Below are 129,041 nucleotides of genomic sequence, written 5' to 3'. Positions count from 1 at the left end.
CCACCTCCCTCCTCCTTCCCCCTACCAGAGAACGATCTGACCCGCCTCCCTCCCCCCCCACCAGAGATCCATCTGACCCGCCTCCCTCCCCCCCCACCAGAGATCCATCTGACCCACCTCCCTCCCCCCCTGCCAGAGATCCATCTGACCCACCTCCCTCCCCCCCACCACCAGAGAATGATCTGTCCTGCCTCCCTCCCCACCCCACAACTGATCTGAGTTCGAGAGCCACTGGAAGCTCTGAACTTACCTCTTCAGAAGCTGGAGCGCCTGAAACAGACCTTTGCCGAGCGGGCCTGTTTCATGCTGAATCTGGACAGGCGAATGTAGTGGTAAAGGGGGAAATGCCGGTAAGTGTGCAGCCCATTAAGTCAATTTAAATGCATGCAAATGCATTTAAATTGATGTCACGCCTGTTTTGGACGCGATGCCGATTGTGGCCATTTTGGGCGCTTGGTAGAGGGGGAACGGGCGCAGATCACGCTACTCGCCTCACGCCCGACTTTACCAAGTTTTCGTGCCCAAAAACGGGTTCAACTTGTTGGTAAAATCGGGCCCTATGTGTCTCACTGCCTCTTTTAACTATTCGAGAGACAGAACTTTTAACTCCTCAGAAGTAACACTCTTTGGTTCTCCTAGTAAAGGGCTGGGATCAAACGTGGAGATTTAAAAAAAAGATTTCACAGTACAGGCTCAAGGGCCTTTTTGCAGTTACCTCAAATCCATTTGAAGCGACAATTCACTTTCCCCACTCGTTTCACCTCTGTGAACAAATTCTGGACAACAGGACCTCACTTTGTTAACCCTCTGTGGGAACAATATTCACACGATGGGCCCGATTTTACCATTTGGAGTCTAAGGGCTGGATCTGGGCGTAATGCAGATCCGAGCCCGGAATCCTCTTTGCAGCGCGCCCATACGCTTTTTGCTGGTTCCAGTCCGATCCGCGCAGTGGGCGGGGCTTAGCGCTGCCGGAACGATCGGAGCTCTGAAGCAGCGTGCCCGGGCGCGAAAGAAAAAAACAGCAGAGAGAGCGGTGGTGGGGGGGTGGGGGTGGGGGGGGGGGTGCGGGAGGATGGACTTGGGAGAATCTTGCAAACTGAACATAATGTAGCATCTTCTTTGTGCTGCCTAATTATCTATGGGGAAGGTAATTAAACTACAGTGTCCTAGTGAGCAATTAGTGACCTGTATGATACATTTGTGATCTGTAACTGGATTGTTGATGTCCCTGTAGCCGTGAGCCAGGTGCTCAAATGTTCAGAGTCCTGTGGTGAACTTGGGAGAATTGTCCCCGTGGTGGAACTTGGTTGGAAATAAGATTCAAGGAGATTACTAAATCTGGGAAACCAACCATAGTGAAAAGAAGTTTGTTTTGGCAACTCTTCTCTCACATTCCATGGCAGATGTGCCCCTACTTATGAATGTGATTTGCATGGGCAACATTGGGTGCAGCTACTCTGCCTCTGGAGCAGCCTTGCATCCTTTCTTTCATCTTGTTTTCATCTGAACATTGCACAGAATTAGAGGAATCCCCTTTGGAAGATAATGTCAAAATTATAATCGCAGGAGCTAAAAACCTGACAGTCAAAAATCTGGGAAAATATTTCAAAATATGCATGGGGGGATATGTATTTTGAAATATTTTCCCAAATTTTTGACTGTCAGGTTTTTAGTTGCTGCGATTGTAATTTTGACATTATCTTCCAAAGGGAATTTCTCACCAATCTCACCAACTTCCTAGACATGCTTCCCAATTTGTTACAGCCAGACCCAGGTGGGGTTTCCAAAAAGTTATTGAGCCGAATTGTCACTGTCTGGCGAGGATACCCTCAAATCATCACAAGCTGCCTGACAGCGCCAGGGACTCGGGTTCAATCCCAGCTTAGGGTGACTGCGGAGTCTGCAGGTCCTCTGCGTGGGTTTCCTCCCACAATCCAAAGATGCGCAGATTAGGTGGATGATAAATTGTCCTTTGGTGACCCAAGATGTTTAGGTTAGATGGATTAGCCATGGGAAATGTGTTGGGTTGCAGGGATAAGGTTGGGAAAGGACCTGAGTAAGATACTGTGTCAAAAAGGTGGGTGCAGACTCGATGGGCCAAACGGCCTCATTCTGCACTGTAGGGGTCCTATGGTTCACTTGCCATAAAATGGATAAACTAAAGATTTCAATTTCGAGGATTTCACTGCTGTGTAGATAGGATAAATGTGTGAAATAGGATTTCTGCTACAGATGAGACAGTTCATCTGTATTAATGTCTGTGACCACCCTGTCCACTGCTGTTAGATACAAACAGCATTTACAGTGCACACAATGAGGAATAGTTAAGTTTGAAGCAAATAGTAACTTTTTCTGCAGCTTGTTTACAATTGTGTGGAGGAAACTGTGAAACAAAGTACAAACAATGAGTTGGAAGCGATTGGCTACACACCCTTCAACTTCTTTTCCTCTGACGCTGCCCTTCCCTGCGGCCTCCACTCAGCCTAAGATCACGACCACAAAGCCATGAATGCAAGCATACACCTTCCCATTCCCCAAGGTGCTGCGTATTGTTGTCACGACTACATGACACAGCTGGAGCAGGGTGGATACGTGGCTACTATGAGAGTCAAGGTCCCTCCTTGGTCCGAGTTCCACGAGCTGCAAGTGTTCAGAGTGTAGATAGAGAGAAACCATTTCCTCCGGGTGGCAAGTCTAAAACAAGAATCTGTAACTTTAAAATTAGAACTGGGCTTCCAGGGAGATTGATATGTTTTTGCTATATTTTTCCTTTATTCTTTCATGGGATGTTAGCGTCACTGGCAAGGCCAGTATTTGTTGCCTATCCTTAATTGCCCTTGAACTGAGCATTTCGGAGGGCAGTTAAGAGTCATATGGGTCTGGAGTCACATGTAGGCCAGACCGGGTAAGGACGGCAGATTTAACATTAGTGAACCCCAGACGGATTCTTAGCAAAAATTGAAGATTATCATCATTACTGAGACTAGCTTTCGATTCCAGATTTATTAACTGAATCCAAATTCCACCAGCTGCTATGGTGAAATTTGAAGCCATGTTTCCAGAATGTCAGGCTGAGCCTCTGGCCTAGTAACATTAGCACTAGATTACCGTCTCCCCTAAAGAGTTAGGAAAGATTATAAAGGGATAGGGAAACAAGATGGGCAAATGCAGTTAAGATACAGCTTCAATGGGCTCAACAGTTTATTACTGTCCCTGTCCTTATGTTTCTAGGACGAATAATCATAGAATTCTACAGTGTAGAAGGAGGCCATTCAGCCCATCGGGCCTGCACCGACCACAATCCCACCCAGGCCTTATCCCCATAACCCCATGCATTCACCCTAGCTAGTCCCCCTGACACAAAAGGGCAATTTAGCATGACCAATCCATCTACCCCACACATCTTTGGACTGTGGGAGGAAACCGGAGCACCCGGAGGAAACCCACGCAGACACAGGGAGAATGTGCAAATTCCACACAGACAGTGACCCAAACCAGGAATTGAACCCGGGTCCCTGGCGCTGTGAGGCAGCAGTGCTAACCACTGTGCTACCGTGCCACCCCTTTATGGAGCTTTTCCCCATAGAGTCTGTTAATTAGCTGGCAGTGATTGACTAGAAGAGTGATATTTTAACTTTCACTGGAATGGTTAACATTATGCCACAGAAAGCTGTGGGTACAAGTTGTACTTCAGAGATTTAAGCACAACATCTAGGTTGATACGCCAGTGCGGTTCAGAGGTAGTCCTGCACTGTCGAAGGTGCTATTTCTCAGGTAAAATGTTAAGATAAGCCACTGCTGGATTCTCAGTTAGACATAGAAGATCCCATAGCCGTCTGAAGAAGAGCAGGGAGTTCTCCCCAGTGTCCCTCAGCCGACGTCACTACAATGGGGTAGATTGTTACAATCACATTGTTGTGTGTAGAAGCTTACTGTGTGCCAACTGGCTCCCATATTCCCAGGTTACAACACTGGGAATAACAACACATCAAAAGTAGTTCATGGATGTTGTGAGATGTCCTGAGTTTGTGGAAAGTGTGATATAAATGCATTCAAGAATGTGAAGAATGCAAGAACTACATTTTTAATTGAAATCAAAGCTCATATATTAATGCCAACAGGTAATTTAATGGAGAATCAGTTTACAATCTTCCACATGACAGTTTAGAGGGCATCCATTAACGCCCTGACCAAGTTGACATCTTTGCTGAACCATGGTTAACTGACCCCATCTTTGCCCCCTCGGAGGTTCTTTAGTGCTTAAATTGTCCAGGGAAATTTGATCTCTATGTGGTTTAGTTTTAAGACTCTGTTTATGTGTTATAGAAATATTGGAGATGGGAAAGAAAAACTGACCATCAAAAATTGAGGATTAAAGAGCTTTCGCTTTCTAATTGGCTGTGGAAGGCCATGCCCTGTGATGACAGAGATGGTAGACCACCAATGGGGAGATTGCATGGGTGGGGGTGGTGGGAAGGGGTTGGCTGTTGACGGCAGAAGGTCATGTGATGAAACCTCCAGGAATATATCTGACCAGAGTTGGCAGCAAATATTCCTGATGGGATGAGTGCCGGCCATTCATTAGCTAGTCACAAGTGAGTTGGATGATATTTTGGGGAAATAAACAGTTGCATGACAATCCATAATGCTACTTACGTTGCCAAATGAAGAAGCAGAACTCTCATTTTGATCTTTAGATTTACTTTGGAACTGTTGTTCACTGCAGAAGACGAATAAAACGAGGAGGCAGAAAGACTCCTTCCTACAAAGCTACAACTGTTGGAGATGGGTTCAGTATTTTATTTACTGGTAAACAGGTAAAAAAAATGCAGTAAAAATACTGAACATTTTTTTACATAACGTAAAGTTAAAAGTGTTAACAATTACAGATTAGCCATGATAGTGTTGATAAAGCACCGGCCTCATGGGTCACAAATCAGATGCAAACAGGAAGTACACTCTGCGTGACTTTGCATGTGGTTACAGCAGAGGAAGGGCCTGAGCAAATAAGCTATAGCACCTAGCCCACATGGTTGAATGGGAGCAGCTTTTACACTTGTCTTAATATTATTGATGCAACCCAAAGTTCCAAAGAAGAGTCATACGGATTTGAAATGTTAACTCTGTTTCTCTCTCCACAGACACTGGCAGACCGACTGAGTTTTCTTTTCAGATCTCCAGCATCTGCAGTATACAGGGCAGCACGGTGGCACAGTGGTTAGCACTGCTGCCTCACAGCGCCAGGGACCCAAGTCCAATCCCTGACTTGTGTCACTGTCTGTGTGGGGTTTGCACGTCCTCTCCGTGTCTGAGTGGGTTTCCTCCGGGTGCTCCGGTTTCCTCCCACAATCCGAAAGACGTTCTGGTTAGGTGCATTGCCCGTGCTAAATTCTCCCTCGGTGTACCCGAACAGGCGCCAGAGTGTGGCGACTAGGGGAATTTCACAGTACCTTCATTGCCGTGTTAATGTTAGCCTACTTGTGACACTAATAAATAAACTTAAACTTAAAAACTTTAACTTCTGTTGCTTTTATTCTGTACACTGCGAGGCAGTTTCCCGGGCTGGAGGACCTCAAACCAGGGGTCATGGTTTCAGGAGAAGGCTGTCAGCTATTTAGGACTGAGATGAGGTTTCTTCACTCAGGGCTGGGGATCATTTGAATTCCAGAGAAGTGTAGATGCTCAGTCAACGAGAAAATTCAAGACGTTCGTTGCAGACTAAGGAAATTACAGAATAACAGAACAGAGCAGGAATGAAGAGTTGAGGTGAAAAGTCAGCTACGATCTTTTTGAATGAGAGGGCAGGCTGGAGAGGTGGTATGGACAACTACAGGCGGCATGGTGGTTAGCACTGCTGCCTCACAGCGCCAAGGACCCGGGTTCAATTCCGACCTTGGGTCACTGTCTGTGTGGAGTTTGCATATTCTCCCCATGTCTGCTTGGGCTTCCTCCGGGTGCTCCAGTTTCCTCCCACAGTCCAAAGATGTGCGGGTTAGGTGGATTGGCCATGCTAAATTGCCTCTATGTGTCAGGGGATTAGCAGGGTAAATATGTGGGATTATGGGAACAGGGCTTGGATGGGATTGCTGTTGGTGTAGGCGCAATGGGCCGAATGGCATCTTTCTGCACTGTCGGGATTCTATGCTCCTTTCTCTTAGTTTCTTAAGTTTTATTTTTATTAGAAGCCTGTTGAAGGAGATTATTTTAAAATGATGATTGCTGCACTTTTGCAATGCATGGTACAAGCTCTTGAGCTCAATTGCATTAGGAAATTGTGATTCTGGACATTGAATACACAGTGGAGGAAATGAAGCCTTTGAGCTCAGTGCGACCTGCCACCATCTTCCTTATCGTGGCAGTGCTGGGTTCCAGTGACTGGTGACCAAGGACTTATAACAACAATAGTTTGTTCACTACTCTGAGCAGTTCTCCCATGCTTCAACTCTGCTCGCGCTCCAGGGAGAATTGCCACGCTTCCTTCACGTGACACTTTAGTTAGCCGCATGTCATCAATTGACCACTCGGTCCAGACTTATTGACTGACCTGTCACTATCCCCCTTATTACAAGACGCCCGACGGTAAAGTTTACATTCCCATGAAATCTCGCAAAGGGAAAAATCGCGATTGACAAACGCAACTACAGGAGGCACGGTGGTTAGCACTGCTGCCTCACAGCGCCAGGGACCCAGGTTCAATTCCGGCCTCGGGTCACATGTCATTCGTGGGACATGGGCGTTACTGGCTGGCCAGCATTTATTGCCCATCCCTAGTTGCCCTTGGAGGGTGGTTGAAAGTCAACCACATTGCTGTGGCTCTGGAGTCACATGTAGGCCAGACCGGGTCAGGACAGCAAATTTCCTTCCCTAAAGGACATTAGTGACCCAGATGGGTTTTTCCGATAATCAACAATGGTTTCATGGTCATCAGTAGATTCTTAATTCCAGATATTTTTTATTGAATTCAAATTCCACCAGCTGCCGTGGTGGGATTCGAACCTGGATCTCCAGAAGAGATGCTGAATTTCTGGATTAATAGTCCAGTGATATTTACCACTAGGCCATCGCCTCCCCTCAATTAGATAGGTTCCAGCAAGTCAAGACACCACTAGATTGCCTGTAAAAACAAGTTCCTGTACAATAAATTATGCTAGGAGAACCTTTGAGCTCAATGTTGTAACAAGATAATCCAACTACCAACTCATATAGCATTGAAAATTATTTAAAGAGACAATCCTCATTTAAGAAAAACATGCATCGCCTCACAACTGGCCGGCAAGTTTCTGATATAAAGAGACATTTGCTGTTTGTAATATATATAAATGATTTGGAGGAAAATGTAACTGGATTGATTAGTAAGTTTGTGGACGACACAAAGGTTGGTGGATTTGCGGATAGCGTTGAGGACCATCAGAGGATACAGCAGGATGTAGATCGGTTGGAGACTTGGGCGGAGAGATGGCAGATGGAGTTTAATCCAGACAAATGTGAGGTAATGCATTTTGGAAGGTCTAATACAGATAGGAAATATACAGTAAATGGCAGAACCCTTAGGAGTATTGATAGGCAAAGGGATCTGGGTGTACAGGTACACAGGTCACTGAAAGTGGCAATGCAGGTGGAGAAGGTAGTCAAGAAGGCATACGGCATGCTTGCCTTCATCAGCCGGGGTATTGAGTTTAAAAATTGGCAAGTCATGTTGACGCTTTATAGAACATTAGTGAGGCCGCACTTGGAATATAGTGTTCAATTCTGGTCGCCACACTACCAGAAGGATGTAAAGGCTTTGGAGAGGGTACAGAAAAGATTTACCAGGATGTTGCCTGGTATGGAGGGCATTAGCTATAAGGAGAGGTTGGAGAAACTTGGTTTGTTCTCACTGGAGCGACGGAGGTTGAGGGGAGACCTCTTAGAAGTCTACAAGATTATGAGGGGCATAGATAGAGTGGATAGTCTGAAGCTTTTTCCCAGGATGGAAGAGTTAATTACTAGGGGGCATAGGTTTAAGGTGCGAGGGGCAACTTTTAAAAGAGATGTACGAGGCAGAGTTTTTACACAGAGAGTGATGGGTGCCTGGAACTCGTTGCCGGGGGAGGTAGTGGAAGCAGGTACGGTAGTGACTTTTAAGGGGCGTCTTGACAAGTACATGAATGAGATGGGAATAGAGGGATATGGTCCCCGGAAGTGTAGGGGGTTTTAGTTAAGTCGTGCAGCATGGTCGGTGCAGGCTTGGAGGGCCGAAGGGCCTGTTCCTGTGCTGTAATTTTCTTTGTTCTTTGTAAATCTGTGTATATTTCTGGATTGAACAGAGCCCTGTATTGCAGCTCTAGACCGAGAGATTTGGGACATTCCCAGGTTAATCTCTCTGGGCTGCTACCATTCCAGGCCCCGCTTTAAACCCCTGTCAGAAAGGGACTGGAGAAAGAGAATTAAAATGGAAAGAAGCTGCTTCCAGACTTTGACATCATCTTTCCTTTAAAACATATCACAGTCTCTGCCCGTCTAATGGAATACATTTCATTTCGAATCATAGAATCCCTGCTGTGCAGAAGGAGACCATTCGGCCCATCGAGTCTGCACCAACTCTCTAATAGAGTAATCCAGCCAGGCCTGATCCCTGTGTATTTATCCCGCGAATCCCTCTAATTTTGGGACACTAAGAGGCAATTTAACATGGCCAATCCACATAACCTGCACATTTTTGGATTGTGGAAGGAAACCAGAGCACTCAGAGGAAACCCACGCAGACACGGGGAGAATCTGCAAACTCCACACAGACAGTGACCCAAGCCGGGAATTGAACCCAGATCCCTGGCGCTATGAGACAGCAGTGCTAACCACTGTGCTACCGTGCCACCCTAGAGAATAAAATGTCTTTAATGAGAGAGAGGAAAGAAAACGGGACCAATTGCTCAGTTGCAAAAGGCAGGTCTTTACAGTAGCACTAAATTATACACAATACACTGGTCATAGAGTCAAATTAAAATAAATGGCAGCTCGGAGCTGATAACGTTCAGGATTCAGTTACAGAATAGAGAACTACTCTGGTTCCTGGCACTAGTGTGTTTCTGATTACATCATCTTTCCCACATTTGATGAGTCAGTCTCGGACGGTTTTTCTAATTTGAACACATCGCATTCTCCTTGCTGCACAGTGAATACATTGTTCTGAGCCCAGAGGCCGGAGTCTCCATGGAGAAGGTACTCAATGGGTAGCAGAGGGAAACCATCCCTGTGCTTGAGTGGAAAGGGCTGCATAACGTATTAGCAATGAGGTTCTGAGTGGATACTGAATGACTGTCTTGGATTGATGTCATTTATCTGTGAGCTGAAAGGCTGTGGATTCAAGTTCCTCTCAGGGCTATAGTCTACACTCAAGTGCGGTGCTGAGGGGAGAGGGGTGATGGTAGGGTTCTTTGGCTGTCCGAGTTGTTAAAGTGAGGTGCTGTTCTCTGAACAGTACCTCGGGATTGAGAATGCTTTGCTCCCACTCTGGTTCGATGGGTTCCTGAAGGCTGATAGGTCCAATGCACGATCTATACACGCTACCACATGCAGGACAGGTGGTGCTTGAAGGGCTGGGTAGATGAGGTGTTGAGGTTTCTGCACTCCCTCCCTCTGCACATTCCATAAGAGTAGGAGCAAAAGCAGGCCATCAAGTCTTTCCTGCTTTTCAATGAGATCATGACTGCTGTGAGATGATAATCAACTCCACTTTCTCGCCTTATCTCTATAATCCTTAATTCCCTTAATGATTAAAAATCTGTCTCTCTCAGTCTTGAACATACTTAACCCAGTCTCTACAGCCCTCTGTGGTAAAGAATTCCACAGATTCACTCCCCTCTGAGAGAAAAAATCCCTCCTTATCCTGTTCTTAAGTGGGCTATCTCTTACTTTGAGATTATATCCTCTGGTCCTAGACTCTCCCACAAGGGGAAACAACCTCTCAACATCTACCTTGTCAAGCCCCCTGACAACCCTATGGGCGAGATTTTCCAGCCTTACTCGCCCCAAAACTGGAAAATCCCGCTAAGATCAACGGACCGTTGCCTGGTCCGCCTCCTGCCCGCTATGATTCCTGTGGCGGGCGGGACGGGAAAACTCCCCCCTATATGTCTCAATAAAGTCACCTCTTACTGTTCTAAATTTCAATGAGTACAGTCCCAACCTACTCAAGCTCTCCTCATAAAAAAGCCCCTTCACATCGGGATCAACTTAAAGAAACATCTGTAGACTGCCTCCAATACCAATACATCTTTCCCTCGATAAGGAGCCCAAAGCTGTTCATAGTATTCTGGACTCTAACTAGTTCCTTGTATCGTTTTTGCGAAACTTCCCTATTTTTATGCTTCATTCCCTTTGAAATAAAGGCCAACTTTCCATTTGCCTTCCCTAGTTCCTATATTCGGTGTGGCACGGTGGCACAGTGGTTAGCACTGCTGCCTTACAGCACCAGAGACCCAGGTTCGATTTCCGGCTTGGGTCACTGTCTGTGCGGAGTCTGCACATTGTCCGTGTGGGTTTCCTCCGGGTGCTCCGGTTTTCGTCCACAGTCTAAAGACATGCTGGTTAGGTGGTTTGACCATGCTAAATTCTCCCTCAGTGTACCCCGAACAGGCGCTGGAGTGCGACAACTAGGGGATTTTCACAGTAACTTCATTGCAGTGTTAATGTAAGCTACTAGTGACTAATAAATAAACTTTAACTTTACTTTACCTGATGAACATGCATGTTAGCTTTTTGTGATTTAAGCTCAAGGTTCCCGAAATCCCTCTGTGCTGCAGCTTTCTGCAGTCTTTCTCCATTTAAATAATATTCAGCATCCTTTATTGTTTATGACAATTCAACTGTGACTACTGTTATAATGATGGCGGACAAACCCATGGAATTATATGGAGAAATATTGGACATTTAGAAAAAAACCCTGAAGTTTTATATTTTATAATGGACACAAACCCCGAAGATAGCTGAGAATGTCCAATTAGCCACTAACAGGAATGTTACTCCAAGGGGAAATGGAACCCCTCCCTGTATTTACAGACAAGTACAGTAAGAAGTCTCACAACACCAGGTTAAAGTCCAACAGGTTTATTTGGCAGCACAAGCTTTCAGAGTCTCAGGCTCCTTCATCAGGTGAGTGAGGGGTTGTGTTCACAAATAGGACATATACAGACACAAACTCAATTTACAAGATAATGGTTGGAATGCGAGTCTTTACAGGTAATCAAGTCTTAAAGGTACAGATAAAAGCTTCCACAGATTGTTTAACATCTTCAGTAAAGACAAAGGAACATAATGGCGATCTCTTCATAGAACCTAGGTGTGATTGCCATCTGAGACTGACTAGAGGATTCTGAGTTGGAATACCAGAGATGAGGGGTGTTGATTATGAGGAGAGACTGAGCAGATTGGGTTTGTATTCGTTGGAATTTAGAAGGCTGAGGGGGGATCTTATAGAGACCTATAAGATAATGAAGTGGCTGGATAGGGTAGAGATGGAGAGATTCTTTCCACTTAGAAAGGAAACTAGAACTAGAGGGCACAGCCTCCAAATAAAGGGGGGTCGGTTTAGGACAGAGTTGAGGAGGAACTTCTTCTCTCAGAGGGTGGTGAATCTCTGGAATTCTCTGCCCACTGAAGTGGTGGAGGCTACCTCGTTGAATATGTTTAAATCACGGATAGATGGATTCCTGATCGGTAATGGAATTAGGGGTTATAGGGATCAGGCGGGTAAGTGGAACTGATCCACTTCAGATCAGCCATGATCTTATTGAATGGCGGGGCAGGCTCGAGGGGCTAGATGGCCTACTCCTGCTCCTATTTCTTATGTTCTTATGTTCTTATAATACACAAAGAAGGAGGTTAAAAGCTGGCTGCTTGCCTACCTGTGTCTGTCTGTCATCTGTATGTGTGTGTATGTGTGTGTGTGTATGTGTGTATACTGCAGGGAAAAACAGCTGGAAGGTTTTCACACTGAAGGTGTGTGATACAAAGCTGGACCCCTGCAAAAATAAGCCACCTTTTGCAGGAATATCTAAAACTCTCTCTCTGACTGTGGAAATCAACCAGCCAGCAAATAAACATTGGAACTGAAAAAAAAGTGAAATATCTCTACCAAACCACAGAGCACCTGACCCAAAGAATCAACTATTCACCAGCAGACATCAACTATATTGGAATCAATCTGTAGCGACCGAACACATATCATCATCATCTACTCCTCACAATGCAAGGACAGCTCCGTATAATGTTTTATTGATACTTACTTACCATTGGACTCAATTCTTATTTCTAATCTGCATGAATATGGATGCACGGATTTTACCATTCCTTCTTACCTTTTTAGTAGTTAATAAATTTATGCTACCCTAAATCAAAAAAGCCTGGTTAAATTGGCTTCTCTTTGGGAGGTTTCCAGGGTGGTGACAAATCAAGGGATCAACAATTTTAGGGGAACCTCACTTGGGGCTGGTCATAGCACTACATTAAAAAAAACACTTAATTGGCTGCAAAAGGTCTTTGCGACATCCTAAAGTTTTGAAAGTCCTTTCTCCCTGAATATATAAATCATTCATTACATGCAAAATGCTTTGAACTGCTGAGGTGTGCTGTGATATTATGCTGTCTAAATTAAGATCTTGTTAATCCCAGTTGTCGGACTCCTGATATTCCTTTGGTTTGAATTCAAACAGATCCACCTTCATCTTCACTGGGAATTGTGGACTAAAAGATCAACTTGTCCCAGGATGTGATAGCACTAGAGGGGGTACAGAGGAGGTTCACCAGGATGTTGCCTGGGATGGAGCATTTGAGCTATAAGGAGAGACTGGATAAGCGTGGATTGTTTCTTTAGAGCAAAGAAGGCTGAGGGGGGATAAGTTTGAGGTGTATAAGATTATGGGGGATATGGACGGGGTGAATAGGAAACAGCTGTTCCCCTTGGTCAAAGGGTCAATCACGAGGGGGCATGGTTTTAGGGTAAGGGGCAGGAGATTCAGAAGGGATTTGAAGGAAAGAAAATTCACTCAAGAGGGCGGTGGGAATCTGGAATGCAGTGCCTGGGAAGGTGGTGGAGGCCAGAAACTTTACAAGCTTTAAAAAATATTTGGATGAGCACTTAAAAAATCAGAAAATTCAAGAACAAGTGCAGGAAAATGGGATCAGTGCGCCTTTATTGGCAGTTGTTGTCGGAGCAGACCAAAGGGCCTTTTCTGTGCTGTATGACTCTATGACATGATGAAATGGAGCCTTTAGTTTTAGTGCTATCCACTTCAATAGACTCCTCACTGAAAGGATAAATGTGGCTTTACACCTAGCAGGCTGAAAGAGAAACCGAATGTAGAAAAAGACAGACATGGTTATCAGAGACCAGTCATCTTCACTGTCAGTGTCCTCAGCCCAACTATCTTCAACATCAAAGGTACTTTCCCCCACCTTGGCTGACCTGGTAAGGTCATTAAATGTTTCTCTCTACCAATTCCAGATGTGCACTGTGGTCAAACTGACATTTGCATTGGTGCCCAACTCTTCCCATCGCTGCTCAGCTGAAGCAGCATTTGCAGTCAAAGAGGTCTTCTTCCGCACCCGCCCATCCCACCCCCCCATCCACCCCCCACCCCCCCATCCACCCATAATGCTTTATTTTCCTCGCAAGTATAAACCAAGGATAGGAGTCGGTTGATGCATGGATAATTATTGGGAAGGAGCAAAACATAGGAACAGGAGGAGGCCGTTGAGCCCCTTAACTCTGTTCTGTTATTTGGTGAGACCATGGCTGATCCTTGACCCTTCTCTATATACCCATCTTTGTCCCATATCCCGTAATACTTTTGGATAGCAAAAGCCGATCAACCTCAGATCTAAAATTAACAATCGATTTAGCACCAATTGCCATTTGAAGAAGAGAGTTTCAGACTTCCGCCATCCTGTGAGTGTGGATGTGTTTCCTAGCTTCACTCCTGGAAGGTCTGACCCTAATTCTCAGCAGAATATCTCAATTATCTCAAAAGAATAAATCCCACAATTAAAACTACTCTTGCAACTCAAAGTCTTACTTTGGACTCACATCACACAATAAGTGTACATACGTACACTGTGGGCAGCACGGTGGTTAGCACTGCTGTCTCACAGCGCCAGGGACCCAGGTTCAATTCCGGCCCCAGGTGAGTGTCTGTGTGGAGTTTGCACATTCTCCTCGTGTCTGCGTGGGTTCCCTCTGGGTGCTCCGGTTTTATTCCACCGTCCAAAGATGTGCGGGTTAGGCTAATTGGCTATGCTAAATTGACCCATAATGTCAGGGGGAATAGCAGGGTAAATACGTGGGGTTAAGGCCTGGGTGGGATTGTGGTTGGTGCAGACTTGATGGGCCGAATGGCCTCCTTCTGCACTGTAGGGATTCTATGATTCTATATCATGGGCACATGTTAGTAGGACACAGAGGTCATTGTAATTACAGAGGTTGCATACATGGCGTAAACTACAAACCTAAAATGCCATCTAGTCTGTTTGGTGATGTCTGTGAGCGAAATGAAACAGTATAATGATGGTCAAAGCCATTCAAACACGACAAAAGTTACAATCCAAGTTGTCAGAGTCAAAATGGGACAGACTTGATTTATTTTACTAAGTGAACAAAGCATATTCTCCTGAATTTCTGGGGTCTTGTGTCAGATCTTGTTGACTTCAACCTTTCGCTCCTCCTCTTCCCTGGAAATAGTCTTAAAAATTAAGTTTCTTGCGTCCTTCCTGTTCCATCTAAATATTTTCCTGGCTCTCAAAAACTGTGGAGTACTTTACCTCCCCAGGGGTTTATTCTTCTTGCCCTTATATCCATCCATAAACTTAGGTTGGCATTGTAATGACTTTAACAAGGCCCATGAAGTGGACCTCTTAGAATTCGAGCTCCCAGATTAAGGTTGTCCAATCATAGCACCCTGCCTGTGTACATACCGTGGAGTGTCAGGGGCTACTGGCGCTCAGGTTTATACTCTGTACAAGGAAGTACCTGTCTGAGTGTTGAGTTCTATGTAAATAGCTTGATCTTGGTTTCAGATTAAAGCTCGGCACAACATCGTGGGCTGAAGGGCCTGTTCTGTGCTGTACTGTTCTATGTTCTAAATCTAAATTTGGTGAAGGGACACTAGACTTGGAGGAGTCATTTCAGGCATCTCCTGCACAATAATAATTTATTCACATCATTTTCTTTTTCAACCTCAGTCCTTTTTTTGACAGTTTATTCCAATATTATTTCTTGTGTAAATAGTTTGTCAACTCTTCCTGTTGCCTCCTATGAACTAAAATCTGTAGTCTTTATTGTCCAGTATATTTGGATTTGTGTAGCCCAGTTCAAGGTTAAGTATGATCCATACACCAGAAACAATGGACGCTGTCACACCGTTAACTCATTTTCTACAGGCTAAATTACAGCATTGGATTTATTTATAAACAAAATAATACACAGATCCCATGGACAAAATGTTAAACATCAGAGTACTTACATGGAAGCTAGAATCAATGCTCAGAGGTAATATACTTTTGTTTAAGGAAGTTTCTTTTTTACAGTTTTTAAGAATGGTTGTTAGTATATCAGCTGAGCCTTCACACTTAATCATTGGCACCCAGTCCATCATCTCATAAGTTCATGAGAAGAGGTTAAAAGTGAAATAGAAGAACTTCCAATATCCACTAAATCTGATGCTCGCTCACCAATAAGAATTTTATTCCTTAATTTTCCACGATACACTTTAATTCTAATGCTTGGGTGAATGCAGCGATTGTTTTCCCAGATGTGTACATCTGTTAGTAATCAATATTGTTCATTCTTCCTAGAAACCAGGGCTAGGGATATTTATTCAGTTAAACATCTTTGATATAAAGCCATTGTAATTCCTTCAGTATGTTTACACACATGATCATAATTATCTTTGAGCGAAAACAATAGGAATCATTAATATTGTTAAAGTCCTGGACCAGAACCCAAGTTACCTTCGGAGGCCAGACTCGACCCCAACAATTTTTTTATTTTGGCATAAATGTGAAGATAGGATGCTTCGTTCCAGGAGTAATTCCCATTACGAATTATGGATCTTTTATAGTAAAACAAACTTTACTTAATAACACAGTTTAAATATAACTCTAACAAATCAAGCAGCTTAATTATTAACAGTTGAACAATATTAAAAATGAAAGGAATCAATGTTAATTGCTAACTTATCACTGTTTCAGATCCAAATAATCAACATTCCTCTTACATACTCAAAGGCCACTTTAAATACAGTTAGCAACCATAAATATACTTGCTATATATGTGTAGACTGTCTTGAAGCTTTCAGAGAGAGAGAATGGGTTTCAGCAGCTTGTAGAAAGCCTCGGTCTTCAAGCAATACCCAGCCAGAACTGAAAAACTGTTTCTCCGCTACAGACCTAGCTCCTCCCATTAATTACACCATCACATGACCTGCCTACCTAAACCCACCTTCCGTTCATTTAATTAAAACCCCAGGGGAAATCTCCATCTATAAACTAAAATCCATTAGCTCTATCCTAAGTAAACACTAAGATGAGCAATTATCCTGTTCTCCCAGTATTTGGGTTAAATGTTTGCCAGACACACTGACTGCCTGCAGAATAGAGTTGAATCTGTTATCAGTCCCCTTAAACATAAAAGAACACTATATATATACATATATATCTATAGCAATAGAACACGATCATCACGATATTTAAACATACTTCCTGACATCAAAGGGAGTTTTCTTTATTAGTTAATTAGGAATATCTGCCTGATTCACACAGAGATCTGATCCACTGTCTGTTTAAAACAAAAGCCTCCATTTTGACCCTGGCTCTGTTTCTCAAACTTATCGTATAAATGAAAATGTTCTTTTCAGTGAATGTTTCGTCTGTCACACCAGAAAAGAAATAAGGACAATCATTTAATTGTGGTGATGCTAACTTGGCACCAGAAACTTGCAAGTGTTTTCCGACCTGCAGAATTTTTCACCAGTTAAACTCAGATTGACCTGAAGCTCTGTTTACTTAACAACATTTTGGGAGATTGTCTTAAAGTTTCACTTTAGCAACAGATTATTAAATAATTAATTGGAGAATGTAACAGAACCTGGGTCCCTGGCGCTGTGAGGTAGCAGTGCTTACCACTGTGCCGCCCAGGTTATCAAATAGAATTTGACATAAAGAGATGATAAGACAGGCGACCAAAGATTTTCTCAAGAGGTAGGTTTTGAGGAGCATCTGTAAATGAAGAAAGTGCAGTAGAGAAGCCAGTGGAAAGGTTGAGGGAGTTTCAGAGGTTAGCACCTTGGCTGTCTTAAGGTGAAGCGATGAAAATCAGGGATCTGCACAAGGCCAGAATTGGAGAAACGCAGAGATCTCTGAGGGTGTAGGATTGGAGGAGGTGACAGATTGGGACGGGAGAGACCACGGAGTGACTGGAGGTAAGGACGAGAATTTTAACACCGAGGTGTTGCTGTACAATAAATTAGTCCGTGAATAAGTCTGTTTTGTAGTTTAGAACATCACAAAATTACCTGGTACAACTTATTAATGATTTGTGAAATAGTGGGGGGGGGCCTGCTGTGAAAATCTCCAAAATAATGAATGGATTTATTGTTTGTCCGGAACAGAAGGTACCTTCCCAGGATATTTTGGGCACCAGGTATTGATGGAAGGTGCAGGCTTGCTGTTGGAGAAAGGTGTGGAGAAGCCTGTTTGGTTTCAACATTCCTAGTTGTAAAGCGGTAAATCATCTCCTTAAGCAATGCCACAGTAGCTTGGCCAACAGTAGGAAACCAAAGGCTCTCTGTGCATTAGGGTGTAAAACTGGATGTCACAAACGTTTTGGAATGGATGCAACTGATCTTAGAAAGATGGTGTATACCTTCCCAGAAATAACTGTTCCTCCTGGACAGTTTAGACCTTTCTCTAAAGTTGATTGTTTATAAGCTGTGGTACAATTAAATCATTCTCACTAAACCAATTAAAACTGTGGTATGTTAAGATGCTGGAAATATGCAGAAGTTGGGCAGCATCTGTGGAGAGAGGAAAAGTTAATGTTTCAGGTCACTAAAGCTTTATTAGGATTCAACTGTTGATTCGCAGTTCAATTTGATTTATAACCAAGTTGCTCTCCAATTTTATGTAATACAAATATAGGACTTAATGATGATGGGTTATATTATATTTTCGGTATTCAGTACTCTGTGTGTGGTATTAGTTTTAAAATGTTGAGCAATAATTTTCCAATTTATTTAATATCAATTTAGAAAATGAAGCTGACTAGTCCTGGAATTTGAAATAAACTGATCAAAGATAGACGGCATTGTTAGAAATACACAGGAAACTACTTGATGGCTCGTTGGTTAAATAGATAAGTTGGTGTTCTATTAACCCTCGCAATACAACAGCAAATTGAATTAATATTGTGACTTTAACGTAGAGAATTTTAAGACACTTTACAGAAGCATTATCTGACAAAAATTTGAACGACACAAGAAGACATTGCTGTCCAAAAATTTGGTCAAAGGGGTAGATTTTAACATGGTTGTAGATCACAAAACTTTGTTCTGATTTCACAGGGTGGTGTGTTGGCACAGTGGCTAGCGTTGCTGCCTCACAGCACCAGGGACCCAGGTTCAATTCTGGCCTCAGTCACTGTGTGGAGTTTGCACATTCTCCCCGTCTGCATGGGTTTTCTCCAGGTGCTCTGGTTCCCTCCCATAGTCCAAAGATGTGTGGATTGGCCATGCTGAATTGCCCCTAGTGTCAGGAGATTAGCAGGGTTAATGTCTATTTTATTTATTTGTCACAAGTAGGCTTACATGAACACTGCAATGAAGTTACTGTAAAAATCCCCTAGTCGCCACAGTCCAGCACCTGTTCGAGTACACTGAGGGAGAATTTAGCATAGTCAATTCACCTAACCTGCACATCTCAGCCTCCACAAACTCCACGCAGATAGTGACACAAGCTGGGAATCGAACCCCGGTCCCTGACGCTGTGAGGCAGCAGTGCTAGCCACTGTGCCACCATGCCGCCCCATGTGTGTGTGCTTATGGGAATAGGGCCTGGGTGGGATTGTTGTTGGTATAGACTCGATGGGCTGAATGGCCTCTTTCTGTACTGTAGGGATTCTATGATTCTATCTCAGTCCTGACAATAGCTGGTTATGGAGCTGAAGTTATTAAGGGTTTTCCCTCCTGATCACAATCCAGTGACCATTCACTGAAAATTGTGGATGTTCGGTAAGATCAGAATTGGGTTTGAATGTGATAGCCCACCACACCCAGAGCTGAATTTCCTGACGCAATGGCTGATGAGGGAGGTACGTCCAACCACTGGGCCGAAAGAGAACTGGCCCCTCTAGAACTTTCTTCAGGCCCGCCTCTTTTTCATAAGTGAAGTGCACTGCTAACATTGATGCTGTTCCAGGATTTAATACCCCAGTGTGGAGCTACAATTTAAATTTGTAAAAACATTGTTGCAGCTAGTTTCTCAGACTAAATCTTTCACAACACCAAAGAACAGGGTTAGGTTTAGCAGACAATGTATGTGGAAAAATGGGGGACTGAGGGAGGTAGTGAAATGATGAGAGGCCAAACTAAGTGCAACAATAAGCCAGAGTGATTGTTGATCAAGTTGACCTTTCTACTTCCTACCATGTCCTGTTTTCAGCATACACAGTTTATAAATGATTGAACTTCAAATGGGAAGTGAAGTTCAGACCAGGGTTGAGTTGGAACTGAGTCATTTAGTCTGGTCTTGTAAGGCTGGCCAGCTGAATGGAGATAGTAATGAATAATAAACGAGTAACAAGCGGAAAGCAAGAAAAACAAGAGTTAAAAATTCAGATGGCTTCTGGGCATTACTTAGACTGCTGAAAATCATGTGATATATTTTAACTAAATCACTCTTTTCCTAGAGCATTTATTAAAAGTTTCCCATGCAACTAAATTCCAGATAAATTCCAGGGGCGGCACGGTAGCACAGTGGTTAGCACTGCTGCTTCACAGCTCCAGGGTCCTGTGGTTCGATTCCTGGCTCGGGTCACTGTCTGTGTGGAGTTTGCACATTCTCCTCGTGTCTGCGTGGGTTTCCTCCGGGTGCTCCGGTTTCCTCCCACAGTCCAAAGATGTGCGGGTTAGGTTGATTGGCCAGGTTAAAAATTGCCCCTTAGAGTCCTGAGATGCGTAGGTTAGCGGGATTAGCGGGTAAATATGTGGGGGTAGGGCCTGGGTGGGATTGTGGTCGGTGCAGACTCGATGGGCCGAATGGCCTCCTTCTGCACTGTAGGGTTTCTATGATTCTATGATAAATGCTTCAAGCAGTGATGCCAGCAATGCTGTTTCAAAATCTAGAACAGTATTGCTGGCATCACTGATTGAAGCATTTATCTGGAATTTAGTTGCAGTGGCGTTGTGGTATTGTCATTAGACTAGTAATTCAGAGACCCAGGGTGATGCTCTGGGGACCAGGGTTCGAATCCCATCATGACAGATGTTGAAATTTGAATTCAATAAAAAATCTGGAATGAAAAAGTCTAATAACCCTGAAACCCTTGTTGATTGTTGTAAAAACTCATCAGGTTCACTAATGCCCTTTAGGGAAGGAAATCTGCTGTCCTTACCCAGTCTGGCCTACATGTGACTCCAGACCCACAGCAATGTAGTTGACTCTTGCTTCCCCCCCCCCCCCCCCACCCCCCGCCTGACCATCTTTTCCCTGCAGCCCTGCAATGTTTTCCTCTTCAGATAATGATCCAATTCTCTTTTGAAAGCCATGAGTGAATCTGCCTCAACCAGACTGTCAGGCAGTTCAACCCAGATCAGGCTACTCCGTGCGTAAAAGAGAAAGTAAGCAGAGTTCTAATGCCCTTTGGCATGTGTGCCAATGTTACATTGCTCGAGTGGGTATGGAGTTATTAGCATAGATGAATATGCATTTCACTCCCCATTCATCCCAACCTTGGTTAGATCAGGAGCACTAATCCCAGTTACTGCAAACAACGTCGGTGTGGTGGCATTGCTAGTTTTGACCATTTCTAATAAAGGAAAAGTGCTGAGCATCATTGTTGGATTCGAAACGTTAACTCTCCACAGATGCTGCCAGACCTGCTGAGTTTTTCTCACATTTTTTGCTTTTATTTCAGATTTCCAGCATCTGCAGTACTTGACTTTTATTTTAGTGGGTCATCCCTACATAGGTGACCCTGTCCAAGGCCAGAGTTCCTGCCCAAAGCTAGAGACCCTGGACAAAGCCAGAGACCCTGCCCAAAGCCAGACCCTGCCCAAAGCCAGACCCTGCCCAAAACCAGAGACTCTGCCCAAAGCCAGACCCTGCCCACAGCCAGACCCTGCTCAAAGCTAGATCCTGCCCAAAGCCAGACCCTGCCCAAAGCCAGATCCTGCCCAAAGCCAGAGACCCTGCCCAAAACCAGACCCTGCCCAAAGCCAGAGACCCTGCCCAAAGCCAGATCTTGCCCAAAGCCAGAGATCCTGCTCAATGCCAGAAACCCTGCCCAAAACCAGACCCTGCCCAAAGCCAGATCCTGCCCAAAGCCAGACCCTGCCCAAAGCCAGACCCTGCCCAAAACCAGAGATCCTGCTCAATGCCAGAAACCCTGCCCAAAGCCAGACCCTGCCCAAAGCCAGACCCTGCCCAAAACCAGACCCTGCCCAAAGCCAGATCCTGCCCAAAGCCAGACCCTGCCCAAAGCCAGACCCTGCCCAAAACTAGAGATCCTGCTCAATGCCAGAAACCCTGCCCAAAGCCAGATCCTGCCCAAAGCCAGAGATCCTGCCCAAAGCCAGGGACACTGTCCAAAGCCAGACACTGCCCAAAGACATAAACCATGCCCAAAGCCAGACCCTGCCCAAAGCCAGAGATACTGCCCAAAGGCAGAGACCCTGCCCAAAGCCAGAGACACTGTCCAAAGCCAGACCCTGCCCAAAGCCAGAGACACTGTCCAAAGCCAGACCCTGCCCAAAGCCAGATCCTGCCCAAAGCCAGACCCTGCCCAAAGCCAGAGACACTGCCCAAAGCCAGAGACCCTGCCCAAAGCCAGACCCTGCCCAAAGCCAGAGACACTGCCCAAAGCCAGAGACCCTGCCCAAAGCCTGACCTTGCCCAAAGCCAGAGACCCTGACCAAAACCAGGTCCTGTCCAGCCAGAGATCCTGACCAAAGCCAGAGACCCTGCCCAAAACCAGACCCTGCCCAAAGCCAGAGATCCTGCCTAAAGCAGACCCTGCCCAAAACCAGACCCTGCCCAAAGCCAGACCCTGCCCAAAGCCAGACCCTGCCCAAAGCCAGAAACTCTGCCCAAAACCAGACCCTGCCCAAAGCCAGAGATCCTGCCTAAAGCCAGACCCTGCCCAAAACCAGACCCTGCCCAAAGCCAGAGATCCTGCCCAAAGCCAGACCCTGCCCAAAGCCAGAGATCCTGGCCAAAGCCAGGGACCCTGCCCAAAGCCAAACCTTGTCCAAAGCCAGAGATCCTGCCCAAAGCCAGACCATGCCCAAAGCCAGAGATCCTGCCCAAAGCCAAACCTTGTCCAAAGCCAGAGATCCTGCCCAAAGCCAGATCCTGCCCAAAGCCAGACCCTGCCCAAAGCCAGAGACACTGCCCGAAGCCAGAGACCCTGCCCAAAGCCAGACCCTGCCCAAAACCAGATCCTGCCCAAAGCCAGACCTTGCCCAAAGCCCGAGACCCTGCCCAAAGCCAGAGACCCTGCCCAAAGCCAGAGACACTGCCCGAAGCCAGAGACCCTGCCCAAAGCCAGACCCTGCCCAAAACCAGATCCTGCCCAAAACCAGATCCTGCCCAAAGCCAGACCTTGCCCAAAGCCCGAGACCCTGCCCAAAGCCAGAGATCCTGCCCAAAGCCAGAGACCCTGCCCAAAGCCAGATCCTGCCCAAAGCCAGAGATGGTGTGGAGATGCTGGCGTTGGACTGGGGTAAACACAGTAAGAGGTCTTACCACACCAGGTTAAAGTTGGACAGGTTTATTTGGTAGCAAAAGCCACTAGCTTTTGGAGCACTCGCTGCTCCTTCGTCAGGTGAGTGGGATTTCTGTTCACAAACTGGGCATATAAAGACACAAACCCAATTTACAAAATAATGGTTGGAATGCAAGTCTTTACAGGTAATCAAGTCTCAAAGGTACAGACAATGTGAGTGGAGAGAGGGTTAAGCACAGGTTAAAGAGATGTGTATTGCCTCCAGACAGGACAGTTAGTGAGATTTTGCAAGCCCAGGCAAGTCATGGGGGTTACAGATAGTGTGACATGAACCCAAGATCCCGGTTTGAGGCCGTCCTCATGTGTGCGGAACTTGGCTATCAGTCTCTGCTCAGCGACTCTGCGTTGTCCTGTGTCGTGAAGGCCACCTTGGAGAACGCTTACCCGAAGATCAAAGGCTGAATGCCTGTGACCGCTGAAGTGTTCCCCAACAGGAAGAGAACGCTCTTGCCTGGTACCTGATACGCTGCAGGAAAGGATGTCCCGAGGCATGGTACATTGGGGAAACCATGCAGGCGCTACGACAACGGATGAATGAACACCCCTCGACAATCACCAGGCAAGAGTGTTCTCTTCCTGTTGGGGAACACTTCAGCGGTCACGGGCATTCGGCCTCTGATCTTTGGGTAAGCGTTCTCTAAGGCAGCCTTCACGACACACGACAGCGCAGAGTCGCTGAGCAGAGACTGATAGCCAAGTTCCGCACACATGAGGACGGCCTCAACCAGGATCTTGGGTTCATGTCACACTATCTGTAACCCCCACAACTTGCCTAGGCTTGCAAAATCTCACTTAGTGCCCCGTCTGGAGACAATACAAATCTCTTTAACCTGTGCTTAACACTCTCTCCACTCACATTGTCTGTACCTTTGAGACTTGATTACCTGTAAAGACTTGCGTTCCAACCATTATTTTGTAAATTGAGTTTGTGTCTTTATATGCCCTGTTTGTGAACAGAACTCCCACTCACCTGACGAAGGAGCAGCGCTCCGAAAGCTAGTGGCTTTTGCTACCAAATAAACCTGTTGGACTTTAACCTGGTGTTGAAAGCCAGAGACCCAGCCCAAAGCCAGACACCCTGCCCAAAGCTAGAGACAGTAAGAGTTTTAACAACAGCAGGTTAAAGTCCAACAGGTTTATTTGGTAGCAAATAGTATTTGCTACCAAATAAACCTGTTGGACTTTATATTTGCTACCAAATAAACCTGTTGGACTTTAACCTGGTGTTGTTAAAACTCTTACTGTGTTCACCCCAGTCCAACGCCGGCATCTCCACATCAAAGCCAGAGACCCAGCCCAAAGCCAGATCCTATCCAATACCAGACGCTGCAGTGCCGGGAGTGTCCACTTGGGGCCGCTCGGGGCTTCCCGGAAGTGACCTTGTTCCTCTCCCCCCGCCCTGTCAGAGTCGGGCGGAGCCGCTCAGTCGGTGATTCGAGAGAGAGACAGACAGAGGCAACGGTGAGAGCGGGAACCGGGTGAGAGCAGCGACCCGGGGGGGAGAGAGCGGGGACCCGGGGGGGAGAGAGCGGGGACCCGGGGGGGGGGAGAGGAGAGAGCCGCTGTGAGGGGGGAGCGCTCCCGGTTCGGCAGCAGCAGCAGCCGCTCGGTCTGAGCTCGATTCAAAAACTGGCAGCCTGTTCAAATTGGAACAAATATCCGGGGAGCGCTGCGGGTCTGGGGAAGGGGTTTGGGCTGCGGGTCTGGGGAAGGGGTTTGGGCTGCGGGTCTGGGGAAGGGGTTTGGGCTGCGGGTCTGGGGAAGGGGTTTGAACCCTGCACAGGGGGTTTGGGCTGCGGGTCTGGGGAAGGGGTTTGGGCTGCGGGTCTGGGGAAGGGGTTTGAACCCTGCACAGGGGGGTTTGGGCTGCGGGTCTGGAGAAGGGGTTTGAACCCTGTACAGGGGGGTTTGGGCTGCGGGTCTGGAGAAGGGGTTTGAACCCTGTACAGGGGGGTTTGGGCTGCGGGTCTGGGGAAGGGGCTTGAACCCTGTACAGGGGGGTTTGGGCTGCGGGTCTGGGGAAGGGGCTTGAACCCTGTTCAGGGGGGTTTGGGCTGCGGGTCTGGGGAAGGGGTTTGAACCCTGTACAGGGGGGTTTGGGCTGCGGGTCTGGGGAAGGGGTTTGAACCCTGTACAGGGGGGTTTGGGCTGCGGGTCTGGAGAAGGGGTTTGAACCCTGTACAGGGGGGTTTGGGCTGCGGGTCTGGAGAAGGGGCTTGAACCCTGTACAGGGAGGTTTGGGTTGGGGAGTGTTGGGTGTATTAGAGGTCTGAGCTTTGCAGGGGGTTGGAGTGTTGGGGATGGGCAGGGGATTTGGGAAGGGGTTTCTGGGGGGGGGGGGGTTGGGGATGGGCAGGGGGCTAGGGGAAGGAGTTGGGGAGTGTTATGGGTTTAGGTGAATCAAGGGTTTGAGCTGTACAGGGAGTTTGGGGATGGGCTGGGAATGTAGGAAGGGATTTCTGGGGGGTTGGGGGTCTGAGCTCTGCAGGGGTTTGGGGAAGGGGGCTGAGATGTGCAGGGGGTTTTGGGGGAGAGGGGCTGAGCTGTACTGGGGATTATGGGGAAGGGGCGTTTGAGATGTGCAGGGGTTTTGGGGAGGGGGGGTTTTGGGGAGGGGGGGTTGAGATGTGCAGGGGGTTTGGGGCGGGGGGTTTGAGATGTGCAGGGGGTTTGGGGAGGGGGGTTTGAGATGTGCAGGGGGTTTGGGGAGGGGGGGGATTTGAGATGTGCAGGGGTTTTGGGGAGGGGGGGGATTTGAGATGTGCAGGGGTTTTGGGGAGGGGGGGGTTTGAAATGTGCAGCGGGTTTTGGGGAGGGGGGGTTGAGATGTGCAGGGGGTTTTGGGGAGGGGGGGTTTTGGGGAGGGGGGGTTGAGATGTGCAGGGGGTTTGGGGAGGGGGGTTTGAGATGTGCAGGGGGGTTTGGGGAGGGGGGTTTGAGATGTGCAGGGGTTTTGGGGAGGGGGGGATTTGAGATGTGCAGGGGTTTTGGGGAGGGGGGGGGTTTGAAATGTGCAGCGGGTTTTGGGGAGGGGGGGTTGAGATGTGCAGGGGGTTTTGGGGAGGGGGGGATTTGAGATGTGCAGGGGGGTTTGGGGAGGGGGGTTTGAGATGTGCTGATTTCTGAAGCAGCAGAAACATGGCGGGCACTTCCTGGTTTGCAGTTTTTGAATAGAATGTGATGAATCTTGCTGCAGCTCAGTTAATAACCGGAATCTGCACCAATCCTCCGGGTGTTGCTGTTTGATTAAACACCAGACTCAATTTAGCAACCCTTTTCTCTTAAAAAATCTACCTGGCCTGAAGGCAGTGTAAATGAATTGCATTTTCTAAGAGGGAAACCTCGTGTGTTTCTGAGCCCATTTCCTGCCCCTTCTCTCACCCTTTCTTACGGTTCGGGCGGTGACTTGGCGCCTGGAAATGTGCTGAGATCCACTTCGACCACCGGCGATCTGTCCTTTCAGATTCTTTTTTTCCATAACCGGAGCTCCGATGTTACCATTACATAAACTTCAATAACTGACTGTCCAGACAAAACAAATACTGTCACTGCTGTACATCACAGGGAGCAGGAGGTTTGCAGCTTCTATCCTGCATGGGGGATTATATTGGCCACCAGGCTCTCCCCAGCCACAGGGAAGCAGGCTACAGCCTCCTCGGGTAGTCGGCCATATTGTTCATGCATATTCTTTTGCCATAATGATTTGCAAATAAGGTTATTATGCACTGGCAGGCAAGCTGGATCCTGAGATCAGCAAGAAAGCAGCGCAAATGTGCATTCTGATACCAAAGAATCCTTGGCTGCAGCACAAAGGAAGTGCAGTCAGTCTATTGCTCCTGTGCTGACTCTCTGCAAGAACAACCAGTCTAGGACCCGCTCCCCTGCCTTTTCCTGCTGCCCTGCAAATTCTTCTTTTTAGAGGTGTACTTGTTTGTATTTCCAGCAGATAAGTGGCACAAAGCTTTGCCAGCTAGATACCCTGATCACACTGAGGTGATTCCCTTTCAGATCATATTTCCATAATTCCAATTTTGGATCAAGATTCCCCCCTCTGTCCTATTTTTTTGGTGGCTTTCAAGGAGGCCCCAAGTTGACTGAATAAGAAAGAGGACATTCAGGCCATCTCAGCTTGTTCAGGTTCTCAGCTAACTTTGCCAAAAGCTGTATCAAATCAGTCCCTGCTGATTTGCATTTTCTCCTAAGGCCCTTCAAATATTTACCAATCTTTTCCCCTTCAAAGATGCTATGACCTCAGCATCAGCTTCTTCCTCTGGAGAAGCATGTTGCCCTCTGCCAATTCTAAAATTTGGCTTAATGTGTCTCCCCATATTTTTGAGGACAGTCTTATTGATCCCTTGTCAATGATCCCCTAGCCAGAAGCAAGAGTCTAATATGCTGGCAGACCTTGTGTGATGTTGAGTGTTGCCTTGCAGCAGTAGTGGTGTTAATAAAGTGAAGGGGAAAGTGAGAGACTGACATGAAGTATTGTGCTGTGTGTGAAAATGCTTAACTGAATGCAAGCCATGAACTTGCAATTTATGATATTAGTCTTGGGAAGCAGTGGGCTGCTCAAATATTAGTATACTTAGCTTCAAACATTGTGTATATTTTAATAAATTCAAATGACAAAATGTGAACTATTTCCTTTATGTCCCTAATTGTAAATATGATGGGTGTAGACAGGAAATGGCGGCAGCAACTTAACCTGGTGGTGTTAGAAATACTTGGGTCATTAAATCATTTGGTGCATTCAGCTTATCATTTAGGGAGCTCATGCTATGATTTTCAAACATATAACAAGCCAGGTCTAAATTAACAGCCATTTGAAGAACACCAGTATAAAATCTTAATAGTCTTTAAATTTGTCTTTCACCTGCTGTCTGGAAATGTGCAACTTTATTCTGCCGCACGTTTAATCAAAATAAGTCTTAAAGGACTTTAACCAAGAAATGGCCCCTACTCTGTCCTTTAAATAGTCATCCACCTTAAGTGTTGGCAGGAATGATGTGTCATAGTCTACTTTTTTGAAAACAAAAAGGAACATAGATTCTTATGAATAGATAGCTACCTGATTACATTTAGTGATTCAATTGCTTGCACTTCTGTTCAATTTATTCCTGTTGTACAATGCCACTGGCAGTTTCCGTTTTTCTAACTGGACAGGCAGATAGATGACTTGCTTCCAGCAGTTTCTGAACTGGCTGTTGAGAACTTTGTAAATGCTTTTTTTTTCCTGTAGTGAAGTGCTCAGAATCTGCTCCACTTCCTCCTCTCAAATTTGCATAGTTGAGATTGGAAATGTATTTGAATCATGGTAACCATCTGAGCTGTATTTTTGGAAACCAAGGTATGAATGCGGACTAACCGTAGGGTCTCATATTTGTCCCTCATATATGTATTTTCCATGTAAATATACAAGCCACATCTTACCCACGTACCAAAACCCAATCAAATACTTGGCTTAACCTTCGTTTGTATATATTAGCTAATATTGTAGCTAAATTGTATAACTTGGCTCATGTTCTGGGGACCCGGGTTCAAATCCCACCCCGGCAGATGGTGGAATTCAAATTCAATAAAATATATCTGGAATTAAGAATCTACCGATGACCATGAAGCCATTGTCGATTGTCGGAAAAACCAATCTGGTTCACCGATGTCCTTTAGGGAAGGAGATCTCCTGTCCTTACCTTGTCTGGCCTACATGTAATTAACTCTCAATTGCCCGCTGAAATGGCCAAGCAAGCTACTCAGTTCAGGGGCAACTAGGGATGGGCAATAAATGCTGGCCAGCCGGTGACGCCCATATCCCACAAATGAATAAAATAAAAATCCATACTTTCATCACTTTTTGCATGTCAATGTTAAATGCAAGTGCCAATGGAGATGGATAAAGACAATTACAAATGGCCTTTGATAGACTAATGGAACCTCCCAAATAATCTCTGCCTCTGTTGACCCCTTCAGAAGATGAAACTCTAATTAATTTTGTTTTACAGGTGAAACTATACAGCATTTCTCACTTTTAATATGACCTGAATTTTGAAGAATTATATAAGAAAGCGGAATAATTATTAAAGGTACACAGATTACAATCGAGCTGTTGTAATCTGTGTCTCGAGCATGGCAAGCTGTGAACCAAATTGAGCTTGTATAAGCTTCAAAAGCACAATGCAGGAAATGAAAGAATTTCAGGATGCCATATTGTGATATAGCAGCTCCAGGGCAGTTACTTTACATTCTATTTTTATTCAGTTAATGATTCATTAGCCTGCAATTCTGTTGTCAAAACCAGTGGATGAATACTTGGAGAAAATGGCGCGCAAAAAATATTATTTGAATGTAATAATTTGTTGCCGTCACTAGTAATTTCTGAGCTTGAAACAAAATAATGAACTGAAACAAAGGTATTAATTATTAATTTCCAATATTCCTTGATGGTTTTCTGTTTAGTGCTCGTATGATACAGTAAACATAATATCAGATGAAATAGTATGCATAATGTGTATTTCTCACAAGTCTGTTCCAGGATGATGTAAAAGGCCAAAATATAAAGTCAGATATCAATCTTTTCTGGTATCGCATTGTGATACTTGCATTGGATTAATCCCCTAGAAAATAAAATGATACAGATGTCCTGTACAATATACCCTCTGCTAAAATTGCCACAGTAACATTTGTTGATTGCTAACCTTTGTGCGGATCAGTAATTTTGCTTTGTTGCACCTTGTTGCAATACATTACAATGGGACAGTAACGTTACAGACATGCTTCAGAAACCCAGTGTCTTGGGACTGTAGGTATCAAGTAGAAACGTTCATGTTAATGTTTCAGCTGCTGCCTTTTGTTAGTATTTCCCAATGTTTAAATTGTGTGCAACTTTTTAGCTGATAGGTACAGAGTCAACATCATGGGGCGGCACGGTAGCACAGTGGTTAGCACTGCAGCTTCACAGCGGCAGGGACCTGGGTTCGATTCCCGGCTTGGGTCACTGTCTGTGTGGAGTTTGCTCCCGTGTCTGCGTGGGTTCTCTCCGGGTGCTCTGGTTTCCTCCCACATTCTGAAAGACATGTTGGTTAGATGCATTGACCCGAATAGGCGCCGGACTGTGGTGCCTAGGGGAATTTCACAGTAACTTTGTTGTAATGTAAACCGTACGTTAACTTGCGTTACTAATGAATAAATTTTAACTTTTCAAAGACTTTGTTGCAGCAGTTCTATCCTGAGACAACTACTGTGGGATACTAAAGTTGAGATGTTTTGAACATGCCTTTAGTGTCTTCAGTTGGCATTGTGATAGTGTCTGATGCACGAGTTGTAGGAATGTAACATGGCTGATTGTCCTGGTTTTGATGTTGAGGAAACAACTTGCCTGCATTTCATAAACTATTTTGATAGCCTGTTAACTATCTGCTGGATAAAAAGAATTTCCCTACTTTGTTTGCTTTCATCCATCTGTCACATTACACTTGCGTCAGCTTTTTAAAAACTCTTTGCTGTGATGTATCATTCTCTGATGTGATAATCTCACCATTCATGTTCATTTTATATTGGCAGTTGGGGACTACATCCTGCTGTCTGAACTGGAAAATGTTGCCAAAGAACAATAGTTGTAACCATATAAATAATCCACGGTCTTCCTTGGGCACAAAACTGCGATGAGGCTTTGAATCTGAGATTAAATTTGATAACACCAGGTTAAAGTCCAACTTTAAAGTCCAACGTTAGACTTTAACCTGGTGTTGTTAGAGTCCTTACTGTGTTTACCCCAGTCCAACACTGGCATCGCCACATCATTAAATCTGCTACCAGTTCCTATTATTTCATAACCATGTCACTTCTCAATGCAAGTTACAATAACACTAATGTATGTATGGTAGTGAATGAACTGAATACAGTGCTCAATCATTGGTTTTTAAACTGAACCCATATCCATTTAAGTCTACATTTAAGTGTTTTTCTCCCAAATATTTCAGATTTTTGCTGGATTATGTTAAATGTTAGAATCTAGACTTTTTTTATATACAGTATATAAATGAGGAAATGAATTGCGTACAGAAACATCTTGTTGGTTGTCTATGTCAAAGCCAACACATTTTATTTCTGTGATGGTGCAGGGGAGCACCAATAAGATCATCTTTACATTGGAATTTCCTGTCATAATTGTAATAATTCAAACAGCCAGTAATGAACAGAAGCAATATTCATATATTCCAGTTGGAACTCTTTGAACAGGGAGTCTCCAGTATTGCATCAGAATAACAGCCATTTGCTTAGCTTTCATTTTTAACTTCCTTTCAAACCCCCTTTTATTAGTTATGTGCTTTTGACTTTTATTCTTCAGAGATTTTCTCCTCTTTGCTGTCACTGTTTGTTTCATGTGAACTGTTTGTATTTTGTTATGCAAATTTTTGTTCACCCCTCTTATTTTGTGGTACTGGAGCCAACAGGGCAAGTTTCTAGGGAAAGTTTGAAAACTTGTGGGGAAACCGAGTTCCGTGTATAATTCAAGTGGCAGAAATTTACAGAATTTGGGACTTACTCTCCAATGTATATGTATAATATGGAGAAGCAAAAGCAATTTTTGGGCATTGATAGACGAGAAAGATGGGGGCGCAGCTTGAGCCTGGCAGGATTACAAAGTTACACCACATGAGGGTTTGCATGACAAATTGCTTTGGTTTCGCATGCGTACCTCCAGGGTTTTGTAGCTTTTCAGCAAATGCTTGGGAGCTCTATAGAAGGAGTATACAGTAAGACCCCATGGTAGCTATATCTGCGAATCTTTGTGATTAAATGAAGTATAATCGATTTGTTTCCTGAGAGCGTCTATAATGGGCGGCACAGTGGTTACCACTGCTGCTTCATAGCGCCAGGACCGGGGTTCGATTCCCGGCTTGGGTCACTGTCTGTGTGGAGTTTGCACATTCTCCTCGTGTCTGCGTGGGTTTCCTCCGGGTGCTCCGGTTTCCTCCCACAGTCCAAAAATGTGCGGGTTAGGTTGATTGGCCAGGCTAAAATTGCCCTTAGCGGCCTGAGATGCATAGGTTAGAGGGATTAGTGGGTAAATATATGGGGGTAGGGCCTGGGTGGGATTGTGGTCAGTGCAGACTCGATGGGCCGAATGGCCCCTTTCTGTGCTGTAGGGTTTCTATGATTCTACGACCTGGTTCAATTGCAGCCTTGGGTGATTCTGTGGAGTTTGCACGTTCCCTCTGTGTCTGTGTGGGTTTCCTCCGGGTGCTCCATTTTCCCTTCTCGGTCCAAAGATGTGTGGGTTAGATGGATTGGCCAGGCCTTAGTGTCAGCTGGACTAGTAAAGTAAATGCATGGGGTTATGAGGATAAGGCTTGGGTGGGATTGTTGATGGTGCAGGCTCGATGGGCCAAATGGCCTCCTGCACTGCAGGGATTCTATTCTATGATAATTAATGAAATTCTGTAATGTGTTTTATATTGTAACACTTCTGTTGACTGCTTTTTCTTTGCCCATCAGCAGGAACACTGGGATTTTAGGGACGGCAGTTCACTCATTCATTTTTTTTCCCCTCATCTCTTTATCTGCCGTCTCTCCCAGGCCAAAACGTTTTAAAACTCTCACCTCTCAATTGAAATTGGGTAGTTGTAATTATTTTCCTGCTAAATAGGAAAACAATTGTGTCAATCACCTCCTTGAAGTCTGATTCAGAAAGTTTTATATTTGCAGTTGTTAAAAGTTAAGTAGACCTGATTTTAGTCAAGAGTCTGAGCCCGTGGTAGTTGAGGTGAAGTATTAGAGAACTATTGTAGGGTTCTTTTACATCCTTTTTCTATAGTAATTGCTGTATTCCTGTTGCTTTGTAATGGATTCCACAACAGCCAATTGTTCTGAGGTGACCAAGTTTTGTTTTCGTATTATCTCAGAGGCAGTATTAGTAACTGCTGATATAATGTATTTCCCAGCCAGGAGCAGCACTGCACAGGGACAGACCTTTCCCATTGCCGTGACCAAGCAATGCCAAGCCACTGCATTTGGCACCTTTTGTAACAGTGAGAAAAGAGTTGGCAAAAGACTTTGGTTTGTGGTGAAATGAGTTGTGACGTCAAAGGCCTGAGGGAGGAGTAGAAAGTGTCGTTTTTCAAAAGTAGATTTCTGTAGTGACTATTTGCACTGTACACCAGAGACAATGGCACCACTTTTAAGTGGGCTCAGTCATCTTTTGATGTCAGAGTAAGAACTATTTTGATTCCCACTAGATTATTTTTAAAATGGTTTTTGAACATTTAGTAAGTTAACTAATGTGGCTCAAATAAAATTTAGTGCTTGGTTTTGGAGTTTCATACCACTTTGATTTGCATCTGCTTATGCTGAAATCTTTTGAGGTTAAAATATGATTTCTGCTAAAGGCAGACATTCTCATTTGGCTACATTGATTAACACTGATAAGTATACTTAAGCAGGAGATTATCTCTAATGGCGAGTGAATCTTAGAATTTCAGGAATGATATGTAATTGTTTAAAATTGAATTATTTCTTAATGTGTTCTAACCTAATAATTAATAAAGTACAACAAATTCCTGTATATTGCCTAATTTCCTTCCTAAGAAAATTCCTTGACTAGCTTGTGCTGCCATGGCAACTGGTTGATGTAATTGGGCATAGCTGGAAAGTCTACAACCCCTTGATCATGGAATATGCAAACAAGATGGCCTGGTTACTTTCTGACCTTATTTACTTGTCACTGTGAGGATTATTGGATACATTTATAAATGACATGTTATCTATTATGTTATTGACTGCTCTGGAGATGTTCATTTTGTAACACTTGCTGCCACTTCTATTTGGGAATCACAGAATAATTGTCCCTATTTGGTGCTGACTTTCAGTTTGGATTATCACCTTTCAGAGTTTTTTTTTATTGTGAGCTTCGGTTTCCTTTCTTTGATCAAAAACTGCCCTTATTATGCACCTCTGCTTCAACGTACTTGCCTTTCTGTGTAAAACAATAACTACTTTTCAAACTTTGCATCTGAATTCGACGTGATTCCATTCCTGTTACTGAACATTGAATGGTGGCATTTTTTTCCTGTTATGTAAACATGCTGGTTATTTGGCTTTGAAAGCTTAAATAATTTGGAAATAACTGCATGAATATTTGTGAATCTAAATTTCACCTGGTTAACTGAGTGAGGAAGTAAAGAGGTGTCTTGAGTTGGGGGGGGCATTCTCTAACACTTTGGGCTACCTTTTGTGGATAATTATAGTTGATAATGAATTATATGGATTCAACTTTGGATTGAGGTTCATTTGGCATCTCAGTTGAACTTAGTTGATTATGTCATGGCTATCACTTTCCTGCCCTTGATTATGGTATGAATTTATCACCTTTAGCTAAGTAAATGAGTTTTTTTTAAGTTAGTAGCTTTAATCTCCCTTGTCTTATCCTTGGAATGTTTACAGAAGCCATTTTTAATGAGTATAATCAGGAAATTACCTGTAACAAATGAATTATGGGTAAGGAGATGCCGCATTCAAAGGATAACCTAATGTGTCGACATAGCTGTTGCATTTATGAACCCATGGGTGCCACCCCTAGGGTGGCATAGTGGTTAGCACTGCTGCCTCCGTGGCAGGGACCTGGGTTCAATTCCGGCCTAGGGTCACTCTCTGTGTGGAGTTTGCACATCCTCCCCGTGTTCGCGTGGGTTTCCTCCGGGTGCTCCTGTTTCCTCCCACAGTCCAAAGATGTGGGGGTTAGGTTGATTGGCTATGCTAAATTAGCCCTAGCGTCAGGGGGATTAGCAGGGTAAATATGTGGGGTTGCGGCAATAGGGCCTGGGTGGGATTGTGGTCGGTGCAGACTCGATGGGCTCCTTCTGCACTGTAGGGATTCTTATTCTATTGATGCCCACTTGTTTTCACCTAAGTAAATTTGTTTCCCCTTTGTTACATTTAAGCTGGATAGTAGTGGTGTGATTCTCTTTCCTGATAGTTGGCACAGGATCAGTGGCCCGAATGGCTTCCATCTGTGCTGTATCGTTCTCGTGTGGGTGAATCTGCTTTGAAATGGATTGAATCGTGAATGCGGTCAATGGTGCCTCATTTATAAATGGGTGGCTGCTTAATGGGGAATACAAGTACGGCACGGTAGCACAGTGGTTAGCACTGCTGCTTCACAGCTCCGGGGTCCCGGGTTCGATTCCCGGCTCGGGTCACTGTCTGTGTGGAGTTTGCACTTTCTCCTCGTGTCTGCGTGGGTTTCCTCCGGGTGCTCCGGTTTCCTCCCACAGTCCAAAGATGTGCGGGTTAGGTTGATTGACCAGGTTAAAAATTGCCCCTTAGAGTCCTGGGATGTGTAGGTTAGAGGGATTAGTGGGTAAATATGTGGGGGTAGGGCCTGGGTGGGATTGTGGTCGGTGCAGACTCGATGGGCCGAATGGCCTCCTTCTGCACTGTAGGGTTTCTATGATTTCTATGATTTCTTGTAAGTTAATTTTGGCATTCTAGTCCAAGTTACCCTCCGAGCCAGAGGATAGGGTTGTGCACAGCTATACAATGTCTCCAGTGGTTTGGGATAGTGGGACCCTGGGAACGATGCATCAACAAGGAACCAATACCCGCAGGAGAATGGTTGCTGATAAGTGTTAGAACTCTAATGTGTTAGAACCAAAAATTACCTGCAACCCTCTAACATCCTAGATGTTTGGTAAGAAGTCTCAACACCAGGTTAAAATCCAACAAATTTATTTAGTATCACGAGCTTTTGGAGCACTGCTCCTTCACCTGATGAAGGAGCAGTGCTCTGAAAGCTCGTGATACCAAATAAATTTGTTGGATTTTAACCTGGTATTGAGACTTCTTACTGTGCCTACCCAGTCCAACGCTGGCATTTCCACATCCTTGGATGTATGATTAGTCTTCCGGTGCTTATTTTAATCAGTGCCATTAACAACCAAGTTGTTATGAGTGACCATTTTGAGATTTGTTTAATTTTCCTTGACTCCTGTCACTGAGCCAATTCCAACAAAATGTTGTTTCTGTAATGCACAATGTTGGTTTTCAGAAATAAATCTAATCTTTCCTCACATGCATTAAAACAGCCAGCCTCAGCTTCTAAATAAACCTGACTCCATAATTTATACTGTTTCTTTCAGAAAAGTCTTTTCTCTAGGATCTCAGATGAGTATATTTCTGGTGGGTTTTTTTGGGATGAAGATTCTAAGCTGTGCCTGTCTGTAATTGTCATTTTTCTGGAAGTTGTTGACGACTGTGTTTTGATTTAGAGGATGACGTCCACTCGGGTTTGAGTTTCTGCCACGGGCCTTCATGTGACTGAACAGGCCAGTTTGTGTCCAACAGATCCTGGGCAGACGGGGCTGGACTCCCCCAGAGGTAGCAGGATCCAGAGAGAAGGATTTGCTTGCTTTTCTTTCCTTCTGTGCCATCTCCTTGCTTCATTAACATGTTGTGACTCAAAGCATGATGCTGCTTGATGGACAAGCTGTTGCCATTTTGAATGATTGGTAGCAACCTCTTCCCTGTCATTAATAGCAATGCTGCTCCGCTACAACGAGAGCTTCGCAGTGTCTTTAAAACATGTTTGTCCTCCCCTGGAGCACAGGCCATTGTGGGGGATGGGGTGTTTTGATATTTTTCAGACATGTGGGTACAGTGTCCAGAGCATTGAGGTTAATTTTGCAGGAGTTTTTCCTGAATGCCTGGGGAATTGACTTCAAGAAGGACATCAACATTTGTTCAGTGGTCCTTCGATTGAGCCTGGAGGATGTCATGGAGGCATTGCTGGTGAAATTTCTCGACTGCTTTTGTGTTGCTGATTCACTGTCTAGGTTCCTGTGCAGTACAGGAGCTTGGTGACAACAGCTGCTCCATACACTAGGACTTTGTTGACCGGTGCGGGGAGGAGGGGGGGGCTTTGTTGTCAAACACTGGCTGCCATGGTTTGTAGAAGGCTGACCTAGCAAATTGATCTAGTGTTGGGTCTCCTTGCCACTGGTGGTCTTTTGAGAAAAGTGGCTGCCCAAATATTCCAGTCACTCCGTTAATATATACGGGAGATGGAATTTTTGGCTGTTCAGATGTGGGTTGATAACGAGTTTTGTTTTCATAACAACATTCAAGGGGAGGCTGAGTTTTTGTAAGCAAAATTGAAGTAGCTTGGAAATCTGGTACAGTGTGGGCAGTGACACTGCGATCATCCGCAAAAATACATGTCTATTGTTGTGAGTTTAGTTTTGCACCTGAGGTTAAGGAATTTTTTGCCTAGGTGGTATTTAATTCTGACACCGGAGGTGAATAGTCAGTCTCGGGTAGATTGTAAATAAGATGGGAGCGATCAAGCAGCTTTGACCCCAGTCCAAATTCAGTTGCATCATATCATCATAAAGCAATTGCAGGATTGTGAAAAGTTTTTTTTGACATCCAAATTTTTGTAACATGATCTACAGAGCGAGATTTACCAAGTCAAATGCTTTGGTCAGATTTAATGTGATGAAGAGTTTCTAGTGGTGATCTTGACACTTATTTGTCCAACAGGTATCAGCTCCTGGCGTAGAACAGTACGGACATCACTTCAATCTTTGACTCAAAGAATGTCATAATCCAGGAGGTGCCAGTGCTTTGATCTAGGTGCTTCCGTATGGTTTTGTATTTGTCTTGGTGGAAAAGTGCGTTTGTTATAATGAGGCCGCCTTGTCAGCTGGCGCACACCAATTGCACTGGCTCATCCCACGTAGATTTTATTAATGGTTCCATCCCAGTCATCAGAGTCACAGCCAACCCTGGTATTAAAGTCCACTGGAAGGATGATCCTTTCCTCTTTTTTTGGGTTAGCCGTGAGGACATCAAGATCAGAATAGAACATTTCCTGAACATGTTTATCAGAGTCAAAAGTTGGGGCCAAAGCGCTGAAGACAGTGACATATTGGTTATGTCTGAGCTGTAGGTGAAGTGTCATAACCGTCTTTATACAATTGTGGGGTTTTGGCAGTGCATCCAAAATCCTATACTGGAGATGGGGGTTGTTGTTGTTGCCCTTTCTAGTAGAAGGTGCATCCCCTTGCTTCCTGCAGCTGCCATCCCCAGAAGGTAGGTCAAAGGGACCTGATGACAACTTGGTGTCTTGATAACTCGTGTGGTACAATTGCAGGTTTTCTTTTTCCAGCTTGTTCTTGAGATTATCCGAGTGTTCTAACCATTCTGGACAGTGACTGTATGTAATCAGTGTGTTTTTGAAAAGGAAGGTGCGTGTCTTTCATAATGGGTGTGTGTGGAGAATTTGAATGATAAGCAGCAAGCATTTTGAGAGTTTAAAGAAGATTACTTATCCATAAGTTCACTCTTAAACTCTAATGCCCCACTCACCATTTTCAAACACGCTCACACTTGAAGAATACACTGTTAAAGAGAGTAGTGCACTTTTACAAATTATAAATAAGAGTAGTTTGACATTCCTGTAAATGCCCACCTTGAACAAAACACATTGTAGGCCAGGTAAAGAAGGTCTTTTCACTCCTGAGGTTTGCCTGGTGGATGCAATACCTGGTGTTGTGCATCGAACGTGTTTCAGGATTCCCTTGGAGATGGAAGACCATAACATTAGTTCTAATTTTGTTACTAGGAGGTTGGTTTTCTGTACTGGTGGACTTGAAAAGGAACAGGTTTGGAGACCTTGAGATACTGCCGTCCCCAGTTATTAAAGACATAGACATTGCTGCACTTTGCTGCTGCTGCTAACTCTGCAGTTGTTCTGAGTGCTGCAGATAGAAATTGAGGCTTTATTAAAAGGGTGACCAACATGGTTGCCTTTCCATGTGGTCCTTCACAGCTACCTTGAGCTTCGGTGAATTAACCGCAATCTGGGTCTTTGTGTGCTGGTATTCACCCTGCGTAGAATCACCGTCTTTCATTCCATTCAAGTTAAGCAATGTCTTCTGGATGGTCTCAGGATATGAGTATTGACACTTTGTAGCTTGGAATGTGTCCTTTTGCTGAGCTAATTCCAGGTCATGTTTCTAAGTCGAGCATTCCTCTAATTGGGCACGACAGACTTAAATTTTGCAACCTGGAATGTTTTCTTTCTCTAATCACAAAGATCATAGTCATGCAGGTGTGGTTTCCCAGCAAGGGGAATGTGTGACAGCCTGTTTAGGGTACCTTTTAAAACTATTCCACCTGTCCTTTTGCCGTTTGGGGTCTTCAAAAGATATCCTGGTGAGGACTGCTGAGTCACATGCTGATGTCCAAAGACCCCCCTGTCCCAAAACAGGTATACAGCAACTTTCTTTCATCTGTCACCTGTGTGCAGATTATTGACTTTGGGCTCCCAGGTTCACACTTATCCCCTCGTCAATTCTCCATCACTAAATGACTTGGCAAATGGACCCTGGTGGATGCTTGTGTGTGCCTTTGTTTAATGTGGGGACCTTGGGACGCTGTATTTGTCCACATGATCTTATTGGGTCGATGGTCAGATTTGATGACGTGTTAGACATTGCTGCAACCTTCATCCACCTTTGCAGTTGGTGAGATGCACAGTGCTCCTTCTACTGTTCTGCCACTGAGGACTCTTTGGACCACACTTTGTCTGGCACCTTCTCCAGACCTTGCTACCATGTGAGGCCCTACCAAACACCAGATGGCATTGCTTAAGGAATTGTCAGAGTGCACATGCTTCTCTACGTCAAGGATCTATGGAGGACTTATGGAAATATCGTGAATCCAAGGCACTATTTACTCCAGCCTGATAAAATAAATATTTACAGCTTTAGCTTGATTTACAGTTGTCTTTTCAAGAGCTTTGTAAGAATTGTTAACCCCTTTTTTGCAAACTCGGGCTGATTTGATATGATTTCTAATCCAATGGTTTGGCCAGTGAAGATGCTTTTTTTGTCATATCAAAATGTTTGCTAATTGAACCTTGCTGTTTCTACACCATGAAGTTCATAGGTTTACACACACAGGAACATGTCCGTATTCGTTTGCATACATAAAACCCAAGTAATAATGAAATGGTTAATCACAGAAGCATCAATGATAAGCAAATAAACACCAGCTAACTTTCCCATGACCCCCAGAATACCAAAGATTTGTGTTGTATGATTTAGATGCTTTGTCAGGTTTCAATTTTTAGACATTGGAAAAATTTTCTTGTTTCCTTTTATAAAAAAAAAAGGAAATGGCAAGGGGAAAAAACAATTTTAAGCAGTCACCATGTAGAGTGGATGCTGTGTTTACTAGCCTGAATGCAAAAAACTAGGCTGCATTCAGGCACTGACAAGTCTGTGGTTAGAAATAGACATGCCATTTTAATCAGGCACGTAGCCCGTGTGTAGGAAAACCAATCACAGAAAAGAATACGGGAGATTGGTGATAACATTTCCACATGTGCACAGGCACGAATTTGTAAACCTGATCGTCTTGATTCCATTGCTGGAATAGCTTGGAGCTGGTAAGGACATTTAGAACTGTTCACATTGAAGACAAGCACCCTGGCTAATGGTGGCATTTAGAACAAAGTGCAATGACGTTCTCAGCAATATACATTATTTTTTGTGATTTTCTTTTTAAAAGGTTTGCATTATTGGAGTTTGATTATTGACAAGACAACCGAATGTTGCAAATGGGCACAAATATCAGGGCGGTAAAACTGAATTGGTGTTTAACCAATCCTGAGCCTTGAGCTACTTTTGGTTGTTGAATATGAGCGTAATTGTATTAGTTATATAATTTGCTTACAGAAATTTATACTGTGGTCACCATATTGGGGTACATCACATCAATGTGCTGACTTAGTGATGAGCTTTAGCCATTTATCTGTGAATACAGTGCTATTCTACAGAGGGAGAGATTTGGAGGTCTACCCAATCCTCTCTTCCTGCCACTCCAGGAGTTCCAGGTTGTTATTTCTCCTGATGTTGTGGAATTTGACTTTGAAGAGAGAGCTGCTTGCTTAATCACCTCAACTCCTGCCTTAATCATCCTTCCAGCACTGATCTATTTTAATATCTGATTAGACATTCAGTTCTCTCAAAATCTACTCTAAAAGGGCTGGATGAGACTTCCATTTGTGCAATTCTTTTTTTCTAGTTAATGAGATGGAGCTGCTCCAGAGTTCTGATTTAATATATCATGCCTAATCATTAACTCATGAAAACATGCCAATTTCACCTTTACTGGCTGTGGATGACTAATATAAAGGGGAAAATCAGTGACTGATCATTTGAATCATGCTTTGGAAATCCTGGATTTTCCTCCCTCAGTCCAAAGATGTGCGGGTAAGGTTGATTGGCCATGGTAAAATTACTCCTTAGTGTCCTGAGATGCATAGGTTAGAGGGATTAGCGGGTAAATATGTAGAGATAAGGGGGTAGGGCCTGGGTGGGATTGTGGTCGGTGCAGACTCGATTGGCCAAATGGCGCCTTTCTGCACTATCGGGATTCTATGAAATCTAAGTCTCCAGCTGATCTATATCCTGCTGTATCCTCTGATGGTCCTCATCGCTATCCGCAAATCCACTAACCTTTGTGTCATCCGCAAACTTACTAATCAAACCAGTTACATTTTCCTCAAACAGCAAAGGTCCCAGCAATGATCCCTGAGGAACGCCACATGTTGTGGAGATGCCGGCGATGGACTGGGGTGAACACAGTAAGAAGTCTCACAACACCAGGTTAAAGTCCAACAGGTTTATTTGGTCGCAAATACCATAAGCTTTCGGAGCGCTGCTCCTTCATCAGATGGAATGGAAAGAGCACATTTCCACTCCATCTGACGAAGGAGCAGCGCTCCAAAAGCTTATGGTATTTTCTACCAAATAAACATGTTGGACTTTAACCTGGTGTTGTGAGACTTCTTACTGACGCCACATGTCACAGCCCTCCATTCAGAAACGCACCCTTCCACTGCTACCCTCTGTCTTCTGAGCCAGTTTTGTATCCCCCTTGCCAGCTCACCTCTGATCCCATGTGACTTCACCTTCTGCACCAGTCTGCCATGAGGGACCTTGTCAAAAGGCCTTACTGAAGTCCATGTAGACAACATCCACTGCCCTATCCTCATCAATCATCTTCGTCACTTCCTCGAAAAACTTGTTAGTGAGACACAACCTCCCCTTCACAAAACCATGTTGCCTCTCACTAATACGTCCACTTAATTTGAAGTGGGAATAAATCCAGTCTCAAAGAATCCTCTCCAATAATTTCCCTACCACTGATGTAAGGCTCGCCGGCCTGTAATTACCTGGATTGTTCTTGCTACCCTTCTTAAACAAAGGAACAACATTGGCTATTCTCCAATCCTCTGGGACCTCCCCTGTAGCCAGTGAGGATACAAAGATTTCTCTCAAGGCCCCAGCAATTTCTTCCCTTGTCCCTGTTAGTATTCTGGGGTATATCCCATCAGGCCCTGGGGACCTGTCTACCTTTTAGCCACATTTGGTCAAATGTTGCATCGATGTCAAAGCCAGTCACTCTGACCTTGCCCCTCTCATTTTATCCATATTTGGACCAGAGCTATAATGGGGTCTGGAGCTGAGTGCAATTGGTGGAACCTAAATGAGCATCAGTGAGCAGGTTATTGTTGAGTCAATGCTGCTTGCTACTGTCGATGACAGCTTCCATCACCATGCTGATGATTGAGTAGATCGATGGGGTGGTAATTGATTGGGTTGGATTTGTTGTGCTTTTTGTGGACATGACAAACCTGGGCAATTTTCCACATTGCCGGAAAGATGCTAGTGTAGCTGTACTGGAATGGTGGCGTGGCTCGTTCTGGAGCAGAAGTCTTCCATGCTATTGCCGGAATCTTATCAGGGCCTGTAGCCTTCGCTGAATCCAGTGTCTTCTGCTGATACTGTTATCAGAGTGACTTGAATTGGCTGAAGACTGACGTCTGCCATGCTGGGGACCTCAGGAGGTGGCCAAGATGGATCATGCACTTGCGGCTGAACATTGTTGCAAATGCTTCAGCCTTTTACACTGATCTGTCCTCCTATTGGGGATGGGATACTTGTGAAGCTTCCTCCTCCAGTTGTTTAATTGTCCACCACCATTTTGACTGGTTGTGGTATAAGGAATGCAATGCTTAGATTTAACCTGTTGGTTCTGGGATTGCTGAGTTCTGTCTGTTGCATGCTGCTTTTACTGTTTGACATTACCCCTCCCCCAGGATGTTCAGTTTTTGAGTAGCTGGGTCTTTTTGAAATACCATTTAGTACAGTGGTAGTGCCATAATGCAAAGGCAGGTCTTCATTTCCACATATACCAATTCTGTAATCAACGGATGCATCAGTGGCAGGTAGATGGTGAACACGAGGTCAAAGAAGTTTTTCTCTCTTTGTTCTCTCACCACCTGCTGCAGACCCACTCTAACAGCTGTGCCCTTTAGGACTCAGTCAATATTGGTGCTACTGAGCTGCATTGATGTGCTCCACCGAAAGTACATTCTTTGCCCTTGCCACCCTGCGTTCTTCGAAGTGGTACTCGATATAGAGGAGCACCTATTCATCAGCATGGGAGGTGGTAATCAGCAAGGGGTTTCCTCGTCCATGTTTGACTTAATGCCACAAGACTTCATGGGGTCCGGAGTCGATGTTGAGGAATCCCAGTGGATTTCCCTCGCAACTGTTGCCATCTCTGCTGAGCCTGTTCTGCTTGTGGTTCAAGATATACTGAGGGATGGTGATGGTGGCGTCTGGGACGTTGTAAGAAATTATTTGGTGAGTATGACTGTCAGACTGCTACTTGAATCGTCTGTAGGACAGCGGTCCCAATTTTGGCTCATGACCCCAAATTTTATTGAGGAGGACTTTGCAGGATCAATAGTTATTGACCTCAGCACCAGAAACAATGTAGTCCATCTAGTTTCAGTGGGTTTGGAGTCGCATGTAGGTCAGACCAGGTAAGGATGGCAGATTTCCTTCCCTAGAGGATTTGGGTGAACCATGGTTTTTTTTTACAACAGATGGCAATGGCTTCATGGTTAATTCCAGGTTGATTTATGTGATTTAAATTCCATGGTGGGTTGGATTTTAAGCCCTGTTTCCAGAGCTTCAGCTTGGCCCTCTGGATTGGTGGTCCAGTGACATTACCACTATGCCAGTGCCTTGTCTATATCTCCGTGTGTAGCCATGCTCATGTTTTAGTTTTGAACAATGTGGCTGATCTGTTCACCGGGACTATTACACAAGGACACACAATGGGATGTGAACTAGTGGTCAGTAGGGTGACAGGTTCCAGATGTTGTTGAGAGCTTGTTGTATGAGGATAAATTCAGGTGTGGATTCAAAGACTATGATGGAAATCTCCCATTCTATTGTAACAAGTTATGGCCTATGTGAGAATTTCTTCCTCAATTATCTTTTGAAGTAATTACCGCTTGTCAATTGTCAAAGGAATGATAGAATTGTTCACAAGCGCTTTCTTGACACAAATTGAATTGAAATGAATGAGATTGAATTGATGATTCCCCCAGTAGCAGGCTGGGATTTTTCAGTTCCTGCCCTGTCCCCAGCCCCTTAAAAAATTACCCAATTAGAACATATCAAATAATTCAAGTTAATTAAACCCAATAATGGAGGGATCCAGCTGCAATTTTTAATGGACCAAAACTGAACAAAAGATACAGTTTGGAGCAGAAAGCCAATATTAGTGAATGGCTCGAGTCCAAAGCAGTGAACATGCCTAGTTTTCGAAAATGTTTTCGTTACATTCATCCAATTTGGGGGGAAAAAGCTGTGCCTCTGTCTGATGATATGGTGAAATTGTTTTGTGGAGGGCAGATGAATTTCAGTGCTTCAAAGATTCTATATTTACAGTGCTAACAGAAGAATGGAGAGAAAGGGGTCTTTTCTCATTTGAACATTAATTTCATTGTCTGTGCTCAATCAACATTCAGCTGTATTGAGCCAGTGAAGTAGAATTATACCCTATAACAGGCAGCTTTAATAAATCAGGAATTTTGAAACCGATTGCCAAAGCATAACGTTTTGAGAAATAGTATATTTTGAACTATGTTTACCTCTATTTCCCTTGTGCATTCCAACTTGTGTGACATTATATGATGCTACCAGACTGAATTTGGACAAGGAACCTACTTCTAATTTATATGTTTATAATTGTGGTAGTAAAAAGATGGGTAATAAAGTGGCCCATCATGTGTAAAAAGCCTGTTAAAGTTAGTTCAGATTTTCCAAAACCTGTATGCTATACATGGTTTCCTAAGTAAGTTGTACTATTGTGGAGAATCTGAGAGCATGGAACACAATAGGATTTTTGTTTTTTTGCCGTATCGACCAGATGTATATTCTGGCTTTCTGAAGAGTGTCTGAGGATCTTCAGTCCAGAGGGTCAATACTACTTGCAGAGATAAAGGAGAATATTCCAACTTGAGCCAGCCAGGAATTTGTATATTTCAGTTTTCTATTTGTGCAGTAGGGAATCTCTCCAAACCCCCTCAAAGCACAATACGCGGCATGGTGGCACAATGGTTAGCACTGCTGCCTCACAGCGCCAGGGACCTGGGTTCAATTCTGGCCTTGGGTGACACTGGAGTTTGCACATTCTCCCCGTGTCTGCGTGGGTTTCCTCTCACAATCCAAAGATGTGCAGGTTAGGTGGTTTGGCCATGCCAAATTGCCCCTTAGTATCAGAGGGGTTAGCAGAGTAAATATGTGGGGTTACAGGGATAGACTTGAATGGGATTGTTGTCGGTATAGGCTTGATGGGCTGAATGGCCACCTGGAGGAATTCTATAATTCTGTAAGCTAGTGCTCAGCTGAATATGCTTCAGTAATTTAATATTGATTATTACTGAAGTGCATGTGAAAGTGGGTATGGTGTTTACAAAATTTCCTGAATTGTATTTGCAGTTCTCTCTGTTGATCCTGCGTCACTGGTTATCAGCGAACAAGCTGCTTTTCTGCCCATTCCACCAACTTCATTTGCTTAAGGGCATTTGAAAGTCAAATTTATTCAGCTTCACAATCTTTCTTTGTAGTGGACTGAAGTTAGATTTTGGAATTCCTTCTGATAAATGCAAATATCTAAACAGTTTATTTGTTTATATCGCCATGTCTGTCTGTCTTTGCGTTGCATATTCCCATAAAACGTTTTGCATTAGATAAAGCAAAAATACCAAAACTATACCACCATGACTTGTATTTGAAGTATCATGAGAAACATTATGGATTTGTTACATAGAATGCTGGTTTGCTCCTTTGCTTTAGTGACGGAATGTGAGAAACATTTTAATTTTTTATTATCTACTGGCTTTCACTTTTCACTCCTGTAAGTATTAGCTGCTTGTTGTAGAGTCCCATCAATGATACCTGCACATCTGGTTATTATGATGTGAGTGTTGAATGTTGGTTGCCTGTTCAGTTATTTCGTTGAATCATAAAGGACAGGACGGTCAGACATTCAGTTGGAGCTCCGGGAGGGTCCGACATGCGGTCGGTGCTCTGGGAGGGTCCGGCGCTCGGTCGGTACCCAGTCATGAATTAGATTTTTAGTAGGTTCAGGAGAAGAATAGGTTACAATTCTAACCAAATGGATGTTTTTTTAATGAAGATTATTTTCTTAGCGATGAAGGACCATTGATTTAGATTGAGTGGGGAACCCAGAGGTTCAGGGAAATTTTTTAAGTAGATGGTTGCTGGAACTGGGAATGTTTTGCAGCTTTTGAACAGAGAAAGATGCAATGCTATGGCAAGAGGTTAGCTCAGTGGGATTTGTGTTGGATTGTTCTGCCAAAATTGCTTGTGAAGAAACAGTGGCTACAGTGGCCTCTTTCTAAACTGTTGTTGGTTTTGTTGTGGAGATGCAGGCGTTGGACTGGGGTAAACACAGTGAACACAGTTGTTGTCATGGACTGTGACATGCTTGTTTTTAGTGCAAAATGATTTGGGGAGATTGATGATTATTTTTCCTGATTTGTCATTTTTGAGAGGCCAGTGTCTGAAATATCCTGCAACAGCAGTCACCCCGCTTATAATACCACGTGCTGGGGTTGGGCATGTGACACACTACTGCATTAGAATAGAATCCCTACAATACAGAAGGAGGCCATTTGGCCCATTGAGTCTGCACCGACCATTGTCCCTCCCAGGCCCAATCCCCTTAACCCCTACAATACAGAAGGAGGCCATTTGGCCCATCGAGTCTGCACCGACCATTGTCCCTCCCAGGCCCAATCCCCTTCACCCCATGTATTTACCCTGCTAATCCCCCTGACAGAGGGCAATTTGCCCTGATCAATCCACCTAACCTGCACATCTTTGGATTGTCAGAGAACCCGCAAACACAGGGAGAACGTGCAGACTCCACACAGGCAGAGACCCAAGCCGGGAATCGAACCTGGGTCCCTGGTGCTGTGAGACAGCGGCGCTAACCAGTGTGCTATTTTGCTAGCCCAACCTGCCCCTTCGGATTTAAAAAGAGAACTTGAGCCTGGTAGAATAGCTGCTTATAAGTTGGAGAGTGGAGTTTTTCCTTTTTGGAATGTGTTTTGATACTTTTTTAAACTTTGAAGCTGCAGTCTTCTCTGGGTGACTAGCCAAGTATAAACAAAGGTCTTTTTATCCCTCAACCAGGAAAGAGTGCTCTGCTGAAGTCTGTGTTTGGGTTGCAGTGTGACTGTGATTTTTCACAACACATTTACGTGAATGCCATGTTATTCTGGAATTATAAATTGAAAAAACATTCCTTTCCTCTTCACCCCCCCCCCCTCTTTTGCACAATTAGTTATTGACCCTATTCCTGCCGATTGATATCATGGACGTACTCGGGCAGGGCTGACTCAAATCAATTTTTCATCTGCACATGCTCAACCCTGACCTTTCAGTTTGCTGCTTTGCTTGAGATATATTTGCTGGTGTCTGTGTGGTGTGTTTACCATTTGATGAATTGTGGAGGACAAAACTCACAGCGCGATAAAGATGGGTGTTACAAAATGAAATAAACCTTTTCTGATTCACTGTTAAATTGATGATGATCACTCGATCAAGAAAAGCAGCGTATCTGGTTTTTATGAATTGTTTTTCTTTTAGCTATTGAAAGCTGTCGACAGGAGCTTTTTAGGCTAACGGTATGTAGCTCTGTCCATCAATGGTTGTCTTAAACTGTTGCGGTATTTGATAGCTGGAAATATCTCCCTCCATTCTTCTCCTTTCAGGTGTGTTGTAATATATCATGATAAAATTAACATTAACGGTTTTGTATATAGCATTTTGGCAGATCTGTTGGAAACATTTTAAATGCGTACTTGTGAAGTAAACCAGTACTGCCTGTCCATTTGCTCATGAGCTACACCGGTAGCTGTGATCAGAACAAGCAGTAGCTCATTTTCAATGCTGGCTGAGGAGGAATGGAATAGAAGCCCAACAGTGCTGAACAGGCCATTCGGCCCATCATGTCTGTGCTGATCATCTGATAGGGTAACTTACCTAGGCCCTCTTCCCCGTAACCCCAAAAATTTCCCATGGCAATCCAATTAACTTGCATATCTTTGGACACTAAGGGGCAATTTAGCACGGCCAGTCTACCTAGCCTGCACATTTTTGAAGTGTGGGAGGAAACCGGAGCACCCGGAGGAAACCCACGCAGACACAGAGAGAACGTGCAAACTCCACACAGTCACCCAAACTGGAATTGAACCTGGGTCCCTGTGAGACAGCAGTGCTAACCATTGTGCCACTGTGCCATGGAATTCTGATCAGGGGCCCAACAAAATGCCCTGTTTTTCAAGTACATCTTTACCACCATTCTCCTGAAATGAGAAATAGGGCTTTTATTTAATGTCTCATCTAAATGACGGTAGCTCATGAGAATGGTACATTACAGCACAGAAATATACTGTTGAGCTCATCAGATATGTATGGGGGTTTTCTCCCTGAATCCCCTCTTGTAACCTTGCTCCCCTGCTTGCTCCCATGCCCTCTAATCATCTTTTGAAAGCAGTTTCCAGGTTTCATTCTGGAAGGTTTATAGGGCTCAGTTTCAACATAGAATCTGGGCTTCTTTGCTGAAAACTACTGCTTTGTACTAAGATTGTGTTTTTTTTAAAACTCCCCCTTAATTGTTTTTAATGACGTCAGTTTGTGTCTTCTATAGCTATCTCACCTTGGATACAACCTCTGTTTTAACCTTGTCGTAGGTCTTCACAATTTTGAAACCAGTATCAGATAATGATGTAACCTTTGTGACTCTAGCTCGAACTGCTTAATTAATAATACAACACTACCTCAATGCTGCTCCGGAATGCCCGCCCGGATCATGCACATCCTTTGTTTTGATTAGTTTACCTTGATATAAAATACTTCAAGGTTGACAAGTAGAGGATTATTGGAGTACCTTTCTTTCCTTTGCTGTTATGCAGTAATCCATTGAAGGTAAACAGTTACTGTTGCGACAGGTGGTAACAGTTTCCCTGTTAACATGAACTGGAATATTCCTTATAATACTTAGTTGCAATGAGATTGGAAATTTAATATTGATGACTCTACAGTGCATTCACAAACTAAGAAAACTGTCATTGTGACTGATTTGGCTAATATTTTATGCGATTAATCTCTTAATTAGAAATGAAAGGGAGTGAGGAACTCTAATTTAGTTGACTTGAGTTTGAGCTTCCATGAAATGGAATTGGAAGTTGTACAGTATTTTATGCTTTCTTTGGAACCATTTTGTGCTTTAAATAAGTGATAGTATTGTGTTCAGCCTATTGCTGGCTTATGTCTTTATCTTTGCGGGCATAGTATAACCCAACTCTCTTGTTGCTGTGGTGATCTAGGTTGGTTAACAATCAGCAAGAACGTTAAAAGTAACTGGAATGATTTTGAAATGTATTTCTCGGGGGTTGGGTAGTTTAGTGTATTCTACATTATCTTTCCACTCTGGAAACTCGGTTTGGATGTAGGGTGGATTGGATGAAATGTTTTTCAGAATTTTGAAGGCCTTGCAATGAATCTAGACTTTGAAATTTGGTCAGTTGGTGGTGCCCTTGTTTCGGGGCTGAAAGTTGAGGGGCTCGAACCTCACTTCTGGACCTGAGCGGGTAATTTATGTGTCAACGCCAGGTTAAAGTCCAACAGGTTTATTTGGCAGCACAAGGTTTCGGAGCACTGCCCCTTCATTGGGTGAGTGGGAGTTGTGTTCACAAACAGGACATATATAGACCCAAACTCAGTTTACAAGATAATGGTTGGAATGCGAGTCTTTACAGGTAATCAAGTCTTAAAGGTACAGACAATGTGAGTGGAGAGAGGGTTAAGCACAGGTTAAAGAGATGTGTATTGTCTCCAGCCAAGACAGTTAGTGAGATTTTGCAAGCCCAGGCAAGTCTTGGGGGTTACAGATAGTGTGACATGAACCCAAGATCCCGGTTGAGGCCGTCCTCGTGTGTGGAACTTGGCTATCAGTCTCTGCTCAGTCCTGGCTGGAGACAATGCATACCTCTTTCAACTTGTGCTTGGCCCTCTCTCCACTTACATTGTCTGTACCTTTGAGACTTGATTACCTGTAAAGACTTGCATTCCAACAGTTATCTTGTAAATTGAGTTTGTGTCTATATATACCCTGTCTGTGAACCCAACTCCCATTTTCCTGATGAAGGGGCAGTTCTCCGAAACCTTGTGCTGCCAAATAAACCTGTTGGACGTTAACCTGGTGTCCCCCCGCCCCCCAAACAAAACCATACAAAAATAACATTTCACTCTGAAGTATGGAAAACTCTGCGCACACAAACCAAAGTAATTCATTGTTTCAGAGGTGCACTGAGGAGAAATGTTACTTTCGTCACTTTCCATGCCATTAAACGTCTCATTGCTGAAACTAGAACTGAATCAATCCGATGTGGCAATTGCTAGCTTGGAAGCAAAAGTCAAATTCACTCTTGTAATAGAAGGAGGTCTCTTCTGAACTTGGGTGGCACAGTGGTTAGCACTGCTGTCTCAGTGCCAGGGACCTGGATTCGATTCCTGGCACAGTCATCCAAGGCTGGATTGAACCCAGGTCCCTGGTGTTGTGCAGGATCTGCACGTTCTCCCCGTGTCTGTGTGGGTGTCCTCCGGGTGCTCCAATTACCTCCCACAGTTCGAAAGATGTGCTGGTTAGATGCATTGGCCATGCTAAGTTCTCCCTCAGCGTATGCAAACAGGTGCCGGAGTGTGGTGACGAGGGGATCTTCACAGTAACTTCATTGCAGTGTTAATGTAAGCCTACTTGTGACACTAATAAATGAACTTTAAACTTAAAGCACTGTGGAAAGTTCAGTTAACATAGGTGTAAGCTACGTGTCCACAGTGCTATATATGTTGGACTCATTCTCTTTAGAGTTGATCTCCAACATGGTCTGGGCACAACTTTTGTTTCTTTGCTGGTTTCTCCTCTTGTCACAGCTCAATTCTTTATGATGCTGTAAGGCTAACTTTTTTGTCATTTAATCTTCAGTCTTCCACCCAATCATGGACCAATCTTTTGACCTGGTCCCTCCCACCCCTTGCTCACAACCTAACTTCTCTGACTTCTGATGTGAAGTCCTTGACTTGGAATGTTAGCACTCACTTTCTCTCCACAGAAGTGCCTGATCTGAGTATTTCCGGTGTTTTCTGATTAATTTCAGATTTCCAGGAACTGCAGTATTCTGCTTTTTGATTAGTGCCATGATCTTAGTGTTTTGTCTTGGAGATTTATGTTCCTGTTTTTAAAATATAATTGACTGTATGACATTTATCAATTCTACCCCTGCTTTAGAAAGTTTGTAGGGAGGAATGGTGCCAAAATCATCTCGGATTTTCTTCAGTCTCATGTTGGCTCTGCTGGCATGTATGGGGAAGTGAGAGAGATGAGGTTTCCTGTAAGTGAGCTGATCCTGGTCTGCTGTATTTATAGATGCCCTCAGAATCCCTTTTAGATCACCTTTCCATCAAAACTCCTTGTACAATTCAAACCACATCCAAGTGTGCGTTAATTGCGAGGATGAGAGAGAGAAAAACGCAACTCCCTCCCCAGTGGCTCAAACATCTGAATTATACATAATTGACCTTAATTGAACACCCGTGCTTAATCACCCATACTCCCCTCTCTTGCTGTTATGTTTAATAATGCTTCGCAATTTGTTTAATGTTACCTTTTTTGGGGAAAAATCTGTAAACTTTAATTCATTTTTAAATAAATGATGCAGAGCATCATAGGGGCGGCACGGTAGCACAGTGGTTAGCACTGCTGCTTCACAGCTCCAGGGTCCCGGGTTCGATTCCCGGCTCGGGTCGCTGTCTGTGTGGAGTTTGCACATTCTCCCTGTGTCTGCGTGGGTTTCCTCCGGGTGCTCCGGTTTCCTCCCACAGTCCAAAGATGTGCGGGCTAGGTTGATTGGCCATTCTAAATTGCCCCTTAGTGTCCCGGGATGCATAGGTTAGAGGGGTTAGTGGGTAAATATGTAGGGACATGTGGATAGGACCTGGGTGGGATTGTGGTTGGTGCAGACTCGATGGGCCGAATGGCCTCTTTCTGCACTGTAGGATTCTATGATTTCTATGAGCAGTACCTATTTAAGAGGGAATTTTCAAACTTCTGTTTATAGAAAAAAATCAATGTTGGAGTATATTTTTGTGTTCATAATATTGAACACATTTGACTATACAGAAGACAGCCATTGATTTAGAATTAAAGGAGCTTTTCACAAAACATATGTCAAACTTGCTGTTTAGTGCTACAGTGTATTATCAGAAGCTATTTATCTAACGGTTTCTTGCACCTTCCAGGATATCAGGTGCATTATTATTATCTGTGCTGAACCTTAAAGTGTAGTGGTTTATTTGTTAGTAATCTTGTTCCATTGGAAATTCATTTATTTATTGTACTTTCTAGTTGTGAGAAAGTGGAAATGGCAGAACAGGAGCCGACCCCAGAACAGCTGGCTGCCATTGCGGCTGAGAATTTGGAAGATGAATCTTCAGTGAGCTACAAGGCGCCAGCACAGAAGACACTTCAGGAAATTGAGGAAATGGACAAAGATGACGAGAGCCTCAGGAAGTACAAAGAGCTGCTGCTGGGAAACCGCGCTAAAATTGTCGGTAGGTTGCAATTTTTGTATGAGCTGCTTTTGTACCGGCTGCTTTCAATCAAGACTTTTATTTATTTAAGGCACCCCCTACCTTGCTTTTAATCCATCATCAGATGCAACACACTCTCCTGAGTGTATGTAACTGTTCATGATGTGGAGATGCCGGCGTTGGACTGGGGTAAACACAGTAAGAAGTCTAAAAGTGGCTTTTGCTACCAAATAAACCTGTTGGACTTTAACCTGGTGTTGTTAGACTTCTTACTGTGCGTGCAACTGTTTCCAGGGAAGGGCAATAAATTTGGTCCAAAATATGTAAAACAAATGCAAGATGATACATTTCACAAATAATCCCTCCCGATAGCAAAGAAAACAAAGAACAAAGAAAATTACAGCACAGGAACAGGCCCTTCAGCCCTCCAAGCCTGCACCGACCATGCTGCATGACTTAACTAAAACCCCCTACCCTTCCGGGGACCATATCCCTCTTCCCATCCTATTCATGTACTTGTCAAGACGCCCCTTAAAAGCCACTACCGTATCCGCTTCCACTACCTCTCCCGGCAACGAGTTCCAGGCATCCACTCCTCTGTAAAAAATCTGCCTCGTACATCTCCTTTAAACATCCAAAGATGTGCAGGTTAGGTTGATTGGCCAGGTTAAAAATTGCCCCTTAGAATCCTGGGATGCGTAGATTAGTGGGTAAATATGTGGGGGTAGGGCCTTGGTGGGATTGTGGTCGGTGCAGACTCGATGGGCCGAATGGCCTCCTTCTGCACTGTAGAGTTTCTATGATTCTATGATTTCTATGAAACCTTGCCCCTCGCACCTTAAACCTGTGCCCCCTAGTAATTGACTCTTCCACCCTGGGAAAAAGCTTCTGACTATCCACTCTGTCCATGCCTCTCATAATCTTGTAGACTTCTATCAGGTCTCCCCTCAACCTCCGAGGCTCCAGTGAGAACAAACCAAGTCTCTCCAACCTCTCTTCATAGCTAATGCCCTCCATACCAGGCAACATCCTGGTAAATCTTTTCTGTACCCTCTCCAAAGCCTCCACATCCTTCTGGTAGTGTGGTGACCAGAATTGAACACCATATTCCAAGTGCGGCCGAACTGAGGTTCTATAAAGCTGCAACATGACTTGCCAATTTTTAAACTCAATACCCCGGCCGATGAAGGCAAGCATGCCATATGCCTTCTTGACTACCTTCTCCACCTGCATTGCCACTTTCAGTGACCAATGTACCTGTACACCCAGATTCCTCTGCCTATCAATACTCTTGAGGGTTCTGCCATTTACTGTATATTTCCTATCTGAATTAGACCTTCCAAAATGCATGACCCCTCATTTGTCTGTATTGAACTCCATCTGCCATCTCTCCGCCCAAGTCTCTAACTGATCTATATCCTGCTGTATCCTCTGATGGTCCTCATCGCTATCTGCAAATCCACCAACCTTTGTCGTCCGCAAACTTACTAATCAATCCAGTTACATTTCCCTTCGAATCATTTATTTATTTATATATATATATATATATATATATATATATATATATATATATAAATAAAAAAAACAGCAAAGATCCCAGCACTGATCCCTGAGGAATGCCACTTGTCACAGTCCTCCATTCAGAAACGCACCCTTCCACTGCTACCCTCTGTCTTCTTTGACCGAGTAAGAAGTCTCTCAACACCAGGTTAAAGTCCAACAGGTTTATTTGATAGCAAAATCCACTAGCTTTCGGAGCGCTTGCTACTCCTCAGCAAGTGCTCCGAAAGCTAGTGGATTTTGCTACCAAATAAACCTGTTGGACTTTAACCTGGTGTTGTGACACTTCTTACCGTGTTTACCCCAATCCAACGCCGGCATCTCCACATGACTTCTTTGACCGAGCCAGTTTTGTATCCACCTTGCCAGCTCACCTCTGATCCCATGCGACTTCACCTTCTGCACCAGTCTGTCATGAGGGACCTGGTCAAAGGCATTACTGAAGTCCATGTAGACAACATCCACTGCCCTACCCTCGTCAATCATCATCTTCACTTCCTCGAAAAACGCGATCAAGTTAGTGAGACATGACCTCCCCTTCACAAAACCATGTTGCCTCTCGCTAATACATCCACTTATTTCCAAGTGGAAATAAACCCTGTCTTGAAGAATCCTCTCCAATAATTTCCCTACCACTAATGTAAGGCTCACCGGCCTGTAATTACCTGGATTATTCTTGCTACCCTTCTTAAATAAAGGAACAACATTGGCTATTCTCCAATCCTCTGGGACCTCACCTGTAAGAGTTTTAACAACACCAGGTTAAAACTCTTACTGTGTTTACCCCAGTCCAACGCCGGCATCTCCACATCATGACCTCACCTGTAGCCAGTGAGGATACAAAGATTTCTCTCAAGGCCCCAGCAATTTCCTCCCTTGCCTCTCTGTATTCTGTGGTATACCCCATCAGGCCCTGGGGACTTGTCTACCTTAATGTTTCTCAAGAACCCCAATACCACCACCTTTTTGATCTCAACGTGACTCAAATTATCTGCATATCCTTTCACCGGCTCTTCATCCACCAAGTCCTTCTCTTTCGTGAATACTGACGCAAAGTACTCATTTAATACCTCGCCCATTTCCTCTGGCTCCACGCATAGATTCCCTCCCTTGTCCTTGAGTGGGCCAACCCTCTCCCTGGCTACCTTCTTGCTCTTTATATATGTATTAAAAGCCTTGGGATTTTCCTTAATCCTGCTGGCCAATGCTTTTTCATGACCCCTTTTAGTCCTTCTTGCTCCTTGCTTAAGTTTCTTTCTACTTCCCTTGTATTCCACACTTGCTTCGTGTGTTCCCAGCCTCCTAGCTTTGACAAATGCTTCTGTTTTCTCTTTGACAAGGCTTACAATATCTCTCGTTATCCAAGGTTCCCAAAACTTGTCATAGTGAATATAGCTTAGTGAATATATCCAGGAAGCAGCTGAATCTTGCAAGCAAGATCCTAAGTTTAATCTCAGATCTTTGTTAGCTGATCCTAGCTGGAAATTTGTGGCGACAGTAGAATTTGCCTCCGTGCTGCTTAGCTCGAGAAGGGAAAATTGATTAGTTCTCTTGAATGGGGATAGAAAGGCATCTGGTAATTGCATAATCGGGCTTGTTTGTGGCTGCCTCCTGTGGCGGCGCATCTTATAATTGACAGAGCAATCTTGGCCCTCCGTGAATGTAGCATTGAACATCTTTAGTCAAAATTCTTCTAAAATTAATTCTCCCATGCAGAGGAAGCAATAAAAAGCCTTCTAGAATTTGCATTCTTAGATTCTGCCAAGTTGCACATTAGTATGATAAGATTAATCATTCCATTAAGTACCTTGTTGCTTTTTTCCTGCATCAACTATCAAATTCATTTTCAATTTGCCACTCTTGATTTTCATTTCCTGACCAAGATAGCTACTTCACATTACAAGACCATAAGACATAGGAGTAGAATTAGGCCACTCGGCCCATCGAGTCTACTCTACCTTTCGATCATGGCTGATATGCTCCTCATCCCCATTCTCCTGCCTTTTTCCCAGAACCCCTGATCCTCTTATTAATCAAACACCTATCCTATGTAGGCAAAGTGTAATCTACATCTCTGACAGTATTACTGAAGAAATGATTAGACATACCATGTATTTGAGCTGGCTGCCTGATGTGCAAGTGGCATACAAGTCCTATTTCTCTAAGACCCTCCTTTAAACCCACTTCTTTGATGCAGCCTTGTGCCTTTTTTTATTATGCCTCTGAATTGCTTTGGGGCAATTTATTTTTTAACCTTTAACCTTAAAATGTACTTATTTGCTTCAGTAAATATAGGACAACTAATGGCAAATGATTTTGGAAGAGGTGAGAAATAACCAATGCGAATCAGCCATTCGTGTAAGATATAACCTTGCTATTGAGATGTTTCAGGGTGGTTTTCAAATCAATACAACATTTCTTTATGAGCAGAGAGCAGTTTGGATAATTACATAAAAGTAATGATATAAAATCCCCCTGGCAGGAATAACTGAAAGTTTGTATTGCCACCTTTCTATGTAACATCAGAAATTGGTATTGTTCCTAATTCAGAATCGCAATGGGGCATAAAATGGATTCCTTTTGCACTGTTGTAGTTTTTGACAGGCCAAAGAAACAGCTACTCTTTTTATTGGAACAATGGATATTGGGGGGAATTCTGATTGAGCTGTTCTGCGTTGAATAATGGGGAGGGTGGGATGGGAAGAAGATCTTTCTACTGATAAGTGAATTAGTAACTATAGCGTGCAATTTTATCTTCAAGGGGAGAAGACAGGCAATTTTTTCACACAGAGGGTGGTGAGTGTCTGGGGCAAGCTGCCAGAAGCAGAAGGAGAGGCGGATACAATTTTGTCTTTTTAAAAGCATTTAGACGGTTACATGGGTAAGATGGCTATCGAGGGATATGGGCCAAATGTGGGCAATTGGGACTAGCTTACTGATTTGATTTTTTTTAAAAAGGGTGGCATGGACAAGTTGGGCCAAAGGGCCTGCTTCCATGCTGTAAACTTCTGACTCGTTAAGAGTTTTTTAAAAAGTGGGTGGTTAAGGTATAATAGAATCAGAAATGATGGTGAAAGTGGAATCCAGGTGAGTTTTATAAAAAGAATTGAATAAATATTTGAAAATACATACTGTTAGGGGTGGGAGAAAGAGCTATCTCTCAGAGAGCTGCATAGGTGTGGCTTCATTCTGTGCGGTACAGTTCTGATTTTATATCTCCCCATTACTTGTCAATATGTTACCGTACAAAAATCTATAGCTTTCAGCCTTGAATATTGCAACTGAGGCAAAATCCACAGCCTTTCGGGGGAGTGTATGAGCTTTGTAGCACAAATATTTCCTGGTTCTAATTTTAAGATTATGCCATCTTGTTCTGGATTCCCTGACCAGTAGAGACAGGGTTTCAGGATGTACTTTGTAGGGTCCCTTATTTTTAAAATCAAAGTTAATACAAGCTACTTTCAAAGTCTTTAACCCTTGCTATCCGAATGCACCCCTTCTGCTGCCAATATATCTATCCTGGAGTTTGATGGCCAAAATTGAACACGTAGTTCATGTAGGAGTCCAAGTAAGGATGGGTACAACCGAAGCATCAATTCCTCAGCTTTGTGTTACAAAACCCTTGAACTTGTATATCTTAAAATGGAACTAGTCCAATGTTTGGGGGAAATCATAGAATCCCTACAGTGCAGAAGGAGGCCATTCAGCCCATCGAGTCTGCACCGACAACAATCCCACCCAGACACTATCCCTGTAACCCCACATACTTACCCCGCTAATTGCTCTAACCTACGCATCTCGGGATACCAAGGGGCAATTTAGCACCTAACAAAACAAAAGCCAGCATTCTGCTGTTTCAGGTCTGTATTTAAAGCTGATAAAACTGGCTGCACGAGTGAGACTCACATTGCCCTGCACCTTTTGGCTGTTTAAGGGTCATTATTTCAAAGGTACACTCTGGTTTCCCCACCCCCAAAAGATTACCAAACGCACTCAACCTGGTCTTCATATTTTTCACACTTGTGCAAAGCTAATCCTTTTAGAAATAAGAAAATTTAATATCGCAGCTGGAAATTCACATGACTGCCTTTCAGTGTAGCAATCCATTATCAGATAACCTACTGTTAAATATTTTAAAATTGGAGCATGAAAGAATATTCTAGAATTTTAGAATAAAAGAACAAAGGCCCTTTGGCATTATTTCATTTTTACCTGGTTTATGCACTCACTTCAATTTGTTACTTGATTGCTATATTGTGATCCAGCTCTGAATCGATTACAAAGCTGACTGAGAATTTAAATCAAATCCTCCTGCCATTGTTTCAGTTAAAGGAAGTTAAAACTTTGTCCTGAAGAGCACTCCGTTCATAGAATCATAGAAACCCTACAGTGCAGAAGGAGGCCATTCGGCCCATCGAGTCTGCACCGACCCCAATCCCACCCAGGCCCTACCCCCACACATTTACCCGCTAATCCCTCTAACCTACACATCTCAGGACTCTAAGGGGCAATTTTTAACCTGGCCAATCAACCTAACCCACACATCTTTGGACTGTGGGAGGAAACCGGAGCACCCGGAGGAAACCCACCCAGACACGAGGAGAATGTGCAAACTCCACACAGACAGTGACCCAAGCCGGGAATCGAACCCAGGTCCCTGGAGCTGTAAAGCAGCAGTGCTAACCACTGTGCTACCGTGCCGCCCCTTTCAGGCTTTTGAAGCAACACCTAACGCATCCCTACTGATGTATTGTTAAAACGGATTGTCGTGAAATATTCATTAACCTGGTGTATGATCATGGTTAGGGGAGTCCCTAGAATGTTGGCTTTTCTCAGGGAATCTGATCTGAATTCTTGTGACGTTGAGCTAGTTGATTAAAGTGTAAATATTTATATTTTCCTCCCCGATCTGTTGTTCACAGGGTAAATGGTCATCTTGAGGCATGTGCATTTTAGTTTATTTTGCCATTGGGGTGGCACAGTGGTTAGCACTGCTGCCTTACAGTGCCAGGGACCTGGGTTCAATACCAGCCTCGGGTCATTGCCTGTGTGGAGTTAGCACGTTCTCCCTGTGTCCGTGTGGGTTTCCTCCAGGTGCTCCAGTTTCCTCCCACAGTTCAGAGGTGTGTGGGTTAGGTGGACTGGCTGTGCTAAATTGACCCTAAATTGTCAGGGGGATTAGCAGTGTAAGTATGGGTTACGGGAATAGGGCCTGGTTGGGATTGTGGTCGGTGCAGACTCGATGGGCCGAATGGCTCCTTCTGCACTGCAGGGATTCTATGAATGTTAAGTCCTCACTGCTTATACAGTCAATGTAACCTGTACCTACATAGCTTCCCGGTGAGTGTGATGGAGGCTGGTGCGTGAGGCATTATGAGCTCACGTTGACATGGTTGCAAAGTATTTTCTGAAGTGACTGTGTCTTTCACATTTTCATCCTCAAATATAATTAACAGTGGTACATAATTTTAAAGCGCACTAATCGTTCATGTTTTCAGCTATTGTGTAAAATGTTAACTTGTTACATTTTCCAAAGAATTGAGATTTGTTGCAAGTAATTGTAAAATGACACTGGGGATAAGCTCCGTTTCTTGGAGGTGAGATTGGTAATTAGTATCTAGATCTGGTAGGTGGGCAAAATGTTTTGGATGTAGCCCTTAGCTGGTTCTGATGAAGTGCCACATAAAAGCTTAACATTTGTCCCCACAGTCCAGATGATGAATAATTGGGCATTTTTAATTTTATTGGTTTTGCAGGTTCTTTTTAAAGCTTTGAGTGTTTTTATTGAAGTGCAATTGATATTTGCCTGATGTGGACAAAAGTATCTCCTATATATTGAATCAGTGTGTAACAAGATGCCTTTAACCACAAATAAATGTGGCAGCCAGAATGTGTTGCCCATACAATAATTCTGAATTTTTTGGCAGTGGTTGCATTGTGACTCCAGCTGCAGTATTTTAGCCAAGATGTAATAATCCCTGTTCGCCAGTTAATGTTGACTTACAGGTAACTGCAGAGGCTGGCATGGCTGCCAGTCAGCTTCTGAGAAGGTTCTGGAACAGTAACCTGATCCCCCACCTTTCTCCCTGATTGGTCCCCCAAGTCATGTGATCCTTACTCTGAAGATGGATCCTTAAAGGGACAATCACCACATCCCTTCCCCTCTGAGCCCTTTTATACAAATGTCAATACTCAATTTACACAGTCCAAGATAATTAAACATTTAGTACTTGAATTTAGTCAATTATAAATCAAGTCTTCCAGGGATTTCTGAGTTCTTGTGGAGCGGTGTAACTCCTCTGTCTGGGGTGCTTCCACGGGACTGCAGTCAGCCGAAACCACACTGACAGGTACCGCTTCAGGCACAGGCAGTTCACTTCTGTCCATTTCTGTGGAAATTTTGGTTGTGCCTGCCACAGGACGATCAGGTACTTCAGTGCTTGGATGGTCAACAACATTCCCAGATACAATAAAGCTCCTGATGGCGGTACTGGCTGCTGGAGCAATGCTTGCTCTCTCGAATGGTCCGTGTTTCCGATCGATCCTTTCTTCTACCTTCTTGATGAGATGGGTCCAGCTTTGGATACAACCGACTCCAGGGACCCAACTTGATCCACTTCCAAAATTCCCCTATACGCAGTTTCACCCAGTGTAAATGACCGCGTTAACTTACATGAATCATAGTTTGTCTTCTGACTACTTTGGCTGGCCTTTACCCTTCCGGGCGAACTTGGAAACACGAGGCTCATTAATAACTCTGGTGGCAGGATCCCTGTTGTTGCATGTGGAGTGGTCCTATAGCCCAGAAGGAATCGTGAGATTCTGGTCTCCAGGGTCCCTCCTGACTACTACTTTGGGCCAGACTGTGTACCTAATATAGTTTCGGAATGTTAGTCTCACCCGAGAGCTGAATGTGAACAGCTACAAAGTAAAGGAAGGGTTTGGGGCCTTAAGCTTGGCTATTGTGTTCTAAAATTGTCAAAGCTTTGTACACTCAAAAAAACAAAGATCTGCATCACATGGTTTTAGCTTGACGCACCCATCCATCCCTTCAAACACTTGTTAATTTGAATGGCAATAGATCCTGTCAATACCAAGACATGCATTGAGAATAGTCTTCACTTGGAGGCTGTGTTTGTTTTGCCAGAAGACAGTAATTTGGAATGAGTCATTGTAAAGCAATGATTTGAGGTTCACGACTGCACCTTTTGGCCAGAATATCTTTTAAGTCATTTATATTCCTGGATATTTGCATCATCTTTCCGGAGGGCTGTGAAACTCCAATGATGATGTAAACATTGCTGTGGAAATGAACTGTCTGGTGAGTTTCTAGCCAGTAAATCTTTGTCACAGTAAAATCCCATTTTTTTTCCCAAATTGGCACTGTCTTTTAATGTAAAATAAGGAGTTTGCCTAGATAGATAACATGACATTTTCATTTATGGAAAGGAAACCGTGCTAACAATGGCTCTACAGGTGGGAGAAAGGATGGTTAGGTTTTTCCTTATTAGGTTACGATGCATAAATTATTGACTTCAACACATCTGCACTGTGGGGCACTATCTATATCCATTAACAGTCAACTCGGTCTGTTTAGTTGACATTTCAGAGTCGTGGTGTGTTCCTCCTTGAGCTGTGCTCTCTCATGATGCACGGGAGCTCAAACTATACAGCCTCGACCCAATCTTGTAGCAAGTCCCACCTACTAATAAATTCCATGCATACTGACTGGTTTGGCAACACTTCAATTTTTAAATTTGCATCCTTGTTTTCAGATTCCCCTCTGATCTCTTCCTCCCTATCTCTAAGTTAAGTTTAAGTTTATTTACTCATGTCACAAGTAGGCTCACATTAACACTGCATGAAGTTACTGTGAAAATCCCCTAGTCGCCACACTCCGCCGCCTGTTCAGGTACACTGAGGGAGAACTTAGCATGGCTAATGCACCTAATCAGCACATCTTTCGGACTGTGGGAGGAAACTGGAGCACCCGGAGGAAACCCGCGCAGACACGAGGAGAATGTGCAAACTCTGCACAGACAGTGACCCAAGCCGGGAATCGAATCCGGGTCCTTGGCGCTGTGAAGCAGCAGCGCTAACCACTGTGTACCACCGTGCGAATTTCCTCCTCCAGTCCGACAACCCTCTGAACTGTCTGCATTCCTCCAATTTCAGCTTTTTCTCCATGCCTGATTTTCATTGCTCCTCTATCTGCAGCTGTTTTTGTAGCTTCCTCAGCTCTACGCTCGCATTCCCCCCCCCCCCCCCCTAAAATCTCTCAACCTCTCCCTCTTCAGGCATTCCTTCCGGTCACATACTCTAAGCCTCTAATAATTACCCCAAAATATCTCATTATTTGGCATTGTCACATTGTATTTGATGATGTTCCTGTGAAATGCATTGGGTCGTTATACTGAATTAAAGATTCTGTGTAAATGGAAGTTGAGCTTTTGCTTAATGTTTAACTGCGGAAAAAAATCAATCTTAATTATCTTCCAGTAGAATGGGAGGCTCAGTTAATTTCACTGGTTTTTATCAGCCCGTGCTATTAATTTTTATTTGCTGTTCTTGGAGAAATTGATTATTGCACAGAAAACCTGAGCTTTCATACTATGCATGCTTCATAGTCACATTTCGCATTACCTTGTTCATTTTATTCAGACGTGTCTTAACATTTTGAACATGTTGGGTTGGACGGGTTCATGGATGAGAGGGGTGTGGAGGGATATGGTCCAAGTGCAGGTCAGTGGGACTAGGCATAAAATGGTTCAGCACAGACAAGAGGGGCCAAAAGGCCTGTTTCTGAGCTGTAATTTTCTATGGTTCTATGTTTCTGGGTGAAGGTGTTCTCCTGTTTACATGCTAGTGTTTTCCAGTTTCAGAAGTTGGTGGTTTGTATTCCCCAGTGGGCCACACGGTAGTAATTCTTGAGCTGAGCTTGAAATGAGGATGAAACTGATGATAAAACATGAAGTGTAGTTTCTGAGCAATGGTCATTTTATACAGTGTGAGTGCTGTGCTGAATAAATAGCTTGTGAATTTGTCATGTGTGAATTTTGCAACTTGTGGTGCAAAGTGGTTTGACATGCCATAACCTGTTAATTTATTTCTTAAGATTGGATAAATTGCCAGCTGGGTGTTCAGAGGTTGTAGAGAGCACAAAGCTGACGCATTTTCCAGTAAATCGTGTCATTCTAACCCAGTGTGGTGTATTTAGGACCATCTCATAATTAACATTATTATATAAAATGCTTCCTTGGGTGTTAGGTCTTTTAAAAACTTGCCTTGTGCATCAGAATGATTGTATTTGTGTTCTGTACCGGCGTCATGCACACATTTCCCACCAGTTCAAGATGGTGTACGTTATTGAATTCTGACTCAGTAAGCTAATACGCTCGCAACATTTTGAGATGCTATTGCTTCTCGGCCTTTTGGCTAAGATCAAGTGTAGTATGCGGATGCTGCACTTGGTTGAGGTCATTAGGTTACATTTAAGCTTCATTTTCATATGAAGCAATTTTAAAAAATTCTTAAGAAATAAATTAACAGGTTATGGCATGTCAAACCACTTTGCACCACAAGTTGCAAAACTCACACATGACAAATTCACAAGCTATTTATTCAGCACAGCACTCACACTGTATAAAATGACCATTGCTCAGAAACTACACTTCATGTTTTATCATCAGTTTCATCCTTTTGGCTAAGATGCAAATGAGATCAAGCCTTGGAGGAGGAAGACCTGCTCCTACTCCAATCAGCTTGGCTCATGTAGATCAGGCCCTAGACGGGTTGCAGACCCTGTCTTGTCAGCTTGGATCGGGAATGTCTCAACTTGTTGAGACTGTGAATTGGACTTGATTTGATTGAATTGGAATTTTAAAAAATCCAGTACACTTCCCAAGATAAACTTCTGATCAATATTGAGATTGCTATTCATTGGAGTAGCAGCAGAGACATCGCAATGGATCTTATTACCTTGAGGTATGGAAAGAAAGAAATCTGGCTGGGTTGTTATCCAATGACTCATAATGGAAAACTCGTGTCGCGATCCGGTTAGATTGGTTTAGACTTGGTTACTCTACCACCCCCATCTCCGATAGCCAATAATCTGCCAACATTCACTCTTAAGATGTGCATTTGAAAGCTGGCCTCCCTGGAATGTGCAGATGCTTGTTGAATTGCTCCTGAACAAGTGCTAACATGCTCACGAGAAAATAAGATCAGAAGGCAAAAAGACAGAATTAAAAGCCCTTTCTTTATCTGAATGCTTGCAGCATTCGTTACAAGATGGATGGATTGAAGGCACAAATAGAAATGAATTGATGTGATGTAATCATTACAGAGACATGGTTGCAAAATGACCACAGCTGGGACAAGACTCTGCAAGGATATTTAACATTTCAGAAGATTAGGAAGAAAGGAAAAGGAGTTAATTAAAGATGAGATCGGTACAGTGGTGAGAAATGATTTTAGACCAAAAGAAATAGGAACAGGAATGGGCCAATCAGCCCTTCGAGCCTGTTTAATAAGACCATGGCTGATCTAACACTCACTAAGTCCACTTTCCTGCCTTATCTCCATAACCCTTCATTCCTTCCACTGATTGAAAACCTATGGATCTCAGCCTTGAAAATGTTTAAAGACTTGGCCACTACAGCTTCCTGGGGGGTAAAGAATTCCAAAGGTTCACCACTCTTTGAGAGAAGAAATTCTTCCTCAAATCTGTCTTAACTGAGCACCTCTTTATTCTGCGATTTATAATCTGGTCTTGGGCTCTCCCATGAGTGGAAACATCATCCTTCCAACATTTACCCTGTCTGACCCCCTAAGAATCTTCTATGTTTCAATCATATTGCCTCTCATGCCTCTGAACTCCAAGGTGTATAGATCCAGCCCGTTTAATCTTTCCTCATGTGACAGACCCTTCACATCCGGGATCATCCTAGTAAATCTCCTCTGCATTGCCTCCAATGATATATCTTTCCATAAATAAGGGATAAGCCAGCATTCTATTTGCCTTCCTATTACTTTCTGCACCTATATATTAGCTTTCTGGGATTCATGAACAAGGACCTCCAAGTCCCGTTGTGATATAACTTTCTGTTGTCCGCCTCCATGTAAGTAACAATGCGCCTTCTCGTTCGTTCTTTCTTTCAAAATGAACAATCTCACATTTTCCCACATTGGATTCCATTTACCAATTTTTTGCCCACTCACTTAACCAGTCAATATCTCGCCTGTCAATATCTCAACTATTTATATCCCCTCAACTCCCAGCTTTGTATCATCTGCAAAATTCTCCTTTATGTTTGTAATTCTCCTTCATGATATATCACTGATATATCAGTCCCAATTTTCTCTCACTCAAGCTGAATGCTAAATTCTATCACACTGGCCACTATTTCCTAGGGGATTCTTAACCTTAATCATTCATTGAGCCTACCTCATTACACATGTTTAAATATTGAATTAGTTTGGGCGGAGACAGGAAATAACAAAGGAAAGAATTCACTGGTGATTCTGGTTTGTTGGCCCTCTGACAGTAGCTACACTTTAGGACAGATAATTCAAGACATTGGGGCTTGTCAGAAAGATATGACAATTTTAGAAGATTTTAATCTTCTAGATGGACCAAATAAAATCGACAAAAATAGCCTAAAGGATGAGTTCATAGTGCATTTGGTACAGTTTCTTTGCACAGTACATTGTGGAACTAATCAGGGAACAGGCAACTTTAAATCTGGTAATGTGCGAGAAGACAGAATTCACAACGCCGGGGACCCGGGTTCAATTCTGGCTTCGGCTCACTGTGTGTGGAGTTTGCACTTTCTCCCTGTGTCTGCGTGGGTTTCCTCCGGGTGCTCCGGTTTCCTCCCAAAGATGTGCGGGTTAGGTTGATTTGGCCATGCCAATTTGACCCCAGTGTCTGGGATTAGCAGGGTAAATGTGTGGAGTAACGAGAATAAGGCCTGGGTGGGATGTGGTCAGTACAGACTAGATGGGCTGAATGGCCTCCTTCTGTACTGTAGGGATTCTATGACCACCTAGCAGATGGTGAAATTTGAATACAATTAAAATCTGGAATTAAAAATCTAATGATTACCATGGAACTATTGTCAATTGTTGCAAAAGCTCATCTGGTTCACTAATGTCCTTTAGGGAAGGAAATCCGTCGTCCTTCCCTGGTCTGGCCTACACCTGACTTCAGACCCATAGTAATATGGTTGGAAATGACGAGGGCAATCTCAACCCTGTTGACCGCACAAAGTCCTCCTGACTAACATTTAGGAGATTGTGTCAAAATTGGGAGAGCTGTCTCACAGACTGGTCAAGCAACAGCCTGACATCGTCATGCTCATGGAATCATAGCTTATAGATGATGTCCCAGACACCACCACCATCATCACTGGGCACATCCTGTCTCACTCGGACAGAGCCTGCAGAAGTGATGGCACAGTGGTGTTGCCCTGGGGGGTCCTTGGCGTTGATTCTGGACACTGAAATCTCATGACATCAGGTCAAATATGGGCAAGGAAACCCCCTGCTGATTACACACACACACACACACACACACACACCCCTCCCGAGGCTAACCAGGGTGCAGAATGTACTCTGGGTGGGGGCTTCAATGTCCATGAATGGCTTGATAGCATACTGCAGACTGAAATGGTCATGTCCTAAGGAACATAGCCACAAGACTGGGTCAGTGGCCGTGGTGAGGGAATCTTGACCTCATTCTCACCAACCTACCAGTTGCAGATGCTGCTGTCCATGACAGTATTGGTAGGAGTGACCATTGCACAGTCCTTATGGAGATGGCACTTCCTCACATTGAGGCTACCCTCCATGTTGTGTGGTGCTACCACCGTGCTAAATGGCTTGGATTTTGAACAGATCTAGCAACTTGAGACCTGGATCCAGGTCTCATGGCATCAAGTCAAATATGGGCAAGGAAGCCCTCTGGTTTCCAGCAGCAGAATTGTACTGGATCACAATCTTTAATCTGATCAGATCTAGGCTCTGCAGTCCTGACCTGTCACATCTAGTGAATGGTGATGGCCAATTAAGGAGCTCACTGGAGGAGGAGGCTCCACAACTATCCTCCTCAATGAAGGGGGAGTTTAGCAATTTTCAAAAGATAAGGTTGAAACATTTGCAACAATCTTCAGCCAGAAGTACTGAATGGTTGATCTACCTTGACCGCCTCCGGAGGTCCCCTGCATCACAGATGTCAGTCTTCAGCTAATTTGAATCACTCTACTTGACATCAAGAAACAGCTAACTGAAGGTGCTGGATACTGCAAAGGCTATGGGCCCTGATAATATTCCGTCAAGAGTACTGAAGACCTCTGCACCAGAACTTGCTGTGTCCCTAGCCAACCTGTTCCAGTGCAGTTTGCAACACTGGCATCTACCCGGCAATGTGGAAAATTGCCCAGGTATGTCCTGTTTCGACCATCAGTAAAGTGGTGGACGGGGTCACCAACAGTGCTATCCAACACCACTTCCTTAGCAATAATCTGCTCACTCTTTGATATCTGCCATGGTCACCCTGTTCTTCACCTCATCACAACCTTGCCCAAACATGGACGAAACTGCTGAACTCCAGAGGTGAGAGTGACTGCCCTAGACATCAGTGCAGCAGTTGGCCAAGTGTCGCATCAAGGAGCCCGAGCAAAACTGGAGTCAGTGGGAATCGGAGAAATCTCTCTGCTGGTTGGAGCCATACATAGCACAAAGGAAAATGGCTGTGGTTGTTGGAGGCCAATCATCTCAGTTCTAGGAGATTTACTGCAAGAGTTCTTCAGGCCCAATCGTCTTCAGCTCCTTCATCAATGACTTTCCTTCCATCGTAAGGGCAGAAGTGGGGATGTTCGCTGATCACCATTTGCTGCGACTCAGACTGAAGCTGTCGAAATGCAACAAGACATGAATAATATCCAGGCTTGGGCTGACAAGTGACATTTGCACCGTACAAGTGCCAGGTAATGACTATCTCAAATAAGAGAATCCCACTGTCGCTCCTTGACTTTCAATGGTATCATCACTGAATCCCCACTATCAACATCGCGGGAGCTTCCCATTGAGCAGAAACTGGACTAGCTCCGTAAACACTGGCTACAAGAGCAGCTGAGACTGGGAATTCTCTCAGCATGGGGAATTCAGGCCGACAGTTTCCAACTGTTCTCACTACAGGCAAGTACACAGCACTCTGGCAGCAATTATTCTCCTAACTCCCCCAAAGTTTGTCCACCATCTACAAGGCATAAATCAGGAGTCTGATAGAATACTCTTCACTTGCTTGGATGATGACATGGGCGGAGCCAGCTCTGACAAAGGGTCATCCAGACTCGAAACATAAGCTGTGTTCTCTCTCCACGGATGCTGTTAGACCTGCTGAGTTTCTCCAGCATTCTCTGTTGTTGTTGGTATAGCAGGTTTCCTGATTTGAGAGTAATGGCAGAATGGATGGTGGTGTAACTTCTTTCTGAGCTCAGGGTGTCGGTTAGGTTTCAGAAAGGAAAGAGTCAATGTCATCAACTCATGCTGTTGTCTCACTTAATGCAAGTCCTAATTTGGGAAAATGTACGATGTTCAAGCAAGTTATTCCGGGTGATGCAAAGAACCAACGTTACCTTGGCACATCAGCACTGCTTTTGATCAACATTGTCCCTGGAATCAACATGACTGAGCATGGAATCGTGAAACTAAAACTCTGGAATTCAAGATTGCATTAAATGTATATAGTGTTAATATTCTGTTTAATGTAAGCATTGTCTGGGTATGGTACTTAAAGATTTGCATTATCCTTTCTAATTTGATTCACAGTGGGCCATGGGATAAACCCGTTTGTTCAGTGTTTGCTTAGCACGGAACCAGAATGATTTTAACTGCTCTCGGTGCTCTGGGGCAGACAAGTGTTTCTAATAATGCAAACTTGCCTTTGGAAGCAATTTTATCAGTTTTTATTTGGCAATGTGACTTAGCGTGGTAGCAAGTAGTTACAATTTTGAGTAGAAATTCTCAAATGTGTGGACATTCTGAAATACTTCATTGCATTTCCTGGAACTTGTAAACAAATGGGGGGAAATTTAGTTTGAATAAAAACTACCCTTTTAAATGTGCGTAGACCACACTTGGCTTTTTGGAGGCTGCAACTCCAAGAAGGTGGACGCAACATTTAAAAACAAAACACTCTGGCAGCTTGTGTTACTGCTTTGGTCGACAGTTTCCAACTGTTCTCACTACAGGCAAGTTCACAGCACTCTGGTTCAACGCTTTTAAAGAGACATTTTTACTCTTTTTGACAGCAATAGTTACACAATAACCCATGGTGCGGTGTAATCAGACACTGGCCAGGAGTTCAGGAGAAAAGTTAGGGAAGTGACTAAAAATACTGTTTCATCACATTTGAGATTGTTACTTCTCTATTTGAAGGAGCGTTAGCCCCATTGTAACTTACAAAAGCTGTTGTGGAAATGATTTAAGCCAAAGAAGCTGAATTTCCTCTTGGTGAATTTCAGTTCTGTTTTAATATGGAGCTGAACTTGAACCAGCTTACACATTCCATGAGGGTAAAACCACAGACCATAAGATATAGGAGCAGAATTTGGCTCATCAAGTCTGCTCCGCCATTCAATAATGACTGATAAGTTTCTCAACCCCATTCTCCGCCTTTCCCCCATAACTTAGATCCCCTTGCCAATCAAGAACCTTATCTATCTCGGTCTTAAATACACTCAATGACTTGGCTTCCACAGCCTTCTGCAGATTCACTGCCCTCTGGCTGAAGAAATGCCTCCTCGTCTCGGTTCTAAAGGGTTGTCCCTTTACCCTGAGGCTGTGCCCTTAGATCCTAGTCTCTCCGACTAATGGAAACATCTTCCTCATGTCCACTCTACCCAGGCCTTTTAGTATTCTGTAAGTTTCATCCTTCTAAAAATTGAGACTGTCTATAAGCCCATATCAGAGAAGTGATATTTGAATCTTCTGAGTCTTGTTCTGACTTTTTAAAGTTTGCTTTGTGTTCAGAGACGTATTTGCAGGTCAGTTTTTTTATTAAATGGTGTTTATTCTTTATTTACAGACCCGAATGTTCCAAATGTTCAGGTGACTCGATTAACGATGGTGTGCGCAACTGCACCTCAGCCCTTAGTCTTGGATTTAACAGGTGAGGAAAGTCCCTTGCTTGAACACTTCATAATCTCAAAATGTGTACATCCGTCCGTGTATAATTTTAAGTGTTAAAATTGATTGATGTTTTACTAGTTGGAACCTGTCTCCTTATCTCTCGGTTACAGTTTAAGTTTCAGACCTATCTATTCTGTGCCGTTTGTTTTTTTTATACAGTTATTTCCATCTTTAAAGGTTCAACGTTCTAAATTTTCCAATCTTTCTTTATAAATGTCTCTGGCAAAGAATCTGTCTCATCCCTTTTGGGTCTTGAATTTCTTCCTTGTGCCTTGATGATTTGCGGAAGGATATATTGGCCTTGGAGGGAGTGTAGAGAAGGTTCACCAGGTTGATACCAGAGATGAGGGGTGTTGATTATGAGGAGAGACTGAGCAGATTGGGTTTGTACTCGTTGGAATTTAGAAGGCTGAGGGGGGATCTTATAGAGACCTATAAGATAATGAAGGGGCTGGATAGGGTAGAGGTGGAGAGATTCTTCCCACTTAGAAAGGAAGCTAGAACTAGAGGGCACAGCCTCCAAATAAAGGGGGGGGTCAGTTAGGACAGAGTTGAGGAGGAACAACTTCTCTCAGAGGGGTGGTGAATCTCTGGAATTCTCTGCCACTGAAGTGGTGGAGGCTCCCTCATTGAATATGTTTAAATCACGGATAGATGGATTCCTGATCGGTAAGGGAATTAGGTTATAGGGATCAGGCGGGTAAGTGGAACTGATCCACTTCAGATCAGCCATGATCTTACTCAATGGCGGGGCAGGCTCGAGGGGCTAGATGGCCTACTCTGCTCCTATTTCTTATGACCAAGAATTAAGTGCTGCCTCAAGGTGTGGCCAAGCACTGTGCAGTTTTTAGGCTGACTTTCTCTGACTTATTTCCCCTCTAACATCTGCTCCAGTCTCAGCACCATCTGCCACTGAAGCCCTCATTTAATGTCTTTGTTTGCTTCAGATTTGACATGTACACACTCTTGGCTGGCCTCCCACATTCTACTCTCTGTAAACTTCATGTCATCATAACTGCTGCCTGTCCTAACCTGTACGGCATCCTGTCCACCTGTCACCCTTGTGCTCACTAACGTGTATTGTTGCATTGACCACATTGATCAGTCAAAGCCTCGGTTTTAAAATTCTCACCTTTCTTGCAAATCCTTCCGTTTAAGTGCTCCACGTTGGGTGGCCTGGGCTTTCAGGTGCCTAGTCCTAAGCTCTGGAATTCCCTCTTGAACTCTCTGCCTCTCTTTTCCTCTAAGATGTTTCTTAAAACCTATGACTTTGATCAAAGTTTGGCATCTGCCCTAATGTTGCTTTCTGTGGCTTGTAGAATAGAATCTAGAATCCCGACAGTGCAGAGGGAGGCATTCGGCCCATCAAGTCTGCAACAACAGCGGTATGGTCGCACAGTGGTAAGCACTGCTGCCACACAGCGCCAGGGACCTGGGTTCGATTCCTGCTTGGGTCACTGTCTGTGTGGAGTTTGCACGTCTCCACGTCCGCGTGGGTTTCCTCCGGGTGCTCCGGTTACCTCCCACAGTCTGAAAGGCATGATGGTTAGACATATTGACTGAACAGGTGCCAGACTGTGGTGACTGGGGGAATTTCACAGTAATTTCATTGCAGTGTTAATGTAAGCCTTACTTGTGACTAATTAATAAACTTTAACTTTAACAACAATCCCACCTCGGCCCTATCACAACCCACGTATTTACCCTGCTAACCGCCCCTTGACACTAGGGCCAATTTAGCATGGCCAATCCACCTAACCCGCACATCTTTGGACTGTGGGAGGAACCCGAGCACCTGGAGGAAACCCACACAGGCACGGAGAGAATGTGCAAACTCCGCGCAGTGACCAGAGGCCGGAATTGAACCTGGGTCCTCGGCATTGTGAGGCAGCAGTGGTAACCACTGTACCGCCATGTGTTGAATTTTGCTTTATATCCCTCTGGTGAGGCACCTTAGGGCATTTTAATATGTCAAAGGTACTTTAGACTGTAGGCTTTATAAATATATATTATGTTAGCTTCATTCACAGCTCCACGTTGAACATGTTGAATGTAAAAGTCTCGTTAAATCCCTTGATCTTTTTCATCTTTACCTATTTTAGTATTTTATAAAGTCTGTGGTGTTCGCTTTTTTTCCCTTTCTATGACAGTCCACATGTTAATGAAAAGAACTAGATTTAATATTTGGTCTAATTTATTTTGTTTGGCTGGATTGTCTCATCAAATTCAACAGCCATTTTAATTTGATGTCTGAATTTCTCAACTCCAACCAATAATACAAATTGAAAACAAAGTTGCCTCATGTTCCACTTTGAAATATAGCCGGTTTAAGTGAGCTTCAGGACAAACATTGTGCAGCAATGAAAGGGGAGAGCTATTAAATGTCGGAGCTGGATTCTTTATTCTGTGCAGGATTGTAGGGCAGTTCAGTGACTTTTGTATTCTTTAAGCAATCATCTTGTATGTTAATATGCATTCATGTTTTTAGCAAGCATTAGTGGTCAGAAACTAGTCTGTAAAGCTGAAACATACGCGGTGTTTAAAATTGTGTCTTTTGTTTACAAATTTGTTTGAACTTCAAAGTGTATCTGATTACTCACCCAAGATAGCCTACCTCTTGACAGTGTCGTCTGCACTAATCCCACTGGCATTCAAAATTCTTGCTCCTGTCTCCATCCCTTTTCCACTAATGTACCAATCTCCAGTTCTGTCCTCGCTCTCACTGCCTACTCTGTTGATTGATTCTCTCTGTCCTCCTTTCTTCCACTTACAGATCTAGTCTTCAGCCATCTTGCTCTAATGGGGGCTCCTTTCCTAAAGAGCTCTGCCAGGGCACATCTCCTCCCTTCACTTTGAAAAGCTTTCTCAAAATGCATATTGTTTTTTGTCAGTAACCATGGTTTTTGTCAATAACCTTGCAGAAGTTCTGCTTGGTTTCTAGCATTTTAAAGGTACTTTGGAGATTTCCGCTCCATCAGAATGTAATTTTGTTTCGATGCATCTTCAGACTGGTTGAGTGCAGCATGAAACTGCTTAAATTTATAAATAAATATGTACTTGTGAATGACTAAATGTCTTATTTTCAGGTCCCCTTGATAACTTTAAAAAGAATCCTTTTGTACTGAAAGAAGGTGTGGAATACAAGATAAAAATCAGCTTCAAGGTGTGTTCAGTACTTGAAATCATAAGTGTGATAGTGAGATCACTGATTGGAATGTTACTGTGCTGTACCTGGCTTTGTGAATTTGGGCAGATGTTTGTTTGTTTTGCTAGCACTGTAGCCTTCAACCTCCCACCCTTTGCAACCCTTTAGCACAATGCCACTGACAATCTGAAATCTGGGACAAGCAATTCTCTGGTTTAAGAACAGATTTGCAATGTTATAAACGTCAGCTTTGTCAGATTAACAAACGACTCCATTGTTATGTTCATGGAGCTGCCTCCACTTTATGCTAAAGAAGCTTAGAATTCAGAATTATAACTGCTTGTTTTATTTTTAGATTTGTTCCTGTTGTTAGCGCCTCCTTCCTGGATGTTTTTTAAAAACAAAATGGATGAGCTTGAAAAACTGGCAGGAAAATTAATGTAACCCAGAGAGAATATATAGATAGTAAAAATAAAATCCTCCAATCGACATGGAGGTTAGTTTAATATTTGGAGGAGAGGGTGACACAGTGGTTAGCACTGCGGCCTCACAGCGCCAGGGACCCGGGTTCGATTCCCAGTTTGGGTCACTGTCTGTGTGGTGTTTGCACGTTCTCCCCGTGTCTGCGTGGGTTTCCTCCGGGTGCTCCGGTTTCCTCCCACAGTACGAAAGACATGCTGGTTAGGTGCATTGGCCGTGTTAAATTCTCCCTCAGTGAACCCGAACAGGCGCCGGAGTGTGTGATGACTAGGGGATTTTCACTAACTTCTTTGCAGTGTTAATGTAAGCCTACTTGTAACACTAATAAATAAGAATAAGAAACATGGTGTAACGTCACTACACTAGTAATTCAGAGGCTCAGGCTAATGCCCTGGGGACATGAGTTCAAATCCCACCACGGCAGCTGGTGGAACTTGAATTGAAATTTCTAATTGAAAGCTAGTCTCGTAGTGACCCTGAGGCTATCATTGCCGTAAAAACCCACTTGGTTCATGAATGTCCTTTAGGAAAGGAAATCTGCTGTCCTTACCAGGTCTGACCTATATGTGACTCCAGACCCACACAGTGTGGTTGACACTTAATGTCCCCTGAAATAGCTTAGCATGGTACTCCGTTCGAGGGTCCTTAGGGATGGGCAACAAATGCTGGTCTCGCCAGTGACACCCACATCCCAAAAAGAATAAAACAAAAATTTGCTGGTCGTGCCCATGTAGGCTGAAACAGACCAACAGGGTGAAAACTCTCCACCTTCAGCATGTGTGAGCGCCTCAGCAGCAGCCTACTCTGACCTCACAGTGATTTCCCTTCATTCTTGATCCATATTCTACTCCGCCAGCTCGCTTGACCCCTGTGCTGTTTCTCATTGGTCACACACCACTTGTCCCATGTCTAGTATTGGATGGGACAAAATTTTCCCCAACTAAATATTGGAAAGGCCAAAGCCACTGTTAATCCCTGCCACAATCTCTGTTCCCTGGCCACATGCAACCTTGAGATTGTATTTGAGTTTTCCAAGTTTCCCCTCCATGAAAGAAACCACATAACTTCACCACCGTGACATTGCCCATCTCTGCCTCAGCTCATCTGTGGTTAAAACCCGCGCCCACAGCTTTGTGACCTCTGGGCCTGGCTCTTTTTTTACAGTAACTTCATTACAGTGTTAATGTAAGCCTACTTGTAACTAATAAAAAAAATTCCAAATGCTCTCCTGTCTGGCCACTCATCTTTCATCCTTCATAATCCTGAGCTTAACAAAAACTCTGCTGCCTGGACCCTAACTCTCACTACATCCTGTTCGCTCATTACCTCTGTGCCCGTGGACTTAAATATGCTCCTGGTCTGATGATGCCTTGATTTGAAACTATATCCTTTTGTTTTGCTCCTCTTTATATCTTTAACCTTCAGCCTCTCAGTTTTCTACGCTGTTCAAACGCTGGCTTCTTGTGCATCCCAGATTGTAACTGTTCCACAGTGCCGGCTGGACCCTCAGGTCTACAATGTCACAATTCCACAGTGCCCTTGGGTCTACCTCTTCCCTGTCCTGATACCTCCTTACGTGGTTGACTAACTTTGTTAACCTTCCTGTGAAGCATTTTGGGACATTTTATTACGTTAAAAATGTTCTATAAATACACACTGAAATTCATGAGAAAATGCACTCAGGCTGTTAGTCTGATCCATTGTATTCTAGCATAAAGTAGTGTCACAAGTAGGCTTACATTAACACTACAATAGAAACATGAAAACTAGAAGCAGGAGGATGCCATTTGGCCCTTCGAGCCTGCTCGGCCATTCATTTTGATCATGGCTGATCATCAAATTCAATATCCTGATTCCCCCCCCCCCCCCCCCCCCACTCCCCTCACCCACTCCCCCCATATCCCTTGATCCCTTTAATGAAGTTACTGTGAAAACCCTCTCGTCGCCACACTCCGGTGCCTGTTCGGGTACACTGAGGGAGAATTTAGTATGGCCAAACCAGCACGACTTTAGGACTGTGGGGGGAAACCGGAGCACCTGGAGAAAACCCACATAGACTCGGGGAGAAGATGCAGACTCCGCACAGACAGTGACCCAAACTGGGAATCTAATTTGGGTCCCTGGCGCTGTGAGGCAGCAGTGCTAACCACTGTGCCCACCTATACTAGTCTCCACCCTCTGCTGAGGAGGGGAGATGATTATTGCTTTGAAATCCATCCTTTTGCCCAGTCTATTTAATATACAATTGTAACTCTGTGGGTCCATTCCTACACCAGAGTGGGGTGTCTGCAAAGCTAAATAACTACTAAGTAAGCTTCGTACCAATGGGAAAGGAAGCTTGCAAAGGCTGTGTGTTGAAATGCAACAGATTATTCTTGGGAATGAGCACGCGTTTTATGTCAAAGACGTGTGACAAAAGTTTAAACTACGTTGCCAATAGTGTCCCGAGATGTGCAGGTTAGAGGGATCCGTGGGGTAAATGTGTCGGCTTGTGGGGATAGGGCTCGGGGTGGGATTGTTGTTGGTGCAGACTCGATGGGCCGAATGACCGCCTCCTGCACTGCAGGGTTTCTATGATTCCATCGTACAAGGATTAACAAGCGTTGTATCAAATCGCTGAGAGGCCATGTGTTTACTGAACCCCTCCATTTCTCCAGGTTAATAAAGAAATAGTCTCTGGGCTGAAATACATTCAAACAACGCAGAGGGCAGGAATAACAAGTGAGTACAAGTGTGTCACTTGCTCTTGATGTATAATTAAAGCTCTATTTATAATAACTTTTGAACAGCCACCTCCTTTATATGCTGTTACAAGTCAGGTTGGATACTTCAAGGTGTTCAATGAAGCTCGCCTAACCTGTAACGTTTTACGTTGAATTTGGTTAGGATGAGCATGACCAGGTGTGATTCAACTGACCCACGGGGAGCTTTTATCAAAAATTTTATTAAGAATATTTGTTGACATGTATAGTAAGATAATTAGCAAGAACTTTTAACAAATACCAACTAGAAACACAATAACCATGATTATGTATAACTCTTAAGGAAATATCCCTAATGTGTTCCGACCAAAGCCAACATCCAATACACAAAACCCTCCAAATAAACACAATACAGCATGGGGTAACGCCCACTTGTTACAGGAATCCCACCTCCTAGGATGAATGCTGAAAATCCCTTGTGAAGAAACTCCGAAAAGGTTGTAGTCGAATCTGTTTCCCAGAACACAGCTTCTTTAAGAGAAGAACAGGGAGAGAAAGAGACTGCTTCTTGCTTGCTGCTAAACTGCTTCAAACAGCACATTCCCCAAAACAAAACTGAAAGCCCAAACGAAAAAAACCTCCATCACCTGACTGCCACAAATGAAACTGAAAACCCCATCACCTGACTGCCACAGCATAGCTCCAATCCCCTCATGACATTGCAGAAGCTGTTGGCTGCATGATGTTTCAAAAAAAAAAATTTCTTAAAGGTACACTGACATGACAGGTACCCTTTCCAGAAAGCAGTCCTATCCTCCATTCCCCTCCCCAACCAAATACAGGCACACTCCAGTTTCTCTTCAAAATAATGCAACAACTTCGTTGTGGCAGACAGAACAGACTTGTTATTTTGATTATTTTTTGACTGCGATTCGGATTGTGCGCTGATGGAGTAGGTATTGATTCAGTTTGCAGGTATTAAATTGTAAACAAGTCATAAACTTTGAGTTCTATGGCACTCGAGGGGGTGGATTTCAAAATTGGGATATGATTTGGACTAAAACTCCTGACAATCCAAATGCACGACAGCTCTGACCGCCTCTGAAAAGAGAAATCTTTCCCAATATTACTTTTTAAAACACTTTCTTACATTGGGCGACACGGTAGCACAGTGGTTAGCACTGCTGCTTCACAGCTCCAGGGACCTGAGTTCGATTCCCGGCTTGGGTCACTGTCTGTGTGGAGTTTGCACATTCTCCTCGTGTCTGTGTGGGTTTCCTCCGGGTGCTCCGGTTTCCTCCCACAGTCCAAAGATGTGGTCATGCTAGGTTGATTGGTCATGCTAAAAAAAATTGCCCCTTAGAGTCCTGAGATGTGTAGGTTAGAGGGATTAGCGGGTAAATATGTAGGGATATGGGGGTAGGGTCTGGGTGGGATTGTGATCGGTGCAGACTCGATGGGCCGAATGGCCTCCTTCTGCACTGTAGGGTTTCTATGATTCTATGATTAGGTGTTTAAACGTGGCATAAAATAAAGTATCAGCTACAGTGGTATGTACTGTCCACAGAAATCGATGGGGAGTTTGGAACTGCATACAGAGGGGTAAAATTTGGTGTTAGATGTCGCATCCAAAGATGTATGTCTTTCTTTAGGTTTAAACTAGATATTTCTCCTAGATCAAAGACCACTCCTGTAAGTGAACTTTTAGTACCTGGGAAGCAGAGTGCGATATCTGGTTATTGTAGCCATAGTCCATTCAAACCTAATCCCAGGAACCTTCACACTAATTGACAATTTGCATTAAGTTCCCTTTGTGGCTAATTCAAGAAGTTAAGGATGGTATTAGAATAAAACAGGGTTACAAAGTTACCCAAACGTGCAGCAATCCTGAGGATCGGGTTAGTTTTAACAATCCACAACAGATAACCAAGGGAATGATAGAGGGGGGAAATAGGATAAGAATAAAGTAAGAAGTCTCACACCAAATTAAAATCCAACAGGTTTATTGGGAATCACGAGCTTTTGGAGCGCTGCTCCTTCGTCAGGTGATTCCCAACAAACCTGTTGGACTTTAACTTGGTGTTGTGAGACTTCTTGCTGTACCCACCCCAATCCAACGCCGGCATCTCCATATCAAGAATAAAGTAGTAAGAAATATAAAAACAGTTTGTAAAAGCTTCAATCTTTAAAAAGGAAGAAATTAACAAAAATAAGTGTGGATCCCTTGGGGGCAGAAATGGGGGAAGTTATAATTGGGAATAAAGAAATGGCAGAAACACGAAACATATTTTATCTGACTTTGTGTAGGAGACGCAGAACATCCCAGAACATGTAGGGGACGAAAAGTCTAATGAGAATGAGGAACTTGAGGATATTAGTGTGGAAAAAGAACTGAAGAAGTTAATGAGGCTAAAAACCTGGACCTGTCAGCCTACACACTGGGGATTATAGAAGTAGCTACAGAGATAATAGATGCATTGATTTTGATCTTCTGGAAGCCTCTAGATTTTAGAACAACTCTTGAGATTAGAGGTGGCAAATGTAAACTTTACTATTCAAGAAAGGAGGGAGAGAGAAAATGGAGAACAATTGCCCAGTTAATCTGGCATCAGTAGTAGGGAAAATGAATAGGCAGTCAACATGGTTTTGCGAAAGGGAAATTGTGTTTGACATCTGAAATTTTCTTTGAGGGTATAACTAGCAGGGTGGATAAGGGGTAACTAGTGGATGTCATGTATATGGATTTTCAGAATTTATTTGATAAGTTACTACACCAGGTTGTCATAGAAGATGAGGGTTCATGGGATTCACAGTAGTATATTAATATGGGTTGAGGATTAGAAGGAGTAAATGATTGTTTTCAGAATGGCAGGCTGTAACTAGTGGAGTGCTTGAGCCTTGGTTGTTAACAATCAACGTCTTGTAATGAAGCAACCAGATGTAATACACCCAGGTTAGTTGATACAAAACTGGGTGGGAAGGTAAGCGGAGAAGAAATATTGATAGGTTGTGAGTGGGCAAGATGGTGACTAATGTGGACAAATTAAATAATTCACTTTGGTAGAAAAATAGTGGAAAACACTTAAATGTCTGTATTTAGAGAGATTTGGCTGTCCTTGTACATGAAATGTAGTTAACATGCAGGTGTCCAGCAAGCAATTAGAAAGGCAAATTGCACGTTGACCTTTGTTGAAAGGGAGTTGGAGTACAAGAGTGAGGAAAGTCTTCAAATGTAAAGATTTTGAGGCCACACCTGAGGTACTGTGAACAACTTGTTCTCCATATCCAAGAAAAGGTATATTTGTGTTAGTGTGCAGCAAAGGTTCACTAGATTGCTTCCTGGGATGAGAGGGTTGATCTATAAGGAAAGACTTAGTGGAATGACCCTATATTCTCCAGAATTTCGAAGAATGAGAGGCGATTTCATTGAAGTGTGTATAATTCTGAAGGGGCTTGACTGAGAGGGTGTTTCCCTCAGCTGAAGACTCTAGAACTAGTTAGGACGAGTATGTTAGGGCTGAGATGGGGAAAGTCTTCATTCAGCGTGGTGAATCATTGGAATTCTGTAGCCTGTGGATGCTCAGCATCGAGTATTATTCAGGACTGAAATAGAAAGAATTTTGGACACCAAAGGGTTGAATCATGAAGAATGGAGGGTTTGGAGAGAGTACAGAGGAGGTTTACCAGGATGTTACCTGGTATGGAGGGGCTTAGTTATGAGGAGAGATTGGGTAAACTGGGGTTGTTCTCCCTGGAAAGACGGAGGATGAGGGGAGACTTAATAGAGGTGTATAAAATTATGAAAGGCATAGATAGGGTGAACGGTGGGAAGCTTTTCACCAGGTCGGTGGTGACGTTCACGAGGGGTCATAGGTTCAAGGTGAACGGGGGGAGGTTTAACACAGATATCAGAAGGACATATTTTACACAGAGGGTGGTGGGGGCCTGGAATGCGCTGCCAGGCAAGGTGGTGGAGGCAGACACACTGGGAACGTTTAAGACTTATCTAGATAGCCACATGAACGGAGTGGGAATGGAGGGATACAAAAGAATGGTCTAGTTTGGACCAGGGAGCGGCGCGGGCTTGGAGGGCCGAAGGGCCTGTTCCTGTGCTGTATTGTTCTTTGTTCTAATAGAGCAGGAAAGAGATTTAGGAGTTCAGCCATGATCTCAATTAGCAGAGCAGGCTTGAGGCGCTGCATGGGCTATTCTGTCATCCTCTTCCTTCAGTTAAATCTGGAACTCCCCTCCCCATAAACATTTGCAGTTGGGCAGGTTGAAAAATTAACACAGGTTTTTGCTTGTAAAGATATGAAGGATTCTGAAACCAAAGTGGCTGGCTGGAGGTAAGATGAGATAATCCACGATTTAGTGGAATGGTGGAACAAGGATCAAAATACTGAATGACCTTCTGTATTCCTAAGAGGGTCAACGGTGAGCCTTTTGAGTACATGCTGGGTGGAGTGTGGAAAGAAACTAAGTAATCCACTTGTTTGCTAGTTAAATAACAGGTGCATGTGGGGCTTGGTTGTAAGTAGATGATTTAATTAAAATGTTTTTTTCTTGTACATTTTGAACAGTTGATAAGACTGAATACATGGTTGGGAGCTATGGTCCACGTGACAGCGAATATGAGTTCCTCACACCACAGGAAGAAGCACCCAAAGGCATGATGGCGAGGGGCAGCTATGTTATTAAATCCCTTTTCACAGATGATGACCAGCACAAACACCTCTCTTGGGAGTGGCAACTCAACATCACAAAGAATTGGAAAGATTAATCACCGCAAGACCAGTTGTAGTCCATCTGATAGAGGAATCAAAAAAAAATACACCACCTGTACCAAAGTTATCTTTTTTTTTGAAAAGGAACAAATGTGTTAGATTTATACTGCACAGTGAGATCATTGGCAAAAGAAAATCAAACCCATTTTTTTGTAAGACATAAGTCAGAGTCATGGCTTACATGTTTCATTCCCCAGTCTCACTTTAATTTTTTTTGTTCTTTGACAAAGCTGCCTTTTGTGGGGGTGGGGTGGGGGGGAGGGGTTGCAGTTTTGCTTTAAAAGAGGGAAGCATTGAGTGAGTTAGACGTGGCTTAATGTCTTGACACTCCGCAGTGGGGATTTGACCACTTCTTCTCGTCTATTTCATAAGCACGACGCCAAGCTTGGAAATCCGAATGATCACAGCAATGTTTCAGCTAGACAAAAGAATATAATATAAATCTTTAGAAACAGTTTTTCCTCAGATTTAAAAAGAAATTCTGTAATTTTTATTCTGTGTAACCATGTTGCCTTATGTACGCTAAAATTGTTTTTGGAAATAATCGCAGAAGAAGAAAGAAAAATCATGGTAGAGTTTCTTAGTCGAGTCTTTTATACCGATCGCATAGATCCAGAATCTGTTTTGTCTGACTGGAAACCTGTGGTGTGATGGCACTGCATCGGGGCTAGTCTGATCACTGCTGACATTTCTGACGTAAGTGCACACCTCTTAAAAGTAGTATTTCAAATGTACAAAATTGAGTATTGAAGGCCTACAGTTCCTAAAGTGAGATTTTTGTGCTGTGTCTTGGCATATTGCAACAGAGGGAAAAATGCTGTACAGCTTTGCAAGGGGCAGGTGCTAAGTGGAGCTGCCGCAACACAACTTCAGCAGTAGATGAAGCGTCATCCAGAAAGGTGAAGAAACATTGCTTCGGTGTGTTGGAAAGGGGTGATGGAACTCACATTATGCCTCTTTGTATTTTGTGCCTCAGATTTAACTGCGTCAGTATTCTATTCCTGGATTCTGTGCTCTGTCTGGCTAATTTTAGTTGAATAATACAATTTTTGAATGTGGCATATTCAAGAAATAGCGTTCTAAGCAGTCAGCATGCATCATTGGAAGTCTGTATGTAGCCATTGAGGTTAGAACTGGGACCAAATGTGATTTTTACCTGTTTGTCTTGCCATATCCCTGCTCTTCCCCTTTTAAAATAATGGATTTTTTTTATGTTCTCTTATGACTCCTGTGTAGACTGGACATTAACAGGTTATAGAACCGTACCCTCATTTTCACAGCAAATGTAATAAAATACTCAAACTAAATACTTGTTGTCTTTTGTCTGTCAGCAACTTTCATTGTATGTAATGCCTTTAACATTGTAAATCATCCCAAGGCTCTCTTCACATGCACATTATCAGACAGCACCTGGCACCAATCCACGTGAGAAATTGAGAGACCAAAGGTCAGTTGGGTTGTGTGGATGATTGTTGGAAACTTGAAGCATGTACAAAAAATTATGGAAACACTTGCAGAATCTGTGGACCATAAGACATAGGAGCAGAATTAGGCCACTCGGCCCATCGAGTCTGCTCTGCCATTCAATCATAGCTGATATTTTTCTCATCCTCATTCTCCTGCCTTTTCCCCATAAACCCTGATCCCCTTATTAATCAAGAACCTATCTATCTCTGTCTTACAGACACTCAATGACCCAGCCTCCACAGCCTTCTGCGGCAAAGAGTTCCACAGATTCACCACTCTCTGGCTGAAGAAATTCCTCCTCCTCCTCTGTTTTAAAGGATTGTCCCTTTAGTCTGAGGTTGTACCCTCTGGTTCTAGTTTTCCCTACTAATGGAAACATCCTCTCCACGTCCACTCTATCCAGGCCCCGCAGTATCCTGTAAGTTTCAATAAGATCCCCCCTCATCCTTCTAAACTCCGAGTGCAGACCCAATGGGGCTGAGAGAATGGGTTAACGTTTCAAGTTAGTCTTGGAGCTTGGGCAGAGTGGGTGCTGAGAAGCTGTTTTCTCCAGTTGTGAAGTGTAGAGAATGAGGAATTTCTTCACCCAGGATTGTGGATTAGGATTAAGGAGGCATGGTGGTTAGCACTGCTGCCTCTCAGCGCCAGAGACCTGGGTGACTGGAGTTTGTATGTTCTCCCGGTGTCTGTGTAGGTTTCTTCTGGGTCAGAGGTTTACAGCATGGAAGCAGGCCCTTCGGCCCAAGTTGTCCATGCTGCCCTTTTTTTAAACCACTAAGCTAGTCCCAATTGCCTGCATTTGGCTCATATCCCTCTATACCCATTTTACCCATGTAACTGTCTAGATGCTTTTTAAAAGACAAAATCGTATCCGCCTCTACTACTCCCTCTGGCAGCAAGTTCCAGACACTCGCCACCCTCTGTGTGAAAAAATTGCCCCTCTGGACACTTTTGTGTGTCTCCCATCTCACTGGGTGCCCCAGTTTCCTCCCACAATCGGGTTAGGTGGATTAGCCTTGGTAAATGTGTGGGGTTAGAGTGATAGGTGGGGGAAGATGCTCTTTTGGAGAGTTGGTGCAGATACAATGGGCTGAATGGCCTCCTGCATTGCAGAGGTTCTATGGATCTTTGGAAGTCCGTACTCAGAGGATTGTGGATGCCCAAGTTATTGAATATATTCATGGCCACCATTGAAGGATTTTCTTGGCACTGCGGGTACGGGGCAGTAAAGTGGATGTGAGGTGGAGAAATGTCCGTGACATTGTTGAATGGTGGGCCTGGTTTGAGAGACTATACTTCACTTCTTGTGGGTGCTGACTAAGTGAATTCAGTTCCGTTGCAAAACAAGTCCACAATTTTTCAGCAAAAAGTGGAAGCTGCCTTTCTGTTCCAACTAGCATGAAAAGTAAAAATTGCAATATATTTGGAAACGTACGTTTGGTATAAATAGCTTGAAACATGATGACTTGTATGTAGTTTTCACGTCTTTGCCTCCCCCAAACCCCCCCCCTCAACCGAAGAAAACTGAATATTTTTCATCAAATACCCTGTTAAAAATATAAAGCTTAACGAGGTAAAACAATTCCGGGCAGCTGCATCAGCACAACTTATTAAAATGAGTGACTCTGTTATGGGGCATTTTGGACTTTGAAATGGAGTTTGACATGTACACATGTTTATTAATGTATGCTCCGGAGGCCGATCCTTGGCTCATTGTCTGCTGATGGTTTATCCTGAGCCGTTTTCTTGGCTATTTCTATCAGTAGTGCTCTGCCATTGCCGCCTACTCCTGGGCAGGGTGAGGAGGCAGGTCCCAAGTCTACCTCAGCCGGAACAGGAATTGAACCTGCTCTGTTGGAGCCTGAATCACACTTTAGCCAACTATGCTCACTGGCCCCCTATGGGTAACACCCAGCGCACCGTACCAACTTTCCGTTACCTCATCATAGGGCTCGGCCAGATTAGTCACCGGCACCATTTTCCATTTACAATCCTGTGCTGGCTGTCATTTATTAACTCATTCTTCCAACTGCCAATTCTGTTTCTAATTCTTGTCTTTCTGAAACAATATTTGTCTTCGAGCAATAGAGCTTAATATTATGGAAGGAGAGACATTGTGTGGTGACTATTTTGGTGCAATCTGGAACTAATGCCAGCACTGCTGCCTCACAGCACCAGGGACCTGGGTTTGGTTCCTGGCTTGGGTCACTGTCAGTGCGGAGTTCACAGGTTCTCATTACAGTTCATGGGCATGAAGTCTTCCCCACTTTTTGCACCCCCTCGCTGTATATTCTGGCCCCTTGCATATGTCCAATTCTAATTGCTTCACCACTGGCCACTATACATTCTGCTATCTAAGCCCTAGGTTCTGGAATTCCCTCCCTGAAACCTCTGTCTCTTTCATCTTCTTTAAGGGGTGGCACAGTGGTTAGCACTGCTGCCTCACAGCGCCAGGGACCTGGGTTCGATTCCCAGCTTGGGTGACTGTGCGAAGTCTGCATGTTTTCTCCGTGTCTGCGTGGATTTCCTCCGGGTGCTCCCGTTTCCTCCCACAGTCCAAAGATGTGCAGGTTAGTGGATTGGCCATGCTAAAATTGCCCCTTAGTGTCAGGGAGACTAGCTAGGGCCTGGATGGGATTGTGGTTGGCGCAGACTCGATGGGCTGAATGGCCTCCTTCTGCACTGTAGGATTCTATGTCTGCAGCCTTGTATTTCCTCTGCTTTGAACTTTCATCATCTGTGCCAGTCTCAATAATCTGATATGGGGCAGGTCTGGGACATTTGACTAGAGGCGATTTACCAATAAATGGGACTGAGGGTATAGACCAGTCACTGGAGACTGGTATTTAGCTGGCCTGATTGTCAGTACTGCAAAGTGGTGGTGTAGTTCCAGCTGAACATGTAGCAGCTAGCCAGTACAGTGTGTTGATCAGAGCAACACCCTTCCACAGTCCTGGCGTTCCTTAATCCTGGCTCTCACTCACTGGTTAAATTCTGAGTGATGACCAATATCTAGAAAACAAATGTATCATCTGGATTTTTCATTTGTTTTTTTCCAAAGAATTTAACCACTTCCTGGCAATTACTTGCATTTTGAGTTCCTTCAACACACCAAAACAGCTGAGTCATTCCTTCCTGATGGTTTATTTTGTAGTTTTGACTTGAGAAACCTTAGAGGAAACTGAAATAAAATGTAGTTTCAAATTCTAGCATCCTCGTGTGGAAGTGAAAATCTTCTAACATTCAGCTTATGACCAATCATTTAATGCTTTTAAATTCTGATACGTCATGTGCATAATTTACATAAACTCTGATTCATTTTGTTATTTGTCTCGAATATTAAAAACTGACGTGGAGGGTGGTGGATGAAGCAAAAATGGAGATACGGAACTGGATAACTAAGGATTTAAACAATTGTGAATTATGGAATCCTACAGTGCAGAAGGAGTCCATTGAGTCTACACCGACCACAATCCCACCCAGGCCCTATCCCCATAACCCTAGTTAATCCCCCTGGCACCACACTCCGGCGAACGCTGAGGGAGAATTTAGCACGGCCAATGCACCTCTTTTGAACTGAGAGGAAACCGGAGCATCCGGAGGAAGCCTACGCAGACACGGGGAGAATGTGCAGACTCCACACAGACAGTGACCCAAGCCGGGAATCAAACGTGGGTCCCTGGAGCTGTGAGGCAGTAGTGTGCCACTGTGCCACCCATAAATGAAATCCAGATTACGTTTTCCCACTGAATTGTTGTCATAGAATAGAATCATAGAATCCTTACAGTGCAGAAGAAGGCCATTCGGCCCATTGAATCTGCATTAGCCGCAATCCCACCCAGGCCCTATTCCTGCTGAAAGTTTTGCTATCTCAGCTTGTCTCAAAAGCCAAGACATCGGCATATTCCCCAAGATAGATGAAGGGGGTCTGTATTCTAAGCATATGCCATTAGTTTCTAACTGTTGGGGGTTTGAGTGATTGGAAGGGGTAATAACCTCGTGCTATTTGAAAGAAACAAGAAATTAAATTCACAAAGCTTTATTCAACCCTGCTTTACATTTCAAACGGTAACAACTTCTCTATCCTGAATACAAGTGAACATCACCTGTTGCAGTGTCTTAATATAATAAAGAAGTGAGGCATCGTTTATGGAAAGTGTAACCTTTGCAATGGAAAGGTTGGTTAGCATTTAATTTGGGTTTTGTCAAGTGACTTAAACTTAGCTTGAAGCTGAATTTGAATTTGTAGAATGTGTGAATTGAACAAATTAAATAATGTGCTGTGTGGGGACCAGCTTCAAGGGGGCGAACTGTCGGAATGGGCAGCTTTATGACAGATGAGATTTAATGCAGGTACGTGTGAAGTGGTTATATTTTATATAGGAGGAGAATGAGGAGAGACAAATGAAGTAAGCGGTACAATTTTAGACATGCAGGGACAGAGAGGGGTGTTTATGTACATTTAAAGATGGCAGGGCAGTTGGGGAAAAATAAAGGACATTGGATCCTTAGCTTTTTTAATAATCTCAAACCAATCTACTCAAGAACAGCTTCTTCCCTGCTGCCATCAGACTTTTGAATGGACCTACCTCGCATTAAGTTGATCTTTCTCTACACCCTAGCTATGACTGTAACACTACATTCTGCACTCTCTCCTTCTCTATGTACGGTATGCTTTGTCCGTACAGCGCGCAAGAAACCTTATAAAACACGGGTTCGGCCGCAGCCTGAGCATCATGTTCATTTTTGGGCGCTACACTTTGGAAAGAAAGCCAAGGCCCCAGAGAGGTGATGGAAGAGATTTACTGGAATGGAACCAGAGGGGAAGCTATGGCTGAGATGTCCACCTGACGAATTGGAAGCGTTTCACCACTTTGCTGCGATGGCCCTGCCCTATTAGACTCTATGTTACTGTTTAAGATCTCTTGCACCTGCTGGGATTGGTTGGGCTCACCACCAACTCGCTGATCCATGTCCGGGAAGCTGCCCATCTCCATGGAACAGGCTCAGGTTGCACTGGAGGACATTCCTAACAGACGGCTGGTTGTTTAAAATCTCTCTTCGCCCGTGCTGCTGTTGACACCAGTGTTACCACTACTGCTTGTGCCAGGGCTTGAGACACAAGGGTTGTTCTCCTCAGATGTTTAAGAGCAGTTCAAAATCGTGAATGACTTCGTTGCAGCAAATAAGGAGGAACCTTTTCCAGTGTCGGAAGGGTGGATAGCTGGGAATACAGGTTTAAGCTCTTTGGCAGAAGAACCTGAGGTTACATGAGAACAAGGAACCATTATTGATTGTTGCTTAAAAAAAAACACATCTGGTTCACTAATGTCCTTTAGGCAAGGAAATCTGCCACCCTTACCCAGTCTGGCCTACATGTGACTCCGGAGTCTTAACTGCCCTCTTCAATGTCTGACTGACCCAAGACATAACATAGTGCAGATTGGTTAATGTAGGAACAGGGCAAAAGCTAAAAGGGAAACTGGTTATCTCTCATTTAGTTCCTGTGGATATCCTCCTGAAGCACATGGAACTGCTCTGTTATAACTTTTATTTCCCCTGTGGAATATTAACATTGATCCAATTCTCACGATTAGGCACTCAATGGTTCTGCGCTGAGTGCTGAATTGAGCTATTGGGTTCCTTGTTACAATCCTTGGTCTATTCTGGAGGGTGATAGTTTTAGTTTGCCGCTGTTTACCTGGGTGTCCCTATGTTGGGACAAGTTACTGTACCTGATTGCTAATACATGATGACTGCTGGGAGAGTAATGGATTCGGACTCTGCTGGAACACTGCCTTTACAGTAGGATAACCAGCTGCTGCTATTCGATCTCATCCATGAAAAATGGCCCATTGATGAGGACCCAGCACCGGTGGAACTTTACCGCAGCCTGAGTCATGCCTTCAGGAGAGGGAATTGAATGTCATTTGGCCTAAATGCACTGCCCACAGGAGAGTGCAATTAAATAGCAGCTTTAATGAGGTAGAACATCCTGAGACACTTTACAGAAGCACAATCAAAAAAAAGTTTAAGTTTATTTATTAGTGTCACAAATAGGCTTACATTAACACTGCAATGAGGTTACTGTGAAAATCCCCTAGTATCCACGCTCTGGCGCCTGTTCAGGTTCAGTGAGGGAGAATTTAGCATAGCCAATGCATCTAACCCGCACATTTTTCAAACTGTGGGAGGAAACCGGAGCACCTGGAGGAAACCCACGTAGAAATGGGGAGAATGTGCAAACTCCGCACAGACAGTGACCCAAGCGAGGAATCAAACCCGGGTCCCTGGCACTGTGAGGCAGCAGTGCTGACCACTGTGCCACCGTGCTGCCCCTATTGATGGCCAAAGGACAAAAAACAGTGACTAATGTATGTTTTTGGACTGGTGAGATGTAACAGAGGTGATGCCCAGGAGCCTGTGCTGGAACTAGCATCCATAGTCCAAGACCAAACATTATCATTGGATGATACAAGGTTAGAGAAGGAAAATGGATGCAGAGTCATGTTAAGACAGGAGACCAAAAGCCTGGCTATTGGGTTGGTTTTAAACACTTTAAAAAGTGTCTTCAGAACCTAGGACCCAGGCAGTTGAACGCCCTGAGACCAATAGTGGAGTGAATGGATTTACAGATGTGAAAGGGACTAGAATCTGAGGAATGCAGATATCTCCTCGGACATCCCAGACTTGGGGGGGAGGGGAAGGGTAAAGCCTGAAGGGTAAGGTAATGATTTGAAAACAAGGATGAGAATTTTAAAATAAAGATGTTGCTGAACTGGGAGCTCGAGTAGATCAGCAAGCTTGGGATTTGAACTCTATACTAAACCCAGAGGGGAGGCAGTGGCCTAGTGGTATTATCGCTTGAACTATTAATCCAGAAACTCAGCTAATATTCTGGGGATCCGGGTTTGAATCCCACCACAGCAGATGGTGGAATTTGAATTCAATTAAAGATATCTGGAATTAAGAACCTACTGATGACCATGAAACCATTGTCAATTGTCAGAAAAACCCATCTGGTCCGCTAATGTCCTTTAGGGAAGGAAATCTGCCATCTTTACCCGGTCTGGCCTATATGTGACTCCAGAGCCACAGCAATGTGGTTGACTCTCAACTGCCCTGAGGTATGGGCAATAAATGCTGGCCCAGCCAGTGATGCCCATGTCCCATGAATGAATAAAAGAAACCAAACCTTCTGTTTGGAAATAACTTTTTTGCAAAAAGGACAATCACAGATATAGAATGCAAATTAACAAGGTTTATTTATTAGGCAACAAAGCTTAATACTTAACATTCTACTAGCTGAGGCAGGGCATGGCACAATACACTGTCTTTCCTGTGGTTCCTGGCACTCATGGGGTCTTCTCTTTGTTCTTTGGACCTGGCCTCTTGACCCATGATGTTCTTCAAGGTTTTAACTTTGTCAGCTTGACTCTAACATACATGCAAAACCCCTTTTAGGCTTTAGGATTTCCACTCTAACTTCCCAGTCTATTTAACTGCTCTGGCTGTCTGTTTCACAGTCACTTGCTGAATGTCCTCTACCTCTCAAGCTGAAGCAGCTTCCTGACAAAGAATATTCACTTCTTCTAAAGGCAATCGCTTTAGCTGTAACACTGGATATAAATACTGACCTAGACTTCTCGCAGCAACTCCAAACCTGGCAACAATTACGTTAGTCACTTCTGGATTCTTGTGTCAATCCCTGGGCTTCTGACAATTGCCCATCAACTAACATTGTCTTGTGCAAATGAGAACTTCCTAGGAAGTGCCCAACTGCTACCTACCAACTTTCTCTCCTTGCAACAATCCCCTCAGCAAGTGTCTTGAGACAAATCCTATCCCGGGCAAGTGCAAAGACTCCAGTGACGCTTTCCTAATTTTTATACCTATTTTGCAGGCAGCTTTTGCAACATTCAGCCCCAAGTTGCGTGCCTGCATCAACACAAATAATAACATCATGCTAAATATTTGCAATTTGATTTGATTTGATTTATTATTGTCACATGTATTAGCATACAGTGAAAAGTATTGTTTCTTGCGCGCTATGCATACAAACATACCATTCATAGAGAGCAGTGCAGAATGTAGTGTTACAGTCATAGCTAGGGTGTAGAGAAAGATCAACTTAATGCAAGGTAGGTCCATTCAAAAGTCTGACAGCAACAGGGAAGAAGCTGTTCTTGAGTCCGTTGGTACGTGACCTCAGACTTTTGTATCTTTTTCCCGAAGGAAAAAGCTGGAAGAATGTCCGGGGTGCGTGGGGTTCTTAATTATGCTGGCTGCTTTGCCGAGGCAGCGGGAAGTGTAGACAGAGTCAATGGATGGGAGGCTGGTTTGCGTGATGGATTGGACTACATTCACGACCTTTTGTAATTCCTTGCGGTCTTGTGCAGAGCAGGAGCCATACCAAGCTGTGATACAACCAGAAAGAATGCTTTCTATGGTGCATCTGTAAAAGTTGGTAAGAGTCATAGCTGACATGCCAAATTTCCTTAGTCTTCTGAGAAAGTAGAGGAGTTGGTGGGCTTTCTTAACTATAGTGTCGGCATGGGGGGACCAGGACAGGTTGGTGATCTGGACACCTAAAAACTTGAAGCTCTCGACCCTTTCTACTTCGTCCCCATTGATGTAGACAGGGGCATGTTCTCCTTTACGCTTCCTGAAGTCGATGACAACCTCCTTCGTTTTGTTGACATTGAGGGAGAGATTATTGTTGCCTAATTCTTGACTAATGGAAGAGTTCTCCTGGATTCCCAACCATAACCTTAGCTTGTACCTTTACAATTATAGCCCTCAGGCCACCCTCGTCAATATTCCAGTTTGAGTTTCTGGCTACTGACAATGCTAGACTCACTGGAGCCCAAATGTACAAACATCACCCAGCTATTGCTTGAAGTATTTTGGCACCTAAAAGAAATGCCAACTTAAAGACTTCTTAACAACATTCCAATATTGCATATAAATGATGACCATGATTAGTAAAGTGATGTACGTCAGTCTGTTTCTGTTCCTGGTTTGATGGGTCAGGGGTGAGGACTGTGAATTCTCTATTAATTACACGCAGCGATAATGAAGGAAAACATTGCAATGGCATCACTGGTGTCCAAAATAAATGATGTGGAGATGCCGGCGTTGGACTGGGGTAAACACAGTAAGAGTTTTAACAACACCTGGTTAAAGTCCAACAGGTTTATTTGGTAGCAAAAATGGCACTTGCTACCAAATAAACCTGTTGGACTTTAACCAGGTGTTGTTAAAACTCTTACTGTGTCCAAAATAAAATCAGAACAAATGCTTAATGGAAAAGTAAATAATAATTCTAATTAAAGTAATATTATTTCACTACTTTTTATTTATTTTGACTTGTATAGTTTATTGAGCTGTAGTCAATGTGAAATAAGGTATTCTAGATCCATCTAGTGGTATAGAATAGGTATAGAATAAAAGACTTGGGTTTTTAATGCACTTTTGCAGCCTTGCGATGGCGTTAAAACCAATTAATTACTTTTTGAATTGTAATTGCTGTTGTAATGTAGGAAATGCAAAAACCAATTTGGACACAGCAAGCTCCCACAAACAGCAATGCGATAATCAACAGAAAACTATTTTTTAAGTGAAGTAAATCGAGTGTTCAGCATTGGCCAGGGCACAAGGCAACTGCTTTACTCTTCAAATCAGTAACAATGGGATGGGCTGCAACCGTGACTCGGCCAATAAAATGATTTTTTGGGCTTATTGTTCCCGACTGAGGGATTTGAAAACAAGAATGAGGATTTCGAAATTGAAGCACTGTTGGATCAGGAGTCAATGTGGGTGAGTGAGTACAGGGGCGATGGGTGAATGGGAAATAATATAACACCACAACGCCTCGATTTTCTCAGGAGGCTAAGGAAATTTGGCATGTCCGCTATGACTCTCACCAATGTTTACAGATGCACCATAGAAAGCATCCTTCCTGGTTGTATCACAGCTCGGTATGGCTCCTGCTCTGCCCAAGACTGCAAGGAACTACAAAAGGTCATGAATCCATCACGCAAACCAGCCTCCCATCCATTGACTCTGTCTACACTTCCCGCTGCCTCGGAAAAGCAACCAGCATAATCTCTTCCACCTTCTTCCGTTGGGAAAAAGATACAGAAGTCTGAGGTCACGTACCAACCGACTCAAAAACAGTTTCTTCCCTGCTGCCATCAGACTTTTGAATGGACCTACCTCGCACTAAGTTGATCTTTCTCTGCACCCTAGCTATGACTGTAACACTACATTCTGCACCCTCTCCTTTCCTTCTCCTCTATGTTTCTATGAATGGTATGTTTTTCTGTATATCGCGTAAGAAACGATACTTTTCACTGTATCCCAGCACATGTGAAAATAATAAATCAAATCAAATCAAAACCAAGATCATATAACACCCATCTCTGTCAGATATCTGCGAGCTTTATCTCATTTTCCCATTACCAAAATAATATTCCATTTCCAGCACATAATCTCTACTGTACTGCATAACACAACAGTTCTATTCCCGAACCCCGCTCTATCACAGAACCTGTATTAGTTGTATAATCTATATTCTAGTGATCTAGTGGACAGTATGCTGTGGTGTTTGAGGACTGTGCACAATGTTGGGACACTCACTGCACCATCAGAGGCTGATGTGGAGAACCTGACACCAAAGGAGTTCAGGCTCAGTCTTTTCGATGACATTAAGTCCCCTGAAGGATCTGAACAGAATTGTTTAGAAGTCTCGCTGGCTGGAATGGTATTGATGATGTGGAGATGCCGGCGTTGGACTGGGGTAAACACAGTAAGAGTTTTAACAACACTAGGTTAAGGTCCCAACAGGTTTATTTGGTAGCAAATGCCATTAGCTTTCGGAGCGCTGCTCCTTCGTCAGATGGAGTAGATATCTGCTCTCAAACAGGGCATACAGAGACACAAAATCAAGTTACAGAATACTGATTAGAATGCGAATCTCTACAGCCAACCAGGTCTTAAAGATACAGACAATGTGAGTGGAGGGAGCATTAAGCACAGATTAAAGAGATGTGTATTGTCTCCAGACAGGACAGCCAGTGAGATTCTGCAAGTCCAGGAGGCTGTAGAGATTCGCTTTCTACTCAGTATTCTGTAACTTGATTTTGTGTCTCTGTATGCCCTGTTTGAGAGCAGATATCCACTCCATCTGACGAAGGAGCAGCGCTCCGAAAGCTAATGGCATTTGCTACCAAATAAACCTGTTGGACTTTAACCTGGTGTTGTTAAAACTCTTACTGGAATGGTATTGACACAGCTCGGGCAGCAGGGGGGGCTGCTCTCTTCACAGCCGCAGTCTGCGGTTCTCAATCCCAGTAGCTCTGAGGCCCCATTCCCATTTCAGGGGAAATTCACAGACCCCCCGTATCCCACGAGAAATATTGTCTCTGTCTAATCATTAATGATACAATTACAAAAACAAGCATTACTTCTCTGTATATAATGGATGCTTGTTATGTCTTTGTAGGGATGGTTTCAAAGATGCATTAGACAGTACACTGGTACAATTCGCACACTGCTGCTTAGATATATCTCCACTTCCGGCACACACTCACAAAGAAATTCTAGCAGCTGTCTAAGTATTTCCATAATTTTGTAGGATTAATGGCAGCTTTACATTTTTTTAACTCAAATCTCCATTGTTCAGTGTTAGGACGGCAGTGGTTAGCACTGCCGCCTCACAGCGCCAGGGACCTGGGTTCGATTCCCGGCTTGGGTCACTGTCTGTGTGGACTCTGCACGTTCTCCTCGTGTCTGCGTGGGTTTCCTCCAGGTGCTCCGTTTTCCTCCCACAGACCAAAAGACGTGCTGGTTAGGTGCATTGAGCCGAACAGCCGCCGGACTGTGGTGACGAGGGGAATTTCACAGTAACTTCATTGCAGTGTTAATGTAAGCCTTACTTGTGACTAATAAATAAACTTTAACTCAGTGTTAGGGTAGCAGAGTGGCACAGTGGTTAGCACTGCTTCCTCACAGCGCCAGGATTCAATTCCCGGCTTGGGTCACTGTCTGTGTGGAGTTTGCATGTTCTCCCCGTGTCTGCGTGGGTTTCCTCCGGGTGCTCCAGTTTCCTCCCACAGTCCGAAAGACGTGCTGGTTAGGTGTATTGGCCATGCTAAATTCTCCCTCAGTGTACCCGAACAGGCGCCGGAGTGTGGCGACTAGGGGATTTTCACAGTAACTTCATTGCAATGTTAATGTAAGCCTACTTGTGACACGAATAAATAAACTTTTCTTCAGCCCTTTGAACTTGATGAAGCAAGCTTGGTTTGCTTTGACGATATGGTTGAATTTAAAGTTAATCCAGATCTGGTATTTATTATGCACTTTTAGGACAATTGTTTCTGCTGTTTGTACTTTATCTTGCTCATTGCTGGAATAATCCTAAAGCGGCATGGTAGCACAGTGGTTAGCACTGCTGCTTCATAGCTCCAGGGACCTAGGTTCGATTCCTGGCTTGGGTCATTGTCTGTGTGGAGTTTGCACATTCTCCTCGTGTCTGCGTGGGTTTCCTCCGGGTGCTCCGGTTTCCTCCCAAAGATGTGCGGATTAGGTTGATTGGCCATGCTTAAAAAAAAATTGCCCCTTAGTGTCCTGGGATGCGTGGATTAGCGGGTAAAATATGTAGGGCTATAGGGGTAGGGCCTGGGTGGGATTGTAGTCGGTGCAGACTCGATGGGCCGAATGGCCTCTTTCTGTACTGTAGGATTTCTATGATTTCTATGATATTTACATAAAGTGAGACCATCTTACACAGCCTGAGAACCTGTTAATTTCTGCAAAATCAGGATGCAAAAAACACATCCCAACCAGGGTAGGCATCAATGCCATCCTTGCCCGCATCCCAAGAATCAAAATGTTCCAACTCTCGTTCAAATGCTGAATAAAACGATGATTTTCTAACCTCAGTAAGAAGTCTCACAACACCAGGTTAAAGTCCAACAGGTTTATTTGGTATCACGAGCTTTCGGAGCGCTCCTCCTTCATCAAGTGAGTGGAGAGGTAGGTTTGACAAACACGGCATATATAGACACAGACACAATTGCAAGATAATGGTTGGAATGCGAGTCTTTTCAGGTAATCAAGTCTTTACAGGTACAGACAATGTGAGTGGAGAGAGGGACAATCACAGGAGAGGCAATGGTCTAGTGGTATCATCGCTAGACGATGAATCCAGAAACTCAGCTCATGTTCTGGGGACCCGGGTTCGAATCCCGCCACGGTAGATGGTAGAATTTGAATTCAATAAAACAAATCTGGAATTAAGAATCTACTGATGACCATGAAACCATTGTCGATTGTCAGAAAACCCATCTCGTTCACTAATGTCCTTTAGGGAAGGAAATCTGCCGTCCTTACCTGGTCTGGCCTACATGTGACTCCAGAGCCACAGCAATGTGGTTGACTCTCAACTGCCCTCTGAAATGGCCAAGCAAGCCCAAAGATGTGTGGGTTAGGTGGATTGGCCATGCTAAATTGCCCCTTAGTGTCAGGGGGGACTAGTTAAGGTAAATGTTTGCTAGGATAGGGCCTGGGTGGGATTGTGGACGGTGCAGACTCGATGGGCCGAATGGCCTCCTCCTGCATTGGAGGGATTCTGTGATTCTGTGAAGCCACTCAGTTTCAAGGGCAATTAGGGATGGGCAATAAATGCTGGCCAGCCAGCGACACCCATGTCCCATAAATGAATTGAAAAAAAGGTTAAAGAGATGTTAGGATTAGGAGTTAGGATTTTGTAAGCCCAGACTAAATGGTGGGGGTTACATGTAGTGCGACATGAACCCAAGATCCCGGTTGAGGCCGTCCTCATGTGTGCGGAACTTGGCTATCAGTTTCTGCTCAGCGATTCTGCGCTGTCGTGTGTCTTGAAGGCTGCCTTGGAGAACGCTTACCCGAAGATCAGAGGCTGAATTCAGTCCACATTCTAACCCCAAACAGCGACCGTATCATCAGCTAAAACATGACCAAGCAAAGCATCGAATGCCCCAGGTGGGCGAGTGAAGGAGTAAGTACTCCCATTCCTGAAAGAATGTTGCCCCCTCTTTCTGTGGCTGGTCAGTGGTCTGTTTCCCGATAGCTGGGCTGTAATTTGCTCCTTTACTTTGGTGTTAAGGAGAGGCTTCGCTAAGTCAGTCTAAACCTGCAGCATTGATTTCTCCTTACTGAGACTGACTCAGCTATTGATGGTGTGGTTGATGGTTGTCTACCTGATACGCTGCAGGAAAGGATGTCCCGAGGCATGGTACATTGGGGAAACCAGGCAGACGCTACGACAACGGATGAATGAACACCGCTCGACAATCACCAGGCAAGACTGTTCACTTCCTGTGGGGGAGCACTTCAGCGGTCACGGGCATTCAGCCTCTGATCTTCAGGTAAGCGTTCTCCAAGGCGGCCTTCACGACACACGACAGCGCAGAGTCGCTGAGCAGAAACTGATAGCCAAGTTCCGCACACATGAGGATGGCCTAAACTGGGATGTTGGATTTATGTCACATTATCAGTAACCCCCACAGCTTGCCTCCTGGGCTTGTAGAATCTCACTAGCTGTCCTGTCTGGAGACAATACACATCTCTTTAACCTGTGTTGAATGCTCCCTCCACCCACATTGTCTGTACCTTTAAGACCTGGCTGGTTTTAGAGATTCGCATTCTAATTAGTATTCTGTAACTTGATTTCTGTGTCTGTGCACTGTTGGAGAACAGATATCCACTCCATCTGACGAAGGAGCTCTGCTCCGAAAGCTTATGGTATTTGCTACCAAATAAACCTGTTGGACTTTAACCTGGTGTTGTGAGACTTCTTACTGTGCTTACCCCAGTCCAACGCCGGCATCTCCACATGATGGTGTGGCGATCCAGGAACCACACTGACTGATGCCTCTGTGTCAACCGCCACGGTTACCAGATCTCCATCCAATGCTTCATGGGGCGGCACGGTGGCACAGTGGTTAGCACTGCTGCCTCACAGCGCCAGGGATCTGGGTTCGATTCCCGGCTTGGGTCACTGTCTTGCAGAGTCTGCACATTCTCCCTGTGTCTGCGTGGGTTTCCTCCGGGTGCTCCGGTTTCCTCCCACAGTCCGAAAGACATACTGGTTAGATGTATTGGCCATGCTAAATTCTCCCTCAGTGTACCCGAACAGGCGCCGGAGTGTGGCGACTCGGGGATTTTCACAGTAACTTCATTGCAGTGTCAATGTAAGCCTACTTGTGACACTAATAAATAAACTTTAACTGAATGGAATCCTCTGTGAATTCCCACTGGAAGCCCCAGTGCTTCGGATTTCCCTTATCGACCTGGTTTGACAGCCGTTAGCATTGACCTTGGTTTTCTCCAGCATTTTCACTGTTTACCTTCCTTCCGACACGCCTTAGCAAGGTGAACCTTCTTCCTGCAGTGGGCCACTCTGCCTTCACAGGTGGACAACTCTGTGTCCAATGTTGGTCTAAGCATCAGTAATAGGACTCTGTTGTACCTCTGACTAACTGCTGTCATTCAGACTGTCTGCTTACAGCTTATTTGATTCAGCAGACGACTGGCGGCTGTTTGGCCAGGTCCATGGGCAATGCTGTTTGGTGGTATCAGCAACTTATTGCGAAGGTGTTCATGTTTTAAACCACATATAGGCCTGTCGGGCTTGTGTGTGGTTTAAATACCCCGAAACGGCAATGAATGGATGATAAAGTCTCCAATATCCTCACTGGGCAGCTGCTTCCAAACCAATAACTTTGTGCAATCTCCAATGGCCTGGGACTGTAATGCTGATCAAACTCACTGCCAGGCAGCTGAAGACGCAGCCATCAACGGATGGAGAATGCGTCAAGAAAATATCCCATTATATTGAGACTGGATTGGTGAGCGCTGTACCGGGGTGGAGGTGGGGCGGGGCGGGGCGGGGGGCGGCGCGGGGGGGGGGGGGGGGCGGGGGTGGGGGGGTGTTGGACAAGCATTGGGGCCGGTATTTTACCAGCACGGAGGCTCACAGAACAGGATTCTCCGTTGGCCTCGGCTGGGATCTTACGAGGCTCGGGCGGGCGAGACAGTAAAATTCCAGCATGGGTGTCCATGAAACTATACCGTAGTCAACATCATCATCGGGAGAGGGGGGAGAAACTGATGCTGCTATTTTAAATTGTAAGAAATCTCACAACTCCAGGTTAAAGTGCAACAGGTTTATTTAGTATCACAGAGCGCTGATCACTCACCTGATGAAGGAGCCTGAGACTCCGAAAGCTTGTGCTGCCAAATAACCCCATTGGACTTTAACCTGTTGTTGTGAGACTTCTTACTGTGCCCACCCCAGTCCAACGCCGGCATCTCCACATCATTTCAAATAGTGGCAGAGAGTGTTAGTGAGGTTATTACTGAGAAATGCAGGGTCCATTTGCACACCCACTGATAAGGAATTTCACCACCCTCTAGCGAACCCATATCTCATGCCCTCAATAGACCAGATAGAACTTAAATCGGCCTTCATTCGCACCACAGCGAGGAAGTCTGCCTTCCACAAAGTGACGTGCAGACTTCATGAGTGATGCATGGCATGGGCAATTATATCTTTGCTTATCATAGAATCATAGAACCCTACAGTGCAGAAGGAGGCCATTCGGCCCATCGAGTCTGCACCCACCACAATCCCACCCAGGCCCTATCCCCATAATCCATGCATTCATCCTGCTAGTCCCCCTTACAAGTAATCTTACAAGAAATTTGCATATACTGATCACATGTGTACATTTGTTCTGAAGCCATTGATATCCAATTGCAACAAGTAGTTCTGATTACTTCATTGTTGTCAGGTGAATATAGTTAACCAGTTATCGGCCGGAATTTTAGGCTCGCAGAATTCTCCGTTGGCCTCGGACAGGATTTTACGAGCCTCGGGTAAAATCCTGGACATAATCTCTATATGCTTGTCTAATTATAATGATTAATTACTGACGATGTGCGCTGACATGGTTACACCATCCAAACGTCCAAACCTGCTGTCATGGCTTGTGGCTATCAGAGCTCCCCCCTCCTCTGTCCCTTGGTCAGCTCACAGCTGCCCAGCTGTAAGTGTGGGAACTGCACTGAATCATCTTCACAGCAGCCTCCCAGTGAACTGTGCCGTACGCAATTCACAGGGGAACTCGGCTGCGTTCACTGACTTTAACCCCTTCATTCTCTATTTCACTAATTTAACACTTCAATGATTTATTTGCGTGGGACGGTTCCAGTCCACCTGGACTGAGATAGTTATCGTGTGGTTATAGTTTACCATTAGCAGCTGTTGAAAGGGTTGTAGAGATTGATAAGATATGAACTGATGTAAAATTGACAGCCGTGTTGGTTGTGTTCACATAAGCTTATCGGGAGGTGTGAGCTCATTGCATCAGCCTCCTAGGGCAGGTCAACACTGGACTCATTCAGCACCTCACTCTGAAACAAAGACTGACCTTTCTATTCATGGGAGAAATTCATTTCTCCCCCGCAGTTCATGGGGATGGAGTCTTCCCCACTTTTTGCACCCCCCGACCACCCCCCTCGCTGTATATTCTGGCCTCTTGCACAAGCCGAATTCTCATTGCTCCATCACTGATTGCTACGCTCTGCTGTCTAAGCCCTAGGTTCAGGAATTCCCTCCATGAAATTTCTCTGTCTCTTTCGCCTTCTTCAAGTGACAGCTCGGTGGCACAGTGGTTTTTTAAAATTCATTCGTGGGACATGGGCGTCGCTGGCTGGCCAGCATTTATTGCCCATCCCTAGTTGCCCGAGGGCAGTTGAGAGTCAACCACATTGCTGCGGCTCTGGAGTCACAAGTAGACCAGACCAGGTAAGGATGGCAGATTTCCTTCCCTAGAGGACATTAGTGAACCAGATGGGTTTTTCTGACAATTGGCAATGATTTCATGATCATCAGTAGATTCTTAATTCCAGAAATTGTTTATTGAATTCAAATTCCACCATCTGCTGTGACGGGATTCAAACCCATATCCCCAGAACATTAGCTGAGTTTCTGGATTAATAATCTAGCGATAATAACACTAGGCCACTGCCTCCCCTTAGCACTACTGCCTCGCAGCACCAAGGACCCGGGTTCGATTCCCAGCTTGGGCCACTGTCTGTGCGGAGTCTGCATGTCCTCCCCGTGTCCGCGTGGGTTTCCTCCAGGTGCTCCGGTTTCCTCCCACAGTCCGAAAGATGTGCTGGTTAGGTGGATTGGCCATGCCAAATTGCCCCTTAGTGTCCCAAGGTGTATAGGTTAGATAGATTAGCCAGGCTAAATGCAAGGGGCTTTGGGGATATGTTGGAGGGGAGGTTCTGGGTGAAATGTTCTTTTGGAGAGTCAGTGCAGACTCGATGGGTCAAATGGCCTCCTTCTGCACTGGAGGGATTCTATGAAGATGCTCCTTAAAACCTACTGTTTGACCGAGCGTTTGGTCGCCAGTCTATCTCCTTATGTCAATCGCTGCCAAATGTTGTCTAGTATCACTCCTGGGAAGCACTGTGGCACATTTTACCAAGTTAGACACCAAAGAAATGCAAGTTGCTGCTGTAACCATCCACACCTCCTCTGGTCCCATCTTTTCTCTCTGTAGCCACCTCATTACCACAGCGCGTTACTGTACTTGTTTAAAAGATTCACCTCTAATGCTGACCAATTCTGATGGATCTTGCACATTAACTGTTTCCTTCTCTACACATTTGGCTGAATATTTTCAGCACCTCACTCTTCCAGCTCCTGAAGTACGTTGCTTTTGTTGCAATTTCCCTTCAACGGGACATCTGTTTAACTGAGCAATTCTCACACTGAGAAACTTCCCTTCATTGCCTATCAGAGGCAATGGTGGAAACGGAATTGATGTGTTAAAAAGAAGTCTTGTTCCTCTTACCCGGTGAAACAGAAAATTGAATAAGGTTTGGCCAAAGATTTTTGTCAAGGGGCCCCTCTGGATTAGTCCCTCTCTGGGGTTGAAACTCCAGCCATTATGTTCCTGTGACTCTGTGGGTATAAGCTGAGTGTAATGGACTTCAGGGAAATAGGTCCCTGGCTGGACAGATGTATGCTTTTGCAATCTCCTGCTTGCTGCTGTCGAATGCCAGGGATTCCTGAAATCTGACCACTTTTTACATATTTTTGTCTGCACTAAATATTCTTTGAGGAAATGGAGCCAGTTTGCATTTGGGAAAGTGCATTAACTGGTTCAGTGGTTTAGTTCCTTATATCCCGAGGTCTGATTATAAAACATTCACCTGATTGAGGGACAAATTTGTATAGCCACCTTTTTCTTTAACAATTTTAGAATGTCCCAAAGTGCTTTGCAGAATTGTGATCACTGTTACAATGCAGGAAACATGGTAACTGTAATAAGTCCTCGGAGGCAGAAGTCCTTTAAAAAAAAACCCTTTATTTACAATCTAACAGCAGTATACCGAGTGCTAGCAGTCAGCAGTCTATCTCTGAGGGTGCCAGAGGAACTGACACTCCAGTTAAGTACAAGGCAAAGACTCCCTGGTTGGCCCATCAATTGGATCCTTAATCAAGGAGCTCATACTCCAATAGGCCAACCTCAATGGCCTGATTGAAGTCATTACAGTAACCAAATGATGCATGGCATGATCCCACACACAGGAATGTGATAGAATCCAGATAATCTACTTTAATGATGTTTGTTGGGTGTAATAACTTTGAGGGCAACCCGTTGTGGCTTTAAGTTATGAAGGGTTTATTCCCAACAATATTTATACATATATATATAAACAAGGGTCGGACAGAGCTGTAATCCACGTCTACTCCCATCTCCTCCCTGGCTCCAACTGAGGTTCCTCCCTGACCCAGACACGCCCCCTCACTCCTGATTGGCTCGGCTTCCTGTGCGGCCTCTCCATAGGGTTGAGTGGCCCTCAGAGAACGCTCCCTTAAAGGGGCCACGCTACCACGTTGGGAGATAAGTGTTGGCGAGGACACTGGGCAGAACTTCCTTCCATTGAAACAGTGGCTAAGGAATTGTACACCTAATCTGAGGGAGCAGACAGTCTTATTCGAAAAACCGGCACCTCTGACCCCCCAGTGCTCCCTCAGTACTGCACTGGAGTATCAGCATCATTTGTGCCTCTGGACTGGAACTTTAATCCCTAAACTTCAGAGTCCAAGGCGTGAGTGCTGTACACAGAGAACAGGACGGCCTCTCATGACCTAGAAGATGGCCCTGCGCTTACTATGTTTAACTGAAGGTTAGTGCGAAGCTTAGGGTTGGTGAGGACAAGACAAATTTCACCAAACATTGAGTCTGTGAGAATCATACAATCCCTGCAGTGCAGAAGGAGGCCATTCAGCCCATCGCGTCTGCACCGACCACAATCCCACCCAGACCCTATCCCCGCAACCCCACATACTTACCCTGCTAATCCCCCTGACACTAAGGGTCAATTTAGCACGGCCAATCAACCTAATCCGCACATCTTTGGATTGTGGGAGCAAACCGGAGCACCCGGAGGAAACCCACGCAGACACGGGGAGAACGTGCAAACTCCACGCAGACAGTGACCTGAGGCCAGAATTGAACCCGGGTCCCTGGCGCTGTGAGGCAGCAGTGCTAACCACTGTGCCACCGGGCTGCCCCATAACATAATCATGTTCTCATCCTTGTCCTGGGATAACACCCGGAGGATCAACACGACAAGAATCAGTGCATTTCCAAAGTGATTCTTTTGGCTGGAAAGTGCTTTGGAATGTAAGCGATGATGTACAAATTTCTACTTTTGAATCACCAATTTATCCAAACTTACTTGCCGTCTGAAGGTGTTGACTGTACCATTTTATTTCTCTGAGGAAGAGTCATACGGACTCAAAACATTAACTCTGTTTCTCAACCCACAGACGCTGCCAGAGCAGCTGAGTTTATCCAGCATTTTCAGTTGTATTCCAGATCTCCAGCACGCGCAGTATTTTGCCTTTGGTTTATTTCTTGCGAGGGTGCAGATCCCCTCTTTGTTCACTGGGTGTAGTTTGTTGCTGTGTTTAATGTTCCTCTCTTGCTCACTGTCTTTCGACAAAGGAGTCAAATCGAGGCCCTGAATGTCTGTTTGTGTGGGTAGAAATCAAATATCCCGTGGTACCTGCCCAAAAGGGAATAGGTGATATCTCCCTGGGGTCCTGGACAGCACTCCGCTATCTCTCACTCACCAGCGCTGGGACATTAATGCAATATTAACTTTCTGTTAGATAAAGACAAAATACTGCGGATGCTGGAATCTGAAACAAAAACAGAAAATGCTGGAAAATCTCAGCAGGTCTGACAGCATCTGTGGAGAGAGAATGGAGCCAACGTTTCGAGTCTAGATGACCCTTTGTCAGAGCTCTGTGGCCGGTGCAGACTCGATGGGCCGAATGGCCTCCTTCTGCACTGTAGAGATTCTATGATTCGAAAGTAAATGATTATTGGTTCCGAAGACATATCTTTGTACAGCCCAGGTCAGCAGAGAGTTGAGTTCTGGCTCGATCACTGGGATAACAGCTGGAGAGATGCTTCAATCCGTTGGGAACCCCCACCGCACAGCTGTTACCTCCAGCTTGTCCCTGGGTCCGGTTAACCAACAGGGAAGCTTCCATTGAATTTGTGGGAATGAGAGATTGTCTGATATTCCCCAGGCAGGCTGGGGGAAGGGGGAGATTGAATGCCAGGAGATATTGCATGTGTCTTGGAAGAATCCTTCAGTCTGTCAGTCAGGGTAATTTTTACCCAATGCTGCTATTTTTAGAAGAGTTCATTGGCAATAAAAGACTTTGCATGAGAGAGCTGTTTAATTATTTCTTATTCTTATCACAGAATATTTACACTTTGGATGGTTCTGTACTTGTCACTTACAGCTGAGTCATAATAATTGTTGTCAACTTTCTCTCTTCTATTCTCATCCTGTCTTTTCACCCTCATCTCTCTCTTTTCCCTCCTTTCCTCACCCTCTTCTCCTCTTCCTTCCTCTCTCTCATCTCCTCTCCATGGATGGAACTTTACGGCCTGGCTCGGGCGAGATCATAAAATCCTGGCCCAGGCCAACAGAGATTTCCGTTCTGCGAACGGTAAGGTTTCAGCCCATATCTCTTTGGTGTTCTCCTCTCTCCTCCGGTCAGCCTTCTCTCTCCTCCACCATCTCAACTCTTCTCTCCTCACTCCTTTTCTCTCCTCTCTTATCCCCGGAGTTTTTCCCTCTCTCAGCCCCTCCACCAACCGCAACCACCACCCCCCCCCACCCCCCCTTCACCCCCACCCATCCTGAAGACATCAACTCCCCCAGTCGGGTCCCAGAAGCACCATTTGCTCTGCGGTGTCTCAGTCGAGGCAGTCATTGTTGATGTGCCTGGCGGGGTAAGGTCCATCAAAAGGTCACAGGGACTGATACTTTCCTCACCGGGGGAGGGCGCTGAGGGTGGGAACTGTGGACAGAGTTTCTCTTCCTCGATGACATTGAGATTGAATGATCCCTGGCATCAAGGCTGAGATCAGATAACTCACCACATACCTAGAATCCAAGCTGGGATGGTGACGATACTGTGCCTTTAAGAAATTTGTTTCTAATCATGTTTCTCTGAAGTTTTTTTAAGCAGGCCTAGCCTTTTTGTTGTTGTTGCCGTGCTGTCTGTACCGGTATCTTTTATTGTTGCTGAAGCAGGATAATTGAAGCAAAGTTTAGTTTTAATCTGGGCCTAATGCAGTGTCCTGGAGTTTTATGATCCTGTTGAAATTGTTGGGTGGAACCAGATTGACAGGCCAGCTAGCTCCACCCAACAATTGGGATAGTTTTTTTTTTCCCCACAGGAGAAATCCAAAAGTTTTGGTTTCATTTTGGGCAGAAGTTGTTTGGACTGCAGACCAAAATCAGTGTCCTCCATCTCTCTCTCTCTAAAGTGAAAATTCTGCTGTTTGTGAGGTGCAGCTAGAAGTTAGAGGCAAGAAGTGTCTCTGTGTTTCTCAAGGTGTGCTGCAAGTTCCAGGGCTGGGAAGTTTCAGCTGTAATCCAACATTTCAAAGGACCCATTCACAGCAGGTGTTGCAAAATCCAGCATCACGTGGACATACTTGCTTTCTGTGCCAAGCCTAGAGGGGGGTGTATGTTGATGGGTGTTGTTTGATTTGGAAGAGTATACTTAGCTGTTGAGATTCATACAATATCATGGTTGTTCTTTTTTTGTAATTGGCAAAAGTTATGCTATTTTTTCTTATTATAATTTAACTGTGTTTTTAAATAAACTTTGTTTGATTAAAGCTCCCTAGTGGGTCACTTGAATCGTACCAGGAGTGAAACATCTTCTGCTCACCCATGAGAAAATCAAAGTGCAAATCTTATGGTCGAGGCTGACTCTGTAAAACACCTTGGAATTTCTGACCGGGATTAGAACAGGATCTGCTTGGCTTGTGTTAGTTTAGAGATTGTGACCCGGAGAGTTTGCAGTCATTGTGGAGGCGTGTACCAGAACATACATATACCGGAACATCTGTATATAACATATACCGGGACATATATATACCGGAACATATATACAGAATATATACTGGAACATATATATGGAATAGATATTGGAACATGTATAGACCTGAACAAATATATACTGGAACATATGTATATGAGAACATATAGCAGAACATATATCTACTGGAACATGTACACGGAACATATACCAGAATGCACATATGGAACATATATCAGAACATATATATACTGGAACATATATATACAGAAAATATATGGGAACATATGTATACTGGAAAATACATGTGGAACATACACCGGAACATATATATATATATATATACCAAAACATGTATGTACCAGAACATATATATACTGGAACATACACCATGTGGGAGAGGTGGGGGTGGTGTGTGGCTGATGGGCGTGATGTGTGGGGGTGGTGCGTGGGGGTGGGGATGGGGTGGGTGTGGGGTGGTGTGGGGGGGGTGTGGGGGTGGGAGTGGGGTGGTGTGTGGGGGTGGGGGTTGGTGTGTGGGTGTTGTGTGTAGGGTGGTATTTGGAGTATGGGGGTGGTGTGTGGGGTGTGGGGATGGTGTGTGGGTGTGGGGGTGGTATGTGGGGTGGTGTGTGGGGGTGGTGTGTGGGGGTGGTGTGTGGGGGTGGTGTTTGGGAGCGGTGTGTGGGGGTGGGGATGGTGTACGGGGGTGGGGGTGATGTGCGGGGGTGGTGTTTGGGGTTGGTACGTGGGTGTTGTGTATGGGGTGGTGTGTGGGGTATGGGGGTGGTGTGTGGGGGTGGTGTGTGGGTGTGGGGGTGGTGTGTGGGGGTGGTGTGTGTGTGTGGGTGTGGGGGTGGTGTGTGGGGGTGGTGTGTGGGGGTGGTGTTTGGGGCGGTGTTTGGGGCAGTGTGTGGGGGTGGGGATGGTGTATGGGGGTGGGGGTGGTGTGTGGGGGTGGTGTTTGGGGTTGGTACGTGGGTGTTGTGTATGGGGTGGTGTTTGGGGTATGGGGGTGGTGTGTGGGGGTGGTGTGTGGGTGTGGGGGTGGTGTGTGGGGGTGGTGTGTGTGTGTGGGGGTGGGGGTGGTGTGTGGGGGTGGTGTGTGGGGGTGGGGGTGGTGTTTGGGGCAGTGTGTGGGGGTGGGTATGGTGTATGGGGGTGGGGGTGGTGTGCGGGGGTGGTGTTTGGGGTTGGTATGTGCGTGTTGTGTATGGAGTGGTTTTTGGGGTATGGGGGTGGGGTGTGGGGGTGGTATGTGAGGTGGTGTGCGGGGGTGGTGTGTGGGAGTGGTGTGTGGGGTGTGGGGGTGGTGTGTGGGAGTGGGGGTGGTGTGGGGGTGGGGGTGGTGTGTGGGGGGTGGGGGTGGTGTCTGGGGGGTGGTGTGTAGGGTGGTGTGAGGGTGTGGGGGTGGTGTGTGGGTGGGTTAGTATGACCAGCTGGTGATGTTTCGGTGAGGGTTCAAGAGGAGAGTGGTGATGCTGAGATGCTGGGGGTGTTTATTAGAGGGAAAGTTGAACAATGCAGTGAGAATGGGGATGGTGTCATGGGGAGAGTGCAGAGAGCAGCATCTTTACGATTAGTCTTCCAATAAAGACCATTTGTGTTTTAATTTTCACTGTGGGGGTCAAACTCAGTGATAACTCGTGAGTAACTCTCCAGCATTCAGCATTGCAGCTTATGTAGGATTAACAGGACGGGTTACAGATTGAAATATCACCAGAGAATTCAGGCAGAGACACATAACATCATCTCAACTCATCCCAGCAACCAACCCTCACTCCACCTTCACAACGACCCTCAATTATTATTAGTCTACTTAATAAAAACAGAATCAATTGGTTCTAATTCCATTTAATTGCTTTAGAACTGTCCACAGTTAATGAATTCACGCTGATTGAGTTTATTAGTGTCACAAATAGACTTACATTAACACTGCAATGAAGTTACTGTGAAAATCCCCTTGTCTCCTGTTCGGGTACACTGAGGGAGAATTTAGCATGGCCAATGCACCTAACCAGCACATCTTTCAGACTGTGGGAGGAAACCAGAGCACCCGGAGGAAACCCACGCAGACACGGGGAGAACGTGCAAACTCCACACAGACAGTGACCCGAGCCGGGAATTGAACCCTGATTCCTGGCGCTGTGAGGCAGCAGTGCTAACCACTGTGCCACCGGGCCGCCCGTGATTAAGATCTGTATCTCTAACCTAGCTCAGTGTAATGTGTGTAACAGAAACCTCACGGCCTTTCCTTCTTTCAAACACCCCAAAGCCTTTTGGTCAGCTTTCCTGATCCTCTCCTGCCCACCTCCATGTCACATTTCCCAGCGTCCAAGAAGCAACTTGTTGTTGTTGTAGCTGTCGTATTATCGAATCATAGAAACATACAGCACAGAGGGAGACCATCGGCCCATTGCATCAGTGCTGGTTAACTAAGTAGTCATGATGTGGAGATGCCGGCGTTGGACTGGGGTAAGCACAGTAAGAAGTCTCACAACACCAGGTTAAAGTCCAACAGGTTTATTTGGTAGCACAAGCAACTAGCTTTTGGAACAGGCTGTTCCTTCATCAGGTGGGTGCTGTCATCCAGGTAAATCCCATCTTCCAGCTCTTGCTCCTTAGCCTCATAGGTTACAGCACTTCAAGAGTATATTCAAGTAGTTTTTGAAAATGTTCTGAGGCTTTCAGCCTCATTCGGGGGAAAGAGAGATTTTCTGTCCAATCTAGCTAAACCCCTCATAATTTTGTACACTTTACTGAGGTCTCCTCTCAGCTTCCTCTGTCCCAACGAACACAACCCTAGCCTATCCAATCTGCTCTCGTAACTAAAATTCTCCAGTCCAGAGAACACCCTCATAAACCTCCTCTGTATGCTTTTAAAAAAGTTTTTAAAGTTTATTTATTCATCACAAGTAAAGCTTACATTAACGCTGCAATGGAGTTACTGTGAAATTCCCCTGGTCGCCACACTCTGGCACCTGTTCGGGTCAATGCACCCTAACCAGCACGTCTTTCAGACTCTGGGAGGAAACTGGAGCACCCGGAGGAAACCCACGCAGACACGGGGAGAATGTGCAGACTCCCCGGATCCCTGGTGCTGTGAGGCAGCGGTGCTAACCATGCACCACCGTGTCTCGTGCAATTACATTTTCCCGATTTATTTATTTGATTTATTGTCACATGTACTGGGATACAGTGAAAAGTATTGTTTTATGCACGCTATACAGACAAAGCATACCCATTCATAGAGAAGGAAAGGAGAGGGTGCAGAATATAGTGTTACAGTCATAGCTAGGGTGTAGCGAAAGATCAACTTAACATAAGGTAGGTCCATTCAAAAGTCTGACAGCAGCAGGGAAGAAGCTGTTCCTGAGTCAGTTGGTGAGTGTCCTCAGACTTTTGTATCTTTCTCCCAACAGAAGCAGGTGGAAGAGAGAATGTCCGGGGTGTGTGGGGTCCTTGATTATGCTGGCTGCTTTTCTGAGGCAGCGGGAAGTGTAGACAGAGTCAATGGATGGGTTTGATGGACTGGGCTTTGTTCATAACCCTTTGTAGTTTCGGTGACCAGAATTGAATGCAGGACTCCAGCCATGGCCTAGTATTTTATACATTTCCAGCACCACCTCTCAGTTCATATGTATGCCTCAGCTAATAAAGGTACTTCTTGCCTTCTTGACCTCCTGATCTATGAACTTGCAGCCTTAAGGCCCTTTGTGCCTTATATTTCCCAGTATCCTACCATTTATTGTGTATTCCCTTGCATTGTTAGCCTTCCCCAAATGCATTACCTTACGGTTCTCCAGACTGAAGTAGGAGTACTCATAATTAGTAAGCATTAGGGTTAGAGTTAGGGTTAGGGTTAGGTGTTAGGGTTAGATTTAGGGTTAGGTGTTAGGGTTAGAGTTAGGGTTAGGGTTAGGGTTAGGGTTAGAGTTAGGGTTAGGGTTAGGTGTTAGGGTTAGAGTTAGGGTTAGGTGTTAGGGTTAGGGTTAGGTGTTAGGGTTAGAGTTAGGGTTAGGTGTTAGGGTTAGAGTTAGGGTTAGGGTTAGGGTTAGAGTTAGGGTTAGGGTTAGGTGTTAGGGTTAGAGTTAGGGTTAGGTGTTAGGGTTAGAGTTAGGGTTAGAGTTAGGGTTAGGGTTAGGTGTTAGGGTTAGAGTTAGGGTTAGGTGTTAGGGTTAGAGTTAGGGTTAGGGTTAGGGTTAGAGTTAGGGTTAGGGTTAGGTGTTAGGGTTAGAGTTAGGGTTAGGGTTAGGTGTTAGGGTTAGAGTTAGGGTTAGGTGTTAGGGTTAGAGTTAGGGTTAGGGTTAGGGTTAGAGTTAGGGTTAGGGTTAGGTGTTAGGGTTAGAGTTAGGGTTAGGTGTTAGGGTTAGAGTTAGGGTTAGGGTTAGGGTTAGAGTTAGGGTTAGGGTTAGGTGTTAGGGTTAGAGTTAGGGTTAGGTGTTAGGGTTAGAGTTAGGGTTAGAGTTAGGGTTAGGGTTAGGTGTTAGGGTTAGAGTTAGGGTTAGGTGTTAGGGTTAGAGTTAGGGTTAGAGTTAGGGGTTGAGTTAGGGTTAGGGTTAGGGTTATGGTTACAATTACGGTTAGGGTTAGGGTTATGATTAGGATTAGGGTTAGGGTTAGTGTTGGGGTTAGAGTTAGGGCTGGGGTTAGGGTTAGTGTTTGGGTTATGGTTATGGTTAGGATTAGGGTTAGGGTTTGGGTTATGGTTATGGTTAGGATTAGGGTTAGGGTTAAGGTTATGGTTAGGATTAGGGTTAGGATTAGGGTTAGTGTTGGTTTTCGAGTTAGGGCTGGGGTTAGAGTTAAGGTTAGGGTTAGTGTTGGGGTTAGAGTTAGGGCTGGGGTTAGGGTTAGAGTTCTCGAACCTGAGAACCCATCGAGGAAGCAACAGCCATTGATTCATTCCCATTTTTATCTGGCCAATCAGTGCTGGCATCAGCCTGCTACAAACATTTGATTTGGTCACCCTGACCCTTCCTTGCAGCTCACTGCATTTGTTTCTCCAGTAACAAATGATGGTCTTGATAAAGGATATCGGAGCAGTGTCAACCTAACACAGGACGGCAACTGAAGACAGGTTTAGTCAAAAGTCCAAATGTTCCTCATGCCCAAATTGTGCCAGGAAATCACCATCTTGCTTCTCCTGCCCACACAATCAGCCATATCTACAATGGTCTCTGGGGGTGGCATGGTGGCACAATGGTTAGCACGCTGCCTCACAGCGCCAGGGACCCGGGCATTGTTCAATTCCGGCCTTGGGTGACTGTCTGTGCGGAGTTTGCACTTCTTCCCCGTGTCCATGTGAGTTTCCTCCGGGTGCTCCGGTTTCCTCCCACACCCCAAGGATTTGCAGGTTATGTGGATTGGCCGTGCTAAATTGCCTCTTAGTGTCAGGGGGACTAACAGGGTGAATACCTGTGGTTATGGGGATAGGGCCTGGGTGGGATTTTTGTCGGTGCAGATGTGATGGACTGAATGGCCTCCTTCTGTACTGTAGGGATTCTATGATTCTATCGGCATTTCTCTCCATTTACAGAGATAACTTGAGGGGCACCAACTCACAAGCATGGGGCAAAGCAAGGAGGTAAGGTCTCCCTGAGCTTCCACAGCTGGTATGGGGATTAAATCCCTGTCATTGGCATCATCCAACATCATCCCCGAATCATCTAGCCAACTGAGCGAATCAACCCCTGTCCTAAAGCATCAAAACATAGAAACATAGAAGATAGGAGCAGGGAGAGGCCATTCGGCCCTTCGAGCCTGCTCCGCCATTCATCACCATCATGGCTGATCGTCCAACTCAATCGCCTAATCCTGCTTTCTCCCCATAACCTTTGATCCCATTTGCCCCAAGTGCTATATCCAGCCGCCTCTTGAATGCATTCAATAAGTTCATAAGTTCTTAAGATATAGGAGCAGAATTAGGCCATTCAGCCCATCGAGTCCACTCCACCATTCGATCATGGCTGACATGCTCCTCATCCCCATTTTCCTGCCTTCTCTCCATAACCCTTCAACCCATTACCAATTAAAAATCTGTCTAACTCATCCTTAAATTTACTCACTCTCCCAGCATCCACCGCACTTTGGTAGAAGTAGTTTCTCCTCAACTCTGTTTTAAATTTGCTGCCCCTTATCCTAAGACTATGACCTCTCGTCCTAGAATGCCCCACAAGAGGAAGCACCCACTCCACGGCTACTTTATCCATATCTTTTATCATCTTGTATACCTCAATTTGATCTCCCCTCATTCTTCTAAATTCCAGAGTGTATCGGCCTAAACTGTTCAATCTCTCTTCATACGACAAACCCCTCATTCTGGAATCAATCTAGTGAACCTCCTCTGAACTGCCTCCAATGCCACTACATCTTTCCTCAAATAAGGGGACCAAAACTGTGCACAGTACTCCAGGTGCGGCCTCACCAATGCCTTGTATAGTTGCAACAATACTTCCTTACCTTTATATTCTATTCCTTTAGCTATAAATACCAACATTCCATTCACTTTCTTTGTTTTGGCATCAACTACTTCCTGTGGTAATGAATTCCACAGGCTCACCACTCTTTGGCTGAAGAAATGTCTCCTCATCTCCATCCTAAATGGTCTACCCCAAATCCTCAGACTGTGACCCCTGGTTCTGAATGCCCCCACCATGAAACATCCTCCCTACATCTAACCTGTCTAGACTTGTTAAAACTTTGTAAGTCTCTATGAGAGCCCCCCTCATTTGTCAATGCACCTAACCAGCACGTCTTCAGACTGTGGGAGGAAACCAGAGCACCCGGAGGAAGCCCATGCAGATACGGGGAGAATGTGCAGACTCCGCATAGACAGTGACCTGAGACGGGAATTGAACCCGGGTCCCTGGTGCTGTGAGGCAGCAGTGCCAACCATTGTGCCGCCATGCCGCCGGTCGCCTGTTTTAAACGTCACCCCATTTACACCTCGACCAATTCTCTTTCTCTAAGGCCAAGGGTTTGGATGGTGCTGTTTAAGGAGTCTTGGCGTTGCTGCTTGTAGGTGGTAGACACTGTGGCCACCGTACATCGGTGACGGTCTGCTGGATGGTGTTGAGCTTCTTGAGTGTTGCTGGAGCTGCACCCATCCAGGCAAGTGGAGAGCATTCCATCACACTCCTGACTTGTATCTTGTTGGCAGTGGACAGGCTTTGGGGAGTCAGGATTACTCACTGCAGGATTCCTAGCCTCCGACCTACTCCTGTAGTCACAATATTTATATCGCTGTTCCTGTCCAGTTTCTGGTCAATGATGACCCCTGCTGATAGTGGGGGATTCAGCGATAATATACCATTGAATGTCAAAGGGGTGATGGCTAAATTCTTTATTGTTGGAGTTGATCATTGCCTGGCATTTCTGTGGGATGTTGCCACTTCTCAGTCCAAGCGGGAATGTGTCCGGCCGTTGCTGTGTGTGGAGTTGGGCCACATCAGTACCTGAGGAGTCAAGAATGGTGCTGAACATTGTGTAATCCCTGGGACTTCAACCACAAAAATTTGACTCAGAGGCGAGGGTGCTACTCATTAAACAACAGCAAGAAAAGATAAAAGGGCTTGCCCTTTGGATTTTACAGTAACGAAAGCTCTGAGAGCCTCGTATTGTAGTTAAAACACGGACTGGAGCTGTCACAGCTTTGCATTACCGGGGTATAATATTCTGCAGTGAAAGCATTCAATTCTGCACACATTTTGCACATGTGTCTTAACCGGCAGTAAGTCCCGTTTCCCCTTCACCCTGTGCTCACTGACCTTCATTGTCTCCTGGTCAAACAACGTCTCGATTTTAAAATTCTTATCCTTGTTTTCAAATTCCTCCACAGACTCATCCCTCCCGATCTCTGTAATCTCCTCCAGCCCTTCAACCTTCTGAAATATCTGTGCCTCTCTAATTCTGGCCTTGTGCATTCCTAACCGTAATCGCTCCATTGGTGGCTGTGCCCTCAGTTGCCTAGGCCCAAGCTCTGGAATTCCCTCACTACACCTCTGTACCTCTCCAACTCTCTACCTCTCCATCGCTCCACCTCTCTACCCCTCTACTTCTCCACCTTTCCACCTGTCCATCTTTCCAACTCTCTATCACTCTCTCCGCCCTTAAACTGTTCCTTAAAACTTCCCTCTTTGAAGTTTTTGAGCCATCTGACCTTATGTCACCTTCTGCAGGGAAGCAATGGCCTAATGGTATTATCACTAGACTATTAATCCAGAAACTCAGCTAATGTTCTGGGACCTGAGTTCAAACCCCACTACGGCACACGGTGGAATTTGAATTCAATATTTAAAAAATCTGGAATTAAGAATCTATTGATGACCATGAAACCGTTGTCGATTGGCAGAAAATTCCATCTGGTTCGCTAATGTCCTTTAGGGAAGGAAATCTGCCGTCCTTACCTGGTCTGGCCTACATGTGACTCCAGAGCCACAGCAATGTGGTTGACTCTCAACTGCCCTCCAGAGGCAACTAGGGATGGGCAATAAATGCTGGCCAGCCAGCGACGCCCATGTCCCACAAATGAATTTTTAAAAATGTGGCCCAGTGCCAAACTTTGTCTCCTAACGCTCCCGTGAAGCACCTTGGGACATTTAGTTACATTAAAGATGCTATATAAATGTAAGTTGTTGTTGTGTGGTAAGTTACAGGAGTTGATAAAGTTTATGAAGGTGCTGCTGAGTGGGAGATGGAAGTTTAGTCGAAGGGTCAGTTGATGATGTTTGGTCCTGTGGTTTGATTATGTTCGGAAATATCTCGAAAGGTTGTGTAACGGTGGAGTCGGCCTTCCAGATCCAATCAGCCTTTGCCAACTCAGCTCCAGCCTCTGACTCGAGGTATAATCTTATCTGATTGGATCACCCTCACATTTGCTTTACCATGAGGGCAGGGAGTTTACTCTGACTGCTTTCCAGAAATACTTTTTTCTTAAGCTGCACTTCATTGTAAATTGGCTGTGGGACTGGAGGAGGGTACAGCAAAGCCAAGTTCCGATATCCAGCGTTCATCCCTCCCGGATTTCTCTGTTGGCTGAACTTTACCAGATTCGGGTGGGAGAGGAGGCATTGTCAGAACTACCTCACCCCGCTGCCTCTGACCTCAGCTGCTGTTTGAGATCCGGGAAGGAAACTTTGATTTCTGAAATAAAAACAGAAAACTCTGCAAATACACTGCAGGTTTTGGCAGCATCTGTGGAGAGTTTAAAGTTTATTTATTAGTGTCAGAAGTATTAAAATTGCAATGAAGTTGCTGGGAAAATCCCCTAGTCGCCACACTCCAGCACCTGTTCGGGTACACTGAGAGAGAATTTAGATGGTCAATGCACCTAACCAGCACGTCTTTCAGGCAATGGGAGGAAATAGGAGGAAACCCACGCAGACACAGGGAGAACGTGCAGACTCCACACAGACAGTGATCCCAAGCCAGGAATCGAACCTGGGTCCCTGGCGCTGTGAGGCAGCAGTGCTAACCACTGTGCCACTGTGCCGCCAGAGGAAAATGCAGTGTTAATGTGTCAAACATTGCTCAGAATCTATCTATGACCTTTCACGGTTCTGATAAAAGGTCATCAGCCTTCTCTCTCTCCCGGGTGCTGTTATAACTTGCTGAGTACTTTCCATTTTCTATCCAATATCCACTTAGTTCTGCTTCTCAGTTTGTCTCGATACCCGCCTCTGATACACTCCAGATGCTTTACTCTGCTTTTGCTCCGTGTATCAGGCCAACTCTCACATTCAGACACGACAAGCTATGAACTGCTGCTGGGGTCAATGTGAGAATGCCTGGGTGGGCTGTGCCCCCCCACTTGGTGTTATCAGCTGAGTACAAATGGTTTCCCCTGTATAATGGACAGTACATAGAGAGAGAGAAGGTCTCTGGGCTGCTTTGGGATCAGTGTGTAACAATAATCGAAACTGAAACTATTGAGAAATAACATTCCCAGTCTTCATTCTTCACAAACACTTCCCCCTTTTTTTCATTCCTGCATTAATCGATCAGACAGGGTTGCAGAAGGTTTTCATTTATTTGGTCAACTGTCCAGCTAGTTTGTTGGCATTTGATGGAGTACGTGTAGTTATGTGGGTGGCACGGTGGCACAGTGGTTAGCACTGCTGCCTCACAGCACCAGGGACCCGGGTTCGATTCCAGCCTCAGGTCATTGTCTGTGTGGAGTTTGCACGTTCTCCCCGTGTCTGCATGGGTTTCCTTCGGGTGCTCCGGTTTCCTCCCACAGTCCAAAGATGTGCAGGTTAGGTGGATTGCCCATGCTAACTTGCGCTTTAATGTCAGGGGGATTGGCAGGGGGTAAATATGTGGGGTTACGGGGATAAGGCCTGGGTGGGATTGTGTTGGTGCAAGCTGGATGGGCTGAATGGCCTCTTTGTGCACTGTCGGGATTCTATGATTCTCACATAGTGTGTGGTACACTCACCCGATTATCAGGTGTGGTAAACTCACTCAGTGAGGGGTTTTAGGGAGGGGATTCCAGAGGTTAGAGTTTCAATGTCTGAAGACCTGACAATCTCACAATGGGACAAAGGGAGAGGTGGACTGGCAAGAGGCTGGAATTTTGTTTCTCCCCAGACGTGCTTTTCAGGAATGTGTATCAAACAGCTGTTTATCCAGTGACACCCTGTCAACAAATCAACCAGGTAAAATACTAACTCAATGAGACAGTTTCAAATGGGTCCAAGAAGAGGGAGACCTAGATATTCATGTCTACAAATGTTTGAAGGTGGCACGACAGTTTAATAGAGCAGCAGATGAAACTAACTAGATCCTGGACTTCATCAATAACAGTAGAGTACAAAAGCCTGTATTAAACCTCGATAAAGCATTGCTTTGGGGGTGGCACAGTGGCTAGCACTGCTGCCTCACAGCACCAGGGTTTGTATCCCAGCTTGGGTCACTGTCTGTGTGGAGTTTGCACGTTCTCCCCGTGTCTGCGTGGGTTTCCTCCGGGTGCTCCAGTTTCCTCCCACAGTCCAAAGATGTGCGAGTTAGGTTGATTGGCCATGCTAAATTACCCCTTAGTGTCAGGGGGACTAGCTGGGGTAAATGCATGGGGTTATGGGGAAAGGGCCTGGGTGGGATTGTGTCGGTGCAGACTTGATGGACCGAATGGCCTCCTTCTGCACTGTAGGGTTCTGTGATTCTATGATTTAAAGCAATGATTCCCGGGATGAGGAGTAACGCGGATAGTCGGGAGAAGCTGGGCTTGTTCTCTTTGGGGTAGAGATGCTAAGAGGGGGTTTGATGGAATTGTTGGAAATGATGAAGGGTTTTAGCGAGAGTAAATAAAGAGGTGTTTCAATGGCAGAACCATTAATAACCAGGTTACATGATTGGCTAAAGAACCAGAGGCAACATGGGGAAAATCTTATCATAGAATATCATAGAAACCCTACAGTGCAGAAGGAGGCCATTCGGCCCATCGAGTCTGCACCGACCACAATCCCACCCAGGCCCTACCCCCATATATTTACCCGCTAATCCCACTAACCTACGCATCACAGGACTCTAAGGGGCAATTTTTAACCTGGCCAATCAACCTAACCCGCACATCTTTGGACTGTGAGAGGAAACCGGAGCGCCCGGAGGAAACCCACGCAGACACGAGGAGAATGTGCAAACTCCACACAGACAATGACCCGAGCCGGGAATCGAACCTGGGACCCTGGAGCTGTGAAGCAGCAGTGCTAACCACTGTGCTACCGTGCCGCTTGTGCGAGTTAGGTTGATTGGCCATGCTAAAATTGCCCCTTTGTGTCCTGAGATGCGTGGGTTAGAGGGATTAGCGGGTAAATGTGTAGGGATATGGGGGTAGGGCCTGGGTGGGATTGTGGTCGGTGCAGACTCGATGGGCCAGATGGTCTCTTTCTGCACTGTAGGGTTTCTATGATATATTAGTATACAGTGAAAAGTATTGTTTCTTGCGTGCCATACAAAGCATACCGTTCATAGAGAAGGAAAGGAGAGAGTGCAGAATGTAGTGTTACAGTCATAGCTAGGGAGTAGAGAAAGATCAGCTTAATGCGAGGTAGGTCCATTCAAAAGTCTGATGGCAGCAGGGAAGAAGCTGTTCTTGAGTTGGTTGGTACGTGACCTCAGGCTTTTGTATCTTTTTCTCAAAGGTAGGGAGTCTAAAACTAGAGGGCATAGGTTTAAGGTGAGAGGGGAGAGATACGAAAGTGTCCAGAGGGGCAATTTTTCACACAGAGGGTGGTGAGTGTCTGGAACGAGCTGCCAGAGGTAGCAGTGGAGGCGGGTACAATTTTGTCTTTTAAAAAGCATTTAGACTGTTACATGGGTAAGATGGGTATAGAGGGATATGGGCCAAATGCAGGCAACTGGGACTAGCTAACTGGTTAAAAAGAAAGGGCAGCATGCATAAGTTGGGCTGAAGGGCCTGTTTCCATGCTGTAAACCTCTATGACTGTACTAGCCCATGATTCCATGAAACATTCCTCTGCTTTCTTTTCACACTTTTCAAATAACAAACCGAGGTGTACCAGATAAAGAAATTTCTCGATCAAAAGGAATTATTCCTGAAATCCAGTGGAAAATGATTTTGTAAATCAGTCAGGTTGTTAGCAATCTATTTTCAATCAGTGTGTTAAACAGGACTTGTAAAAGAAAAGTCAAGATCCTTACTTAATGAAGCTGAGAAGTGACTTTACAAGGACACTGTAATCTCAGTGAACTATCGAACTATGAACCCATTGCTTGTTGTTGGTTGGTGATGTGAATTTGCATACTGTTAAATCACCTGCATACTCATTTAAACGTTCAGAAGAGGAAAATCTGCACTCGCACTGTAATCAGGAGCCTATTGAAATGATGCTAAAATACCAAGTCAAAGTTTAAACAACCCTTTATTTTCTGCTAATATTCTTTCACGGGACTGTTGCAGTTTAGTGTGAGAGGCAGCAGGGTTTGGAGCACTCTGTACCAGGGAGCTTTATCATTTCCTTGCAACTTGTAGAGTCCAAAGTCCAGGATTGTGTGCAGAGGGACAGGTTAATGCTTGGGGCAGTCACTGCACGGGCTCCATGGGGAAATGATAGTGTTCAACCCCACCTCCCATTGTAGATGGAGGATTGGGAAACCTGTGTAAAGCCCATCGGGCTGCATATTTGACATGAAACATAAATTGTACAGATAAACTGTAAATGAGGTGACGCACTCCACCTCTACAGAGTGCCACACCACAATAAGAGAAATTGAACTGTACTGCACTTCATGTAATGTCAACGTTGTTCTCTGATAGACTTTTACAAATCTAATGAATAAAGAATATTTTGGAAGAAAAAAGACTTGTTTTCAGCATGGTTCCTTTTATCATTTTGAAAAATGTTCGAATAATATTTACTTTCAGCATTTTAGAACCACAGAACCACTACAGTGCAAAAGGAGGTCATTTGGTCTGTACCGACCCTCCAACAGAGTATCCTACCCAGGCCCACACCCACGCTCTATCTCCATAGCCCCACATATTCACCCCGCTAATCCCCTTAACCAACACTGAGGGGCAATTTAGCATGGCCAGTCAACCTAACCCGCACAACTTTGGATTGCGGGAGGAAACTGGAGCACCCGGAGGAAACCCACGCAGACACGGGGTGAATGTGCAGGCTCCGCACGTACAGTGACCCGAGCCGGGAATCGAACCTGGGTCCCTGGCGTTGTGAGGCAGCAGTGCTAACCCACTGTGCCAACGTGCCGCCCCTTTCCTCCTGAGGTTGAAGGAATATCGGGCGTATGGGACCTATCAATATTCCAGCAAGAAGACAGACAGTGAGATGTGGCCATGGATTTCACCCACAGCTCTGAGGAGGGGGGAGGTTTTCAATTCTTCCCTTTGTCCATAACTCCAGCCAGCTCACATCACGATCCTCCCACTTCAGTCTGTGATCCTGACACCACACATGCTTCTGAAGACATTGCAAAAATGGTCATTACCCTGGACCCTACTCCTGTCACCTTCACCCCCGACTCTCCCAACAGCACTCTGCACCTTCCCTCTAGAGATCCTCATCCCCCCACATTACCCTGGACCCCATCACCATTTCCAGCTGGAAATGTCATCTGTCCTACCTGAGCCTACACCCATGCCCTGTGGACAGTTCTGACCCCACTCTATGGGCCTCTCATTTTCTTATCTTGAATGACCAGTTCAGCCACCCTATCTACAGCCAGGATGCCAGGCCCTTCCCACAGTGGGTGGCACGGTGGCACAGTGGGTTAGCACTGCTGCCTCACGGCACCAAGGACCCGGGTTCGATTCCCGGCTTGGGTCACTGCTTGTGTGGAGTTTGCACGTTCTCTCCGTGTCTGCGTGGGTTTCCTCCGGGTACTCCGGTTTCCTCCCACAGTCGGAAAGACGTGCTGGTTAGGTGCATTGCTAAATTCTCCCTCAGTGAACCCGAACAGGTGCCGGAGTGTGGCGACTAGGGGATTTTCACAGTAACTTCATTGCAGTGTTAATGTAAACCTATTTGTGACATTAATAAATAAACTTAAACACTTCACCCCTCCGTGCCCCTGACGCCACCCTCTGTCTCGCTTTGATTTCTCTTCCATTCCTCCATTACTCTGACACCCCTCCACATCCTCCCCCCCACCCCAACCTCCCCCTTCTACCGACCACTACTGGCTCGGTCTCACTGCTCTCAATCTTCCATCCAAGCTGCCATTCTCCTGAGGCCCAACAAACTGCAAACATGTGGCTGGCTTAATCTCTGTAGCTCAACTCTGCTGCCTGCATTCTACCAAATTAACTATTTCCTGACCTTGCAGAGTCCATAAAATCCCCCTCCCACTTTGTTGGGTAAGCGGACAGTGGGATATGGAGGTGTGAGGGATATGGAAGCGTGTGAGATATGGAGAAATGAAGATATGGAACTGTGAAATTTGGAGGTGTGAGGGGCATGGAGGTGTAGAGATACAAAGAGGGTGAGGGATATGAAGATGTGTATGATATGGGCATGTGTGATATGGAAATGTTAGAATATGGATGAGTGTGATATGGAGGTGTGGGGGCTATGGAGGTGTGGGGGATATGGAGGTGCGGGGGATATGGAGGTGCGGGGGATATGGAGGTGCGGGGGATATGGAGGTGCGGGGGATATGGAGGTGCGGGGGATATGGAGGTGCGGGGGATATGGAGGTGCGGGGGATATGGAGGTGTGGGGGATATGGAGGTGTGTGATATTTGTACATTTTTGGGGGATATGGAGGTGTATGAGAATTGGAGAAAATTTGTGGGTATGGAGATGTGGATGTATTCTAACATAGTTAGATAACAACAGTGTTAATATTTGATGTTGTTTTTACTGTATTGATTATACTCGCATAACACAGAGTTACAGAGTGATTAATAACATTTTAAAAATAGCTTTAGTAGGTAAAAATATTGATGTTAAAAATAGGACTGGAAGAAGCTGCACCTTTCTGATCTATCTTAAGCTGCTTACGTCCCTGAGGAACTGTCTTCTGATTCCTTCTGGGTCTCTTGTGTAAAGCAGCAGCTGTGTTGAAGACAGTGTGTGGCTCACAGCTATCCACATGTGATATAACGTAATTTTCAGAGAAATCTGAGGTTTATTCTATGTGGGGGATATGGGGCTATGTTTTATGTGACTCAATTTTCTTGTCATTCCTTGATCGAGGATTTGAATGAGCTAGTTGCCGATCAGCAAGGCTGGTACAATCAAGCCGGAACATTCAGGCTGACTGGCATTGCTCAAGCCACCCTGCCTGGGTCCATCTAGTCTGCTAAAAATACAGCCAATGAGGACATTCAGATTCTTGGGGCATCAACTTTCATAAAGCATTTCTAAGAGATAATAAATTCATGTATCCAATGTTCAGTACATAGCATCATTCACTCAGAACGTAAGAAATATGAAGAGTTGATCAGAGGACCTTGTACGCTTTGCCATTTTTAAATTCATTCATGGGACATGGGCGTCGCTGGCTGGCCAGCATTTATTGCCCATCCCTAGTTGCCCGAGGGCAGTTGAGAGTCAACCTCATTGCTGTGGATCTGGAGTCACATGTAGGCCAGACCAGATAAGGAAGGCAGAGTTCTTTCTCTAAAAGATATTAGTGAACCAGATGGGATTTTCCAACAATCGACAATCATTTCATGATCATCAGTAGATTCTTAATTCCAGATTTTTAAAATTGAATGCAAATTCCATCATATGTCGTGGCGGAATTTGAAACCAGGTCCCCAGAACATCAGCTGAGTTGCTGGACCAATGGTCTAGCAATAATACCACTCGGCCATCACCTCCCCTCAACAAGATCCCACTTGGTCTACTACATTAACTCCAATTTCTCCCTTGTTGCCATATCCCTCGATTACCTCAGTGCCAAAGAATCTGTGGAATGTACTTGATGACGGATCATGCACAGCTGTCTGAGGCAGAGAATTGCAAAGATTTACAAACCATATTTCAGAGACACAGCAACTTGCTCCTGAAGCTCTGTTCCTACAACTCGTTGGGCGTATCGTTAAGGTTTTGGTGTGGGTCCTCTAGTGAATTGGGTGGGGGCCGTGATTTCATGGGTTTTATGGCGGGTTGTGCTGTTCATCATCATTCTACTAAAGAGATCTGATTGCCAACCATCATTCAACCAACTGACGCTTAGGCTCCATGTGAAAGGAATGTGTACAGGGTCACTGAGTTAAGATCAGAAATTTATTTTCTGTTTTTTCTCCCGCCGTCCCTCTCCCGCCATCCCTCTCTCGCACACACTCTCTCACACCCACACACTCTCTCACACCCACACACTCTCTCACACCCACACACTCTCTCACACACACACACTCTCTCACACACTCTCACACACTCTCTCACACACACTCTCTCACACCCACACACTCTCTCACACACACACACTCTCTCACACCCACACACTCTCTCACACACACACACTCTCTCACACACACACACTCTCACACACCCCCTCACACTTTCACACACTCCCTCACACTCACACACTCTCTCACACACTCTCACACACTCTCTCTCACACACACACATTCTCTCACACCCACACACTCTCACACACCCCCTCACACTCCCTCACACTCACACACTCTCTCACACACTCTCTCTCACACACACACACTCTCTCACACCCACACACTCTCACACATCCCCTCACACTTTCACACACTCTCTCACACACACACACTCTCTCACACCCCCTCACACTTTCACACACTCCCTCACACTCACACACTCTCTCACACACTCTCACACACTCTCTCTCACACACACTCTCTCACACCCGCACACTCTCTCACACTCACACACTCTCTCATACCCACACACTCTCTCACACCCACACACTTTCACACACCCACACACTCTCACACACCCCTTCACACTCTCACACACTCCCTCACACACACTCTCTCGCACACACTCTCTCACACACTCTCTCTCACACACACTCTCTCACACCCAAACACTCTCACATACACTCACACTGGGCCAGCACGTATTGCCCATCAGAAGGCGTTTTAAGCGTCAGCCACATTGCTATGGGTCTGGAGTCACATGTAGGCCAGACCCGGTAAGGACGGCAGATTTCCTTCCCTAAAAAGTCTCACAACACCAGCCTAAAGTCCAACAGTGACTCACCTGATGAAGGAGCAGCGCTCTGAAAGCTCGTGATTCCAAATAAACCTGTTGACTTTAACATGGTGTTGTGAGACTTCTTACTGTGTTCACCCCAGTCCAACACCGGCATCTCCACATCATCCTTCCTTAAAGGACATGAGTGAATCAGGTGGGTTTTTACTACAATTGACAGTGGTTTCATGGTCACCGTTAGACTTTTAATTCTAGATTTTTATTAAATTCAAATTCCACCATCTCTCATGGTGGGATTTGAACCCAGGTGTCCAGAGCATTACCTTGGGTCTCTGGATTACTAGTCCAGCAACAATACTACTACATGGGTGGCATGGTGGCACAGTGGTTAGCACTGCTGCCTCACAGCACCAGGGACCCAGGTTCGATTCCCAGCTTGGGTCACTGTCTGTGCAGAGTCTGGACGTTCTCTCTGTGTCTGCGTGGGTTTCCTCCCGGTGCTCCGGTTTCCTCCCACAGTCCGAAAGATGTGCGGGTTAGGTGGATTGGCCATGCTAAATTGCCCCTTAGTGTAAGGGGGACTAGCTAGGGTAAATGCATGGGGTTATGGGGATAGGGTCTGGGTGGGATTGCGGTTGGTGCAGACTCGATGGGCCGAATGACCTCCTTCAGCACTGTAGGAATTCTATAATACTTGGCAATACTCACTACGTCACGGTCTCCCCATAAATAGGAACAATAAGAAATGTGAACAGGATGAGGCCATTCAGCCCCATGAGCCTGTTCTTCCATTCAATATGATCATGGCTGATGTGATATTAACTCCACTTTCCCGTCAGCCTCCATAACCCTTGACTCCCTCATCAATCTGTCCAACTCAACCTTGAATACATTTAAAGACCCAACATTCACCGCTCTCTGACGGAGAGAATTCCAAACACCAACAACCCCCTGAGAGAAGGAATTCCTCATCAGCTCCATCTTAATTGGTACCTTAAGTTGTCATCTCTGGTTCTAGATTTTCCCACATGAAGAAACATCCACTCAGTCTCCACCTTGTCAAGCTCTCTCGTTCTTCTAAACTCCAATGAGTACAGGCCCAACTTGCTCAACCTTTCAAACCTCATAAACCAAATCCCTCAACAGGAATCAGCCTCAGGTTTTTGGATATTGAGTTGTCTGGGATAAAGAGGTATGGGGGATATGGAAGTGTGGGGGATATGGAAGTGTGGGGGATATGGAAGTGTGGGGATATGGAGGTGTGGGGATACGGAGGTGTGGGGATACGGAGGTGTGGGGAATATGGAGGTGTGGGGGTATGGAGTTGTGGAGGATATGAAGCTATGTGGGGGATATGGAGGTGTGGGGATATAGAGCTGTGTAGGGATATAAAGGTGTAGGAGATATGGAGCTGTGTGGGGATATAGAGGTGTGGGGAGATATGAAGGAGTGGGGATATGGAGCTGTGTTGGGAATATGGAGGTGTGGGGAATATGGAGGAGTGGGGAAATGGAGGTGTATGGGATATGGAGGTCTGGGGATATGGAGATGTGGGAATATGGAGCTATGTGGGGGATATGGAGCTGTGTGGAATATGGAGCTGTGGGGATATGGAGATGTGTGAGGGATATGTAGGTGTAGGGTGATATGGAGATGTGGGGATATGGAGCTGTGTGGGGTATATGGAGGTATGGGGGATATGGAACTGTGTGAGGAATATGGAGGTGTGGGGGTTATGAAGTGTGGGGGATATGGATCTGTGAGGATATGGGATATGTATTACCTCAAAGCCATGAGGTCTTATCTTTTGAAGTAATCTTTGATGTGGCACCTTCTCAAATGCCTTTTGGAAATCCAAGAAAACCACATCTACAGGTGGTGAAATGGTCAATATTTTATACTGCAGTGTGGAATCCAATAGCTGGGACAGAATGGTCTCTCTTACTTCATTACATCTTAATAGTTGGTTAATTCAGGAAATGCAGCCATCATTTGCACACAGCGAGCTCTCACCAACAGCAATGTAATAAATGATCATATTATCCATTCTTCAGATGTGGGTTGATGGATACATGTTGATCTGTACAACTGGAGAACTCCCAGGCTCCCCTTCCAATAGTTCCACGTGTAACTGAGAGAGCAGACGGAGTCTCGGTTTAACACTCTGACAGCACCGCACTCTGCCTGTGCTGTACCAAGGTGTGAGCGATTTCCTGCTCAAGTTTCCATGTGACACATGGCAATTAAATAAACTACCGTATAATTCGTTATTTTATCAAGTCTCCAGATGGAATTTGAACGGGTGACCTCATGACCCAAAGGCGGGAGTAGCCACCTCCCTCCATGTTGGAGACTGAATCCCTTCACATGGGCAGACATTTCTCAGTTGGTTAATGTTGACGCCCAAGAAAACTCTGACGGTTTCAGTGCATCACATCCATTTGCATGACCATAAAAGGAAGTCATTATTAACGGATATTATCTTTTCTCTCTGCCGGAACATGTATTGCAGATATTTATATCCAACTATTAATATATCTAAACAAGGACAGCTTACCGAAATGCATCTCTTCACAGATGTTGTCTGTCAGCCATGGTTCAGTGGGTTCCTCTGAGCCACGAAAGTCATGAGTTCAAATCCCGCTGCTGCTACTTGAGCACATAACCGAGGCTGCCACCTTGCTACAGTCCTGAGGGAGTGCTGCACTGCCAGAGATGCCAGCCAGAATTCGCCAATGTCGCACGCCTCGCCACCGCTGCCAGCGAGAATGGAGAATTTGGCGCTCAGCCAACTCTCCATTCACTGCAGTGGGACCAGAGAAGTTTATTTATTAGTCACAGGTAGGCTTACATTAACACTGCAATGAAGTGACTGTGAAAATCCCCTAGTCGCCACACTCCGGCGCCTGTTCGGGTACACTGAGGGAGAATTTAGCACGGCCAATGCACCTAACCAGCATGTCTTTCGGACTGTGGGAGGAAACCGGAGCACCCGGAGGAAACCCACGCAGACATGGGGAGAACGTGCAGACTCCGCATAGACAGTGACCAAAGCAGCATGATGGCACAGTGGTTAGCACTGCTGCCTCACAGTGCCAGGGACCCAGGTTTGGTTCCCGGCTTGGGTGGAGTTTGCACGTTCTCCCCGTGTCTGCGTGGGTTTCCTCCGGGTGTTCCGGTTTCCTCCCACGGTCCAAAAGACATGCTGGTGAGGTGCATTGACCCGAACAGGTGCCGGAGTGTGGCAACTAGGGGAATTTCACAGTAACTTCATTGCAGTGTTAATATAAGCCTTACTTGTGGCTAATAAATAAACATTTAACTTTAAGCCGGGAATCGAACCCGGGTCCCTGGCACTGTGAGGCAGCAGTGCTAACTACTGTACCGCCGTGCTGGCAAGGTCGGAGAATTCTGACCGCTGTCTCTCAAACGCAATGTTAAACCAAGGCCCTGCCAGGCCTCACGGGCGAACATAATAGATCCTGTTGCATTATTTTGAAGAAGATTGCGAGTTCTCCCGGTCCTGACCAGTATTTATCCTTGGCGACATGGTGGCAGAGTGGTTAGCACTGCTGCCTCACAGCACCAGAGACCTGGGTTCAATTCCAGCCTCGGATCACTATCTGTGTGGAGTTTGCACATTCTCCCCGTGTTTCCTCCGGGTGCTCCGGTTTCCTCTCACAGTCCAAAGATGTGCTGGTTAGGTTGATTGGCCATGCTAAATTGCCCCTTTGTGCCAAGGGAGATTAGCAGGGTAAGTATGTGGGATAGGGCCTGAGTGGCATTGTGGTTGGTGCAGGCTCGATGGGCCGTATGGCCTCCTTCTGCACTGCAGGGATTCGATGATTTTATGATTCAACCAACAGCGCTAAAACAAATTATATGGTAGTTCATCTAATTGCCATGTGTCAAACTGGCTGCCACGTTCCCGACATTACACCAGTGCCTATGGTTCAAACGTAAATTCGAGGAGGCTGGGCCTGTGGCCATTGGAGTTTAGAAGATTTTGTTGTGATCTTCTTGAAAGATTTAAGATCCTGAGGGGAGTTGACAGGGTGGATGCTGGGAGGGTATTCCTCTTTGTGGGAGAGAGCGGAACCAGGGGACATTATTTAAAAATTTAAGACAGAAATGAGAAGAAGTCATTTCTCTCAGAGGGTCGTGAATCTTTGGAAGTCTTTTCTCCTCAGAGCGGGTGAGGCAGGGTCAGTGAATATTTTTAAGGCAGAGGTGGGTGGACTCTTGACTAAGAAGGGTGTCGAAGGTTATCGGGGTAGGGGGAAAGTGAAGTTGAGGCCACAATCAGGTCAACCACGATCTTATTGAACAGGCTCGTGGGGCCGAATGGCCTCCTCTCGCCCCTGATTTGTATGTTTGTGTTTCAATGGCCGCGAACTCTTTGAGACATTCTGGGCGGGATTTTCCGGCCACACTCGTCCCAATGCCGGAAATCCCTGCCAGGGGTCTGCCCTCCCCCACCACCCGCTACAATTCCCGTGGCGGGAGGGACAGGAAAGTTCC

At 44.8% G+C, this 129,041-nt stretch overlaps 1 protein-coding gene and 1 non-coding gene across 3 annotated transcripts; both read left to right on the top strand.

The window, feature by feature from the left end:
- The first annotated feature begins 24,419 nt into the window (after nt 1-24,419).
- On the top strand, nt 24,420-83,251 carry arhgdia (Rho GDP dissociation inhibitor (GDI) alpha). Of its 2 annotated transcripts, none has more exons than XM_078225756.1 (6): nt 24,420-24,493; nt 52,895-53,100; nt 70,730-70,813; nt 73,920-73,996; nt 77,116-77,179; nt 81,741-83,251. In XM_078225756.1, exons 2-6 carry the CDS (start codon nt 52,911-52,913, stop codon nt 81,938-81,940), a joined length of 615 nt encoding a protein of 204 aa, XP_078081882.1. In that variant the 5' UTR covers nt 24,420-24,493; nt 52,895-52,910; the 3' UTR covers nt 81,941-83,251. The 2 variants fall into 2 exon arrangements, with proteins under 2 accessions (XP_078081882.1, XP_078081883.1); XM_078225757.1 differs by having other exon boundaries at nt 24,453-24,510.
- On the top strand, nt 64,055-64,237 carry LOC144502185 (U2 spliceosomal RNA). The gene has a single exon (XR_013499311.1). It is a non-coding gene; the product is annotated as a U2 spliceosomal RNA (small nuclear RNA).
- Nucleotides 83,252-129,041: the final 45,790 nt, after the last annotated feature.

The sequence above is a fragment of the Mustelus asterias genome, chromosome 12 (assembly GCF_964213995.1).
Source record: "Mustelus asterias chromosome 12, sMusAst1.hap1.1, whole genome shotgun sequence".
Classification (NCBI taxonomy): Eukaryota; Metazoa; Chordata; class Chondrichthyes; order Carcharhiniformes; family Triakidae; genus Mustelus; species Mustelus asterias.
This window is presented reverse-complemented; position numbering and strand designations above follow the sequence as displayed.

What these genes read in the sequence shown, in the direction of transcription:
- arhgdia (XM_078225756.1), top strand. Translation starts at nt 52,911, where the DNA reads ATGGCAGAACAGGAGCCGACCCCAGAACAGCTGGCTGCCATTGCGGCT. An exon ending in CTTAGTCTTGGATTTAACAG is followed by an intron (nt 70,814 to 73,919) that starts GTGAGGAAAGTC and finishes TCTTATTTTCAG; the next exon opens with GTCCCCTTGATAACTTTAAA. An exon ending in AGATAAAAATCAGCTTCAAG is followed by an intron (nt 73,997 to 77,115) that starts GTGTGTTCAGTA and finishes CCATTTCTCCAG; the next exon opens with GTTAATAAAGAAATAGTCTC.